The sequence below is a fragment of the Diabrotica virgifera genome, chromosome 10 (genome assembly GCF_917563875.1).
Source record: "Diabrotica virgifera virgifera chromosome 10, PGI_DIABVI_V3a".
In the NCBI taxonomy this organism is placed as follows: domain Eukaryota; kingdom Metazoa; phylum Arthropoda; class Insecta; order Coleoptera; family Chrysomelidae; genus Diabrotica; species Diabrotica virgifera.
In genome coordinates, this window is record NC_065452.1 from 30,142,699 (window position 1) to 30,262,915 (window position 120,217).

At 33.8% G+C, this 120,217-nt stretch overlaps 1 protein-coding gene across 2 annotated transcripts; it reads right to left on the reverse strand.

The window, feature by feature from the left end:
- Nucleotides 1–31,326: 31,326 nt before the first annotated feature.
- On the reverse strand, nt 31,327–119,883 carry LOC126893174 (calcium uptake protein 3, mitochondrial). 2 transcript variants are annotated; one of them, XM_050663128.1, is made up of 9 exons: nt 119,571–119,883; nt 110,764–110,899; nt 99,476–99,586; nt 97,673–97,720; nt 88,906–88,988; nt 88,795–88,839; nt 71,569–72,052; nt 49,169–49,326; nt 31,327–32,478 (listed from the first exon to the last, which is right to left on the reverse strand). In XM_050663128.1, the coding sequence occupies exons 1-9, from the start codon at nt 119,766–119,768 to the stop codon at nt 32,407–32,409; spliced, it is 1,335 nt and encodes a 444-aa protein (XP_050519085.1). In that variant the 5' UTR covers nt 119,769–119,883; the 3' UTR covers nt 31,327–32,406. The 2 variants fall into 2 exon arrangements, with proteins under 2 accessions (XP_050519085.1, XP_050519086.1); XM_050663129.1 differs by lacking the exon at nt 88,795–88,839 and having other exon boundaries at nt 119,571–119,882.
- Nucleotides 119,884–120,217: the final 334 nt, after the last annotated feature.

A 120,217-nucleotide genomic window follows, 5' to 3' on the forward strand; every position in this document is an offset into this window, starting at 1 on the left:
TGGAAGTTATAATCTTCGCAGACACGCATATAAAAAAAATTGTATCGCCAACACTTATCAAAGAGTTATTATTTTCACTGGAAATGTATTAGGAATCACATTAATCATAGATACCAGCGATATAATCCCAGATACCTACGGTATAGACAATTCACGACTATAAATCTCACTGGTCGTTCTTTACCATAAAGATTAACCTTTCTACAGTGGCGTAACAAACTCCGTCGGGGCCCCCCGCAGGATTGGAACTGGGGTCCCCTTTAAAAAATTAATAAATGCGACGTGTGTAAGGAATACATCCCTATATGTGTTACGGTTACGGCCCAGTAAATGAACGTAAAATATGGCGATACCGTGTAATTTTCAGTGTCACCACCGAAGTGGTCAACTCAAGACTTTTCGATTTATTTATGAGTAAAAATGTTTATTGTTCAATAAAAAAACCACGTTTTTACGCGATTTTTCGCAAATTGTTCAAAGAGTAAGTATTTGATCGAACTGAATGTTGTTTACCAAAAACTTATAAAAAAATGAAACAAAAAAAGAAGTCTATCGACCAAGCAAAAGAAAAGTTGTAGCTCATGAAAAGTTTTTCGTATTTGTCAAATTCCAAATCGAATAATTTAACGTGAAATAACCAAAAAATGAAATACTTTTCGGGGAAAGTCATTAGAACTTTTTTAAAGTGTTTAAAAGAAGCTTTCTTTTTTACAAAAGTTTCTAGCATCAAATAATAGTTAATCTCATTTCTTGGTAAAAAAAAATTGTGAAAATCTCCCCCTATTTATTACCCCAAATGAAACTAATCATTATCGCCTTAAAAATTACTTAACTTTTTTATATGCCCTGTAAGTTTCACAGGTTCAAAGTGCTTATTTTTAAAAGTATTCTAATTGAAAGGGCTTGAACAAGTCACTAATCACGAGTATATGCAAATTTTAAACAGCCATATCTTAACCAATTTTTGTCTTGCAAAAAAACAAAATAAAGCCAAAATATTTTTTATAAAAGCAAGACCTACATTTCTTTACTCTTTGAGATTTTTCGTATCATTATTCCTTTTTAAGTTATTTTGAAAAAAAGGCATTTTTCCAAAATTAAAAAACTTTTTTTACTATGAAACCAAATTTTTTCAAAAATAAGACCTTCAAAAATAATAACCGGTCAAACTTACAGATCTTATAAAATTATAAACAATAAATATTTAAAGTAAATGGTAAAGCGCTAATGATAAATTTTATTTGGGGTGCGAAATAGGGGCAGATCTTCACGATTTTTTTACCAAAAAAAGGGGCCAACTTTATTTGAGCGTAACTCGTATAGTTTTAGTGCTAGAAACTTTTATAAAAAATAAAAATAAGCTTTTTTTTAACATTTAAAAAAAGTTTTAATGAGTTTTTCCCGAAAAGTGCTTCAATTTTTAGTTATTTCAGGTTGAAATATTCGATTTGAAATTGGACGAATAATAATAATTTTTCATGAGCTTCAACTGTGCTTTTACTGTGTCGATAGATTTCATGAATAAGTACATCATTTTTTTGTATCTTACAAGCTACCTTTTTGCTACAAATATTTTTTCGATATCTAATATTTAATTCGATAAATATTATTTTTGAGTTATTTGCGAAAAACCCGTCTGAAAACGTTGTTTTTTTACACGTATTGTGTAACATGTTGTAGATAAAGAAACTCTATAGCACAAAAGTTGCTTATAATTAGTAAATTTATACGTTTCCAGACTTATTTTAAACGTGGAGTGTAACTAGAATCTAAATCCAAATTGTCAAGCAAATACGTCCGTCGTGACGCTGATAATTTATCGTTTATGACGACTTACATTTTTCATCTTTATTGGTATAGAATATTATTAGTATTATTGTATGAGATGAGCAACTTTCTTCGTGCACTATCTACTATCAGCGAATATATCTATAATTTTATTTATTCGGATGGACAACTTCATTTTCAATACTGCACTACTTAAAAAACGTATGTATGCAAATACTATGACAAGATGGGATTAGACGACAAGATGTGGCCCTTGACATATTGGGGTCCCCCGTAAGCTTCATGCTGCGGGGGCCTCTGTTACGCCTCTGGATAATTGTATCGAAATACTAAACGTAGGTAAAGATTAAAGAGAAAACCCATTTCTAGATTTAGACCAATATTGTTCTAAAATTAGGCAAATTGCAATTCTTAAATTTTTCAGTAGTCAAGTACAAAGCATTATAGTTTATTGTCGTCACTTAAAAGTTCGTGAGACCGGAAAGGATTAAGTTTCTAGATATGAGATGATTCATTTACCGAATACGTCTATTTAGAAATTTACGTTTTTAAATTTAAACACAAAGTAAAATCATATACCTATACCAGATTTTTACATAAAATCAGACATTTTTACATGTATCAGACGACAAGATGGGGCCCCTGATCGATTGGCCCCCCCGCAAGTTTCACGCTGCGGGGGCCTCTGTTACGCCCCTGCCTTTCTACCATCAATGGGTAGGTACGCATGGATTATCTAGTAAAATACAAATTTTTATATCTTTATTGTATCGCAAATTTGAAACGTGACTTTTCATGAGATAAGGTTTATACTCAGTGTAATGTAGGCAGGTAAATGGCTAGGTCAACGCACTCCTTACGTCGCTATTTGCTTTGTAGGAATTTCGTCAGGTCTTTTATGTATTATTTCGGTTGTTAATGTCTTCCATTCGCTTCTTTTTTTACTTCTCCCCAGCTTTAGTACTACTGGTTCGTGTTCTTTCCTTACACTTCTCTTCCAAATATTGCCTGGCCTCCCCTTTCTTCGTTTACCCAATGGCTCATACTCAAATCCTTGTTTCGTTACATTGTTCGATTCAAGAACAGGTTCTTGCCTTGTTTTCTCCCATAATTCGGTGTTTGTAATTTGCTATGTCCAGTATATTTTAAGTATTCTTCTTAGAGATTTATTTATAAACTTTTGTACCTTACCTATATCTTGTTTTTTCATGTTTCAGCACCGTATAGTAATACACTTCTTACACAGCTGTTAAAAATTCTAGTTTTCGTGTTTTGTGTTATCTCTCTGGAACTCCAAATTTTGGATAGTGAGTTAAAGGCCCATTGAGCTTTAATTCTTCTGTTTTGGACGACTGCTTTTGTTCCACTATCTTTCTGTATAACTACTCCTAGATATGTGCTTCTTTGACTTCTTCCTTATCCAGCTGAATTTTGTCATTTTCTAATTCAACCTTGAGTATTTCCGTTTTCTTCATAATTAATTTTAATCCTACTCTGTTAGCTGTGTTTGATAGGTTTTTCAAATTGTTCTCCATCTGATGTTTACTTTCTGTCAGCAGGCATACGTCATCCGCGAATTCTAAATCTTCCAATTTTCTTGTCACATTCCATGTTAGTCCCGTTTTCCATCTTCCACTTTCCTTATTATCCAGTCCATGATTCATGCAAGTAGCATCGGCGACAATATGCATCCATGCTTGACGACTGTTTCTATTTTTACGTTTTCAAAGTCCACATGTCTTCTTTTGGATTCATCCAAGGTACACCAGTTTGCCCTGAATCCTGCTTGGTTGTCTCTTAATTTTTTATCGATTTCTGATTTTAATCTTTCTCATAATAATCTTGTAAAAACTTTTGAGACTGTAGGTAATAGTGTTATTTATTGGCCTACAATCATTGCATTTCTTGACACCCTTTTTAGGCAATTTCAGAATTATTCCTTTCTTCTAATGTATGGGAATATTTATGTTCTTTAACCCATATTTCTTTCAAAAACTCGTATAATATTCCACTAACCCATTCTACGTCAACTTTTAGTAGTTCCGCGGGTATGTTGTCGATTCCTGCTGTTTTTACGTTTTTCATTTTTTCTAGTGCCGTTTTTATTTCCTCTTTTGAAAATATGTCTTGGTTTAAATCCATCTGATCTGCAGCATCTTACTATTCAATTTCATTTAGCTCTTCATATTATATAGGTTCCTTTTTATATACAGGGTGAGGCAGATAAAGGGCCTATTAGAAATACCTCGAGAACTAAAGGTAAGAAAATCATGAAAATTGTTATACAGGGGTTTTGAGGTGTGAGCTATTTAATGAAAATATTTTGGTCTCTTTGCTACTTCCGGTTATACCGGAAGTTGATTGTAACTTCGTTTTTCTAAATGGGACACCCTGTATATTTTTACATTTTTGGATTCTCCTCGATTTCTTCTTTCTTTAAATATAAGGTTTTGTAATATTATACAGGGTAGGTTAAAAGATAATTACGTTTTCCTATTAATTTCGTAGCAACATTCACGCCCTGTAGGTTTGTAGCAGTTTGACATAATAAATTCTATTTATCTTCAAATGATTTTTAATATAGTCTTCTATTGTTAACAATTATTAGTATAGCTAAATTTTTCGTTTTAGTGTACAGGGTTGGTCGAAACACGGAATGAGTATTTTCTGAGTTTTCTTAAATGGAACACCCTGTATTTTAGTATTGTAATGAAATGTTGTTTTGTGGTATATTTTAATTACTTAAGCACTCCCTATACCTAACTGCTTTAATTTGTGAGTTATTGGTGATTCAAGCAAAACATTAATTGCAACACAAAATATGTGAAATTGTATTAGGTTGGCCGTGAAAATATTCAATCACAAATAATTTTTTGGAAATAAATACATATTAATCTAGACTGATACTTAAAATTGCCAATAATGGTGGAACTGTCAAAATACCATCGAAGTTAAGATTGTTGGTGCCATTAACAATTAAGCACAAATTAAAGCAATTAGGTATAGGGAATTCTTAAGAAATAAAAAAGTACCATGAAATATCATTTCATTGCAATACTAAAATATAGGGTGTTCCATTTAAGAAAACTCAGAAAATACTCATTCCGAGTTTAGACCCACCCTGTATACTAAAATTAAAAATTTAGCTATACTAATAATTGCTAACAATAGTAGACTATATTGAAAATCATTTGAACATAAATAGAGTTTACTATGTCAAACTACTACAGTCCTACAGGGTGTGAATATTGCTACGAAATTAATAAGAAAACGTAATTATCTTTTAACCTACCCTGTATAATGTTACAAAACATTAAATTTTAAGAAAGAAGAAATCGAGGAGAATCTAAAAATGTCAAAATATACAGGGTGTCCCATTTAAAAAAACGAAGTTATAAGCAACTTCCGGTATAACCGGAAGTACCAAGTAGATGAAAATATTTTCTGTCTGTCTTCTTTGTCAAAGATCTCATTTTTAGCTTCCCTCTAACCAATATATGGTCCGAACTAATATCTGCGCCTCTTTTATTTTTAACATCTTATAACCATCTTTTTTACCTTTGTTGGATTATTATGTGATCAATTTGGTTCCTCCATTTCCCGTCAGGTGATATTCATGTCTCTTTATGTATATTCTTATTTGCAAATATGGTCCCTATAATTAGTTGGTTTTGGTGACAAAAGTCTATTAATCTCTCCCCATTATTATTTCTTTGTCCCAGGTCATCCGTACCCATGAATAGTTCATGTCCTGTATTGTCAGCTCCTACTTTGGCGGTAAATTCTTTGTAATAAGTAGCTTTGCATCACTTTTAAATGCATTATTAATTTCACAATATCTGGATCTGTGTATAGTTAGTATAATTCAGTTATGTCGTCGACGCCATGGGCCCTTGTCATTTATGACCCCAAAAATCTTTCAAAATATTTTTTCTCAAAGATACCAAGTAGTCTCGTCGTTTTGGGATTAAGTCCATGTTTCAGCCCTATATATCAAAACCGGTCTATTTAAGGCCTTAAATATTAAGCTTTACTGCAAGCTTCAGGTTTTTATTTCTCAGATTTTTGTGACCATGGAGAGTTCTGCTTGTTATTGCTATACGTCTTTTTTACTTCGTTGCTTGTCGTGTTTGTTATATTTACTACCGATCCAAGATATGTGAGTTCTTTGGCTTGACCAAAAGTATACTTATTAATTTGGATTCTCTGTTGAACGTTTTGAGGGTTTTTAGCAGCAATCAACTTATATTTTGTACCTACTTATTGAATAATGAAGAAGAAAAAGCAACATATTCTTTGGAAAAAGGTTTGTGGAAAATAGAGAGTATATGGCTCTAAAAGTTAAACTGGAAAATATTTACCAGTTAAAGCCTGGTTACAGTGTTTAAATGTATGGTTGGTTGCCTATGGAGAGAAACTGTTGTTAACTTCACAGCCAACCAATCATACAATATAAAGGTTTAATAACAGTATTAAAAACAAATAATGCAGTTATGTTGACGAAGAATTTTTAGTAAGTTTTATTACTAATTTTCAAAATAATCTTCGTCTTCTTCTAATGGCGCTACAACCCTTTGTCAGTCTTGGCGTGCTTAATAATGTTCTTCCATTCTGCCCTGTCGGATACTTTCCTTCGCCACTGCCTGATGTTCATGGTATTAAGATATTCCTCTGCGTCGTCTATCCATTTTTTACGGGTCCTTCCTCTTGTTCTATTTCCTTGGGGCTTCCACCCAGGGCCGGCGATAACAGGCCTGCAAGGGATGCACTGCAGGCAAGCGCCCCTATTTGGGGAGCGCCAAATTGAGCTTTTTTCTGCAGGTGCTATACAAAGTACTAATTTAAAAGAAACCGAAGGGCGCCTAGGCTACTTTTGCAGGCGGGCGCCTTATACCCTAGCGCCGGTACTGTTCCACCTCTGGATTACTTTTACAGATCGATTATCTGGCATTCTTTCTAAGTGACCAAGCCAGTTTAGTCTTTGCACATTAGTTCATCCACCTCGTATTTCATTTTAATTCTCCACGAACCATCGCTGCAATGGGTTGGTCCAAATATCTTTCATAGTATCTTGCGCTCAAGTCTTCCACTAGATCACTGGCCTAATTATTGTTTTGTAAATTCTAAGCTTAGACTCCCTATTCAGTAACTTACTTTTCATTAAGTCTTTGTATGCATAAAAGCACTTATTACTGCTAAGAATCCGTGCTCATATTTCTTGACTGGCGATGTTGTTGTCATTATTGAGCCTAGGTAGGGAAAAGTGGAGGCATATTCGTAGGTATGTTTGTCTACCTTCAGATTCTCATGTTAATTTAACTTTTTGCATTCCATATATTTTGTTTTACTTTCATTTATATATAGACCAAATGTAGCAGCTTCCTGTTTCAGCTCCAGATTTTTCGTGGCTTTTTACTCTTTTGTTGTGGCTTATTATGGTAACATCACCCGCATATTTGCATATATCTTTTATCAGTACAGCCGCGTTTATATCCAATTTTCTAATAACAGCTTCCAAAGTTAGATTAAAAAGTGTTGTTGATAAGATGATAAAACATCACCTTGCCTAACTCTATTTTCAATATCAAATGCCTGTCATATCTCCATCTATTCTCACTATAGCTTCGGAACCCTCCAAAGTCTTTCGTATAAGTTTAGCTAACTTATTGGGTATTCCTAACATAGAAAATTGCTTTAAGATCTTTTGTCTACCTACTTCATCAAAAAACAAGTAACTCCAAAAACTCCAAGTCGTAAATTGGTATGTTATATTCAGCACATTTCTCATGTATACCTCTTAACATAATAGACCAAGAGGCAGCGCTGAAAAATCTATTTGAATTTACTAAAGCTAGATTTTTCACAGTTGATTACTGTGAGTGTGTAGAGAAACATACTGCGGTCGGTCAAGCGAAACGTAGAACAGGGGTTACTGAGAGGGTATCAAAGTTGCTTTCCTAAGAATGTAATTATTTCCATTTACTAAGGCTGAAAATCGGTACACACATTCTAAATTAAATATAAATAAAAGTTATTATAGTCGGTCAGCTGTATGACGGGACAGAGCCGGTCGGTCGGCCCCAATAGTCGATTGAGAAAATGAAGCATTTTGGCTCGCAATTTTTTCGTCCAGCATGGATTTACTTGAAATTTTTACAGAAGGTAGGAAATAGTCCAAGGTCATTTTCTATATCATGCCGCTATCATACGCTAAAACCTTGGGGTGGTTGCCACCCCATCTCGGGGGTGGGAATTTTTTATTACATTTTATCCATGTAATTCGATGTAAAAAGTGGTTCTAAGAAAAAAATGTTTTTTACATTTTCTTCGTAAAACTAATATTTTTCAAGTTATTGCCGCTTGAAAATAACAGTTTTTCGACGAAAAAATCGACTTATTTAGAGGGTTTTTTGAGAATACCTCAAAAAATATGCATTTAATAAAAAAAAACTGTAGATGTCGAAATTGTATCTTTTAGTAACACAAACCAAATTCTTTTCCTATAATATCTTTAAGACCAATACAAACCGAGATACAGCATGTTAAAGGTTAGCTTTTTTCGTCAAATGCACAATTTGAAATATTCAAAGCCAAATAATGGGAAAAATTTGCATTTTTCGATGAAAACTTAAATAATCTTTTTGCAAGTATACAATTAGACCTTTCAAAAAATAATAATAAAACGATTCTAGCCTGAAAATTAAGCGGCTTACAAAAAAAATGTCGGTACCTGCTTTTCTCTACGAAAAAATCAGTGAAAACAACCCCCTAACTACCTTCCTAATTCAAAATTGGTCTTCACCTTTCTGTAGTTCCTTTTATATATATATATATATATTATCAATACACTTAAGGAGTTTGACCTATTTATAATGACTAATTTTGGAAAAATTGGAGTTTAAAAAAAATTTATTTTTTGCAATTTGGTATTTTTCACCTTTTACTTCAAAATATCTCCGAAAATACTGAAGATATGAAAAAAATTATAAAGTACTAAATTGTAGCTTTTTTAATGACTAAAATTACCCTGTGCATAGATTTTCATTACAGGGAACAGTTAGCCAGATATAGCTGTTTAAAACCTCTAATTACCAACAAACACCCCCTTATTCGAGCCCTTTAAACCCGACCCAATTAAAAACTAAGGTGTCTTACGGAATTTAATTTACACAGTCTTGTAGCTCTTTAAAAATCCTACAAAATCATTTTTGAGGGGTCACATTACTGAGAGGGTATCAAAGTTGCTTTCCTACGAAGGTAATTAAATCCATTTACTAAGGCTGAAAATCAGTACACAATGAGATATAATATTTTTCCAAAATTAGGCATTTTAAATAGGTCAAACTCCCTGAGTGTATTGATAATATAAATATAAAAGGAACTACAGAAAGCTGAAGACCAATTTTGAATTAGGAAGGTAATTAGGGGGTTGTTTTCACTGATTTTTTCGTAGAGAAAAGCAGGTACCGACATTTTTTTTATTATGTCGCTGAATTTTCATGCTAGAAACTTTTTATTATTATTTTTTGAAAGGTCTAATTGTATACCTACTTGAAAATTTTTTTTTTAATTTTCCTCGAAAAATGCAAATTTTTCCCATTATTTGGCTTTGAATATTTCAAATTATGCATTTGACGAAAAAAGCTAACCTTTAACATCCCGTATCTCGGTTTGTATTGGTCTTAAAGATATTATTGGAAAAGAATTTGGTTTGTGTTACTAAAAGATACAATTTCGATATCTACAGTTTTTTTGATTAAATGCATATTTTTCGAGATATTCTCAAAAAACCCTCTAAAAAAGTCGATTTTTTCGTCGAAAAACTGTTATTTTCAAGCGCGAATAACTCGAAAAATATTAGTTTTACGAAGAAAATGTAAAAAGCATTTTTTTCTTAGAATCACTTTTTCCATCGAATTACATGGTTAAAATGTAATAAAAAATTCCTACCCCCGAGATGGGGTGGCAACCACCCCAAGGTTTTAGCGTATGATAGCGGCATGATATAGAAAATGATCCTTGGACTATTTCCTACCTTCTGTAAAAATTTCAAGTAAATCCATGCTGGACGAAAAAATTGCGAGCCAAAATGCTTCATTTCCTCAATCGACTATTGGGACCGACCGACCGGCTCTGTCCCGTCATACAGCTGACCGACTATAATAACTTTTATTTATATTTAATTTAGAATGTGTGTACCGATTTTCAGCCTTAGTAAATGGAAATAATTACCTTCGTAGGAAAGCAACTTTGATACCCTCTCAGTAACCCCTGTTCTACGTTTCGCTTGACCGACCGCAGTATGTTTCTCTACACACTCACAGTAATCAACTGTGAAAAATCTAGCTTTAGTAAATTCAAATAGATTTTTCAGCGCATCTTGTAGACGACATTTAAAACTGTTATATTTATTACTATCCCGGTTATTTATAGCGTTCTTCGCCTTTCGATTCCCAGTTTCCAGCTTCGTCGGTCGTTCCATTCGCCAGGGTGAAGATTCCTTTCCGACATTGCCTTCTGAATGCCGCCTAGCCATGATTGTTTCGGCCTTCCTCTCTTCTTTCTTTCCCTTGGCCTCCATTTTAGAATTTGTTTTGGCAGTCTGTTGTCGTCCATTCTTTCTACATGGCCATACCAGATCAGTTGTCTCCTTTGAATTTCGTCTATGATGGTTGACTTGACTCCCATTATATTTCTGATTTAATCATTTTGTATTCTTTCAAGCCTTGATTTTCTAGCCGATCTTCTCCAGAAGTCCATTTCCAATGCAAGTAGGCGTCGTTCCAGGGATTTAGTAAGTTGCCATGTTTCGCATCCATAGAGCACTATACTTTTAAAGATGGAGTTAAAGATAAGATGTTTTCTTTGATTAGATAGTTCTTTTGACCATAGCATCGGGTTTAGGCATCCAATCACCCTTTTTCCTTTCACAATCCTTTGCTCTATCTCTTTTTCGGTGCGCCCACTCTTGTTGATTGTTGTTCCCAAATATACATATTCCTCACAGTTCTTGATTGTTTCTTGTTCGTTAACTATTAGATCTTCTACTTCAGTCCCGATGCATAAGTATTGCGTTTTGTTTCTATTTACAGAAAGGCCCCACTCTTCATGTGCTTGAAATAAGCATCTTGTCATGAATTCTAAATCTTCCTTATCCGCTGCTACTACGACTTGGTCGTCCGCGAAATGTAGAGTATACAATGTTGTATCATCGTCAAGTTGAATTCCCATCCCGGAACAAGATTTTCTCCAGTGTTTTAGTGCTTCATTTAAATATGTCTTAAATAGTACTGGGGAGAGGCAGCATCCTCGTCGTAATCCTTTTGTTACTGGAAATTCTTCTGATAAGGTGTTGTTTAGTTTGATTTTTGATGTGGCTTTATTGTATAGTTGTTTGACCGCGGCGATGATCGTGTTATTATTTAAGGAAGATCGTTCAAGAGACTGCCACAGCTTTCTCACACGAATCGTGTCATATGCTTTTGTGAGATCCACAAATAAAAGATGTATTTCCTGGCTTCTTGCAACTTTCTTTTCATTAAGTTGTGTTAGGGTAAATATGTGGTATACGCAAGATTTTCCAGCTCTAAAATCTGCTTGCTGTTCAATTTCATGAGGTTCGTACTCTTGCTCAATCATATTTTTAAGATTTTACCAAACAGCCTGCTAAAGGTACTAGTGACCGAGATACACCTGTAGTTTCCGCAGATATCTTTTGGACCTTGTTTGTGAATTGGAGTAATCCATGCTTCTTTCGAACTATTCGTGATTTCTTCCCCATTCAAGTATCTTGTGAATAGCATTTTAAGATACCTTATTAGTTTTGGTGTTCCGTGTTTTAGAAGTTCTGCTGGTATGTTCTCCGGCCCGGATGCTTTGTTGTTCTTCATGGAGTCTCATAAAATAGATATAATGCTAATTTCAGAATCCCACCTAACTTCTAACACTAGTTTCAAGATACATGGATATACCAGTTATAATGCAGCGCACCCCGATGCTGTTAGACTAGCAAGAGCAGGAGCCATGGTCCTAATAAAGGATGGCATTAAACACCATTTGGCTAACAAAGTAGAAGAAACATACCTCCAAGCAATCAGCTTAGTCATAGAGGATTGGATAGGGCCAATAGCGGTTTCAGCTGCCTACTGTCCTCCTAATTATCCACCTAACAAAGAACCATTCACCAACCTCTTCAAAAGTCTTGGCAATAGATTCCTAGCAGGGGGTGACTACAATGCCAAACATACCAGCTGGGGATCTCGGCTTACAGCACCCGGTAGAGGCAGAATACTCCATCAAGTAAAACAGGAATTAAAACTAGACCATTTATCTACATATCGACCAACCTACTGGCCATCAGATCATCGAAAAATACCTGACTGCCTAGATTTCTTCATTACAAAAGGTTTTGCACAAGGATACCTAGACATACAGTCAAATTTTGATATTGCCTCTGATCATACACCAGTAATTCCTACAATTAACTCTTCGGTAGTATTAAAAGAAAAACCAATAACCTTATGCAATAACAAAACTAATTGGGATCTATTCCGGGATAAAATTAAAGAAAAGCTAAACCTAGCTATATCCTTAAAGAATGCAAAAGAACTCGAAGATGCGGTGGAGTACTTCACAACACTGGTCCAAGGGGCTGCATGGGAATCAACCCCTACCACAACACCAAAGCAAAAACAAGTAAACTGCCCCTTAAATGTCAGAGAGACGATTAACGAAAAGAGAAGACTAAGAAACACCTGGCAAAGAACAAGGCACCCAGATGATAAACGAAGATACAATCGAGCTGCAAGGCAGCTAAAAGAAACACTTAACAAGACTTAAAAATAAATCATTCACAGAATATCTACAAAACTTATCACCCTCAGCCGATACTAACTCTGGAAAGCCACAAAACACTTAAAACAGCCACGAGATCAAATCCCACCAATTAGAAAATCTGATGGTACCTGGGCCAAAACAGATGGAGAAAAGGTAGAAGTTTTCGGTAGATATTTGGAGGAAGTATTTCAACCGTTACCACCTGCAAACGGAATTAATGACGACGAAATATATGCATTCCTTGAGGAAAACGAGCAACAAATGGAGCCTATTAAAAACTTCACAATACAAGAAACTTACGACGTTATAAAAAATCACTTAGACCCCAAGAAGGCACCTGGCTATGACCTGGTTACCGGCCAAATATTAAAAGAACTTCCTAGAAAAGCGCTCGTTATGTTGACGCAACTGTTCAACGCAGTTCTAAGACTGAAGTACTTCCCTGCACAATGGAAGGTAGCAGAAATCATATTAATTCATAAACAGGGAAAACAGCCAAGTGAACCTAGCTCCTATCGACCAATCAGTTTACTATCAGTCTTGTCAAAAATAATGGAAAAGTTACTGATGAAGAGACTGATGGAAACTGTCGCAACAAAAAGCTTAATCCCAGACTATCAATTTGGGTTTCGTCAGAAACACTCGACAGTAGAACAAGTGCATCGTGTTGTTAACACAATCATCAAAGCATTCGAAGATAAAGATTACTGTGAATCAGCTTTTTGGATGTCAGCAAAGCCTTTGACAAGGTGTAGCATGAGGGACTCCTTTACAAATTAAAAACGCAGCTACCAACAACAATATATTTGATTCTAAAATCCTACTTAGAAGAACGATACTTCAGAAAATGGAGTAACTAAACTACGCATCATCAAATCAGGAGTCCCACAAGGAAGTGTCTTAGGCCCAGTCTTATACTCTTCACGGCTGATCTGCCATGTACTGATGACACAGTCACCTCTACCTTTGCTGATGACACAGCTATATTAGCAGTAAACAGAAATCCTGAAGTAGCAGCGATAACACTACAAACCAGTCTCAACAATATAGCAACGTGGGCAAAGAAATGGCGAATTACAATAAATGAAAGTAAATCTGCACACATAACATTCACAAAATGCCATGGTGAAACGCCAAGCATCACATTCAACAATGAACGAATACCTAAAACAGACAGCGTAAAATATTTGGGGATACACCTGGACAAACATCTAACCTGGCGTACCCACATATGGAAAAAAAGAAAGCAGCTGGATACTAAATGGAAAAAGCTGTACTGGCTCCTTGGCAGAAAATCACAATTATCATTGCGGAACAAATTACTAGCTTACAATACCGTTCTCAAACCAGTATGGACCTATGGAATCCAGTTATGGGGAACAGCATCTAAATCGAACATTGCTATCATCGAGAGATTCCAGTCAAAAGCCTTGCGCAGTATAGTAGATGCTCCTTGGTTCGTAACAAACCGAGACATTTATAATGATTTAGAGATGCCAACGGTTACTGCAGTGACTAAACAGCTTAGCACAAACTACCTAAGACGCTTAGAGCAACATCCAAATACACTGGCAATTAATCTGCTTGACAACAGTGAAGAGACCCGAAGGCTGAAAATAAGAACACCCTTGGATCTACCATTCTAACAACAAGAATTGTACATATGAAATTAATTTTAAATTGTGATAGTTTTATTTTATTTTTTAATATCGATGTAATAATGTAAAGTTACAAATTTTTATTGTTTTTAAGATAAATGTAAGAATGTAAAAGTGCATACAGAGAGTGGATCATTGGACAAACTCTCTCTCACGACATTGTACCAATCAACATGTATGCTTATTGTTATTATATGATGTAACAGATTGCAAAATAAACATTAAACAAAAAAATGGATTTAAGTGCTTGTTGTATTCGTTCTTCTTCCACGTTTACATATTCGCCGTGTACCAGTATACGTTGGGGTGAATCAGTGTTATAGATATCTCTGTCTTCATTTAGTTCCCTTGCGTAATGCTCCAACATGCATCTATCTGGATGGGCTGTATTCGACTTTTGTTTGATGTGTCGGTTTTCAAGGTTTTTATTAATTTCCAAGCCGTTGATCATCGCGCTACTCCGATGTAACAGTCAACTTCTTTACATTTTGCATCCCATGTTTCGTTTTTGTTGTTCCTTGTCATTTCTTTAAATATTCTTTGTTGATCTTTGTATATCACTTTATCTTCAGGTTTCATAACACTGTTAAGACCGCGTCCCACCATCAAATAATTTGATCAAACTGGTTTGAGCAAACTGAAAGTGACAGTTAGTGACGTCACATCCTGAGTGTTCATTGTGGATAATAATGAAAAATTTTAATTTTAAATAAAGTACAAACAAGTTAGACAACTCAATACAAAAAATTTGATCAAACTAGACTGATAGTGAGAGCACAGATTTTTAGAATTTCAAAAAAACTCCAATTGTGACGTCACTTTGACGTACTTCCTCAAGTACGTCAAGTTTGCTCAAACTGTTTGATCAAATTATTTGATGGTGAGACGCGGCCTTTATACTCCTATAATTTTCGCATAGTCGTTTGTCTCCCCCCTTGTACATAGGAAGTATGATTCCTACTTTCCAATCTTCTGGAATGACTTCTAGTGTTCATATGCGGTAGATTAGTTTATGGATACACTTCCATAGCACATGTCCACCATTCTTTATCAGTTCTGCAGTAATTCCATCTATGCCAGGTGGTTTGTTATTTTTTAGATGTTTCATGACGTTTATAGTTTCTTCCAATATTGGTTGCTCAACTAGTTGTTCTGCTGTGTATCTTGGTATTGTTCTTTTTCTGGCTTGAAGAGCTCTTCAAAATGTTCTTCTACCTTTTCATTAGTTCCTCTTTCTCGCTGATAATTGCCGCATTTTTGTCCTTGCTCGTTTTTCGGCACTAAGGAAGTTTATATTTGGTTGAATTAAAAAAGCAAAACATTTACAATATTTTTATTTGATAATTTAACATGTTAGCGTGATTCAGATCTCACTAAAGGTTACTTAAAAGCTAAAATAATACATAATAAAGGTTTATGGCAAAAACGAGTATTGACTAGTAACAATTCACAAACTTCACATTACAGATTCTTATTTCGACCAACATATCACAAATTATGGTTCTAAAAGGGTAGAAAAAGTTGAAACTGATAAGAATTATATTGTGGTTACTAGTAAAACTTTTGAGTCATGACAAATTAGGTTAGTTTATGTAAGATGATTACAAGAATTCTATCATCATCACCATCCAGCCTTCTGCGTCCAAAGTTGAACATAGGCCTCCCCTAATTTCTTCCAGTTCTGTCCGTCTTGACCTTCCTGCAGCAAGAATTTTATACATAATAGATGGATATCCAAAGAAATAATTATATATTGATGATGTATAGACACCGAAATCTCTGAATACATCATCTCTACTCACTACCGTATACAGATAGTTATAAAAACTTGTCCAGATGTCTATTTTATCACATTGAAATGTCATTATAGCTAATTTTAACCCAAACTTGTCATACTATCTTTAACTATCAGTTCTCAGTTGATATTCGATTCCAAAAACTTTTTCTGAGATTTATAGAACAAAATTTGTGATACTTTTTGTCTACACTAAATTCGCAATCAAGATGCAGTGGAAATAAACAAACCAAGACACGTTAAATGCTACTAGGACCACTCCCGAATCATAATTTACAATGTACACACTAAAAATTTGGTCATTTTTGATGTTTCGAATTTTCTAAACCTGTTGTCCGATTTAAGTGATTTTTTACCACGTTATAGCCTTATTCATTGACAATATCGCTGTAATAATATTGTTGCTAGACAGTCAAACTGTCATTGTATACCGGGTGTACGAATCAAACTGTGTTTTTTCTCAAAGTTCGCATCACCCTGTGGATTATTCTAGCATTTATAAAATACTGAAATTAAAACCCAACTATAGCCTCAGGTTTTCTTAACATTTTGTCTTTCGATTCATTCGCTTATGTTGGATAATAAAAAGTTAGGTACTTTAACAACTGGCCATGTTCGTCATCAGTACAGGGTGTTTCTAAATAAGTGCGACAAACTTTAAGGGGTAGTTTTACATGAGAAAATAATGACAATTTGCTTTATAATCATATGTCCGCAAACGCTTCGTTTCCGAGATACGGGATGTTCAATTTTCTTTTACAAACTGACGATTTATTTATTGCTTTAAAACCAGTTGAGATATGCAAATCAAATTTGGTGGGTTGTAAGACGTAGTTATTGCACATTCTTTGACATACAATTAAGAATTTAATATTCACCATTGGCGCGCAAACGGGTATTATGACCGATAATATTACCCGTACGCACGCCAATGGTGAATATACAATTTTTAATTGTATGTTAAAAAATGTGCAATAACTACGTCTTAAAACTTACCCTAACTTCTCACTCTAATTTCATTTGCATATCTTAATTGGTTTTAAAGCAATAAATAAATCGTCAGTTTGTAAAAATAATTGAACATCCCATATCTCGGAAACGAAGCGTTTGCGGACATATGATTATAAAGCAAATTGTCATTATTTTCTGATGTAAAATTACCCCTTAAAGTTTGTCGCACTTATTTAGAAAACACCCTGTACTGATGACGAACATGGCCAGTTGTTAAAGTACCTAACTTTTTTTATTATCCAACATAAGCGAATGAATCGAAAGACAAAATGTTAAGAAAACCTGAGGCTATAGTAAGGTTTTAATTTCAGTATTTTATAAATGATAGAATAATCCACAGGGTGATGCGAACTTTGAGAAAAAAGCACAGTTTGATTCGTACAATGACAGTTTGACCGTCTAGCAACAATAGTATTACAGCGATATTATCAATGAATAAGGCTATAACGTGGTAAAAAATCGCTTAAATCGGACAACAGGTTTAGGAAATTCAAAACATCAAAAATGACCACATTTTTAGTGGATCGATTTTTTTGCACCGCAGTGTATATACATTGTAAATCCCAAATCATGATTTCCAAAGTTTATACATTGTAAATTATGATTCGGGAGTGCTCCTAGTGACATTTAACGTGTTTTGGTTTGTTTATTTCTACTGCATCTTGAATGTAAATTTAGTATATTATCAATAAAATAAAAATCGCAATGTCCTTAAATAAATATTGTGTTAATACCTTTTAGAATAACATTAAAAAAATAGACTAGTCCAGAACAACCACTTTTAAAACCATCTTTGAATACAACTAAATAAAATTTTTACTAAACATAACAAATATGAAGCTTTATAGAGCTTCTTTCGATAAAATTTGTCTATAGATTAATTTTCGTATTTAAATCATTGTGACTGATGAATAAACAGTTGCATTTAAGCTTTTAAACCTCGTTTTTAAACTAGGAGTAAATTTTGACACTATTGGCATTTATTAAATTTTGACACTATGTATTGGCATTTAAAATTCATAGGTTAATTAAGCTATATCGGCGATTACAGTGGAACCCCGATAAGTCGGCCCCCGATAACCCGGAAGTCCGGCTAACCCGGACCGATTTTCATCAGACAAACATTTCAACAATAAAAATGTATGTAATATAATATTTGAGAGATAATGGGTATTTGTGTAATTTGAACTATACGATAATAAAAATGACTCATTGCAAACGGCGGCATTGTCTCGGATTATCGGAAACAACAGGCACCTGTTATTCCTTTATTTATTTTAAATTGTCTTAGCATTGTTTAAAAAAGACTAAAAGACTATTTAAAAAATTATTTTTTAAACAATGGTCTTAGTCTCCACCTCCACTGTTCTTAAATAACATAACATCGTTACGATTGTGACCGTATTGTGTGTAGTACAGTCGTATTTCAATTATAACGGAGTTTATCTGTAAGTATGTATACCGTATTTTATTAATTTTTACCCTATTCTCCGGATAACCCGGATCGACCGTGGTCCCGATTAATCCAAGTTATCGAGGTTCTACTGTATTTGTATTTTCTGCATTATTACTTTAATTTTTAGATTTTTAGTCTGCATTTATATAAAACAGTTGTCTTTAGACCTCTTTAGGGACGTATTAGTATAATATATTATTTATGGATTCGACATGATCAACCAAAAAATAATTTGAATCTGGTGATTTTTCTAGTGCCATTATTGGGTGTGAATCCGTCTTTTGAGTTTATTCCTCCTAGTTTAAAAACAGGGTATAGCTATTTGCAATAGAACATCGTATTTTTAACAAAAAACGTATCATATTCAATAGTTTTTTTTGAGCTTTCAGCCTCTTTCAATGCTTTTCTTCTGATTTTTAAAAGCTGTTATTTAAATTGAGTATGAAAGGACAAAAATCACATGCAAAATAACTGATGCAAATAATAACATCCACTGTATTATAAATACATGTTGTCACAAAACGATTGGTCATAAATTAAATCCTTGAAAACTATGGTCAATCTTTTTATGACACTATACTCCTTTAATTATATTTGAGCAAGCATAAACAAACCAAATAGTTATAGATTTAGTTAAAAAATAAATAAATAACAATGTAATACCAATATTATTTTTCTCATGATCATCTTTCAGTGCGTCACAGTTTTTCGATTTCTTTCTACGCATTAAATTGTATGTGACAGAAAAAAAGGCACGTCCGTGATTACAGACATTCACAACATTTATTCTAGTTATTCTAGTTGTCGATAGATGGCGCCATAATAAAAAAATATTTTTTTTAATTAGATAATAATATTACAAATATAATCTGTATAATTTATAAGACTATACAAATCAAAGAAAATACCATTTTATAAATGCAAGAAACACATTTGATTTGTTTTTATTCCAAATTGAAAATAAAATGTGACAACTGTCAGATTTAACTAAAATGTCATGTTAGAATAAATGTCATAAATGTGTATTATCACGGACTTACCCTTTTTCCTATCATTTGTTACGCACTGAAAAATGCTCATGAAAAGGATAATACCTTCACTATACAGTACGTGGTAGACAAAATAGCATGGTAAAACTGTCATTTAATAAATTTTATTAACTAAACTTTTGGTTTATACAAATAAACAAATTTTTACTAAGTTAAGATGCCCAGAACAGTGCGTTTAAACAATATGTGGAACTTTTGAAGTGTTTATAAATGAAAATATATCATAGTTGTTTATGATTGGCAGTTGCCAGCAGCTATATCATTTAAGGTTCATTACTGTCATTGTAATTGTTTGAAATAAATAATTAGTAACATAGGTTGCAAAAGACGTATAGTTGTACAGTTACATTAAGATGGTTGTGTTTTGTGATCCAGTTTTTTTATGTATACCCTGAAAAAATCTTTAGGGGGATTTGGATGACATACAAGAGGAAGTAAGAGTAGGTGGAGAAGTAATCAACAAAAAATTTATATAATTTGTTATTTCATTATTTCGAACACTTTCTCTCTCATACACCGACTATAATACTGCGCATAGACGCCATTCCCCACCGACACCTTTAGAATCTGTGTACTGTACCTATATGTAGAGACAAATTTTAAGCAGAAAAATCATTTATCATTATTTTTAAATAGCCACATATTATTTAGACGAACTATTCTAGAGATTCGTATAGACTAAAAAATAATTAACAATAAACGCAATTAATTGTCATGGAAAATACTACTTTCTAAAACTAAATACTTAACCCTTTGTTTCCTGAAAACTTTTACAATCAAAAATTGAGGTAAAAATTAAATAATCTTATTCTATTGGGTGCCTAAAAGACAAAAAAGTGAAAAATATTAATTTTTTTACGTATTTTTTTTATTGGCTATGGTTTCGGCATGATACCACTAGGAAACTAGAGATTTTTTATCAAGCAAAAAACTGATAACTAAATAATATAAAACGTAGGTTACTTTTTATGATACAATGAAACTATCTAAAGGAATGCTCTCTAATAATGTGAATAGACCACCCGACGACATATTGTTTAGCTCTCTGAAGGAATACACTCTTTTTCCTGAAATAAAAAAATAAGTAGGTACATATCCAGTTTCCTAGTGGTTTCAGATTGAAACCGGCATTTTTTATGTCATCAATATACTTATTATAAATTGAAAACTTTTAGTAATAAGAAGTATTAATCATAGATACAAATGTTTCTAACATTGTAAATAAAAAAATAAAGTTATCTGCCATAGCGAAATAATCTAAAAACCACCAAAATTGCTATACCACTATCTGGCTTCAAAACACGTGTTATTACCAACTAATAACTGAATAACGAGAACGTAAATGGTGGTGCGCGATATGTTTTATAGTAGGAGGAGCCTTAATACGTCATATAACGTGAGTGGTTTCAGGCAAATACCACTGAGAACGTAGCAAAAAATTTTTTTGTATGTGGTTCCAGTAGAAAACAAAGGGTTAAATGAATAATTGCTTTTCTGCTTGTTTTGCACATGCCCGACAAAAAACTATTGTCTGGCGGTTTCTTTTTTTGGGTTGAAACATTCTTTAAATTAATTGTCTTGTGATATTTTGTTGCTCCATTTGCAAATGCGTAAGAACAACCTATTTTCTGATGATTTAAAAACTGGTTTTAGGTTAGATTAGGTAAAAAATTGTGATACTGCTCACTTCGCACATGCGCGACAAAAACTATTTTTTCCGGTTTAAAACTGTTGTTAAGGACTGTATTATTTACAGTGTATATGATACACGCCCACGTGACTGATTTGTGCTAATATAACGCAAATAACTTGCTTTTTAAGGTTTCTTTTTTATTTCTCTTAGAAAATTGTTCCCGTGAATATACATTTTGTTTCATATCTTGCAATCCATTTAAAATCATGTGAAAAATGATAAAAATAACAGGTGGGATGAAAATTTCATAGGCTGACACATAGATGGCACTACTGGTATTAAATCCATATGATTTTTAGTCAGCCGTAACCTTCAAAAGATGCGTAAATTTGACAGCTGTCGAACTATTAATTTTTGATATATAGCATTTTGAGTGAAGCAACTTGTGTTAGTTTTAAAAAAATGGATAAAAAGGAAATTCGTCTTAATAAAGCATTGCTTTTTGGCGAAAAAAATTACTGTTGAAACCAAAGCTTGGCTTGATAAACATTATTCGGACTCTGCACCAGGAATATCAACCGTTGAGAAACGGTTTGCTAAATTTAAACGAGGCGAAATGAGCACCGAGGACCATGCACGCAGTGGACGCCCCAAAGAGGCTGTTACCGACGAAAACATAAAAAAAGTCCACGAAATAATTTTAGATGACCGTAAAGTGACCTTGTTCGAGATAGCTGAGAATCTAAAAATATCAAAGGAACGTGTTGGATATATTGTGCATGAATATTTGGGTATACGAAAGCTCTGTGCAAAGTGGGTGTCGCGAGAGCTCACAATCAATCAAAAACAACAACGAATTGATGATTATGAGACGTGTTTGAAGCTTTTCAATCGTAATAAAACCGAATTTTTGCGTCGATATATTACAATGGATGAAACATGGCTCCATTATTTCACACCGGAGTCCAATCGACAATCTGCCGAGTGGACTGTACGTGATAAACCGACTCCAAAGCGTGGAAAGACGCAACAGTCGGCTGAAAAGATTATGGCATCAGTACTTTGGGATGCGCATGGTATAATATTCATCGACTATCTTGAAAAGGGAAAAAACATTACCTAGCGACTATTACATTGCGTTATTGGATTGTTTGAAGGACGAAATCGCGAAAAAACGGCCCCATGTGAAGAAAAACATAGTGCTATTTCATCAGGACAACGCACCGTGCAACATATCAGGGAAAACGATGGCAAAATTTTATGAATTGGGTTCCGCAACGACCGTATTCAGCAAATATGGCTACCAGCGACTACCATCTGTTCGCTGATCTCAAGAGGATGCTCGCTGGAAAGAAATTTAGCACCAATGAAGAGGTAATCGCCGAAACTAAGGCTTATTTTGAGGCTAAATTCAAATGATTGTATTATAAAAATGGTATTGAAAACTTGACTACAACTTTTCGTAACTACATATAAATAATTATTTGGATAATAAAATAAAATTTTATCAAAAAAAAATTCTTTTTATGTTATCCTACGAACTTTTCAGCCTAACGATACTTTAAATCTACTCTAAAATAACGAGTTAAAGAAATGTGCATTTTCCAAGACAAATTATTTACGAAAGCACCAAAATTAATATACAAGGTGATTCAGTGAAACGGTACGATTTGGCAACATTGCTGACGATAAAATAGAGGTGTCGCGGGCTTGCGACGTAAACGTTGTGAATATAGAGAGTGAGAAGTTTAGTTATCATGGAGACGTGGTCGGGTGAACAACGCGCATTTGCTGTGAAACGTTATTACAAAAATGGTGAAAGTTTTGTGCGTGTACAACGAGCGTTTAGTTTAGACTGCCATTTGCCGCTCGGCGCTGCAGTTCTGTCTAACATGGCTATTAAGACTTGGGTTAGGAACTCTGAAAGTAGTGGTTCAACATCACAGAAAAGAGGTGGCAGTGTCAGAACTGCTCACACTTCATAGAATATTGAAGCGGTGCGAAATTCATTACACGGAGTCATCGCAGGGATCTTCGAAGACTTGCGTGTAATGAATTTCGCACCGCTTCAATATTCTATGGTATGTGAGCAGTTCTGACTGTGCCATCTCTTTTCTGTGATGTTGAACCACTACTTTCAGAGTTCCTAACCCAAGTCTTAATAGCCATGTTAGACGGAACTGCAGAGCGGGGCGGCAAATGGTAGTGTAAACGAAACGCTCGTTGAACACGCACAAAACTTTCACCATTTTTGTAATAAGCTTTCACAGCAAATGCGCGCTGTTCACCCGACCACGTCTCCATGATTATTAAACCATTGTTATCATTACCAATTAGCATTAAACCAATGCACTGTTATCCTTAATGGCAATTACGGTTCATTCTCTTTAATTCTTGACTAAACTGGAAAGGTGGCGCCACTAAAGACTTTTCCAAATGCGCATGTCATCGCATCTGCAGAAACTGCAACAGCGTTGCCACATTTAGTAGATTTCTACTTTTTTGGTAGATTTTTGATATTGTTTAAAAAATTCTAGTATATAGGCAATATTTTTTAGTAAATTTTTGGTATATTTCAACATTTTGTTATGACTGAAATAAAATTTGCTTTTTATAGTATTTACCCCATTTCTAAATTAGTTTTCAGACATTTATTACAATTTCCCAATGTCATTACCGAAAATAAGATTCAGGACGTAGATGATGAATTTTACAGAGAAATGAAACTGGATTCTGGTGCAGTTTCAACAAACTTGCAGATTTCAAGTAGCAGTGCAAGCAGTATATCAGGTGTTATTGAAGAGTTATGGCATTCGGTGAGCCTATTAGAAGCTACCGATGGAAAACTAAAATATCTAAGCATATGTAACTTTGCAAAACAAAAAAATGTTGTGTTTACGTGTTTCCAATGTAAAATGCGAAAGAATTGTGTGAAGAATTTGATCCCGACATGCAGAAATCAGTGGATGACAAAATATTATACACAAATATTAAATATGAAACTGATAAAAATTAATTATTGGCTCCGTGCGTCTCCCCTCTACTTACAGTCACGTGACACGCTGTCAGATTTTGTCAGGACGTTTTAACATTGAGTCTTATGGGATTATTTTGTCAAACTTGAATATTTTATTTTGTAGTGATAATAACCGAATACAATTGTTAGAATTCATTAGTTATTAATTTATACTGTAATTTATAGTGCAACAAAAATATTTTCTTTTTCGTTAATAAAGATTTATTGACATAAACTGCGATAGTGAGGTTATGTATACAAAATCAAACTGATAATCAATATTGGAAATAGAAGAATTTATATCAGATTAAGTGCGTTTTTATTTTCTGTTTATATTAATACATAATATCACTAGCGGGACACGGCATTTTTTTTAATGTCTCATTTAAACATACACAAAGCGTCCTGATAAAATTTCAAAAAACCGCCACCATGAGCAGGTCGGTCGATTTTGCTTTGACACTTTGTTAACGCTCAGAGTGAATAGTTTTTCCCAGTTAAAATCTAAAAAAGTTTGTTTTTTTTACAAATATTCATATTATATTAATTTCTAGTTAGTCAGATGTTGTTTTTATTATAAAAAGTCCTAAATTATATACAAATACGTTAATAAAGTTTTATAGTATATTTTAGTTTTTGATTTAGTAGATTTTAGCTAAACTTACAGACTTACAGTAGATTTTCTAAATAAAATGTGGCAACGCTGTGAAGAAATGTCATTTTATTTTGTCTTATCAATGGCATCTGATGACATCGTTGTTTGTTTACATACGTGTTTGGATTTATTTTATTAAATTGTTTTTTTACTTTTTACTTGTAGATTAGCTATATATAACAAAGACTTTTGTTCTCTTACTATAAAGTAAAATATTCAGTTTGTGTGCAAATTTTTGAATCAATGGTGTTTAAATGCTGTGTACCAAACAGAACTGAGAAGTAAGGAATATTCTTTTGGGTTACTTTGCATCCATGCAATTTAAAAATTTTGTGTTAATTTCGGCGCTGCCTTAATGTCAGGATTGATGTGTTTATAAACTCGGCAATGTTACAAAAAGATACTGGAAATATTTTAATTTTATTATGAGCTTTAATTTTGGTACTTTCCTGTAAATTGTGCCGTTAATTTTTTAAATAAATATTTTAATTTTTGAATTTTGTTTTTCTACCTTTCCTATTGTATGAACTATATTTATAATTGCAGTAAAAGACTCCATAATGTAATGCAAATTACAAAAAATAATCGCTAATGTAAGAAACAATTGTCGATTATTTTTATAATTTGCATTATGTTATAGAATCTTGTTTTACTACAATAATTAGCAACAAAGCTTATTTGAACGTTTAAAATTCCCGCCATTGTCCATTTAGTTCATGACTAAACCGGACAGAGGGCGCTGTATACATTGCAATTTTACGTATTAAAGAGTTGCCTATCTATTCTACTTATATATACCTTATCTATGTATTAAACTTTAAACTTCCCACTCTCTAGATTCACAACGTTTACGTCGCAAGACTGCGACACCTCTATTTTATCGTCAGCAGCGTTGCCAAATCGTAGCGTTTCACTGAATCACCTTGTATAAAAATATAGTGGAGGTTCACAGTTAAGTACTTGCATAGGTATTCTTGTCAAGATTAACTTAAATACAGACAATTTGATTATGATCATGGCACAACATCAAAATATCACATGTATGTTGATTTAACAAATAAATAAACAACCTCATCGGACGCAGGTGTTGGCTTCATATATGAATAAGTATAAGAATGTAAAATTGATTATTCGAGGTTCAACTTTAGGCTAGAGCTCGCCACAACTGAACATAATATTTGAACATCTAGTTGCATAAAAAGGCAATTATGGCAATATGTTACCAAAAAGTCTATATGTTACTACAAGTAATGTCGTGTATTACTGTCTTATACAAAATTTGCTGTGTTGGGATTTGCCATTAGAACTTATTCCAAATTTTGGTTTGTATTTTGGAGTAGACACAAATTAGACAGCTCAGTTCAAAGAGATCCCATTCTCAGCCATCCCACAATATAAGACAAAAACGATAAGAAATATATGAAAGTACAAACAAGGACACCTCAACAAGAGACACGACTCTAATTATATCAAAATCCGAACTGAAACTTATTTTTAAGTTTTACTATATATGTGTCCAACACCTAGCATCCAGATAAATAAACTATTAAAATGTTTAACAAATGCCACTAATAGTACACAAAAATACTGTCCCATTATATGGTTTAAAGTGACTAAACTCTTTTTTACTCTTAGAGAGATATAATAAGTTAACACATATGTACATAAGTTATAACAGAGTCTTTTTGGTCAGTTTTCTAAACTGTTATTTTGGACTTTGCAGTTTTGATGTGAAGCCGATTAAATATTATACAAATTATCTATAAAACTATGCTGCACCAAGAAATTAACCCACCACTCAAAGATGTCTCAAATGTATCAAAGTCTCCTCATGTTTCAATTGTGTCAGCAGATAAATAAAATGTACAACATATGTACAGTGTATAAAATATAATGCTAGACCTAGAGAGTGGACCAAGATTCATAGTCATAGGGCGCGGAACATTGCAGAAGGAGAGATATTAGAGTGGCCGAGACATTAGTTTCAACCGAACAGTGGCAAAACTTATCCAGCTCGTTAAGATATATGTAAATAGATGTAGATCGAGAGTAGCGCTAGGTAACAAACTCTTAGATTCGTTTGAAATAAACAGTGGCCTGCAACAAGGATATGCTCTGTCACCTCTCCCTTTTAATATAATTCTGGAGAAAGTACAGTGGACTCTCTCTATAACGAACAAGGATATTACGAGGTTTTGCTTATAACGAGGTACATTAGGTGTCCCATGAAATTTCTACTGAACTATAACCCGCTATAACGAGGCATATTTTGTTATAACGAGCAAAAATGAAATCAAAGAATATGTTTCTTACCTGTTTTTAGCGCAGTAATGGCTATAAATAAATACCCCAACTGCCTGTATATAGAAATGCCCAACATATGTGTTATTATCGAGGCCAGTGCTGTAATAAACTCTGCCGCCTGTTATAAACTTCTTCCTGTTTATCGACCGATATTGAATATTGTAGGAAATTTACAATTTACGATGGCGCTAATTGTTCAGGTAGACCATCGACACCTAATAAATTACTTAAGAGGCTTCACAACATAATATTATTGTTGTCTGATATAACGAGATCCGCTTATAACAAGGTAATTAGTCCGCGATTTCAGTGCTCGTTATAGAGGGAGTCTATTGTAGTAAAAGCAGCATAAATTAGAACAAAACTACTGACAGAACATGGACCAAAATGACTACAGGTAGTGGATCTTCTAAAGAACTATTGCCTTGAAAATATCTGCGCGCCAGCTCGTCTAAAATTATTAAAATTTGTACGGTCGAAACGTAAATTTGTACTCTGCGCATGCATGAGTCATAACCTTTTAGATAATCCACTACCTCTACTAGCATACGCGGATGGCATTGACATTTTGGGAAACACCGTCACCAATGTAAAAGAAACTTTCAACAAATTAGAGATAAAGGCAAAATAAACGGTCTAAGGGTCAATGAAGAAAAAACTAAATTGTAATAAAGAAAAGAAACACGTTCTCACAAACAATTTATTTTACAACTGACGACCGGTTTCGCTGTCTACAATATTCACAGCATCTTCAGGTCCCGGTTAAAGTAAAATTAAATGCTACAAACAACAAAAAACCAGAGTTAGTTAAGTGGTCTGGTTTAAAGCACATGTTAATGATCCAGCCAATATCAAAGTACATATATTTATGCATGCACATAAATACCCACATGTACGTACGCATGGTGTACAATCCTCATACTCACATACATGCACGCATTCATATGCAGTGGCAACCAAAAGTATGTCAAGTATAAGATATATACTTACTTTCCGGTATAAGGGAAGAATATAGTAGTATTCAATATCATACTTTTTTCTCTGCACTTTGCTAAAGGGATGGTTGGTGAAGGGAAAGATTTGAATGTAATATATTAACAAAACATTGGCAGGATCTTGAGGACATTAGTAAGATAAACGACATTAAACAGAGGAACTAAAAATTGTTACTTATTTATTTATTAATAAAGTGATGTTATTTTTAATTAATAGTGTAGATTTTATTTATATAGGATTTTTAGATGTTGTTCAGGATGTTCAAGATTCAACAACTTATAGATGTAAAATTGGGTGTGCGATTTTTTAGACAAGATTGGTCGGTTATGTAATAGTTATGATCTGATTGTGAAATTTGTTTGATTTGTTTAAAAATTGAACAATAGTAATTTGCTAAAAAATTTTTATATTAATAATATTAAAAGTGTCAAACAATAAAATCATTAATAACTAAATCAGAATTAAAGTCAAGTGTATAGGTAATGCAGTAGGTGAAATTAAATTTATTGTAATATAAAGTTATAATTATCTGTACTGCAATGAAACTTTATGGAATACAACTAAAAAAAGTTGAAAAAGTAATGTATGAAAAAATAATAAATGAAAAAATCTTTTTTCATTTATGTTAATATCTGTTGAATTTAATAAATAGTTGAGTAAGTTTAAAATTAATTTCAAATTTTGAAAACATTACCTGGTGGAGTTGCATTGAATGGTTTCTTTGTAATGATAAAATTACAATGATAAAATTTGTTATCATTACAAAGAAACCATTTAATGCAACTCAACCAGGTAATGTTTTCAAAATTGTAAATTAATTTTAAACTTACTCACTATTTATTAAATTCAACAGATATAAATGAAAAAAGATTTTTTCATTTATTATTTTTCATACATTACTTTTTCAACTTTATTTAGTTGTATTCCATAAAGTTTCATTGCAGTACAGATAATTATAACTTTATATTACAATAAATTTAATTTCACTTACTGCATTACCTATACACTTGACTTTAATTCTGATTTAGTTATTAATGATTTTATTGTTTGACACTTTTAATATTTTTAATATAAAAAATTTTTAGCAAATTACTATTGTTCAATTTTCAATTTCAATTTTTAAACAAATCAAACAAATTTCACAATCAGATCACAACTATTACATAACCGACCAATCTTGTCTAAAAAATCGCACACCCAATTTTACATCAATAAGTTCTTGAATCTTGAACATCCTGAACAACATCTAACAATCCTATATAAATAAAATCTACACTATTAATTAAAAATAACATCACTTTATTAATAAATAAATAACTAACAATTTTTAGTTCCTAGGTTTAATGTCGTTTATCTTACTAATGCCCTCAAGATCCTGCCAATGTTTTGACAATATATTACATTCAAATCTTTCCCTTCACCAACCACCCCTTTAGCAAAGTGCAGAGAAAAAGTATGATATTGAATACTACTATATTCTTCCCTTATACCGGAAAGTAACTATATATCTTATACTTGGCATACTTTTTTTTGCCACTGCATATGAATGCGTGCATGTATGTGAGTATGAGGATTGTACACCATGCGTACGACGTACATGTGGGTATATATGTGCATGCATAAATATATGTACTTTGATATTGGCCTGATCATTAACATGTGATTTAAAGCAGACCACTTAACTAACTCTGGTTTTTTGTTGTTTGTAGCATTTAATTTTACTTTAACCGTGACCTGAAGATGCTGTGAATATTGTAGACAGCGAAACCGGTCGTCAGTTGTAAAATAAATTGTTTGTGAGAACGTCTCTCTTTTCTTTACTACAATAGTATGGACTCACACATGCAACCCATTCATTATTTAAAAAACTAAATATATGTGATTTAACGGACAAAACAGACAACTTACATAGAATAGGGCAAAGAGTGGAGTGTTTTAAATATCTCTGAGCAACAATCACAATAGATCTGTCGATCTGTTAATTCCGACGTTGAAGTATTTCTTGAGAGGTAGACTGCCAGTTATTTCTCCATCTTTTTGGTGGTCTCCCCGCTGGACGCTTACCAGCTGGTTTTCCTTCTAGCCCAACTCTTGGTAGTCTGTGCTCCTCCATTCTTTTTTACATGACTGAACCATTCCCTTCGTCTTTGCCTACCCCATCTTACTACATCTTGCACGCCACATTGTTCCCTGATTATGTTTCGTATTCTATCCGTTCTTGTCTTCCCTACTTTTGCTCTTAGTGTCTTCATTTCGGCTGTTCGTAGCATGATTTTGGTTTTATTGGTGGCTTCTCTTGATTCAATACCATAGGTCATAACAGGTCTGATGCAAGTTTTATAAATTCTAACTTTGCTGTCCATTCTCATATATGGGTTATTCCAGACCACATCTCTCAAACATTTAGACGTGACTGTGGCCTTGTTTATTTGTCCTCTTAGGTCTCTGGCTGGGTCTTGGTAACTTGATAAATCCACACCTAGATATTTGAACTGGTATAGCTGTTCTATGGGTTTCCCCTCTACCACGAGCTTGCATCTAATTGGATCTTTCGCAATGATAATGCAGAGATGGAAGAGATAAAAGGGAGAATTCAGGCAGCAAACAGATCTGTCCATAACACTATTAAATCCAAAAGTCTAACAGACATCAAAAATCAGGATATATAAAACAGAGATTAGACCGGTGCTCGTGTGTGGGTGTGAGACGTGAAATCATGGAAAGAAAACTCAGATGTTTTGAGAGAAAAATTCTCAGATGGATCTTCGGACCCTATGACGACCTGAATACTAACCAATATTGAATGAGAACAAATATCAGATGTAAAGGGCTCACAATGTATTCCAAGAGATTTAAGGTCGCTGCATATTATCATGCACGTAGCGTTTCCAGCACGTAGCGTAGTCTCTGAAAAAACTCATTTTACTGAAAGGTGTCTGACACGATACGATTCAGACGGTGAAATTTATATTTATATATAAATTTATATAGTTCATATTTAAAACCAGTTTAATCACATTTTTCGAAAACTAAATACTACGTGCTGGAATCGCTACCTGCATGATAATATGCTGCGACATTAAATCCCAACTTATGTTAAGGTTAAATCCAAGAGATTAAATAAACTGAAAATTCTAAATTTTTTATTATTTTGATTGTCCTGCTTCTAATTTTTATAAAATACTTTTTAACTATTGGTGGGTTAATTTATTGGAACAAAATCTAATATATTCATAATTTAAATTTAATTTAATTAATTTTGTTAATAAATAAATTACCACTTAATAAAAATGACAACATAAATTGTAGGTTATTCCTACTAGAGAGCTATGCTCGAAAAATTTTCGTTATAGTAGATTCACATTTTGAGATTGGTTAGTACGTTAATAATATAATCTGTATTTTTTATCTTAGTAAGTTGTGCTGTCGTTCGATTCAAATTAAATAGCAAATGTTAGAACAGTAGTAGAACATTTTAAGACAAGCAAGAAGAAATATGATATGATATATTATCTGTAGACATCTACTGTTGTTTTATTGACTTCCAAAAGGCATTTGATAGTGTTAAGCATTCAATATTAATCGAAGTTCTAAAAGACATTGGCTTGAACGGCAGACCCGTTCGCATAATTGCAAATTTGTATTGGAATAATAATAAATTATTATCAGTATTAATATTAAAAGAGGAGTATGGCAGTGATATCTTTTGTCGGCTCTGCTTTTCAACGTCTACTCCGAAATAATTTTTTAGAAATGCACTTTCTGAAAAACAAGAAGGGATAATTGTGAACGGTGAAGTCATCAATAATTTGCGATATGCGGACGACACAGTACTCTTAGCTTCTACTCAAGAAGATCTGCAAACATTACTTGGTAGCGTTGTTGAGGTAGTCAAAAGCTCGATGCCATCAAATTTGACAAAGTCTAAGTCAGAAACTGAGTAAATTTGATAATATATATAATGCACATTTTCCCTAAAACAAACTAAATTTTTTCTTTGTTATTTGTGATTTACACTTGCAGATTTGCGATTTTATTTGAAACGAACAGCTAATATATTGTTCAAGCAAAAATACAGATAAAATTTTAGTTAAGCACATTAAACAGTTGTATCAACAAGATATAGCAAATATTAAAATTACTTAAGGTACTCATATTATGGCATACACTGCAATTGTGTTAGCGGTGTATTTATTATAAATTAGGTGTTTATACTGGTGCTTTCATTTCCTGTTTAATACATGTTTTAAACGCTTCCCATCCTTCATTCTTGGCGTAGGACTTAAAATAAAATATTAGATTAGATAAAGTTTTATTATTAGATACAGAGTGATCAACTTTTGTGACGAAGTCTGTTATATCACTTATTATAGGAGATACCAAAAAAAGTTATTTACAAGAATAGGAGGTACCTGTAAACTTCACCTTTTAAAATTAGTTCTAAGGTCTTCAGGATGGTACGTTTCCAAATTCATGATTTTGAAAAATGAACTGAAAACCGACACTTTGAAGCTATGTAACTCAGAAACAATTTTCTGAGTCTTGGGACAATAAGAACTTTTGATCAACACGACAAGAACTACCTCTCTGCAAAGTTTTAGTCAATTTAACCCTCATAGCACCAAGCTTTTTTGCGACGTTGTTTACCAAGCGGGGTCCCAAAAGGACCCCAGTTTGTTTATTGACTTTGTTTTGTTTCTATAAATTTTTTTGTTACTTTAGGCCTTAAATAACTTGTTTTTCAAAATTCAATGTTGAAAGTTTTTATTTTTTTAGAAAAAAACAGTTTACATGAAAAACTGAAGATTTCACTAAAAATAAGCATGTGTGTTTTAAAGTTTTGTTATTATTTATTTTATTTATGGATAATACATTTTACAACTGTTTTCTTCGCTTTGTGTTGATTACAAACAAAAGAACTTGCTTTTTATCCTTAAAAATAGAAAAAACGTTTATTTTTTCTTGCGTAATCTTTATTGTTTAATGATTTTTACTGAACTAATATACTAAAATGCATCGACTAATTTACAATGATTAATGGGATGTTAAAATATCTTATCTTTAAGCGGCTTCTGAAGTTTCTAAAACATCGAATTTCATTTACCAAACATTGATATCGGCACTTTGTTGCGCATTCTGACGGATTTCCGTTTTGACTATACTATACCTTGACCCGAGCCCTAAATATCAGAGACAACGTGTCAATGAAACCAGATGGGACTATTTACTGCAAATTCTAAAGCGGAAATTAAAAAAAAAAGAAAAAACAAACGATTTAAAGTCGATAGAACACTAAATTTATGTCTAACGTTAAACTCCAAGCGGGGTCCCAAAGAGATACCAGCGCATATTTTATTGAATAAATAAATAATATTTTTGAAAAGCGTTATATAATTGAAGGAAGAGAAAAAAAGTATATTAAAGTGTGTAAATATATTTAATTTCCTTAGCTAACGCTTTCGATAAAAATGTCATCTTCGGAGCTAATGGTCAAAATAAAAAAAAAAAGAAGTACCACTACGAGTTGTGTGTGTGCATCATATTTAGAAATTTTGTCTGCTGTGCAATTCCGGATGATGAACCATTAATTAAATAATAAATAAATGTAAAACAGTAAAAACAACCACCTAAACGTTACAAACATAAAATTTTGTCCATGGTAATGGGTATCACCCAACCATTTCAAGTAATGTCGAGTAGTTGACTCTGAAATGGTTGGGTGATAGCCATTACCATGAACAAAATATGTTTGTAACGTTTAAGTGGTTGTTTTTACTGTTTACATTTATTTACTATTTAATTAATTTTTCATCATCCGGAATTCCACAGCAAACAAAACTTCTAAATATGATGCACACAGGCGCGGATTCAGGGGGGGGTCAACGGGTCCATGGACCCCCTATTGTATTTAGTCTATAAGTATTTTTTTAGTATTTATTATTTTTTCTGTCAACCAGAGCTCAATTCTTTTGATACCGTAGGTATCTATGACTGAATGTTATCCTTAGAGTAAGTGTGAGTTGTATGGCTGAATCTGGACAATAAAATATTTGCGGAACGTCTTACCCCCCTATTATGAATTTCTAGATCCGCGCCTGGATGCACACACACACAACTCTAAGTAGTGGTACTTCTTTTTTGTACTTTGACCATTACCTCCGAAGATGACACTTTTGTCGAAAGCGCTTAGCTAAGGAAATTAAATATATTTACACAGTTTAATATACTTTTTTTCACTTCATTCATTCAAGTGTGTACAAAATTTATCAGTCTTTCAACACGTTATATAATTGATATTTAAAAAGGTTAAAATGACACATATTAAAAAAGACATCCTCAAAAAAAATTGTGTAAAAAATTATTTAGAAAAAACAGTTGCTGGGGTCTCTTTGGGACCCCTCTGGGTGCTCTAAGGGTTAAATGAAACCACTTTGACATAAGTAAATAAGTATCGATAACTATTAAAGTAAACTGTGAACCTGAGGCATATTCATGCCATCGGGCGATGCTAGGAATATATTTCACTAAAGCAGGCCGCGCACTGAATCGGCACAGAGCGATCGGCTCGGCTAAGAGCAATCGGCAGATTTTGCTATACATGGAAATAAATGAGCCACCGCGTACCGCCTAAGAACGTTCGACTCGGAAAGGTCAGATCGCTTCGGCTTCGGCGGAGAATGATAGCAGAGGCAAAACCCGCCGAATAGTCCGATGCCGTTGGCGCCGTTGTGTATGTTTTAGTAGTATTTTATGCATTGCAAGGTACACGTCTATAATTTTTAAGAAACGCAAATTCCTATGCTTTTTTAACTGCATCATATAAATCTTGATACTGATGCTGTTTTGATTTCAACGCCATTTCTTTCATAAGTATAGAAATACAATGTATTTACCTACTAACTAAATAGAATAGAATATTTTATTTCTATTCATTCTTTTAAGAATTGTTTCACACAGAATATTCAATAAATAAATGAACAACAGTTTAATATTTATTGCTGCCAGACGTTCGGTACAAAAAAGCTATATGGTAACATTATGACTGTGACTGATAAAAAGGAAATAATCTGAAACGCAATGAAAGTAATGCGATAAAAGTAATATAAATTCTTGTTTATTCTAAAATAGGGTACAATTATATTCGTGAACCTTTTGTTTAAATTAAATTAAATTTAAATATACCAAACAATACCACAAATAATAAAAATATACGATGTACACCGTCGTAATAAACAAAGTCCCTCTCTCCATTTTTCCAGTTTATGGATGTTCCCTGAGTACTAGATACATATATTTATCTATTAATATTTCAAAGTTTGACTGATTAATTGAAAATGTGCCAATTTTATTGTACTTATACAGTGCGCTGGAATAAGTGTTAACCTCCATATTAACTTATTTATTTTCAGCACATAAGCAAAACGCTCGGACAGGTCGATTTTTAAAATAATCATAGTATATTATAGCATCAATGTTTCGAACTTTACGCGATTCTTCTTCAGGTAACAGTCATATCTTTGATTTTTTAAATAGAAAAGCACATCATGTGACACCTCATTTAAAAGCTTTTGAAATACTGACTACAAAAATGTATAATAATATATTTGAAATTAAAAATAATACTAAATTTTCTCATCGTTTTCATCTCTGTAATTTATTAAAATAAACGTTATAGAAGTTGTTAGGGACTTTCGGCCCTTGGTAAAAATGAAATATTTCATTCTGCGTTTAATTTTTTCAAAAATTCTTATTAGTTTTCTCAGGATTCAAAAAAATAGATGCATTTAAAAAGCATTGGACCTAAATTTTGCCGAATTGGATTTCGTTTTTGTAATTCATTGCACGCTAAGGCAATCATAAAATCTTCTTCAGAATCTGATGAACTATTAGGAACTCATTTTTAAAATGACTGAAGTCTATATTACACTGTTGCTGACACCACGCAGCTCCTGTCAAATGTCAAGTGACGTCAATACGTGACGATTCCGACATTTTGTCATTTGTTGTTGTTTGTTTCCATGGTTTGTTTCTGCTATTTAGATTTCAACGATTGTTATTAGTATTTAATATGTCATCGGGTTTGCAAATACAACATAATTAACACATTTTTGTTTATTAACGTTAATAAAAAGTGTTTTGTTAAATGTATTCTATTTTTTATTTAACCCAAAAACCTATTAAAGCTTGGAAAGGAAGTATTAAGTTTATGTTGAAATTTAGTATTAACAAGAGCTCTGGATAATAGGTAAGAGACATCTAAGAATCATAGCTAAACCTGTTATGCACAACTTCCAGTTCAAACAAGAAAGAAAATTGACAAAAAGGCAATCAAACGTTATTTGATTGGTTTAGATGAAGAAGATACAGAATTTTTGCTGAGGAAGAGAATAAAGTCACATTGGCAAGAGATGTTAAACATTTGGAAAAACTGGTTGTCAGAAACGAGTTCAATTGCCTCTACCATACCTCCTTATAGAAAATAATTCTAAAAATGACCATGATTATATAGCTATTTCTCAATTAGAACAAAATGAGATCGATAATGAAATAATCTCACAGAATGGTGAAGATGACCATAAAAGAATCGGTAGATATGGAAACAGGAAGATATAACCTAAGAAATTGTGATCAAACTAAAAAGCCTTGACACAAATTTCCACTGGAGAACAAGTTACAGATGTGATGACCAAACCTCTAACGAAAATAAGATTCCACATCCTCTCAAAGACGTGACTGATGTAGATGCGAAAAATCTTTTTAATAACGGAAAGTGTTGAAATTTAGTAGGTATTAATAAGGTTTTTCTCATTGTATTCAGTGAATGTCATAATTACGTTAGTGTGATAATAATTTTAATGAAAACATCACTACTTTAAGTGCACATTTGCCTATTTTATCTTCAATAAATCCACAATTTACAAAAGTTTATATCCATTACTTAATCACTACGTTTCGTAAAAAGAAATTTAACATAAATAATCCGTAATTTTGTTACCAGAATGCTTCCACTCTTCATGTTATCCATAGATTATTTCAAATTGGAGCCGCTAACTAGTCACGTATTGACGTCATGCGCAGAACCGAACGAATTTGAAACACTTTGGTGTCATATCTCCTAAATTTATTGTATCATGGCTGACACGAAACTGCAGTCGCGGTGCGAAAATGTCAATGTGCCGATGCCGAGGTGACCGAGTCAGTGCGCGGGTACACTTGCCGATCGTACCGTTCCGAGCCGACCGCTCTATGCCGATTCAGTGCGTGGGCTCCTTAAAGCATCAGCAGTTTACCCACATAAACCGCTATCATTTTGTACCGGGTGTCCCAATAAGAATGGCTCTCGGCCATATCTCAGGAACCGTTTATAGTACAGCTTTGGGAAAAAAATTTTATAACAAAAGTTGCCTCGAGAAAAGTCTGGAAATTATTTTCATCATTGTAAGTCCACCGCTAGAGGGCGTAATTGAATATCAAAAATTTAAAAATCAAAATTTTACAAAATTGACATAATGAAAGGGCACTGAAAATCCGATCATCGTATTCTTCGCAAAATTCTGCTAATATTTGATTTGACAAGTGTAACTCTACCTTTGCAAATAAGAGGTGGGGGTGAGTGGGAACCTTGTTATGAAAAAATGGCTGTAAGTCCGGTTCTACTAAATCGATTTTTGCAAACTTGGTCTCGTTGAAAACAGATCTTTTTCATCAATGTAAGAGTTATAATTACGAAACAGCCTAATAAGTAATATGTCAGCTAGGGGGCGCTATTTTGTTTTTCAGAAATCTAGTTTTCTTTGGAAAATATTAAATACAAGTATGCACTTTTAACCCTGTATTACAAAATTAGACCTAATTAGCAACAGAATATCGAAAGACTCATGTCGATACCTTTTTTCTATCTCGAGATATCTTAAGAAACGTATAAATTGTAAACAAACTGATAATGTCACCAGTAAACGAAGATAAGGAAATCAAAGTGAAAACAGGTAGGGTGCTATGGAAACAAATTAGAGCGGGGCACTTGCGGAGTGCCGACAGAAGTGAATATTTCTCATAGATTCAATTATATTCGGTTCGATTCAATTCGATTCCATTCGATTGGATTTAATTTTATTTATTAGAAAAATTATGCTTATAATTTAATATATTAAAATATACCCAATTTAATACATAATATACAGGGTGCGCCAAACCTCTGGTTTTCTTTGATTATGTCCAAATTATGGGATATACAAAAAAATGTTTTTAACAAAATTAATGTATATCGACGCCGTCTATAATTTAAAATTATTTTAGATTATACAGGGTGAGTCAGAACGACGGTAGGAACCAAAGTTGTGTTTTTTTTAATGGAACACCCTATATATTAAATCATTTTTGAATATATTTTTTAAAAATATTAAGAATTTATATATTAAGACAAACTGTACTAGTGATTTTACCGGTTAATTTTAGAGTTAAACAAACTTTCAAAAGACGTTTTACTTCAAATTTGATAGTGAATTTAATTATTATTATATAAAATAAATAGGATGTTTAAAAATACAATTTGAGGATAAGTAGGTTGAAAGGAATAACGTAATCAACAAATTTAAAAAGGTCACTTTTGTATAACGGCCTCCCCTTTAATGAGAGTATCTAATAATAAATAAACTCTTCCATGCATTATTTACGATTAAAATTTACACGAAGTATTTACTATACTTCATTAGTAATTAAATTTTTAATTAAAAAAATATCGGTTACTTCATTAAGAAAAATAATTTAAAGCTTTATGTATCTTTATATCTTATTAATCCTAATTTTAACGGGTAAAATCACTAGTATATATTATGTATTAAATTAGGTATTTATATATTTATATTAAATTATAGGCATAATATATATTAAATAAAATTAAATCTAATCGAATGGAATCGAATCAAACGAATATAATCGAATATATAGTAAGTATTCACTTCTGTCGGCATTCCGCAAGTGCCAAGCTCTAATTTTTTTCCACAGCACACTACTTGTTTCCACTTTGATTTCCGTAACTTCGTTTACAGGAGACATCATCAGTTATGTTTAAGAATTAACACGTTTCTTAAGATATCTCGAGATAAAAAAAAGGTATCGACATGCGGTTTTCGCTATTCTGTTGCTAATTTGGTCTAATTTTGTAATACAGGATTAAAAATGCATACTTGTATTTAATATTTTCTAAAGAAAACTAGATTTCCGAAAAACATAAAATAGCGCCCCCTAGCTGGTATACTACTTATTAGGCTGTTTCGTAATTATAACTCTTACATTGACGAAAAAGATCTGTTTTCAACTAGACCAAGTTTGCAAAAATCGATTTAGCAGAACTCGACTTACAGCCATTTTTTCATAACAAGGTTCCCACTCACCCCCACCTCTTATTTGAAAAGATAGACTTAAACTTGCGAAATAAAATATGCGCAGGATTTTATAAAGAATACGATGATCGGATTTCCAGTGCCCTTTCACTGGGTAAATTTTGTAAAATTTTGATTTTTTAATTTTTGATATTCAGTTACGCCCTCTAGCGGTGGGCTTACAGTTATGAAAATAATTTCCAGGCTTTTCCCGAGGCAACTTCTGTTATAACAATTTTTTTCCCAAAGCTGTACTATAAACGGTTCCTAATATATAGCCGAGAGCCATTCTTATTGGGACACCCGGTATACTCTGCATCCAGTATGGCGTGAAACCAAATAAAAATAGATGGCACTTTTTGATTCAATCCGATTCTCTTGATAAGTCGTCTCTAGAGTTGGTAGAATACTTAAATATATTTACCAACCAGTTGGTGCGTTTTGATACAATTCAGTCTTCTTACAAAGCCGGAGATATAAAACCTCTAATTATACCAAGTTTCTTGTTACGCTTATTCGTGGTTTCTATTACTTGCAAACCAAGCGAATGATAAATAAAAGAAGACTCGGGGAAGTCTAAAAATTGCACCTCACCACCTGCCTCTTCATCGTGGCTAAATTCCAACGAAAACTTGGTCCCGATACACAGTTAGGAGTAAAACTAATACAAAATAATTCGCTGTAAAACGAAATCAAGAGACGTCTTATATTTCAGTTCGTTCAGAGAGCGTCATAAACGCTCTTACGTACGTTTCACTCTCACTAGAGATCCTGTAACGGTTCACGTTACGAAATTAGCTCTTTAAATAGTTTTATAATCATTTTCTCTTGATCTATTAATTTATTCCTCTAATTTTCGCGTAATTAACTATTTCTTATTATTATCTTTTATATTTAAAATTCCTTGCAACGATGCCACACCTAATTATAAATTGGTATCACTGATGGAACGTACTATATACGCCACCTAGCGAGAAATATTCTTCGGGGTTCTGAAAAGTTGACAAGGCGGTCGTGCTTTACTTGACTGTGAAGTGTCGACGAACTTTTGGTTCCATAATGGCGGAAGGTTTCATTTATTAAATCAGTTTATTTTTTAAAATACAGTTTCACTAAAGTGAAAATGGTATCCCGTGGTTTTCTCAGAATCCATCCAGTGTTTCCAGAGGGACAACAGTAATGAAAATCTGAAAAATCCGGTAAATTTTTTTTTGACATATAAATGTTAGGTTGGATCTTACATCATTTTTTTTTTTATTTAAAATATTCTTTCCAGTTCAATTTTCCCAGTAAATTTGTTAATTATCGAATTCAGTTTCTTAATCATTAGACCGTGTTCAATATTTGTTCGGAGAAAGTTCCAATAGTCTTAATTTTTAATTAATAAAGTTTAAAGTCTGTCCACACCCAATATCTGATAAATTGTGAAAAAAATATCTAATACTATGCTCATATCACATTGGCAATATAATTATCCTATAATATTTTATTTTAAATATCATATTCTGTATCCAAATTCTGCCTCAAGGTCAAACTCATTCCTTTTTACATTTGATAAGTCTTGCTAATGGATGTTTTTTTTATTGCTGTTCATTCTAAAAACTTCTTCCTCATTACTTCTTTTGTTTTTTTTTCTCCCACATGTTCGATTGGAAATTGAAACTAAGACTGGGAAATGTTTGTTTTTAGCCATTTGGGAGAAATATTAAAACCTACCATGTAGATCCTTCAACCACCTGGAAGGCGTCGATTCCAGCCACGGCCACAGTCAAGTCACCATTGGGTTTAGTCACTTGGGAGCAAGCTTATGGGAGGTTCCAGCTCCTGATTTCCTGTACACCTAGACCTACAGGAGGTACAGTTTTGCACCACCATGGTGCTCATTTTCCGGTATGCGGCAGCAACCTTTCCAGAAGTCAGTTGGGTTTGTTTGGGAACAATTAGTGTGATTTGAGTAACTATTGTGGTTTATATTGCAGACATTTGGTTTGTGTGTTATGTTAATAATTATTTTTTTTTCAGATTCAGCTTGCATTTATTTGTTTTTTTGCGGTATCGTACGTTGAGCTCTGCGTATTTGCCCAAAAGGTATTAGGTTTTTATATTTTATTGGTAATTTAGTCGATTTCATGTTATTATGTAAATTTAGGCTGTATTATTTGCTTGTTTCCCAAGTATTTCGTCGTTACTTTATTTCATTGCATTTGCTCGGTTAATTTAAGTAGTCGTATATTTATCTAACTTCATTTCTTTAGCGTTCATTCATTAACTTTGATTAATTCATTATAGTATTTTCTCGTAATCAGGCTTATGCCTATTTATTTACATTATTAGTCATATTTTTCGGGTTTTAATTTAGTTGTACGTAGCGAGCGTACTATAACCATTTGGTAAAGGGACTCATGTGAATTGTACCCTATTGTAAGAGGTATATCATTTTGTAACATGCATATAACAGGACTGTTGTTATATTGTATGTCCTGTTAAAGCGTTAACTTTGTCATTTTAGAGTCATATAATATGCCCTTTGTGTAACTCAGAGATTGTGCAAATCTAGGTAGTTATTTTTAATAAATATTTACTTATTTTGTATATCATTTATTTTTATTATTCCTTTATGTTTACATTTATTGATTTAATATATTTAATATTTGCCAGCAGTGTAAGAAACTGGGAGAGTGATCGAAGACCATTTTCCTGGCGCCCATGATTTGTTAGTTTTATTTAATTTGTCCTTCTTTAGCAATTATTCATCTTTATTTATTTTCAGAACATTATTCTTATCTCAGTATTTACCTTTACTAGTCATCATTATCTACCTTGAGCTACTGTTCTTCGACAGGCATGCAAACGAACCGTATCCATCCTTGAGTGTCAAGTTGTTCTCTTGCATCTCTTGCTAGCCAATTCCATTCAGTTGCCTCTGTCTCTTCATACTTCTACTTCTATCCTTTTTAATTCCCCTTTCCTCAACTTCATCATCATTATCATTATTTATATATATCTAGTTTATTTTCTTGTTCCTTGCTTCTGTTGGAGTTTATCTTTCCCTTTACTTCCACTCCAACAGAAGTTCTTATATATCTTGTTACAATCCTCAGAGGCTGTATATATATTACCTAGGTTAGTCGTACCTAAGGACGTACGTAAGGGCGTTTATGACGCTCTCTGAACGAACTGAAATATCTCTTGATTTCGTTTTACAGCGAATTATTTTTTTTTTTTTTTTTTTTTAACTATTTAGAATGGGAAATAAGCCACAATATTATTAAAAATGATTTTTATTAACGTTTCGACGCCCAAATCGGGTGCCGTTGTCAAAATACAAAATGTATTTTGACAACGGCACCCGATTTGGGCGTCGAAACGTTAATAAAAATCATTTTTAATAATATTGTGGCTTATTTCCCATTCTAAATAGTTAAGATTGTAAAAATGCCACAAGAAAATAGCTTCAGAATTATTTTTTAAATAAAAAAAATACAGGATCCTTTGTAAAAGGTATATTTAAAAGACCCCAATAAGAGTTACATCACAAAACAAAACGTTTTCGGATTAACAAGTAATCCATCATCAGTGTTAAGCCCTAAAATGATAAGTATAACCTAATTAATAAAAGACAATGTTGTAAAAGTTGACTAAGGTTAAGAATTGACTGAGGTCATACCAGTTCAAAACGTCACATTGACAATCTGTCTCTGACATACTTCTGAAGTTCCTTCACCTTTCAGTTCAGTTGACACTCAATTTTCAATATGTGAGGTTCATCCCTCTCATATCACATCCACGTTGGTTAGAGTCCTGTGTTGTCCAGGAATATTTGCAGCATCCACCTATTTTAATCATAATATGTAGTATCATATAAGATCTTATAACTTTTAAAGGGTTTTTATCCATAACTTTTTGGTGGCTCACGCATGCATGCTATTGTAAGTATGACTTCAGTCAATTCTTAACCTTAGTCAACTTTTACAACATTGTCTTTTATTAATTAGGTTATACTTATCATTTAGGGCTTAACACTGATGATGGATTACTTGTTAATCCGAAAACGTTTTGTTTTGTGATGTAACCCTTATTGGGGTCTTTTAAATATACCTTTTACAAAGGATCCTGTATTTTTGTGATTTATGGTATACAGCCAGCTACAGGAATTTTATTTTCCTCGTGGATTTTTATTTTTTAAATACTCTGTAAAACATAACACCGTTTGATATTATTGTAAAGAGCAAGTGAGGCGGATGTTAAATTTAAAATAAAATACAGGGTTTTACATTAAAAAAAACATATCTTTGATACGATGCCGTGTTATGGAAGACTGCGTATTTGTAACTAATTGTCAAATGTCAAATGTGAAGCTTAAAGGACCAGGCAACACTCCTTATGGAAAAGTGGTCCCGGTCAAATTTGATGAAAGTTTGGTCAATGATACTTCTTGATGTGTAGATTAAAAAAGTCCATGGCACCTGGGTCTGAATAACTACTATTCTCGAGTTACAGCCTTCTGAAGTTATTGGCTTCGGGTGCTCGGTTTACGTTAAGTGCACTAATTTACGGTCAAGTGAATGAAAATATTTATTATTAGAAGAAGAGAAACTCATGGTCTTCATACATACTTGCGTGTTGTATATGAATTTGTGGTCAAAAATAGTTGGATCGTATTTTAGTGTTCAGAAAACCTCCGAAAAGTCTTCAGAAAACTAAAGAAGTGCGGTATAAAATGTGCTGCTAGATCGATATAAGCATTATCATGATTTCATGAATGCTTCTCAGTTATGCAATACCAGCAAAACTGCAGTTCGGCTTTATCTTTAGAAAACTACTGAACAGTGGCGGATCTAGGAGGGATAGGGGTAATTCCACCGGTAACATGTTCCAGAATTAATGAAATAACTTTCTTTAACGAAAATGAAAGAGATGGAGCCATCAAAACACATTTATAACCAAAGAGCGGATAGTGTGACGAAAAGACGTAAGCCCAGAGCACGGGCGCCCATATAAAAATTTTTAGGGGGTGGCAAACGTGAAGATTTTGCACATTATATTTTGTATACTTTGAATAACCAATATAATTCAAAGCACCCGAAAAGCCAGGGGGGTCACGGCCTCCCTGCCCATGGGCATGGGCGCCCATGGCCCAGAGTACGATTGAAGGACCAGAGAAGATGAGTTACGGGTGTTAAGAGTACGAAATTGGAAAACCAAGGCGGAGGATAGAATGGAATGGAAGCTGATTCTCGAACAGACCGAGGTCCACCAGGGGTTCTACAGCCAATGATGATGAGCTTTTTAATACAAAATATTATGGAGAATAATTTTGTAGGGTTATTTTTATAACAACTATAATATTCATACTTAGGTATAATCATATAGAAGAAATGGTCAATGGAGAAGGCTTCATAATCATGATTTTGCTAACTTTCCTGTTTTCGACTTAGACTACCTAAAAGACCTTACGATTGGGATATATCAAATTAAACTGGCACCATCTTACATACAAGATAAAATAATAAGAGAAAATGACGAAGAGTTTCAAATTGATGAGAATATGGATAAACCGGGATTCATAAGAGTTCGAATATTTTCTAGATTTTGGCAAGCTACAAAACACCAAGTATTAATTTTCTATACGGTTAATGAAGATAATGATGAAGATGAGCCTGTAGAAGAACCGATTAACGGGTACTACTGTACCTGTCAATCTGGTGCGAGAACTGTAGGTAGGTACCTACTTGTGCTCATATCACCAGTGTCTTATATGGTTTTTAGGCTTTGCAAGACATCAACCCAATGTTAAGTATCCTGATAGGTCGTTAGTTAACACGACGTATGATGCATCTAACCGAAATCAACAAAATGTTAACATACGAATAGTCGAAGATGATTTAAACCCGTTTTTTCCATAGACAATTGTAATTAATATTTAGCATTTACAAACTACCATTTACTTTATTTTTTTTGTATTGAAATCAAGTCCATGTTCTCTACCTGTCTTATATCTGATATGCGGGACAAGTTTCATGTCAACTAATGTATTTTTTATGTTTCAACATTTTTTTCTTTAATTATTCTGGAACATCTTACGAGTGGAATTACCCCCATCCCCCCTAGATCCGCCACTGTTCAGTAGTTTTCTAAAGATAAGGCGGAACTGTAGTTTTGCTGGTATTCCATAACTGAGAAGCATTCATGAAAACATGATAATGCTTATAACGATCTAGCAGCACCTTTTATACCGCACTTCTTTAGTTTTCTGAAGAATTTTCGGAGGTTTTTTGAAGACTAAAATACGATCCAACTATTTTTGACCACGAATTCATATACAACACGCAAGTATGTATGAAGAACATGAGTTTCTCTTCTTCTAATAATAAATATTTAGCCAAAATCCAATAACTTAAGAAGGCTGTAACTCGAGAATAGTAGTTATTCAGACCCAGGTGCCATGGACTTTTTTAATCTACACATCAAGAAGTATCATTGACCAAACTTTCATCAAATTTGACCGGGACCACTTTTCCATAAGGAGTGTTGCCTGGTCCTTTGCCTGCTATTTTTGTAAATAACTTTTTTGGTATCTTCTATAATAATTGATATAACAGACTGTCTCACAAAAGTTGATAACCCTGTATACCTTAAATAAAGGTGAACTGAAATGAAGATAGATGCAATTTGGTAATCATTAATGAGATGAAAATGATAAAATTATTTGTTGGAATATGACACGTTGGTTCACAACTGCTGTGGCGAGCTATATAAAAATAACGATGTATCAGCAAAAAATCAGTGGCCTTATTCAATACCATGTGAAATACTACAGTTACTACGTGACAAAGGATTACATATCATCCATTCTATCTGTGTCGCTTTTTGGAATTCAGGAAAATGGCCATCTGATTGGTGTACCTCAATTTATATCCCGCTACACAAAAAAGGAACTACTACCAGATGTGAAAACTACCGCACACTGTCACTAATAACACATGCTAGTAAAATCTTGTTGCATATCATCAAAAACAGATTAAAAACCTATCTACATTACCAGATACCTCAGGAACAAGCGGGGGTTTGTAAAGGGTAAAGGTACAAGGAACAAATCCTGAACCTGAGACAATTCAACCTATGATTATATGCTGCGTTGACTACCAAAAGACATTTGATTGTGTAAGCTGGATAAATCTGTGGTCAATTTTAATAGAAATGGGCGCACCAATGCACCTGGTGACACTTATTAAAAATCTGTACCAGTCTAATATAGTGACAGTACGACTAGATCAGAAGTTCTCACACCAATTCAAGACCGAGAGAGGTGTTAGACAAGGATGCGTGTTGTCACCTGACTTATTTAACATTTATGGTGAACATGTCATGAGGATGGTTTTAGAAGGATGGTTCAGTTCAGATGATCCCGTGCAAAATGCAGGTGTCCTTGACGATGAGCTGCAGTAACTTTTTGACCAATCGCAGATACTGTAGTCAGATTATTTTCCTCGAGTCTTCGTCTTACTGTCCACTTACTAATAACACTCCTCTTACTTCACGGTAAGTACCATTAAAAATCTGTATCAGTCTAATATAGCGACAGTACGACTAGATCAGAAGCTCTCAAACCAATTCAAGACCGAGAGAGGTGTTAGACAAGGATGCGTGTTGTTACCTGACTTATTTAACATTTATGGTGAACATGTTATGAGGATGGTTTTAGAAGGATGGGCCGGTGGAGTAACAGTAGCTGGCAGGAAAATCTCCAATTTAAGATTTGCTGATGACACTACACTTATAGCAGCAAATGAGCAAAAAATGTTTGATCTTCTGCGAAGAGTTGAGTACGAAAGCAATAAAGTTGGTCTGAAAATCAATAAAGTACGAAAGCAATAAAGTTGGTCTGAAAATCAATAAAGCTAAGACAAAAATAATGGTGGTCGACAGATTCGACACTATTCAACTGACTAACATGTTACAGGAATACCAGATAGTAAACAACTTTATCTATCTCGGGTCTAGTATAACTAACGATGGTAACTGTGAAGCAGAAGTTCGAAGACGTATTGGTATGACAAAAAATTCGACGAGTCGCCTTACTAAAGTTTGGAAAGACAGATCTACCTCTCAAAATATCAAGATGAGACTGGTGAATGCCCAATATTTCTATACGGAGCAGAGACTTGGACTCTTCGCGCATGCGAGCGCCAAAAAATTGATGCCTTTGAGATGTGGTGCTGGAGAATAATGCTGCACATACCTTGGACAGCTCATAGGACAAACGTTTTCATTCTAAACCAACTCAATATTAAAAAAAGACTGTCCACCATATGTCTGCAACGAATTCTTCAATTCTTTGGTCATGTGGTTCGCAGAGGTGACGACAGTTTGGAGAGATTAATTGTTTCTGGAAACGTTCCGAGGAGAAGATCAAGAGAACGATCACCAACTAGATGGTATGACCAAATAAAGCATTCAGCTGGAAACTCATTCTGCGAAGCTCTTAGAGCAGCTGAAGATAGAGACCAATGGAGAAACATTGTTAGGAATATTGGAAGAAATCACGATCCTCAGTAATGGGAAAACGACAAGAGAGAGAGAGAGACACGTTGGTTCCAAATGCAATAGCATTGTAACTTACACCAAGAGTGACCTACGTACCAAGTTTCAAGACTTTAAGACTTTTCCTTCAAGAAAAAGGAACATCATAACATTATGAGGAGAAAAAAAGATGACCTGGTGACCCCAAATTCAATAGTACTCTTCCATTGTCCAAGAGAAACCTATACACCAAGTTTGAAGAGCCTGACGTGTGCCTGACAGACCAAATTATGCAAAAATACAAAGATTGCGCTGCGTAGGTCACCTCATAAAAATGGACAATGACAGAACACCTAGTAATAACGCTTAGCGGAACTATGGTGGGGCCTCGACCAGTCGGAAGGAAGGAAGAGGTGGAGAAACGAAGTGAGAACCGATAATAAAGAGATATTGCGGGTGGATAACTAGAGGAAAGCATCCAGGGACGGAGATACTTGGAGGCGGATGCTGGGGGAGGCCAGGGCCAGACTTGTGCTGTAGTGCCATAGGAGAGAAAGAGAGAGAGAGAGAGAGAGAGAGCGAGAGAGAGAGAGAGAGCGAGAGAGAGAGAGAGAGAGAGAGAGAGAGAGAGAGAGAGAGAGAGAGCGAGAGAGAGAGAGAGAGAGAAATGGATGAGTGAAGTAACCAAAAAAGGATAAAACTAAAAATTAGTATTTTAGGTGTGGTACCAAATGAGTATTTTAGGGGTGATGCCAAAATGAGGGAGCATAGGCTAAGATAGTTTGACCAAATCAGTTTAACGTCGCGATCTTAATCACCAAATATGAAGAATTGCTGAACCACGAGTTCCTGGAAGGAGTAGAAGAGAAAGACCAAAGAGGACCTGGGAGAGACGCTTAGGCAGGATATGTTGGTAAAGAGATATGTCGATATGACCCAAGATAAAATTTTATGGAGAAATGCAATGAGGGAAGCCGACCCCGCATAGTGATAAAGGCAACGAGAATGATGATGATGATGAATTGTAATAATAGATAATGCGACGAAATGATGGTATGTAATGTTACCTTAAATCCTCTGTGTAGCCTATCCTTCATGATAGCAATGAATTCCCTGTAGCTCAAAAGCCCATCACCATCATCATCAAAAATTGCAAATACTGTATGGACTAAATGTTGACTTAAATTAGTTCCTGTACATATTTTCACAGCTCTATGAAATTCGTCTAAAAAATTAAATACAATTAGGAGAAAAACATAATCTGTTATAATTGTTGTAATATATTATATTACAAAATGTCTAGAGAATATGGGGAATAACGTACAGGCCCTGTATTACAGGGTAGTGAATCGTCAAACGGGCCATAGGAAACTCAATGGGAAATTATAAACTGCTGAACTCATGCTTCCCTAATTATTTTACATCAAGTCATGGGAACTATTTGTAGATGACTGAAATCTGTATCGAAAACAAATGTTAAAATTGTTCTACGAATTAAACATTAAACGTACTCCAAAATTTTGCAAAAATATAATAATTTTTCAGGCCACCCCTAAAAGTCAGGCCGCACGTAGTGCAAGAATGTGTATGACGTGTTGCGTGTGGTCATATTGATGTTTCTGATATTTGACAATTTTTCTTCTTCTTCTTCAAGTGCCTTGTCAGTTGCGAATGTTGGCTATTAACATGTCAATTCTGGGGCCTGATTCTAATTCATTTCGAGGTCGCTATAGAATTTCGACGCCGCCATGATGGTCGCAATCTATAGCGATTCTTATTCATTTCGATATTAGTTACAACTGGGGATATTAACGTTGTCATTTTGCCACTGGTCAGAATTTGGGTTAGCGCTCCGGTTTATACCACTGCAACATTTGTTGATAGTCTGGGAAAATTATCGAAAAAATGCCATTTTTGGGAAAAGTTATTTACCAGCTATTTTTATTGCTAAAAACGAATCTTAAGATTGCATATTAGTAATATGGGGTATGACAAGTCCGCAGAAAGTATGTTATTTTATTTATAAACAAATTAACACTCCTAAATCTTCTTTCTTTTGCTCAATTAGTGCTGTGTAGATTATTTTTCAATTACTCCTAAGATTTTTCCTTTAAGCCAAAAACACAAATAACAATTCACCGTAATTTAGTTCTGCAAAAAGGTATTTTTTTTCCGATTTCCTTCAACAAAAATTTTACTCAGAAAATCCGAGTTTTCCCAAATGCAAAAAATCTGCAATTTTCAATTAAAATTTTAGGGAAGTAATTATTTATATATATATATATATATATATATATATATATATATATATATATATATATATATATATATATATATATATATATAGTCTTTTGAGTCCCTTTTACTTTTCAGTGTCGGGACTGGTACATCCTTTCACGTGTGTACAAATGTTGACCATTGTTTCTTATTGTATGCTAATCGGCTTGCTTCTGCTATTGTTTTCCCCTTCCTTTGGATGATTTTAGCGACTACTGTATCCCAATCTTCTCTAGGTCTTCCTCTACTTCTTTTCTTTTGTATCCTGGCTTCCCATATTTTCTTCACCGGTATGTTGTCTTTCATTCTTTTCATGTGTCCCCACCAACTTAGTTGTTTTTCTTCAATATACTCAAGTACAGATTTCGTCTTAAGATCTGTGCGTATATCTGTGCTTCTTATTCTGTCTCTCATTGTCACTCCTCTAACTCTTCGTAAATACTTCATTTCTAGGGCTTGTATCTTGCTTTTTAGTTTTCTAGTTAGTATCCATGATTCACAGCCGTATGTGAGCACTGGTCTATATATGGTGTTGAATACAGTTAGTTTGGTTTTTCTTGTGATTTCCTTTTTGTTTAAGAAGCTATTTTTTATTGAGAATTATTTATCAATAATTAAATAAAATGATGACATGAAAGATTTTTTAAAGTAGATTATACAGAGGGGCTAAATTATGGAATAAATTCATTTTCTCTAAAATGGACGATTTTGGAGCAAACTCCCGAAATAGGTCGATTTTTATTTTTAAATTACAATTTTTTGGCATATATTTCATACTAGTGACGTCATCCATCTGAGCGTGATGACGTAACGATAATTTTTTTAATGGGAATAGGGGTCGTGTGGTAGGTCATTTGAAAGGGCGTTCAATTCTCTATTCAGTAATATAAACATTAATATCATTATTTATACAGGGTTGCCAAAAAATAATTTTTGAATTAAATTATTTGGCGCAAAAAGAAGAATGTATGTAATTTATTTAACTCAAAATACATTGTACTGCTGTCAGAAAATAGAAAAAAAGGTTAAGGAAAGGTAAAGAAAAAAAAATAAACATTTCTTTTCGCTTAAATTAAATCACAAACAGCCTCCCTCCTACCTATCGGCAGTTTGAACATTTAATTTAAGCTAAAAGTAATGTTTATTTGCCAAATAAACATTTTTTTTTCTATTGTCTGACAGCAATAGAATGTATTTTGAGTTAAATAAATTACATACATTCTTCTTTTTGCGTAAATTAATTTAATTCAAAAATTTTTTTTTTGGCCACCCTGTATAAATAATGATATTAATGTATATAATACTGAATAGAGGATTGAACGCCTTTTTAAATAAGCTAGCACACGACCCCTATTCCTATTTAAAACATAATCGATTACGTCATCACACTCGTATGGATGACGTCACTAGTTTGAAAAATATGCCAAAAAAATTTAATTTAAAAATAAAAATCGACCTGTTTCGGGATTTTTCTCTAAAATCGTCCATTTTAGAGAAAATGAATTTATTCCATAATTTAGCCCCTCTCTGTATATCAGGAGACCGGCGACAATCTAACCAATAGCTTAGCAATAACTAAAATGTTAATTAAAAAATTTCGGTCGAAATAATAACCAGAAAGATTATGATACACCAGAATAACTATGATTTTCGTATAAAAAAGCACTATACCTATTCAACGTACTTTACAGAATTGAAATTGGACTATTTGAGCGGTCTCAGGAATGTTATAAAGAAACAATTTTTTGGCTTATAAATAAATAGAACCCCTCAGAAAATATTAGATTAAATTAAATTAAGTTAACGCTGTTGAAAAGGGCACGGCTTCTGTGCCCTTTTCGAAGAAAAAAAAATTGAATTGCGAGGAGTGGTTCCAGGTATAACCGGTCAAATTTGACCGGCATTTGCGACAAAGTTATAAACAACAGGATTTCAATCTTTGAACCATTACCTTTTTATTCCGATCCTCTTTGTACATACAAATGTTCATATCTTCAAGACACTTAAAGATTTTGTTTGGAAAACCCGAATTTTCCGAGGAAAATTTCCGCCGAAGGAAATCGGAAAAAATATCTATGTGCAGAATTAAATTACAGTGAATTTGTATGTGAGTGTTTTTGGTTTAACGTTAAAATCTTCTGAGTTACAGAGCAATAATTGAAAAAAAGATTTCGGAGCGCTAATTTGTTTATAGACCAAATAGCACACTTTCTGCGGACTTTGCATAGCTATATTACTAATATATGAAATCTTAAGATTTGATTCCAGCATGTCCAGCAATAAAATAGCTGGTACCTAATTTTCCTTGTTTTATACTAATTTTCCCAGATTATTACCTAACATCTTTCATTGAGTTAATAATTCACATTGTGGAAATTCTCAATTATTATATTTCTAATCTAATACTATTCTATCTAATTCCTCCAAAACCAGCAAATTTCCATAAAACCCAGCCATATTAATACCTTTTGCTTTAGTTTTCCTTGCAAGAAACAAACAAAACACATCTCCTAAACTAAACCTAACCTCGCTTTCGGGCCATTCGCCATTCATTCATATCCGTGTCACATTAGGTTTGTTCCAACTCGATACAAAACCGTTCTTGAACGGTTACGAGAATGCGCAATAACAAAAAATGTGTTACTGCGCATAATTATTCGTTATTGCGCATGCTCGTAACGATTCAAGAACGGTTTTGTATCGAGTTGGAACAAACCTAATGATTTCGAGTCGAAATTATAATATCAACCACTTTTTTGGAGTCGCTATTAATTTCGATAGTCGCTATTTCGTGACGTCATTTCGTTAGTTCAACTAAAATTCACAAGGCTCGCACAGTCGCATTTCAACGTCGCCATATTGAAAGCGACTTGTTTTCAGTCGAAATTTGAATTAGAATCAGGCCCCAGATCTTGCTTGCGGCACTTCTGAATAGGTCGACTGATGTGAGCCCGAACCACTTCTGCAGATTTCTGTCTATTTTCCCCTGGACAATCAATTGCAGTAGACGGTACTTATCATGCCTCAATATGTGGCCTAGATGCTCAAGTTTTTTTTGTTTAATTGTGCTCACGATTTCTTTCTCTTTTCCGATTCTGTTTGTTTACGTCAATGTTGGTGACATGTTCGGTCCAGGATATACGAAGAATGCGTCGATACACCCACATTTCGAATGCTTCTAGCTTTTTCGTGAACGCCTCTGTCAGCGTCCAGGCCTCCACATCATACAGTAAGATCGGAAAAATGTAGCATTTAACTAGACGTAGTCTTGGGGAAGAGAGGAGCTTTTTCATATTGTTAAATGCTGCTCTAGCTCTTACTATTCTCGCCTTAATTTCTGTGCCCTGTTCCCATTTACGTTGGTACCAATCAAATATTTGAATTGCCAAAATTTTTATTTTGTGATTTATTGTTCAGAAAACAATAAAGTTGATTAAAAAATGTACTCAGTTGAGGAGAAAGTAGCAATAATAAAAATGTTTTATTCAGACAATAGTGCGCGAAGTGTCAGTTCTTTATTTAGCGTAAGATATCCAAATAGACCAATGTATAAATTTCCCATAAATTTCTACAGTGAACAAATATTTTCAATATTTCAACATATTACAACCTTGTACATGTCCCTTTAAAACTAGTTTTTATCCGTATCCTGTCTGTTTTCAACCATCGTCGAATGCACACCGCATTTAAGAAGCTCTATATAATGTAGTTTTTGTCTACTTTTCACCTCAAGTATAACAAGATACTTAGTGTCTGTGGCCTTATCAACTAGGCAGTAAGTGATAGTGCCAAATAGTAAAATAATATCAGCTGTATCAACTGTAAGTACAACGATAATCCTATGTACCGGGTGTCCCAATAAGAATGGCTCTCGGCCATATCTCAGGAACCGTTTATAGTAGAGCTTTGAAATAAAAAATTTTATAACAAAAGTTGCCTCAGGAAAAGCCTGGAAATTATTTTCATAATTGTGGGTCCACCGCTAGAGGGCGTAATTGAATATCAAAAATAAAAAAATCAAAATTTTACAAAATTTTCCTAATGAAGGGGCACTGGAAATCCGATGATTGTATTCTTCATGAAATTCTGCGCATATTTAATTTAACAAGTTTAACTCTACCTTTGCAAATAAGAGGTGGGGGTGAGTGGGAACCTTGTTATGAAAAAATGGCTGTAAGTCCGGTTCTGCTAAATCAAATTTTGAAAACTGGGTCTTGTTGAAGACAGATCTTTTTCTTCAATGTAAGCGTGATAATTTTGAACCATCCTAATAAGTAATAAGCCAGCTGGGAGGAGTTATTTAATTTTTTTCAGAAATCTAGTTTTCTTTGGAAAATATTAAATACAAGTATGCATTTTTAATCATACTTTATAAAATTAGATTAAATTAGGAATAGAATAGCGAAAACCGCATGTCGATACCTTTTTTCTATCTCAAGATATCTCAAGAAACGTGTAAATTTTATACATAACTGTTACTATCACCGGTAAGCTAAGTTAATGAAAAGTAGTGTGCTGTGGAAAAAAACAAAATAACATTTTCCAGATGTCAACGTATAAAAATATAATTAATTAAAACAACAATATAAAGAGAGACAATACTATTAAAATTAAATATAACACAGAACAAAAAGAACTACTTAGTGACGACCTAAATATTCAAATTGTTGCCCATCATACACTACTCTAGGATACATTATCCAGAAAATACTAAACGCCATTCAAAGCATATCGAAAGCAGAAATTGAGACTGCTGTTCAATCTACTCTTGAAAGAGTAAATGTTTGCAACGAAAATGATGGGCAAAAATTTGAACGTTTATGTCATCACTAAATAGTTGTTTTTATTTCTTTGTAATAGGGCTTTTCAGCGCTTCTCATTTGTTTCGAGCCTCTGTCATATGCCGTATAATCCGTGTATAATATTAATATACGAGATATGAACGAGGCTCGAAACAAATGAGAAGCGTTGAAAAGACCTAATATACGTTGACAGCTGGAAAATGTTTCTTTGTTGTTTCCATAGCACACTACTTTTAATTAATTTCGTTTACCGGTGACAGTAACAGTTATGTTTTTAAATTTACACGTTTTGTAAGATATCTCGAGATAGAAAAAAGATATTAACATGCGGTTTTCGCTATTCTGTTGCTAATTTTGTCTAATTTTGTAATATGGTATTAAAAATGCATGTTTGTATTTAATATTTTCCAAGGAACACTAGATTTCTGAAAAAAATTAAATAACGCCTTCTAGCTGTAATATTACTCAGTAAGTTGGTTGGAAATCATAACTTTTACATTGACGAAAAAGATCTGTCTACAACAAGACCAAGTTTGCAAAATTTGATTAAGCAGAACCGTACTCACAGCCAGTTTTTCATAACAAGGTTCCCACTCACCCCCACCTCTTATTTCCAAAGGTAGACCTAAACTTGTCAAATCAAATATGCGTAGAATTTTATGAAGAATACGACGATCGGATTTCCAGTGCCCCTTCATTAGGAAAATTTTGTAAAATTTAGATTTTTTAATTTTTGATATTCGATTACGCCCTCTAGCGGTGGTCCCACAATTATGAAAATAATTTCCAGGCTTTTCCTGAGGCAACTTTTGTTATAAAAATTTTTATTTCAAAGCTCTACTATAAACGGTTCCTGAGATATGGCCGAGAGCCATTCTTATTGGGACACCCGGTACATTTTATTCAGTTACCTCTCGTCAAGTTCGCGGTGTTGCCATTACGTGGAAACGGTTCACTGTTCTATCAAAAACACTAAGCGGGATAACTGTCCCACAAACTCATAATTTAAATTTATAATATCAATCTGCTACCTCTCATTTATTCTTCTATTAATTTAACTCTTCAATATACCTATTTTTTGTTATTTTATAAACATTGTGTTTTAATTATCTATCATCCTTTCCTTATCCCTCGCAAAGATTACTTGAAGGTGCTGAACTCAGCTGGTCCTTCGACAAATAAAAAGAAGACGAAGTTCCCAAAATCTGTGTGAGAGAATCGACCAGAGAACCAGCCGAGTTCGCTACGGCGAGCTTCTTAATCGCACAACCAATTCCAAGTAACTAAACTGATTTTACAAAATTTTGAAAATACTGGGACCGTGATTTCTAATTGTACCTGTACAAACAATATTGCTGAGGTACCAAGAAAATTAGAAAAGTAAAATGAAATCGATGTATTAACAGCAGCAGAAGAAAATCCTAGAATAGTTGTCGGACCATCGCAGACCCGTTTAATATTCCTAATTCCACGGCCTTAAAAATTTTGAAAAGGAATAAATTCCGTTCATATAAATTTCAATGGCATCAAGAACTAAGAGAAGGGGATGCTGAGAGACGAGCGGAATTTTGTTATGAAATTTTAGAGAGGGCTAATGCAGACAGACAATTTTTAAAAAACATTTTGTTTAGTGATGAATGTACATTTACATTAAATAATGAACCAAATGTTCAAAATTATAGGATTTGGGCGACAAGAAAGCATGAGGATATTATTGAAAGCGTTACCCAATATCGTCGAAAAATAAATGTCTGGTTAGGAATATTTAGACAAAATATTATTGGACCATTTTTCTATGAGGAAAATTTAAATTCAGAAAAGTTTTTAGTTTTACTAGAGAGTTTACCGAGACTTGCAGAAGTAACTCCAGATGGAGAAGAAATTTGGTTTCAAATGGATGGATGCCCTGCGCACAATAACTGGAAGGTTAAGGAATTCCTTAAAAACAGGTTTAATAATTATTTGATTGGACCTAACTGTAACATTAAGTGGCCTCCGAGATTGGGAGATCTAGTCCCAAATTATTATTAATTTTATTTGGAAGCATCTAAAATCAAAAATTTATTCTGACCAAAAATTTACAGATACTGAAGCATTAAAATGCGAATTATTGAAGAGTATGCAAAAATAACGCCACCCGTTCTGGCTAATCTTAGACAAGAATTTTACAATCAATTGGGATACTGTTTAGTTCTTTAAATAATAAAAATGTACAGTTACAATGAGCAATAACGATCTTAGAAAACTATTGAAATTCTTTGAATTGTTGTGTAACCAGGAATTAAATTGGAGTATATTAGAATATTTTACGGTAAATAAAGATCTGGCAGTGCCCCACTATTGCCTACTATAATACAACTATACTAAATTTACAATCAAGATGCAGTAGAAATAAACAAACCAAGACACGTTAAATGCTACTAGGAGCACTCTTCTTCTTCTTCTTCGCGCGACTAGGATTACTCCTGTTTGTCTGCCTCTTATTCTGTTTCAGTTGTTGTTGACTGTACATTGTCTTTCCACCTTTTCGGCGGCCTTCCAACGGGTCTTCTGCTATAATACGGCTTGTTGTTATTACAGATGTTCGCTAGTCTATCTGGTCCCATCCGGTTTACATGTTCGTTCCAGTTTTTCTTTCTTGTTTTTATCGACCTGTTAATATTTTGAATTTTGCATCGTTCTCGTATACTTCTGTTGCTTTGTCTGTCTCTTAATTATATGCCCGCTATTGATCTTAATACTTTCATTTCGATGATGTATCTTATTTCTTGAATGCTGCTGTTATATTTATTGTGCATTAAGAGCCTACTCCTGCCTGTGCTCGTTTGTTTTTATCTACTCCGCTGTATAGGAACATAAATTTGTTCTTATTGACATTTCCTTTCCCTTTCTTTTTTGTTTCATTCAAGGCACATATATCAATGTTATGGAGCTCCAATTCCTGCACAACCTCCTGTTCCCTTTTGTTCCACGATGCGATGTTCCAAGTGCCAATTCGTAGTTTATTTGGTCTCTTTGTCCTTTTCTTTGCGTGGGTCGTCATCTGTGTATCCGTCCAATTCCGAGGCTTCTGTTCGGTTCTATGAGCGTTGATTTGTTTTTACAGTAGGTAGGCTGCTAACCTTGCTCACCAACCCCCTTTTCGGAGGACCATTTCTCCCTTCCTCGTCGGCCCTGACCTTGCCTTCCATTGGGGTTGGTTACCCAATCTCCAGCAAGGTTGCTCAGGTTTTCCAGGGTTCACCCGTGCAGCCCAAGCTGCACTTCGTGGAGGTGAGGATAGGGATTGAGTAGGAGAGGCTAGAGAATGCTAACTGGAAAGAGCATCTTATATTGCGCTTCACTACCCCCTTTGAACTAGCACTCCCGAATCATAATTTACAATTTTTAAACTTTGGAAATCATTATTTGGGATTTACAATGTATTGTCATAGATAAAGAAAGGCAGAGAAAGAAGAAGAAAATCTAATTATTCAATTGTATAATAATTTGTATGCATAAATTTTGTCAATTTTATTACGTTAAAATAGTTCATTTTTAAAATATTTATTTTTTTCATTCACCCTGTAAAATAGGTACCGATTGAAATTACTCAGTATTGTATTGTTAGTTATAAGTTTCTCTTTTAATAATGGTAAAATAATTCTATGATCTTTGGACAACTGTTTACAATTTTATCAGTGCGGGTAGATTTTATAGAAAGTACTTCTAAGAACAATTAGCCGGCGAAAGCGGGTATACGAAAGACGTTTTTGTTTTCGGAGTTAAGAAAAATATTTGGAAAAAGTCGAGATTTTAGATTTCCGAGAAATTGGTAAAAGTACTGACGACTGGAAAATTTGGAGGCGTTGATATATATGACGTAGTCAGGATATTTGTTTGGACCAATGGAACTGAAGGAATGTCATTGATGGAAGGGGAAGTTGAGAAAAGAGTTTTTTTGGCAAGGAAAGAAGGAGGCAGTGGGTATTCCGGATAGAGGAAAGTAACAGTTTTGTGTTGAAAAAGAAGTAAAAAAAGTGTCGGTCTTCTGTAATCAAAGCCTTATAAGCACCCGTAAACACAAAGTACTAAGTAAAAGTTTTTTTTTAAGTTAACAGTAAATTCAGTGACAAGTGGTAGCAGCTGTACCAAGGTATTCAAATTTATATTTTTCTGCATCAGTATTCTCTGTTGCGAGGTTTTCGGTTTTCTTTGGTTTCATCGACGTCTACATAAAGACTCCAGTATAATTGGACATAAACTTTTACATAAACAATTTCGTAATTTTTAAATTGACTTTTGTTTACCAGTTATAATTCATTTTGTATCTATACTGGGTAACTTTCGATTTCAAAATAATTTGCGGTATTTTTCATATTCGTTTACATTTATTTGCATAATCATTTCATAGATTTTTTGTTATACAGCTTATTCTATTATTAAAATTTGTGTTTAATTATTTGGTATAATCAATTTTTGTCAATATACGGTTCTATTTTACTTTTGAATTTTATTTTTCCATGAGTTTTCTCTGAGTATTGGTTTTGTATTTCTGTGATTGGATGACGTAAAACCCTGAGATAATTTATTAATTTGAGCTAGCCCAATAAAAGATTTATTATATAAAAAGAATGTGTGTGTACTTTGTACGCACGTAAGAAGTTATACTTCTATTATAATATTATAATCTAACTTCATGTTATGATTTCAACGAAATCAATATACCTATCTACTTTAAACAGTTTTTTTGTATTGTATTTAAATATTAAACTAATTTTAAAAAGAACAAAAAGAATACCAAAAATAAAAAAAAGGATATGACTTTGTTCGGATTTGAACAAGAGACCTCTCGATCCCTAGGCGAATGCTCTACCGATCAGCTACCACCGTTTTTGTATTCAGTCGATAATTTCTCGGACAATTACAATCACGGTGACAGTGGTCTATGGTTAGACGTTTTGTAAAATAAACATTTTCAATAATACTTATTAGGAGGAAGACAAATCCACAGACATAAAAATTATAATAAATATATTTACTAAAAACACTAATAATATATTCTTTTCACGCACACCTTATTTGCGCTACATAACTTAAAAGATTTAGCGACTAATACCATACTGTCGGTGTGCGCATGCGCCAGGGAATGTAAAAATTCACCCTCGTGCATAAAGAAGTATAACTTCAATAATAATTAAAAATAAAGGTAAGTGTAATTTTAAATGGTTACATATAGAAAATAAGTAGAATCAAAACAGTATATACATTGTAAATTATGATTCGTGAGTACTCATAGTAGCATTTAACGTGTCTTGGTTTGTTTATTTCCACTGCATCTTGATTGTAAATTTAGTATAATAATACAAAGGTATTGCGATTTTTCGTCAACTGAGTATATTTCATTAACTTTATTGCTTTGTAAACAATATAATTTATTGTTTACAGAGTAATATTTATTGTTTATAATTTAATCATAAAACAAAAATATTGACAATTTAAATATTGTCAAACATCTTACATCAATATGATCAAAAGCAACAAGTCATACACATTCTTGCACTACGTATTGCCTGATTTTAGGGATGGCCTAAAAAATGTATTATATTTTTGCAAAATTTTGGAGTACGTTTAATTCGTAGAACAATTTTAACATTTGTTTAATATGTATTTCAGTCCTCTACAAATAGTTTCTTATGACTTTTAATTGTAAAATAATTAGAGAAGCAAGAATTCAACAATTTAGAATTTCCTATTGAGTTATCTATGGCCCCTTTGACGATTCACTACCCGTGTACAGAATTTATATTAGCATTCCAAAATAAGAGTAATCCATATCGATTTAATTTTTAAAAGTCTCAAACAAATATTATTTACATGCATTGTTTTGATTTCGTAAAGTAGGTGACATTGCTTCTGCAGTGTAGACCACTCGTTTTGAAAAACAACGGAGTCAGCAATTTTGTACTATTAGTATTTCATGGTCACATTGAGGTATGAAATGATAACAAAACAATTACGATTTATTTATAGATACGGAGAAAGTAAAGCAGAGATCATTCATTATTCATCATTCATTATTTAACCATCAATGTAGTTAGAATATAGACTTTGTCCACCAACTTGTACTGGCATATTTAGTGTTGGCAAATAAATATATGTCTGGTAAATAGTGTTCAACTTAATCAACCCCATCATCGGGGGTAATTACCCCAACCACCATATGGCGATCCCTGCCAACCACCATACCCGGTATACCTATATAAAACCCTAACGTGTATATACTTAGGACAAAACAATAGAACTCTCAAAGCTTAACCTAAAGGCTGATCTAAATAGAAGATATTCATTAGCATGGGCAGCATTTGGTCGATTACAAACAGTATTTAAATCAAACTTACCGAATACTTTAAAGGCAAAAACCTTCGATCAGTACCTTTGGAATATGGAACTGAAATATAGGCTTTTAACAACAGCGTAGTCCACAAACTTCAAGTGACTCCGAGAGTCATGGAACGGAGAGTGCTCAACATTAAGCCCAATGATCGCAAATCCAATGAAGATAGAAGACGATCAAAGGTAACAGATATGATCCAGAAGCAGTGGCGTGCGGTGACTTTTTCGAAAGGGGAAGCGATTCAATAAGGATATAAAAATATTTTCTTAAGGGTCGAGGGTCGAGCAACTTTCCACCTGATAACACTCTGATGCGCAGGGGCTCTCTATCAGCAAAGTACTTAATTATGTGAGACGTCCTGCGTACAAGGACTCACACACTAAATCCGTGAAGCGTGAATGAGTGAGGCACTCTATTCCCGCTATTTCTAGTGACTAGTGACCTATCATTGATCTGTATTGCTAGCTCGGGCCTTGAGTCCTCGCGCCGGGCTTGGTTTTCTAAAGAAGAATCCTATTTAAAAAAAAATATACTCCGAGGCATTTTCCACAACACACAACTTTCACTAAAATGACACTTATTTATACTCGAGGTCTATTCTCCTATCAACTTCTGATAATGTTGAATGCAGTCTTTTTTAATGGATAATAGGGCTAACTTTCAAAGTCTGTCTTCGCTTGTTGAATTTCTTTTAAACTCTTAATTTGAAACTTTTAATGCATCTTAATACTGCAAAACTTCGTTCAACTGATGCACTTGTGGCTGGGATAGTTAGTAGTACTAATTCACACAACTTGACCACTTCACACAGCGACTTGTTTAAACCAGTAGTTATAAAGAAATCCCAGATTTCTGGGTATTTCTTTATCATTCATGTCAGTTGTTTCATAAATGATACTTAACTGAGAATGCAAAGCTGGGATATCAAAAAATTTTCATTATTTAATCGTAATGACATAAATTCCTCTGTGGGAAATTTTGATGAATTACAATTAGAAATATTAAGATTATATAATATATATAATTCTACAAATTTTAAATCCTTAAAATTTTGAAAGCTAGAATTCATTTGTTGTAGAATATTATCAAAAGATCTCTTTGTTTCCTCTGTTTTCTCTGTCTCTCTGTCTCCGAAATTATCAATCTTCATTATTTTTCTTTCATGTTCAAACCCCATATGTTCAGTTTTATCCCAAATATTTTTAAACTGCTCTCGTTTTTTAATTATCGTATTAATAAAGTCATCAATTTGTCTTATACAAAATGCAATACCATTTGATTTCTGTAAAATGTCAAATAAAAGATCAGTAAAAGGAAATATCTCTGCAAAAAATTTAAATCGAAATATTCTTTAAGCGAATGTATGTAATACCTAAGCACCCCTTAGCAGCAGTAACAGTCGGAGCATCTCACTTTCGGGAAGGCGATACGACGAGCGCTTCCATGGCATACCAAAATTCGCGCGACTAGTGGGTGTGATCATTGAACCCTGACCAATTTCAAAAGGGACAACTGCATGACAAGCGGCGATTTTGAGATGCGCTTCTGCCAGGAGTGGACCAAATAGTTGAATTGTGTGCATATTGAGTTCGTTCGTACGCAATTAATTTTTAATATTTTTCAATGCCTATTGGCTAGGTAATATGTAGATTATTTGGATTAGGGAAAGAAATTTTATTATTAAATATTAATTAATAATATATTTTCTTATATCGACGAATAAATAGGGAAGCGGCGCTTCCCCCGCTTCCATGGACCGCACGCCTCTGTCCAGAAGATTTCCATGTTAAAATGGAACTGGGCAGGACACATAGGAAGAATGGAAAACAACCGTTGGACGAAGCGAATTCTCGAATGGCGACGAAGGGCAATCAAAAGAAGTAGAGGCAGACCTCAAACAAGATGGACTCAAGCGAATGGCTGACCACGAATGTTAGTCCAGAGAAATAAGTTTTTTGTCGGGACACTTGAGCAGCCAGGTTGCAAATGGATTTTTTGGGTACTATATACCTAATAAATTATAAATACAAAAATGCCTGTCACAGTTAGGACGAGAAACTTGGTTATTAACAAATAAGGGTCAAAAATGGCAGTTTTTTAGTTTAAATCGCTACAGGTAAAAATAGGGTAATTAAATATCTTATTTATAATATTCTTCTTTTTGTAGATGAGCCAAGGTTTAAAATGGCACTTTTTGAATTTTGGTCCGATCCTTTTTTGTTTCGGAAAGTGCAAAATAATACTAAAATTTCAAAAATAAAAAATGTGCTATAACTTTTGCGAAAATGGCCTTAAGACTTTCATATTGCACGAAAAGTTAAGTCAAACATTCCATATAATGCACAAAAAAGTTAAGACGATTCGTCAATTAGTTTAAATTTTATTCAATTTGTTTATCACAAAGAGCTTTTTTTCGCAATGTTATTGTTCAGAAAATAATAATGACATAGCAATTCTGTGGAAACGACATGCAAGAATAATAGTTATATTTTTAAAATATTGAAAAAAATCATTAAAAAGTTGTTTTTATCACTCCGAAAAAAGTTTAGTAAAATAGAGTCATTTTTGGCTTCTAAACAATTTGAATAGCTTTGTTAATATTGACTATAGAGTAAATCTACTTTAGGATTTCAAAAGCTGGTATTTTTATACGAATTTTCAGAAAAAAAACTTTTTGCCTAGGTTAATTAGGTTCAAAGTTAGCCACTTTTATTATTTAATTCGCAGTTACTTCTATATACATCAAATTCTCTTGTAACAGTGTTAGTTACCATACTACTCCGAGACGGCTTTGCCGATTTTTATAAAATTTTACACGTTTATCCTGTAGGACGTTGAAGAGGTTTTAATTTATTTTTTATACCCATAAGTTATAAGGGGGGTTGCTCCCCTGACATTTTTTTTATTTTTTTGGACAAAATTATCTACCTTAATTTTATATGATTTAGAATTAAAAAATACATACAACCCTTAATTTTCACTCTTCTATCACCAACCCCTATTTGTTAATAGCCATCTATATATTTACATCTATAAAATTCTCCTGTCACAGTGTTAGTTTCCATACTCCTCCAAGACCGCTTGACCGATTTTTATGAAATTATATATGTATATTCGGTAGGTCTTAGAATCGGTCGTAATCTATTTTTCATATCCCTGAGTGATAAGGGGAGTTCCCCCTAACATTTTGTAATGTTAGGTGGGGTTGTGTGTACATAACGTACTCTTTAAGACTAAGAGTACATACAAATTAAAAAAATTATGATTAAAATCCATCAACAAGTTCCAGCGATATTAATCGCAGCATATATTTGCAGAATCAGTTTCATTTTTTGAGTGCACGTATTTTAGTAATTCCCCTCCACCGTCCACGAAATAATTCCGTTCGGACGCCATTTTTAAAGCTTTATTAACCACTCTGTTGAGGTTCAAAGTTAGCTCAAACTTTTACACATAACCTATATACATATCTTCAACTTCAAATGGCTCTAGTTAGGTTGCTTAATTGTTTTATAAACAAAGTAGCCGTCAATTAAATAAAAAAAGTGGCTAACTTTGACCATAATTAACCTAGGCGAAAAGATTTTCTTTAAAAATTCGTATAAAAATACCACTTTTTCAAATTCCAGTGGTTTCAAATTTCAAATTGTAGTTTTAGCCTACCTACAGTCAATATTAACAAAGTTTTTCAAATTGTTTATAAGCCAAAAATGACTCTATTTTAGTAAAATGTTTTCTGAGTGGTAAAAATGACTTTTTAATGATTTTTTAAAATGCATTGAAAATATGACTATTCTTCTTTCATGTTGTTTTCACAGAATTGCTGTATCATTATTATTTTCTGAACAATAACATTGCGAAAAAAAGCTCTTCGGGATAAACAAATTGAATAAAATTTAAACTAATTGACGCATCGTCTTAAAATTTTTTGTGCATTGTATGGACTGTTTGACTCAACTTTTCATGCAATATGAAAGTCCTAAATTCATTTTCGCAAAAGTTATAGCAAATTTTTTATTTTCGAAATTTTAGTTTTATTTTGCAATATCCGAAGCAACAAATAATCGGACCAAAATTCAAAAAACGCTATTTTAAACCTTGGCTCATCTACTAAAAGAAAAATATAAATAAGACATTTAATTACCCTATTTTTACCTGTAGCGATTTAAACGAAAAAACTCTCATTTTTGACCCTTATTTGTTAATAACTAAATTTCTCGTCCAAACTGTGACGGGCATTTTTGTATTTATAATGTATTAGGTATATAGTACTCAAAAAACCCATTTGCAACCTGGCTGCTCAAGTGTCCCGAACATGGTATATTTTTGCCTTATTTCCCTGGTGTATGTGGACCAAAATAATCAATTAAGCAACAAAAAACATCTAGTTATACGAATATGATGTACAAGAAGTGCCAGAATGTGTCAAATTAAATCAAATGTTCAAAAAGATGATTGTGCAACTTAAACAGTAATTCAAATGAATACCCTACATGATGGTGTGTGAAATGTAACACTGAGGAGAGTCTGGTCTCTGAAGTGTCGACCTGGACGTGGCTCTTAACGTGGTGTATGTAAAGGCACAATGTACAAAGAACTGTTAATACAAAGATTTAGGAATATTTTACAATGCAGTCGGACTCAGAAGAGTACTCCTACAACGGAAGTAAACAAAAAAAAAGAAGAAAATGTGCTTAAAAGGTCCAAAGGTACACCAATAACTAATAAAAGAGAAGAACAACAAGAAGTTAAATTACATTTACTACTACAGGAAATAAGAGAAATAAAATCAGACTTAAAACGTCTTCTTCTTCTTCTTAGCCTTCTATCTTCCATGTTTGGACATAGGCCTCTCCCAATTCTTTCCTATCGGATTCTATCCTGAGCAACATATTTCCATTTGTTCCAGTTATTCTTTGAATATCTTCAACCCATCTCATCTATGGTTTTCCTCTTGGTCGTTTAATTTCGTAAGGTCTTCAATGTTGTATTGTTGCATTCCAACGTTGGTCTTTTTGTCTAGCAGTGTGCCTGCGAAGTTCCATTTAAGTTTGGTAATTTTTGTTGTTATGTCCTCGATTTTTGTTTTTGATATTAACCAGTCGTTTCTCTTTTTATCTGACAGTCGTATACCTAACATTGCTCTTTATGTTGTGGCTAGTTTATTCATATTTGCCTTGGTTGGGGTCCAGGTTTGACATCCATATGTCATGCGTTGTCAAGCAGCACTTTGCTTGCGTTGCCAAGCAGTTTCTATTATCTATTTATTAACTGATTGTTTTTAAGAAAAACAAATTGTGATTACAATTTTATACATCCTTACTATATTTTTATCTTTGGTTCAGCTCATATGACTTTGTTTCATTTTTTATGATTTAGATATATGGAATTTGACAATATTATTTTTTATTTTGGCAAATATTGAATCAAATACCTTAATAACGTGACCCTTTCTCTAAATAAGGGAATACCTTATCCTCTAATAAAATAATAAATAAGTAAAACGTGTGGAGACAAGCCAAAATATATGTATACAAAATAGCTTTGAGACTGACAGTCCTCTATGCAAGCGAAACATGAGTGCTAAACTAAACACAAAAAGAAAAAGTAAATATATGGGAAAAGAAAATATTGAGAAAGATTTTTGGAGGTATTAAAGAGGAGGTATTTTGGAGGTATTAAATATTATCTTTCCTGTCCTACTGTATGGAGTAGAAGCGTGGACTCTGACTGAGGCTATGCTTAAACGCTAGACAGCCTTTGAGATATGGGTATACAGACGACTACTAAAAGTAAGCTGGGTCGACGAGTTAAAAATGAGGAAGTCCTTAGACGGCTGAACCACACAACACAACTGGTCAAGATAAGAGACTCAAGCTGGAATACTTCGATCACATTATGAGACAACCTGAAAAATATGATCTTTTACATCTGATCATTCAGGGAAAGATCCAAGGTAAACGTGGTCCTGAGAGAAGACGAACATCATGGCTGAAAAATCTACGGGAATGGTATGGAAAATCGACTACATCATTATTCAGAGCTGCTGTCAATAAAGTCAGGATAGCGAATATGATAGCCAACATGATATCCAACGATCGATAACAGTCATGGAACTAGAAGAATATATAAAAAGAACCAATGATCAGATCATAAGTCCTTTTAAAGAGCCTGCGATATCAAAAGTAGTAAAAGCACCAAGATTGAGATAGTTAGGAGATTAAGAAAGAATGAAAGAAGAAAGAATACCAATAATATTAATAAATACAAAGATGGGTCACAAAAGAAGAGTAAGTCTGTAATGATAAGCCTCGAACACGCATTAACCCTAGAACCGTGCGAGTTTCACAAATCGCGCAGGTGCCCCACTCAGTTCCACTTCTCCGAAACAACACAGGCAGAGGGATATTTAAGGAGGTCACAAGCAGAGATCCGCCAGTCTTGAAGCGACAGCTCTGGGCTCCACTACCAGCTAAGCGAGGTGAGCTAGGCAGGCCGACCTGAGTACCGAGTCACTGTTGTGACGTGATCTCGCAAGATAAGGCAGGCCAACTTGAGCAGCAAAGTGTACCGTGGTGAGGTAATTTGAGGCTCATAATTAAACGGTGGCAAGCGTAGCGAGCGAGCTCCCGATAAATTCATATATTTTAATCGCGTGACTGTTTTGCAAACTTTCACTTCACCTAACCTACAAGAGACCCATACTGAAGACAAAGTCCAGCTTGATTTAAGGGGAAAGATACCTGGCTACGATTTACTGGGAGCCACTTATGATAAACATTACGGCGTCGCAACCTACATTCGCTGCAATATAGAAAATGGTTTCCTGCTTTCTGCTTCCAATGAAAATAATATACATGAAGTAGTCACCAAAATTGGAGAGATTACCGTGGTGAACATATACAAACCTCCAGCCACTACATGGAACCCAGAAGTGCTAAAGACTCATTCACATCCTACTATATACATCGGCGACTTCAACAGCCACCACGAAATGTGGAAGTACACCACGAATGATGAAAATGAGGAGGAACTAGTAGAAAGGTCCAAAGAGCAAAACACATACATATCTAGTTTTTGATGCCAAAGACAGAGGAACATTTAAATCAGCTGCATGGAGAAAAGAATATAACCCAGACCTATGTTTTGTCTCAAAAGATACCAATGACAGACCACTAACAACTGCGAGAAGTGTCCTTGCAGACTTCCCACATACTCAACATCGTCCTGTGCTTATCACCATCGGAATATCAATTCTAATAATTAGATCATATCCTCGACCCAGGTGGAATCTTAGAAAAGCAAACTGGAAGAAGTTCTCTGAACAACTAGACCGGACCTTGAGCTGGGTCCCTCCAACCAGCAAACATTATGAGAGGTTTGTGGGTGCAGTAATAAGCGCTGCCAAGGAAACCATCCCTAGGGGGTATCGCAAAGAATATGTGCCCGGATGGACTGAAACATGTGAAGACTTATACGCGAAGTTTCTCGAAAGTGGTGACCGAGAAATAGCCGACGAGCTTTTACACAACATCGATACAGCTAGACGCCAAAAATGGATAAAGACTGTCGAAAACCTTCACTTCAAAAAATCAAGCCGGTAGGCATGGTCCCTGTTGCGGAAAATTGGAGGAGCTAACCAGTTGGAATCCAGAGAGTCTAAAATGTCTCCTAACAAGGTTGCCTACCATATAGTATCTCTATCCAGAGCTCCACGAGATCGAACACATACTACCAACGTGAAAAGAGACTTAAGGGCATTAAAACAAATGAACAGAATGAACTCCGAATATTCAGCAAGAATACTTATTTCTGAAATCACACATGCGCTGAAAGAAATGAAATCAGGTAAAGCACCTGGGTTTGATGGTATCCATCCAGAGTTCTTGATACACAGTGGTGCATACACAAAACAGTGGCTTGCAATGTTCTTTAATGATATACTTCAGTCAGGTAACATTCCTTTCTCACTTAAGCGAACAAAGATAATTGCAATTCCGACACCGGGCAAATCAAACGATAAGCCAGAAAACTACCGCCCCATAGCTCTACTCAGCACGGTATATAAACTATTAGAAAAGCTTCTCCTTAACAGAATTAGTCACAGGATACTAGAAAATGTCCCCATTGAACAAGCTGGCTTCCGCCCTCATCGAAGCTGTACGGACCAAGTGATGTCATTAACAACTTTTATAGAAGCTAGTTTTCAAAAGAAACGAAAGACAGCTACAGTATTTATAGATCTAAGAGCAGCATATGATACTGTTTGGAGATAGGGATTAATATATAAACTGGCCCGTATTATCCCCTGCAGAAAGATAATTAACCTCATTGACAACATGCTGACAAACAGAGCCTTCCAGGTTATAATGGGAAAGGAGACGAGAAGACAGATGAAACTTAACAATGGTCTTCCACAGGGTTCTGTCCTTGCCCCTTTACTTTTCAGCCTCTATATTGCTGACATGCCTGAAACCGAATCTCGGAAGTTTGGATATGCTGACGACTGGACCCTTGCAACAAGCCACCAATCTTTTGAAACTACAGAAATCACTCTCACGAATGACTTATTCATCCTCAGCGAATACCTTAAGAAATGGAGACTACAACCAAGTACTACAAAAACTGAAGTATCAGCTTTTCATCTCAACAACAAGCTGGTAAACAGAGAATTACGAGTGTATTTTAATAACAAGCTGTTAAAACACAATAAATACCCGAAATACCTTGGGGTTACTCTAGACAGAACGCTTACATTCAGAGAACACCTACGAAAACAGCAGCAAAATTGAAAACACGCAACAATATAATACAGAAACTCTGCGGCACTACATGGGGGTCCACAGCATCAACTTTAAGATCCTCTGCTCTTGGCCTGATATATCCGGTGGCAGAATACTGTGCACCAGTGTGGCTAAATAGCAGGCATACCCATCTGGTCGATACCCAACTAAACCGTGCTATGCATATGATAACAGGCACAATTAAGCCCACCCCTACAATGTGGCTACCTACCCTTAGTAATATAGCACCACCCAACCTACGCCGCGAACATGCATTGGTTAAAGAATATAACAAAATAATGGACAGTCGCCAGCTTCTAATCCACAACGACATCCCCGATATTCTTGGAAACCGTCTCCGATCCAGGTTACCCCCTCTGCAATCTGCTCAAGCGCTGCAGCAATTGACTTAAATACCCGATGGAGAGAAGATTGGGAAAGTAGGACAGATCCGAATTACCATAGTCTACCGGACATCATAGGAAAACCTGGCGAATTTGAACGTCCCCGTAAGATTTGGGCAGCATTTAATCGAATTCGAACAAACTGTGGAAGATGCGCCGACTCCCTCTACAGATGGGGTAAACTCCCCTCGCCTTCTTGTGACTGCGGCGCTGCAAGACAGACGATCAGTCACATTGTTCAGGACTGCCCACGCAGAGCATACACAGGCGACCCTATAGACTTTGTAATGGCAACCGAAGGGTCAATCGAATATATAAAAAAACTGGACATCTGTTTGTGATGCATTGTATAATGCATAAATCTAAATAAATTCTGTGATGTACTTAAGCCATACGCTAAATAAAAAATAAACCTAACCTACAATATACTGAGGTTTTACAATTTACACTACAATATTTCATATTATTGTTAATTTTGCTTTTCTTTTACAGACGTCTATCCGGGGGAGGACTTCGCTGCGACTCGGCGATAAATAGAATTATATTTTATTTTTATTTCTTTTTTTGATTTGTACATAATAACATCGAATATGTTTATTTTGTTTTAACCTGTGTTTTACTGAGTCTGTCGTCTTAGAAGAACTATCGATTCAGAACTATCACAAGTCGATCAAGAAAGAGATGGTTAGATGAAGTAGAAAAGGAAAAGAGAAAGGTGTTAATTGGGGAGGAAAACTAAAGACCATAAAGAATGGAGAGCAATTATCAAGCTAGGGGCGTAAAAGGCCTTCCTTAGCACTATATACCTTATACTATTAAACATACCTTTGGATATGGGGTGATCAGCAAGAGTATACATCCTCATGGCAATGGTAAAATCCTCTAAATTATTTAAAAACTGACAAAATACATGAAATTCTTCAAAAGTGATACCTTTGGTATCTTTAATTCTATCCAGTAGTCGATCTAGATACATATCATACTCGTCAGTGTCTAAATAAGTGTACCTCAGCAATATCTTAGCGAAGTCGACTTCAGAAATCGTCGGAAGACCTTTGGAAAATTCGTTAAACTCTAATTCAAGTACTTCCGTTTGTAGGTGCAGCATGAACCTCTTAAAACTCTCGAAGTTCAGATCGGTGTTACCTTTGGGACCAAAGAAGTGTATTAGAAGAGTAGTATCGACGATATGTTTTCTTTGGAGGCCTTGTTCGTCGTCGACATACTGTTCTTGGATGGTTGATAGATCTTCTGACTCGCTGTTCATACCTCTTTTTCCTTTCCAAGCATGACTAAATATTTTTTCCATCTAAAAAAACATAAAACGTTATTATTGATTTTTAGGGATATGATGCAACACCCATTTTACTTACAGGAAAAATTTTTTTGTGAATATGGGCATCAATATTCATAACATAAAAGTTTCTAATGATGTTTACTACACTACACGTCGGTTTATAACGTTTTCCACCGTTTTTCGACTTCCAATCTCCACTTTGCTCGATAGGTCCTCTTCTATGTTTCTTTCTCTTAGCTCCTTGTCTACTCCTTGGCTGCACCTTATCCTTGGTCTACCTCGTTTTCTCTTTCCTTCTGGTTGCCATTTTAGTATTTCCTTTGGTATTCGTTGTTAATCCATTCTTTGTATATGTCCGAACCAGATAAGTTGTTTTGTTGATAAGTCATCAGTGATTGTTCGTTTGATTCCCATTATTTCACTAATGCGTTCGTTGGTAATCCTGTATCTTCTAGATCTTCTTGATGTTCTTCTCCAAAAATACATTTCCGTTGCTCTTAGCGTTGCCAGTGCTCTTTCTTTCAGTGGCCATACCTCACAGCTGTATAGGGTGATACTTTTCACTATAGTCCATATTCCTCTGTTTATTTCTTTGCTGATTAGACCAGGGCGCATCTGTAAAAATATTAGTACATTTGGATGTTGAGAGGTGACTCATATTTTTTTGCAGAAATTGCTTGAAAATAGCTCATATAATAATATTTGAGTTATCCTCCCACTCAAAAAGGTCCGGAACATTGTTTAAATAATAAAAATGTCAAAAAATGAAGGAAAATTCGATTTTTGATTATAACTTTAAAAGTATTCATTTCCGAGAATAGTTGCACTGACATAAAAGTTGCGTAATTAAATTTCCTACAACATAGAATGGGTTAAAAATTTTAAAAATTGTCACCCTTATTGCAAAATAGCAATAATTGCGAAAAAACGATAAAAAAACAAGTATTCGCATTTTACGTTTATCAACCATTTATGCTACACTTAGGACCTTCATAATATTTCACCCACAAACACTTTGTGAAACAGTAAAATAATAAAATAATAAATCAATCAATTCAATTTGTCAATTAGATAAATAATACTGTAAATTTCATTAAGATCGGTTCAATAGATTTTGCAATCCAGCTTTCGAAAAAAAAAATGCATTTTTTCAAAATGTTGCAGAACTGACAATAAAGCAGATAGCAAGTTAATTTTTTTTACATATAGAATAATACTGTTCCTTTTATTTGCAATTTGCAAAATTAAAATTGGTTAACTACCACGGCGTCAGGAATTTTTTTTAATAAACGTTAATTTTTGGTGCTACGCGCAGGACAGCGGATACGTTTGCTCTGATTGGGCATTCCAGTGACCTTTGATAATGATTGATAAATTTTAATTTTTAGTACATTTCAATATAAATAAATAAATTTGTTTATTGCAAAATAAAAACACATACTCTGCCCTTTGAAATAATATTTTTTTGGCAAAAACTTTCTTGTTCATATATTTTAACTTAAAGAATAGAAGTTTATCATTTTTAAATATATGAAATTGTTTAAACAATATTTCACAAACAATAATCAAATTAGTTTGATTTTTGTGGAATTAAAATATTAAAATACAACAAAATATAGAGTAAGAAAATAATATATTAGATAAAGATTGGTAGAAATTTTTGACAGGTCATTGGAATGCCCAATCAGAGCAAACGTATCCGCTGTCCTGCGCGATTAATGTTTATTTAAAAAAAATTCTGACGCCGTGGTAGTTATCCGATTTTAATTTTGCAAACTGCAAATAAAAGAAACAGTATTCTTCTATACGTAAAATTTTTTTTAACTTGCTATCTCAGTTCACGATTTTACAAATCTGATGCAAAACGCGGCCTGGAAAGCCACACATCGCCGCTTCGCAAGAACGTAGGCTTAAGTCAAAATTTGACGAAATTGACTTATTAATGCAGGTCTACTAAAAATAACAGTACCTATCTATCGCGTGAATAAAGACCTATGACGTTAATAATAATAGTCGCTAAGAGGTGGCACCAACTGTCTATATTTGTTTGGCGCGAAATTAGTTAAATACTTAACATTTTCGTATGAATACAGACCCAAGTTAGTTACGCCGCAGAATAGCGCAGAATGTGAAGCAATTTGTGTGTTTACTTCTCGTCAAGGACGACCGATTTTATACTTACGATTAGTTTTTGTGAAAATTCTCTTTAAAATAAGGACCCTATTTTAGTTAGGTAAGCGTTTTAACAAAGTTGAAGTAAATGTTTCTGAGGAAAAAAGACTCAAATGTAAAAGGAGTTAACAAAAATACTTTATAAATTTATCTAGTTATCACAGTTTGTATTTAGATATATTTCTAACAAAATTGTATAGGTAATTTCTTTAAAGTAACAACTTATTCGGAGTTATGGTCATAATCATATCCATAAAATTTTAAAATGCCTCTTCTCTAAAATCATCTTTTTTGACTTAAGCCTACGTTCTTGCGAAGCGGCGACATGTACATCATAACAGAAAGACAGATGATGCTCCCAGATATATTAAGAAGTTGGTAACCGAGAAGCGTAGGGTACGCAGAATCTGGCAGCACACAAGAAACCCAGCGGACAAAACCAATCTCAATAGACTGACTCGCAGACTACATTCAGCACTTCAAGATTCCAGAAATGCATCTTTTGAATATTTCATTAAAAACCTGACTCCCAGTAATCACTCATTGTGGAGAGTGACCAAAAAAAAAATAAAAAGACCCGTCGTAACAGCTTCTCCATTAAGACAGAACGATAATGCATGGGCTAGATCAAATGAGGAAAAAGCAAGAGTTTTTGTGGAACACCTTGAAAAAGTGTTTGCACCAGTAGATTTATTCGAGGATGGAGAAATAAACAGCTATTTAGATGCTCCCTGTCAACTATCACCGCCTGCTAGATCAATTACTCCATCAGAAATTATGGAAGAGATAAAGAAAATTAACTCCCATAAAGCTCCAGGTTATGATCTGATAGTGGGAGAAATTCTCAAACATTTCCAAGAAGAGCCATCGTGTTTCTCACTACTTTATACAACCGAACTGCAGCATTTCTAGATATTCAGCAAGCCTTTGATAAGGTTTGGCACCAAGGGCTGTTATACAAACTAAAAACAAACATGCCGAGTCAGATTTACTTCTAAAATCATACCTTTCCAACAGACATTTCGATGTCAAAATGGAAAAAGATAACAGAAGCTACCAACTCATAAAGGCAGGAGTACCCCAAGGCAGTGTTTTGGGACCATTTTTGTACTTATTATACACTGCTGATATACCAACTACTAACGAAACAACTATCGCCACGTTTGCCGATGATAGAGCAATAATTGCGCTTGACCATGATCCAGTAGTGGCCTCCAACAAGCTACAAACACATTTAGATCGATTACAAAACTGGCTCCAAAAATGGAAAATCAAAGTCAACCACGAAAAATCGGCTCACATAACATTTACAAACAGACATGTAAATTGTCCACATGTTACAATAAACCACCAAGTTATCCCAATGAAGACCGAAGTCAAATATTTAGGTATTCATCTTGATCAGAAACTAACATGGAAAGCGCACATTACAGCTAAAAAACAACAACTCCAATTAAAAACCAGGCAAATGAATTGGCTTCTTGGTAGAAGATCACAATTATCCATAGAAAACAAACTGGCAATATACAAGATAATGCTAAAACCTATATGGACCTACGGGATTGAACTATGGGGATGTACGAAACCATCAAACACCAAAATTCTGCAGACATACCAATCAAAAACTTTAAAATCATTGCAAATGCACCCTGGTATATTTCAAACCAAACATTACATGAGGACTTAAAAATACCATTTATAAAGGACGTAATAGGAATAGGACTGCATGCGACCAAACATAGAAAAAGAAGTTTCAATCACAACAACGAGCTGATTTCCACGCTTACCAATCGTCCATTACCAATTCGGAAACTCAAGAGACAGTGGCCAGAAGACTTGTGTGAGTGACACTTGTGTTAGTGAATACAGTGGTGAATAAGGTGAACCGGCACGGGCCGGCAACACCTACAAAACATTACATAATTTATCAGTTTTACTTAATACTCCTTTGTAGAGTAGATTGTAAATTTGCAAGTTTCAAATAAAAAAAAAACTTGCTATCTGCTTTATTTTCAGTCCTGCAACATTTTGAAAAAATGCATTTTTTTGCGAAAGCTGCATTGCAAAATTTATTTTGCAAAATCTTTTAAATCAATCTTAATGAAATTTACAGTGTTGTTTTACTGTTTCATAAAGTTTTTCTGGGTGAAATATGAAATTCCTAAGTGTAGCATAAATGGTTGAAAAACGTAAAATGCGAATACTTGTTTTTTATGGTTTTTTTCGCAATTATTGCTATTTTGAAACAAGGGTGAAAATTTTTAAAATTTTTAACTAATCCTATATTGTAGGAAATTTAATTACGCATCTTTTATGTCAGTGCAACTTTTCTCGGAAACGAATACTTTTAAAGTTATAATCAAAAAACGAAGAAAAATATCGAATTTTTCCTTCAGTTTTTGACATTTTGATTATTTAAACAATGTTTCGAATCTTTTTGAGTGGGAAGATAGCTCAATTATTATTATATGAGTTCATTCTAAGCAATTTCTGCAAAAAATATGAGTCACCTCTCAACGTCCATCTCAAAACAAATGCGCCCTGGACTATATGGATTGGTCCCATAAAATACGGTTTAACATTGTGATGGCTTTTCTAACTGACTTTCTCTTATGGCTGACGGACTTTCTCTAATAGCTTTGTCTATTGTTCAATCGTGCGAAATATTGATACCTAGATATTTGTAGTCGTAGCAGTGGTCATGTCGTCGATATCGCCTAATATGAGATCTTTTTGTTCTCCTCAAATGCACAAGTATTCGGTTTTCTTTTTATTCACTTCTAGACCCCCCATCATACTCTTCAAAATTAATTTTCGGGCCATATAGTTTAAATCGTCCAAATCTTGAGCCACCTAATCTGAGCCAATCTAATGATGTTTACTTCTTTTAATTGTACCAAGTAAGAATTATAATTTATTTTCAATCACTATAGGCTTCATATACTTTAATTACATGAAAGAACTGTCCTGCTTTTTCATCTTTGGGTCCAATTCCAAATGTTTTTCAACTAAGAAATTTGCTTCATTTAATACTTTTAATATCTCTCTACGATTCATAAGTCTACTCAATAATTCTGAGTTGGTTATATGTTTCGTTCACGGTATTTTTAGCACTCTTAGTTCTAAATTCCTCACTTTTAAAAAAGCGCTTTCAGTCATTGCTGTTTTGTATATGATTCCTGTATCTCTCAACTACTAATCCGTTTAATTCGAATATTGCATCCAAATATGAGTCACAGATTACAAATATAGTATTATTTTTGGCATCCATATGTTCTGCTATGCATCATCATTGGCTCTATATGGTGGGTCTTGGCCTGTTCCAAAATCAGCTTCCATTCCTTCCTATCCTTCGCCTTGGTTTTCCAATTTCGTACTCCTAACACTCGCAAGTCCTCTTCCATCTGGTCCTTAAATCGTGCTTTGGGCCCGCCTCTTCTCCTCACCCCAACCGGTCTCTGGCTATAAATGTATTTCGACCACTCCATGTCATTCATTCTTTCCTAGTGGCATCAACGCAGCCTGTTTATTTTGATAGATCTACCAAATACTAGGCTCAGTATAAAGGTGGTCATCACTTTTTGTTATCGTCCACGTTTCTGACGTAAGTGAGGACGGGCTTGATTAGAGTTCTGTATATCAATATTTTAGTTCTTTTTGTGACTATGTTTGATGTTAAAAGTTTCTTTAATCCATTTTCTTCTTCTTCTTCAGGTGCCATCTCCGCTACGGAGGTTGACAATCATCATAGCTATTTTAATTTTTGAGGCAGTTGTTAAAGGCATATGTTAAATAGTTGTTTTGAGCTGCATCCAAAGCATTCTCTCAGGTTCTTCAGCCATGAAATTCGTCTTCTTCCGATGCTTCTTCTGCCATCTATCTTTCCTTGCATTATGAGTCGCAGACTTATCTATCTTATCCTCGCACATGTTCGAGATACTGTAGATTTCTTTCTTTAATTGTAAGTTCAACTTCCTTCTCTTTACCTATTCTTCTCAGTACTTCGTTGTTCGTAACTCTATCTACCCAGGAAACCCTCATAATTCTTCTATAGGTCCACATTTCAAAGGCGTTAAGTCGTCTCATTGTCTCTACATTGAACGTCCATGATTCCACTCCATAGTATAGTACACTGTATACGTAACATTTTGTTAGGCGTACGTTAAGAGCTAATGTTAAATCTTTGCTACATAGGACCTTTTTCATTTTCATAAAATTAGAACGTGCTTTTTCCATTCTGACTTTGATTTCTGCAGTGTAGTCATTATTTTCTGTTACAAGTGTTCCTAGGTAAGTGTACTTTTTTACTCTTTCGATCTGCTGGCCCTCTACTATCGAGATTTCGTTATTATTATGGTTGTTTTTACTAATTTTCATAAACTTCGTCTTTTTGATATTGAGAGAGAGTCCGTACTCCCTACTACACCCTACTATTTTACTCATGAGTCTTTGCATTGTCTATTCAAACTATCGGCTATTATTATTGTTATCATCTGCATATCTGATATTGTTAACTAAGACTCCATTTACTCTTATGCCGACTGTTTCATCTTCCAGAGTTTCTATTACCTCTTCAGAATAAGCGTTAAATAATAGAGGTGATAGTATGCAGCCTTGCCTGACTCCTCTCTTTATTTCCATTTCTTCAGATGTTTCTTTTTCAATTCTTACTATTGCTCGCTGATTGTAATAGAGGTGTGTTATTAGTCTTAAATCTCTTTAATCTAGGTTTTTAGTTATCAGAATTTCCATGAGTCGATCATGACATATATCTGTGTCAGCACGTTGAAGGAGAATAATGCCTCTCTTTTACCCATACCATTGCGGAACCCATATTGAGTGTCACTAATATCCAGCTCCAGTTTAGAGTGTATTCTGGCGTGGATAATTTTCAGCAGAATTTTCAAGGTATATGACATTAAGCTTATGGTTCGGTAGTCACTGCATTCTTTGGCATCCACTTTCTTTGGCAAACACACAAATGCTAATGTCAACATTTCTCTAGGGATGATTCCCGTAGTATAGATAGCGTCGAACAGTTCTACTATTATGTCCAGGTTTTTCTCGTTGGCCAACTTTATCAGCTCGCTAGGTAATTCATCTGGACCAGCAGATTTATTGGTTTTCATAGAGTCTATTGCCTGACTAACCTCTGATTTGGTTATCTCTGGGCCCACATCTCCGGTTTGGCTATCTACAGATGTACTAGCTTCTCTGGGGTCATGAAATAGTTCCTCGATGTACTCTTTCCATCGTCGTAGTTTTCGTTCTGTCTCCATTATAATATTTCCATTTTTGTCGAGCAATATATTTGAGGTTCTTCTATTTCCTATTCCGGCTAGTTCTTTGACTTTTTTATGTAGGTTGAAGTTGTCATATCTGTTTTGCAGTTCTTCTATTTCTTTACACTTTTCAGAGAAGTAGGTTTCTTTAACATCCCTAATTTTTCTTCTTATTTGGTATTGAAGCTGTTTATGCGGGTCTTATTGATGGTTTTGTTTTTTCTTCTTTCATTCATCAACTCTAGAATTTCCTCCGTCATCCATTCTTCTTTCTTACATTTTATTGTTGTAAGTACTTTCTTACTTGGCTCTAATATAGAGGTTTTGAAGAGTTGCCACTGCTGTTCTAAGTTGCAATTATTTCCTGGGTTTATGTCTAGATTTGTGTTGATTTCGTGTTTCGGATTTTCTTTTGTTTCTTCTGACTTTAGTTTCTGTATGTTAAGTTTATTGTTGTTGCGGCTTTTTGCGCCATTTTTAGTTGCAGTTGAAACCTAGCAATAAGAAGACTGTGATCAGAAGATACGTCCGCTCCTGGTATGCCTTTACTGCCTGAATTGAGTTTCGATATCTGTGCTTTATTAGGATGTAGTCAATTTGATTTCTGACGATTTTGTTGTCTTTGTCAGCTGGCGATTTCCATGTATAAAAGCGTCGCTTAGGTAATTTAAAGAATGTATTTGCGGCTATAACATTATGCTCCTGGCAAAATTCTATTAGGCGATCCCCTCTGTCGTTTCGTTCGCCAAGCCCATATGGTCCTACATTAGGGTAGCATTTTCCTTCGCCAATTTTTGCATTGAAATCACCCATGACCACTCTTATGTCTCTAGATGCTGTGAGATGTAATGTTTTTTGAAGTTCGCTATAAAAGTTTTCTATTTCTTCTTAATTTTTGTCAGCATTTGGCGCATAAATCAGAATTAGGTTCATTTTTCCATGGGTTGTCAATAACTGCAACATTATAATTCTTTCGGACATCGGAACGAAGCCTGTTATTGATCTCGTTACTTTTTCACTGAGGATCATAGCAACTCCATATCTGTGTTGGGTGTCGCTGCTTCCAGAGTAATAGATTCGTCCATTGTCTGTATTGAGTTCGCCAGAGCTGACCCATCTTGTATCGCTTATTCCTAATATATCGATATCTAGTCGCATCATCTCTTTCTGTATATTCCTCAGTTTCCCAGTTTCATACATACGTCTTACATTCCATGTAGCGATTTTGTATGTGGATTTGTATATATTTAGTGAACAGGGATTTCGCTGACTAACGACCTGGGAAGCCCTGTCGTTACTGTTGTTTCTTCCCCTGCCGAATCTTGGCATCCGAGAACCATGATTAGTAGTTTGTTGATTGTCATTTCTGTAAGCCATGACGATTTATAGGGATACTACACGAGTCTTTAATGCAGTGGTTTCCCGTTGCTTTCTGCATTCTTATACTGTTGACCATTCTGTAGGGTTTATCCGCCTTCGAGACCGATTTCTCAGTCTCAGGACAAAAGAGTGCCCTGTATCTTACCAACTCATCCGCCCGAAGCCGTTGGTCAGTAAGTGGGGGATTGCTTATACCGGCAATCATTCGGTGAAGAGCAGGTATATAGTAGAAAGAGATATAGTGACCCGTCTGCCCTCGGAAACCTAATAGCCATTATACAATACAATAGCTAATACAACAGGCAATCACAATATCCCGACAGTCGATCGTAAAGAATGTGGGCCAATATTTTGTAGGTCACGTGGTAATGCCTCTCTGTAGTTATCACAAACCTTTCTTGTGAATAGGACAATTATACCTACGTTCCAGTCTTCGGGTAGTTTCACCTGCTTCCAAATCAGTTCTACTAGCCTACTTATACTACAGGTCAGATTTTTTGCGCCATGTTTTAAAAGTTCAGAAGGTATGCCATCTGATCCAGGAGCTTTGTTGTCTTTCAATTGAATCGGCCATTTTGAAAAGGGGTCATCTCCACTTTTTGACATTTCCACTTTTCATTGAATTTATATTTAATACACATAGAGACGTCTATTCCACATGAAAACGGGTCAACTTTCAATGTTATTACCATAAGCACAGCATACCCCGCAAACCAGTTCAGTTTAAAAAGGGGTCATCTCCTAGAGATACCCATTTGAGATGACCCGTTTTCAGAATGAACATCATCTGTTCATTTGAAAAAGGGGTCATCTCTATTTAAAAAAATTGAGGTTTCTAGGTCTTTTAAAATTTAAAAATATTTTTAAAATATTCATCAGCTTGTATTTAGCCACTTAATGTGTGTAATAAATATTCACATTATAATGACTATTTTTTTCTTTTCATACCTGTTCATTTTAAAAACGGGTCATCTCTTTTTAAAAAAATTGCGGTTTCTAGATCTTTTCAAACCTAAAAAAATATTTTTAAATTATTCATCAGCCTGTATAGTGAATATTAAACCCAAAAAATACTTAAAACAATCATTTTCCTAATAGTCTTAAAGATACAAAGTTTTTTACCTCTCCTGTAAAATTTAAAAAAGCGGAGATGACCCCTTTTTAAAATGACTGATTCAATTTTTGTACTGCTTTGATGACTTTTTCCTCTTCCATCTACTCCTGTGCCCTCTATACATTTTAGCTGTATTTAGAGAAACAGTTTGTATTTAGAAACACAATTAAAAGCTGAATATACGTAAAAAGACGATAAATATTATTAAGCAGCTTTTTAAAACACACAATATTCAAATTGCAGGCCAGAAATTTGAAAAAATGTTAGAAAAATTTGTTATAGAATTTAGGAAGCTCTTTAGACTCAATAAAAACATAATTATGTTTATTATTATGCCTAAAATTGATACGCCAAGATTTTTTAAATTACAGACGAAAATTTTGTTATAAATATTAATTTAAAGCTCAAAGTATTATTAAGTAATAAAGGATTAAATGTCTCTTGTCGTTATAAAATGATGTAAATATTTTTTTAAATCCACAAGGCTAATTAATTTTAAACACAGACACAAAAATTAATTTCCTGTATTCGGCCGTATACAATAAATCACAAAAATTTATTAAAAACTCCTTTATACAGGCTGTTTGGTAAAGAATGGGCCATAGCTTACCTCAGATTTCTGAAGTTAAAATAGGTCGATTTAAGCTAACTTGCCTTAGTACGAATGTTGATATTAACCGAAATACCGTAGGGTGTCAAAGTTAAACTTTTATTTTATTTATTTTTGAATATTGCCTGACAGGCATGGGATAACAACACGAAATTTGGTAGTGGGGGTTTTTGGGACGAGAAATCTAAATTCTCCACCAAAAATTATATATAACCCAGAGGGCGCCACATACGTCTTTCAGCACTCATTTAATACATTCAATTTTTTTATCCCCCACTATACATAATTATGAGATCAAAACTTTTATTCCACTATTATTTTTACTTAAAAAAGATATACTACATTCATCTCGCTAAACTCAACCGTTTTTGAGATAAACGCATTTTAAATCTACGATGTAAAATTCAATTTTTTGCGTTTAACCGTAGTTGCTAAAAACCATTTGACATATCCTCGTCATACTTGGTAGCAAGTGTAGGTACTGTACACCCTACTAAAATATGTTAAACAAACGTTTCTGGAAGATTAATTATCTTCCACTTGCAGTATTTACTCTGGAGAACTATATTCAATTCTGCAAGCCCTCATTCACATTCGTACTCAAAAAATTCCAAAATCTGTCATAATTACCGACTCACTCAGTGCATTACATACGATAGAACAGTTATATACAAGTAATCCTATAAGTATTTTAATAAAAGAACAATTACATTTACTGAAGAACATGATGCAGCAAGTAAGCTTTATATGGGTTCCATCACACAGTGGACTTCAAGGAAACGAAAAAGCAGATTTCCATGCCAGAGAAGCAATACACAGTGCGTCTTCAGTGTTAGTGAACTTAGTGCCTGTTTCCGATTACAAACCATTCCTTAAATAAAAAGTGTTAAACAAATGGGAAAACGAATGGAATCTTTCACAATCATCTCTACACACAATAAAGCCCTCAATTGAACCTTGGTGTGAGATAGACCTAAATCGCCAGCTGTTTGTGAAGCTAAATCGTTTACGCATAGGGCATAGCAGACTTACTCACAGCTACCTAATCTCTAAGTCAAATCGCCCTATTTGTGACCTGTGTAATTGCGACATCAATGTAACACATATATTAATAGAGTGTCCTAAATATCTTAATGAAAGACAAAAACACTCCATACCTCTCAATATAAAAGCAGTCTTAGGATCACACTGTAAGCTTACACATTTGTTTAATTATTTGAAAGACATTAATGTTTTAAGCAAACTATAACCACTGTTAACATTTTATAATTCTTAATTTGTAAATTATATTGTTACCTAAATGTGAACTTATGTAATAGCCAAAATGTTATTAGATTTAAGTAACCATGTATTAATGACAGTACAGCTAATAACCCAAAGTGGTTGATGCTGATAATAAAATAAAAAAATAAAAAAAAAAAACGTTTCTGGCTACTACCAGTGGCATACGACGAGGGAAAGTGAATGGCTGACCCTTCGCAAATTCTACGCCACTGGCAGAATTACTATTTTAGTGCAATTTTTGGATTCTCCAATACTTTCTATGTAAATAATATAATCTTCGTTGGAACTTTACCGCACTGAGCAGATGGGACGTGAATTGTAGAATTCCCTCATCTTCCTTAGTCGCAGCATCCGTATGGCTTGCAAATTGTAGAAGCCTCGGAGGTGTAACCAGAGAAGGTTCCCATTGTTTTCATTCTGGTGGGATGTAGAATAGCATTATGTTGTTTTATATGCCATTAGAGTGAAAACTTAGTCTTTTTGCAAGCAGTTGCCGCTAGGGCATCTATGCCATTTCGTTCGTTGCAATCCGGGACTGCATGCTGGGGTTTGTTTTGGTTGGATCGGGGAGAGCAGCATATGTGCCTCCTGATGAGAGACTAATAAGTTTCGAAACCGGTAGGGGTGCTTGCAGCGCTCTCTGATTGGACTAGGATATGGTTCGGCTGTGTTTTCGTTTTGCAACGAAATTGAAAATGGTTATTCATTTTTGATTTACATTTACTCTGTGTGGAGTATGAAGGGAACCATTCTCGTTGGAACTTTACCGCGCTGAGCAGATGGGACGTGAATTGTAAATTGTAGAATTCCCTCATCTTCCTTAGTCGCAGCATCCGTATGGCTTGCAAATTGTAGAAGCCTCGGAGGTGTAACCAGAGAAGGTTCCCATTGTTTTCATTCTGGTGGGATGTAGAATAGCATTATGTTGTTTTATATGCCATTAGAGTGAAAACTTAGTCTTTTTGCAAGCAGTTGCCGCTAGGGCATCTATGCCATTTCGTTCGTTGCAATCCGGGACTGCATGCTGGGGTTTGTTTTGGTTGGATCGGGGAGAGCAGCATATGTGCCTCCTGATGAGAGACTAATAAGTTTCGAAACCGGTAGGGGTGCTTGCAGCGCTCTCTGATTGGACTAGGATATGGTTCGGCTGTGTTTTCGTTTTGCAACGAAATTGAAAATGGTTATTCATTTTTGATTTACATTTACTCTGTGTGGAGTATGAAGGGAACCATTCTCGTTGGAACTTTACCGCGCTGAGCAGATGGGACGTGAATTGTAAATTGTAGAATTCCCTCATCTTCCTTAGTCTCAGCATCCGTATGGCTTGCAAATTGTAGAAGCCTCGGAGGTGTAACCAGAGAAGGTTCCCATTGTTTTCATTCTGGTGGGATGTAGAATAGCATTATGTTGTTTTATATGCCATTAGAGTGAAAACTTAGTCTTTTTGCAAGCAGTTGCCGCTAGGGCATCTATGCCATTTCGTTCGTTGCAATCCGGGACTGCATGCTGGGGTTTGTTTTGGTTGGATCGGGGAGAGCAGCATATGTGCCTCCTGATGAGAGACTAATAAGTTTCGAAAGTAGGGGTGCTTGCAGCGCTCTCTGATTGGACTAGGATATGGTTCGGCTGTGTTTTCGTTTTGCAACGAAATTGAAAAAGGTTATTCATTTTTAATATAATCTTCATCCATAGCGATAAAGTCATTAGTTTTCGAGATATTTGAAATTAAAAACGAAGTGGCATAATACATTAATCAAAATGACTGGCGTTTCATTTTTAACTTCAAATATTTTGAGAACTAATGACTTTCTCATTATGAATGAAGAGTACATTATTTACATACAAAGTATTGGCGAATCTAAAAATTATGCTAAAATAGCAGTTCCGTCAGTGGCGTAGAATTTGGGAAGGGTCAACCATTCACTTTCCTCTATCGTACGCCTCTGGTAGTAGCCAGAAACGATTATTTAACATAATTTAGTAGTATGTACAGCAACTACACTTTCTGCCAAGTATGATAAGGATAATAATGTCAAATAATTTTAAAGTACCGGGTACAAATAATAGTTCTTAAAGTTTTAAATAAAGAATTAATTATTAAAAAAATAGTATTTTAAAACTATTTGACATATCCGTGTCATACTTAGCAGAGAGTGTAGGTGCTGTAGACCCTACTAAATTATAAACTAAAAGGGAAGTTCCCTAGGTTGGCTGTATACCATGTAGTTAAAAAACTCTAACAAGAAGTAAAACCACTTCTATGTAAATTGGTATATTTATTAAAACTTAAAAATCCCAATGGATTGAATAAAATATGTCCAATTCAGAACGTTTTCAGACCTATCGGTCCATCATCAGTGAATGTGCATACTTGCTAAATAGCCCCAGAACCAAACAATGGTTGAATTTAAAATTCGATTTACATTATTTAAAAATAATATTCAACAGGCTAAACGCCGATGTTACAGGATATTGCCTATGGGAACATGGTGAAACCCTACCAAAACCTCAATCAACCATCTTAGGCCAACTTTGACTATAAAGTCTTTAATATAGTAGGGTGTATAGTACCTACACATGCTGCCAAGTATGACAAGGATATGTCAAATGGTTTTTAGTAACTATAATTAAATTCAAAAAATTGAATTTTGCATCATAGATTTAAAATGCGTTTATCTCGAAAACTGTTGAGTTTAGTGAGATAATGTAGTATACCTTTTTTAAGTAAAAATAATAGGGGAATCAAAGTTTTGATCTCAACATTATGTAGAGTGGGGGAGATAAAAAAAATGGAACGTATTAAATGAGCGCTGAAAGACGTATGTGGCGCTCTCTGGGAAATATATAATTTTTGGTGTGTAATTTAGGTTTCTCGTCCCAAAAAACCTCCACTTACCAAATGTCGTGTTAGTAGCTCATGCCTGTCAGGAAATATTAAAAAATAAATAAAATAAAAGTTTAACTTTGACACCCTGTATTTCGGTTATTAGGCGCGTTTCAAGTGACATGAAAACTGTCCTTCGTACTGCCCTCGTCATGCGCATTATAAAAAATGCGTTCCAAGCGAACATGAAGGATGATTCGTATCGTACACTGTGTTGTTCCAAGAGATCCATGTACCGCTTCGAAATTGGTAGCTGAACGGTACTTTTGATACATGCCTTCAAGCAGAAACTATTTGTACTGACTTGCGCAGTTAGGATTGTTTTCATTTTTACTGGGCACTGCTATAGATCAGCTGATGATTCAATAATAGAATAATCCACAATCCACGCTATTAATACCTGTGAATCTTGATTTTCGTTTAAATAATTATTAATTCTTTTTTTTTCAAATTAATCTTAAAAATATGGATAATATATATTATTTTCTTTTTCATAGAAGACAGCGATGTTATGTCAAATATCGATTCTGAGGAAGATTTTTAAGTTAAAATGATAAATTTCATAAAGAAATGATAATTTCTAACCATCTAGCAAACTACTAGTGGTACTCGTACTGAAAATGGTTCCGGCGCAACTCGAACTTTAAATGGTACACAAATACGTTCCAAGAGGGTTACGTACCGGTAATCGGTTCAGGATCAAAAGAAAACCGTTCAAGTGCGATTCTGCGCATTAAAACAGTCCAATCGATTTCGTGATGGTTCAAGGGATCGTACAAATGTATCGTCTTGGAACGAACCTATTATCAACTTTCGTACTAAGGTAAGTTAGCTTAAATCGACCTATTTTAACTTCAGGAATCTAAGGTTAAGCTATGGCCCATTCCTTACCAAACACCCGTATAAGGACAATTTAATCATCATTGCTGCTTACAAGGTATACATGGTTAAGCCAGTAAAAATATATGGGTAAACCCTTTAAACCGTGTCAACTAAGTCAATTGATATCTAGAGTCCATTTAGAGAGGTTTCCCTCAGGGTCAGCATCCTACATAGTTAGGAGTACTGCGCTGCCATGACGTAAAATCAAATAAAACTTCAAACATCACATAATATTATCTACAACAATGTAACATAATAACTTCATTTAAAAGGCTTTCACTCGTATGTACCTTGTAAGTAGCACTGATGAGGGAATTGTCATTTCGAAACCGTTCTGTGATGTAGCCCGGAAGTGTTTTTAAATAAATATACCTTTTATAAAGTATTTTTAATAAATTTTTGTACTTTTTTCTTGTACTAAGATTATTACCTAAAAAATTCTATTAAAAAATGGTGGTAACGATAATGCATTATCTCGTGTCATTAAATATATTTTGAATTGTCCAAAATTAGTTTTATTTGACAACATATTTTCTAAGAAGCCGTTAAAATGAAAAGCTGCAATCTTTCTTACAACCACAATAGCCAACCAAATACACCAACATAGAATACAAAACTGATTGTTTTTTATGACTGATAATTTTGTATTGCTTTTATATATTTTCTTCATTATTTTTATCATTTTATCTGATTCCTGTTTTCTATCTTTTCTGCTATAAATTATGCATTCTGTACCTGTCCCAGCTTCCTGATCAATTCCTTGCCCTTTTCTAGTTTCTGTGATTGCTAGTGAGTCTAAATATCATAAATACCATTCAAAATAATCGAAATTTTAAATAGGGCTTTTCATTCACAGTCATTTGTTTCGAGCTTCTGTCATGTGTCACATAATATTAATATATCTACGTCATACGTTATTGGTATATAACAATGTACAAACCAAAGACGTATGTCGTAGATATATTAATATTATGTGACACATGACAGAGGCTCGAAACAAGTGACAATCGATGAAAAGCCCTATATATAACCACCATCTTTAAATAGAATTTTTCACAACTGTCAAAATATACCTTTATTACTTTAATGCAACACGACAACCTGCTCAAAACTGTTTTGATAATTTTCTGTGCTTTTATAACTTACGGTATCGTTATCTTCACACTTTTTTCCTGCCAATAGTTTTCTTACCTACTCATATAACATAATATAAAAATTATAAGGGGAATACATTGTTTATAATTATGTGAAACTTACCACTAAAAATTCATTTTTGTCCACTCTTTGGTTTCCATCAGTATCAAACATATTAAAGGCTATTTTAAAGCCAGATTCGGGTTCTGTAAAAATTAAGATTTTTATTATTACCCAAAACAAACACAAAGGCTATAGCGGGATAAGATGGTCAAAATTGCACCAGGCTCGATTCAGTTTTGGGTTTAGCCATTCGAAAATATATAATTGAAAACTCACTTAGCCAAATTTTCAAGTCCCTAGGTGCTCCGGGGGGTCCGCTATGGAAAAAAACGTGTTTTTTTAAAAACATTTTTTTCCAGGCGCTATATTACTGCAAAAAATCTGAAAAAATTAATAACTGCGTATCTTAACAACACAAAGCTGCCTGATTTTTTTCAGATTTTTAGCTTCAAAATTGAGCGCAGGAAAAATTTTTTAAATTTTAAAAAAATATTTAGGTTATGTTGTAAAGTTTTCGCCAACTTTAAAATATTGTTATTTTGTGTATTTTTTTCCATTCTTTCGAATGGCATAGGCATCATTATCATTTTCGACGTGGAAAATACCTAAAAATCGAAAAAACTTGTTTTTTTTTGGCATTTTCTGAAGTTTTTGACTCATAAACTCAACAACATACAGCTAAATTAATCATCATTTACATTTTTATATGTATTGTTACATTTACAATCAAAATCAGCTATTAGAACTTATTTTTTTTCCTACAGCATGCTCAAAAAACCCGTTTTTCGACGTTTTTTCTAAACAGCCTCAGAAATCAGAAAAAAATAATTCTTTTAACGTTTAAAAAATTAAAATTTTGTTGTTCTCGATAGAATGTAATACAGTTAATACTTAAATAAATTATTTTTTTGTTTTGCACGATTGTTTGAATTTCATATATAATAATATCGTCCCATTAAGGGTACCCTGCCATAGGCTTATAAACAAAAATCAATAAAATAATTTTTTAACGTTTTAACGTTTAAAAAATAAAATTTTTGTAGTATTCGATAGAAAATGTTCTCCCTTTATAAAAATGCTTGTTGCGGTTGTGATTTTCAAAACGCGCTAACGTTGCTCGGCACTTTGGTGCCGTACGCAAGGAAGCGCTTCTAGTCACGTTTTTGGAAAAAACTCAGGATAAACCAGTCCTCAAGTACCCGCCGTCGAAGCCACTAACTACTTACTTAATAAAAATATTTTTAAAATAATAAAATAAGAAAATCTACGGTTTCGTTTTGATTAAAAAATAAAAAATAAATAAATAAAAAAAATATTTTTATTAAACGTTAATGAGGAATTATTATTTAAATAAATAATTATTAAATTATTTGAATTACTTAATTGATTAAATAGTGAAACCTATAGAGTGCAGAGTGTTTAGAGGGATTAATAAATTAATTATTAAAAAGTTACTACACAATCATGAAATTACAAAATTCAAATTAATATACAGCATGGTGCAAAGAAAGGAATAAATTCGTTATTTCGTAAACTGGCGACTTTCGGAAAAATCCCGAAACGGGTCGAGTGTGATACGAGTAACGTCATCTATCTGGGCGTGATGACGTAATCGATGATTTTTTTAAATGCGAATATGGGTCGTGTGGCAACTCATTTGAACGGATATTCAAATCTCTATTCATTAATATAAACACTAACACAATTATTTATACAGGGTGACCAAAAAAATTTTTGAATTAAATTAACTGACATAAAAAGAAGAATTTAAGTAATGTATTTACTTCAAAATATATTTTACTGCTGTTAGAAAACAGAAGATATAAACATTGCTTTTCACTTAAATTCAATGTTCAAGCCATCAGCTCCTGCCAGCCACCTGCCTCTTGGAAGTTTGAACATTTTATTTAAGCGAAAAGCAATGTTTACTTTTCGAATAAACATTTGTTTTCCCTTTTCTGAAAGTAAAATATATTTTGAATTAAATAAATGACATACATAATTTTTTTTGTAAATTAATTTATTTAAAAAAAATTGGTCACTCTGTATAAATAATAAGGGTAATGCCTCCATTGTTTTCAATCTAGTTAGTCTTAGTGGGATGTAGAGTAATATTTTTGATGTTATTTTATGTGCTATTAGATTGAAAACTTAGTCCTTTCTAATAATGGTTCTGTTTATACTACTGAATAGAGAATTGAATAAACTTTCAAATAACCAAATTATAGTAAAGTCCCAGTGATTGGCTGTGTACCATAGTTAAAAAACTTACACAGAAATAAAAAACTTCGGTTTGTATAGTGGTATAAAGTTCTATTAAAAAACTTTTAAAAAAGTCATCCCAATATAGATTATAGAAAAACACATCAGAACATCTTCTGTCTAGTCAGATCATCTTCAGTGACATTCTGTTTAGTAACTGAAACTAGCCCGCTAGTTTATATATTATTACGTAGTCTTCAAAATTACATAATTATTTATTAAAATTTCCCATATAAATAGTTAATCATAAAAATGCCACAAGGAAATAGCTTTAGAACAACATTAAAATTATACTTTTGAAATGCGGCACAATGTCGATATTAATGGATTTTACTAAAGCTCAAAAGTAGCATGGCCTCCCTGCTCGAAAAACTGAAGGGGAACTTGTCACAACGAGTTCGAGGTCTTGACACTCGTCTTGACTTGTCATTCCAAAAGTATAATTTTACTAAAATTTTTATTTTAATAAAATTACATTAGTAATTTTAAAGACTATAACTACTGGGCTAGTTTCAATTACTACATAGAATGCCACTGAAGATGATTTGACTAGATCGAAAACGTTCTGGATGTTCTTGGATGACTTTTTTAAAAGTTTTTTGATAAAATTTTATACCATTATACAAACTAAAGTTCTTTATTACTATGGTTTTTCAAATAACCCTAATTCTCATTAAAAAAATTCATCGATTACGTCATCACGCCCAGATGAATGACGTCACTACTAGTATGACATATATGCAAAAAATCACAAATAAAAATCGACCTCCTTCGGGTTTTTCCTTAAAGTCGACAGTTTAATAAATAACGAATTTATTCCTTTCCTTTGCATCATATTGTATATTAATTTGAATTTGAATTTTGTAATTTCATAAGTACGTAGTAACTTTTTAGTAATTAATTTATTAATCCCTTTAAACACTGCACTCTTTAGGTTGCACTATTTAAGCAATTAAATAATTCAAATAATTTAGTAATCTATTTATATAATAATTCCTCAATAACGTTTAATAACACGATTTTTATTACGTAAGTAGTAGTTAGTGACTTCGACGGCAGTACTTGAGGAGTGGTTTTTTTCTATCGAACACTACAGAAATTTTATTTTTTAAACGTTAAAAAAATTAATTTATTGATTTTTTTATAAGCCTATGGCAGGATACCCTTAATGGGACGATATTATTATATCATAATAATTATTATGAAATTCAAATAATCGGACAAATAAATCACTTATTTAAGTATTAATTGTATTACATTCTATCGACAACAAAATTTTAATTTTTTAAACGTTGAAAAATTTATTTTTTGACTGATTTTTGAGGCTATTTAGTAAAAAAAATAAGTTTTATTAGCTACTTTTGATGGTGAATATAAAAATACATACAAAAAGGTAAATTATGATTAATTTAGCTATATGTTGTTGAGGTTATGAGTCAAAAACTTCAGAAAAAGCCAAAAAAAAAAACAGTTTTTTCGATTTTTAGGTATTTTCCACGGCGAAAATGATAATTATGCCTATGCCATTCGAAAGAATGGAAAAAAATACACAAAATAACAATATTTTAAAGTTGGCGAAAAATTTACAACATAACCTAAAAAAATTTTGAAAATTTCAAAAATTTTTGCTACGCTTAATTTTGAAGCTAAAAATCTGAAAAAAATCAGGCAGCTTTGTGTTGTTAAGATACGCATTCATTAATTTTTTCAGATTTTTTGCAGCAATACATCGTCTGGAAAAAAATGTTTTCATAAAAATACGTTTTTTTCCATAGCGAACCCCCCGGAGCACCTAGGGACTTGAAAATTTGGCTGAGTGAGTTTTCAATTATATATTTTAGAATGGCTAAACCCAAAACTGAATCGAGCCTGGTGCAATTTTGACCATCCTATCCCGCTATAGCCTTTAAAAAATATATCTTTCTACATTTAATGTATGAAAAGGAAGATTTTAGATTGGGATATAGATATTAATTTTTTAAAAGCAATCCTTGCTTTTCATCCTTCAAGAAAAGCATGCCATTCTTGGTTCATGTGCAATTAGTGACGTTTAAATTAAACAGTGCTCTTGTGTGGTGAGTCGCGGACTGGTGTAAATTGGACATTAAATCGGCGGTTTAAATATAAGAAATAAATATGAAGAAAACGGGATACTTAGCAATATCGGAAGAAGACGTCAAAAATTTGAAAATAGAAGAACAAGCAGAAATAAAAGGAACGAAGAATTTTAAATATTTGGGTTTTATAATGTCCAAAAACGAAACAGCAGAAGAAGAAATAAAAAATATATTGGGATAAACAAGATCTTGCATCAGACAACTCCATAATGTAATCTGGAATAAGAACATCAAGTGAAAAACAAAAAAAAAATGATATACCAAACAATAGTAAGAAGCATCATGACATATGTCGCAGAAATTTGGGTCATAAACAAAAAAACCCAAAAAAACATTCTGACAACCGAAATGGAATACTGGAGAAGATGCTGTGGTCTCACCAGAAGAGACAGAATAACAAATGAGGAGATAAGGAGAAGAATGAAAGTGGAAAAAGATGGCCTGCAATATATAGATGAGAGAAGACTAAAATGGTACGGCCACATACGCAGAGCAGAAAACACATGGATAAACAAGGTTGCAGAATGGAGCCCGAGAGGAACAAGAAGAAGAGGACTACCGAGAAGATCTTGGAAAAATGAAGTCGACGAAGCTATGTCTAAGAATGGATTGGAAGAACGGAGACTGGGAAGATCGAAAAAATTTGAAGTCCTGACTGACGGAAGGGAAACGGCATTAGCTGTAGACAACACTTTATATATACAGGGTGTTTCATTAATAATTGTACATATAGTAACTGGAGAAACCTTAGCACAAAATACGAAGATTTAACCTAAAACACTTAAATAAACTGTGGTTCCTTGCTGAGTTACAGGGTGTTTTATCTAAAAATTTAGAAACTATTTTTGTTCAGCATTTTAAAAATATTCGATTGTGATGCCACATTATAGGTAGAACTTGTAGATCACTAGCTTCTCGTTCCCTAGAACACACCAAAAGAGAGAACACTTCCACTTCAACTTCAACTTACTTCAACTCACAACATCTTAAACAACAAAAACACACTCTTAACATCCCAGAGAACGTCTCCTTGTTACACAACATTCCTCAGAAAGACTACCTAAAATTAGACCTGTATGAGGACCTAGAAATAGTTAACGATAGTTAACGAAAAACAAAATAGCCCTAATTGCGTTAACCGTCATGTATCGTTTAATCGAGACTTCATTCCATTACATCGCCAACTTTTCTCATAGTCAATATATCCACCATTCATCCATTCCTCTTTACATATCCATCTTCATTTACACTTCGACTCTAAACCACATTTTCGATAAGTTATACCTATGACTTATTACACTCATTTAAACCTCATTCACAGTCTAATTGTCTGTAACAGACCAACTCACCAATATCAACTTACATCCCTTCTTTCATCACTACTTCTTTTTCCTTTCTTACACACTAATAACCTTATATCCTTCCTTTCCCACCATTGCTAGTTTTTCATCTCCAGATACTTTGATGTCGGGTCTCTGGATTTATCAGTCTCCTCATTACTACTTTTCTTATTTACATTCAAATCTAGTAATACATATTTCTTCAGCCAAACTAAATATATATCATCTTTTATCTATTTTGTTGGATCCTTCTATTAATAAATTACACCAAATATTAAGCTCATAACATCAGCTTAACTAATATCTTAGAAAAGTACAACTCTGTATTTACACATTTATAATTTTCAATACTATGTCATGATAATTGCCTATTCTAAAGAAAGTATTAATTCACTTCTATTTGACTTCATAATTTTTAACTTTTATCCATCATACTTGTTCAGGGTAGATTAATTTTAATCCCAACAAATTTTTTCATTACTGTTATTATTTTAAACATTAACATAAAATTTAAATTCTTTTGGCTGAAGTAACTACACATATTATTACATTCTGTCAAGGTACGGTATCAATCTAGTACTGACATCCTTCAGAGGGCCATTCCGGTCAGTTCTCACCTAAACTCTGCCATGTAAGGTTCTACCTATCATTTCCCAACCAATATGGTTGATGTCATGTGATGCCAGGGGTTAATCTGGAAATATTTTTAACATCCTTTAAAATCGCATAATATAATGTAACCCCAACTGTTTAAAATCAATTTAAGGGTTCTTACCCGTACATTTTGGTGGCTTAAAGCATGTAAACCTGTAAGTATAACTATCTATTCACTTTTTTACCTTTGTCAACATTTAACCTCACGTTTGTTTTACTTATAGAGTTATACTTATTTTAGGTGATAACACTGATGATGGAATATTGATTCCGAAAACGTTTTGTTGTGATACAGCCCTTTTTAGGGATTTTAAATATACCTTTTACAAGATAAGGTTTTTATTTTTTTATAATATGTATATTATAACTATAAATGGCAATGAGATAGAACAAGTCCAAGAATATATCTTCTTTATTTCTTCTTTTTGCCCATTAATTCGTCCAATTTTGAACATAGGCTTCCCCCAGTTTCCTCCATTCGCTTCTGTTTAGTGCTTTCTGTTTCCAGCGCGTTCCTCCTATCTTTTTAATGTCATCTCTCCATCTCATCTGGGGTCGTCCTCTTGCTCTCTTTCCTGTCCATGGTCTCCATTGTTGTATCGTGGTATTCCACCTATTGTCCGTTTGCCTGGCGTTATGAATTTTTTTGTTTTATTTCTTATCCAGTTGTTTTGCTTTTTGTCTGTTAATTTTACTCCAACATTGCTTTCTCTATGGCTCTTTGTGTCTTCATTATTTTATCCATGTTTGCTTTGGTCAAGGTCCATGTTTGGCATGCATATGTGAGAATTGGGAGTATGCACTGGTCAAACACTCTTGTTTTTAAGTATTGTTGTATTTTTTTATTCTTTAAGGCCCATTTTAATTTCCCAAATCCTGCCCAGGCTAATGTGACCCTTCTTTTATCTCCGCAATTTGGTTTTCAATATTTATTTTTATTATCTGTCCCAAATATATATAATCATTAACCGCTTCTATTGTTGTTTCGTTTAGTATTATGTTTCTATTATCTTGTGTGTTTGTCATTGTTTTTGTTTTGGTAAAATTCATTTTTAGACCTATTTGTTCGGATTCATTTGTTAGTTCGGATAGCATGGTTTATAGTTCTTCAAAACTTGATGCCATTATTACTACATCGTCTGCATATCTTAGATGGTTTAGTTTCTTTCCATTTATCTTTATTCCCATGTTTGTCCATTCCGTTGTTTTGAAAACATCTTCCAGTGCTAATGTAAATACTGTAAGAGAAATGACATCTCCCTGTCGCACTCCTCTGTTAATTGTTATAGGTTTTGTGGTTTCTTCCAACTGTACTGTCATTGTTGCTTTCTTATATATATATATTGTGTATTAGCATTCTGCATCTGGAATCTATTCTACAGTTGTTTATAGCTTTTTTGCCAGAAATATATATCTACCTAGGCGAAATTCTGAAACTTGACAAAAAGAACCAAAGTGCGGAAATCACTGGAGAGCAAGACTGGCATAGACACATGGGCAGGATTTGATAAAATCAGCTTTCCAAAAAATATCTAAATATTTGAGGAGTAGTGTATTCGACCACTGATTCTTCCTATATGTCTAAACTAACCACAACAAAAAGGGCAATGTTAGGTATACGACTGTCAGATAAAAAAAGAAACGACTGGGTGTTTAATCTCAAACATTCAATTTTCATATCCGATATTAAACAATCTTTTTATCACCCCGTATATCCCATTAACGTAATTTGTTATTACATATATTTACACATGTGCGGGCTGCTAATTTAGTTAACTAATTGCAAATCGTAAACAATAATTTGGACAATTGCATATTAATTTTGATGATCGAATATATTTCTTTGTTCTTCAATATTTTGTAAATATATTCAGCGCGTGGGTTGACCCAGAAACATACTGCCGCCGAGAAAGAACATTCAGAAAGGCATGATCCGTTTAACATTCATACCAGTAATACAGTAAGGCTTCGTCGATCATTAGATATTTAAGGCTTCCGGGTAGAGTGTTGTACATAAATAAAGTTGATCTTTATATAACATCGGCGATCGAAGTTATAGCTGAGCCGATATTATACACTGGGTAAGATGAAAAACGAAAGTCGAGTATGCCACAACAAAAAGGAACTCCACATGCCACACGTTTTACAAAAAGACCAACTTTGGAGCACCACAATAGAACATTAGAGACCTTACAAAGGTAGACGGTTAAGAGGAAGACCATGAATGGGATGGGTAGATGACATTAAAAAAATAGTCAGAACAAATTGGAAGTATGATGCTCAGGATAGAGATCGATGAGTTGGGAGAAGTCTATGTTGAACAATGGACAATACATGCCACAATGGACAATAGAAGACGAGGAATACCACACATTCATTATATAATTCCCTTATCTCCTATGGTTTTATGCACCTAATGGGAAGGAAAAAATAAAGAGCTTTAGTATTACTTACTTGTTAATATTGAGAGAAGAAAAAGATACTCTGTATATGAGATGATACCTAAAAATAAAAAAAAATCATTTAAAACATTGTCTATACTAAAATCAAAATAAGGATGCACTAGAAATAAACAAACCAAGACATGTTGAATGTTACAAGGAGCACTCTTCCGAACTTATTGGTCTCTATATCGACAGTCCGTAATAAGAATGACCATAGGCGTAATCAGGGGGTGGTTTTGGGGGTTATAACCCCCCTATGGGATCTTCTTTGAGCTCTATACGCTTAACATCAATATGTATTGTTGACAAATCAAGCCATTTTGAAGTTGTAACCCTCCCTTAGGATCATCCTGGTTACGCGTTTGAGAATGACGTAACTGCAAATTTTGTCAATTCCTATTTATTGCGTAATTAACTTCTAAAATACTGTGTGCAGATGATACAAAAGCGACAGGACTGTAACTATGTGCTGAACCACTACGGGGTAGTTGCGTCGTTATTGAAATACGCACCATTTTAGACCTTGTTTCAGATGAATAATGACGCAACTGTAAATAGGGTTAAAAATAGGGAGGATTAAATTAAGATAATCAAATTCGGATCAAAACGAACGATAATAAAAGTCATCGCTGTAAGAATACACGGCATATTAAATATTTAAAAATCGTTTTCTTGTACAGAAAAATTTTAAGATTAAGAATGACGCAACTGTAGATAGGGTTAAAAATGGGGGGATTAAATTAAGATAATGAAATTCGAACCAATAGGGATGAAACTAAAAGCCATAATTGTAAGACTAAACGCCACACCGATGCTCCTGGACGGTTACTCTTTTTTAATCACTATTTTAAATATTGAAGAAAAATTAGATGAATAATGACGCAACTGTAGATAGGGTTGAAGGGTGGTGTATTGGGATACACTGCATCTCAGTAAACATCTTATTAAGACAAATTCTTTAATAATTAAATGCCCGTGGTAAAAACAAATATGTTTGTTTTTAATAAGTACGATTGACCTAAATTACCACATCAATGCATGCGGTTTTGATACAAGGTCAAGTTGCAATAATAATTAGTATATGTTATTTATAATCTAGTCCATTCAGCAGTTTTGATATCACTCTCACTTTTGGTTATATAAAAACAATAAACACGACAATCGACTTTTAATTATACTTTCACGGAGAAAAGATAATTCAATTGGTAGTTGAGATTCCAGCGGGTAACATCGCATTAATCAAATATGATACCACTAGCTACTTACCGTTAAATATTCCAACGTATAAATAAATGTATTAACTGTGAGAGTTATTTACTACATCAACCCTTATGGTCGGGGGGTAACCAACCCTTAATTATCTAAGGTGGCTCAGAAGCTAGGAGCCACCATAATGGGGGATTAAATTAAGTTAATGAAATTCGAACCAATAGGGATAAACATAAAAGCCAACATTGTAAGCATAAACGCCATACCGATGCTCCCGAACGATTACTCTTCATTTAATCCCTATTTTGAATATTTAAAAATCGTTTTTTTGCTCTCCTGAGAAATTTGGCTTTTTGCAGTTACGTCATTCTTGTTCCGGACCGGCGATATGATGTTAATTCTTCTACTTTTCTCCTGATTTTGGGTCATAATTTACTCAATATGGTTAACTAGGGATTCTTTACATGTCATAATGTAAAAACCAAAGGATAGACTTTACTAAAATATGTATGGAAAGAATTTATATACATTTTACATTATTCTCGGTGGTTGATATAAAAAGTCACCACTAACTATAATACTAATAGGAAACACTACAGCTTACCTTTATCCCTTAAACTCCTAAATAATCTTGGTGAGCCTTGATTCAGTGAGGGTGTACCATCTCTGATTTTCTCCAGTTCCTTCTGGTTAAGTACTTTTCTCTTCAATCTTGCTATTAAATAAAGAAAGTATATGTATTGTTATATTTCTATTTGATATGAAAATTAAAATTTGATAATTATAAACAGAATTCAATTTAATATAAAATATTTTCAATTTTCTCAACCACGGGCATATAAATTTAGAACAACCTGTATACAACAAATTGTTATATTTAATTTTAAGAAGTGATTAAATAAGACTCAAGTGAAATCGTTAATAGGTCATTATCGTTGTTCGCGGAAGGATCGATCATTAGCCGATGCTAAATAAGACTAAGTAGAAATAGAGAATAGGTCATTAAAATTTGTATATAGTAGAAAGTAATTTTAGAATGGGAATTAACTATTTTCTTTGAAATCCATTAAGCATATTTAGAAAGTTTAAAAATTGGTTTTGAGGAATACTGCGAATGAGAGTTGGTGGTGGAAGTTTGATTTGTGAATCTGGAAGGGATATTTAGAAAGTAGGGGAATGAATGACAAATAGAGATCAGAATGTTTTGAGCTGTCGAGAAGTGAAGTCGAGTAGTAGACGGTAGTGTACGGAGAGTGAGAAAGCCGGTGTAGTTCCGTGAGTGTGGAGTATCTATCGCGGAACGAGAGGTAGGCCAGGTTGAGAGTAAAAGAACCTCCTTGAGCCAAGAGTTCCCGGTAGCTGATTGCAGTTTCGAAAAAGGTAGAACACAGCATCACGACAGAAGCAGGAAACGAGAGCTATACGAGCTAGTTTCAGAGGAGAACATTACTGGAAGCCAGGACGAGGTTTTGATTGCAGCCAAGGATAGCAGGAAACGGGTCTTGTGTGAAGACATTCTCAGTTCACCAGAAAAAGGTCAGTCTCATTTGTTTGGACATGAATGTATGGGTTTTTCGTATTAAATACCACATTTAAAATTGAAGAAACATAGTCAATAATATCAGAAAAGCTTCATCAAACTTAAATAGAATTGTTGCTAATAAATCATAATAGTTAAATGTTAATAAAAACTTTCAATTGGAAACCAAAAGGAAATAAGATTCCCATGTGTAAATGTTATTTTTAAGAATAATAAGATATAGCAAATAATAAGCAGTGATTGCCATTTAAATAAAATAAACAATATTTTGATTACAATTGTAACCCATATGTGTTATTATTTTACTCTTTTCTTTCCTATCCCGATTAGGAACCATTGAGAAATACTTAGAAGCCACGTATGTAAGTAATTAATTTTATAAAAAGCCCTGAGATTGAAAACATATTGATATGTGATCTGGTAAATTAATTAGATTATTATTAAAGCATTGATTAAATTAAATGACATATAAAATTATTATCTCATATCAATAATCAAGATCACATCAACTGTCGTCCAACGTGGAGGGCATTGAAAAGTATTTCTAGTGGCAAATTTGAAGGATAGAAAGAGTAAAGCCGGTATTTGAAGATTTATATGCCTGTGGTAAAAAGTGAGATACTTACATTTGATAACATAAAATTTTAGATCTCTTTAGGTACAAATTTTACATAACTGATTTAATAATTTACTTTTACGATATTTACATTTGATATATTTATTGACAATTTATAATATTTGGGTGAGAAAAAGTCGTCTTGGTAACATACTAGTAAAATTTCATATTTGGCGGGGATAGTACTTTTTGAAAACAAATGTCTGTGACAAGAAGCCAAAGCAAAGACAACAAAAAACAAAAAGAACATTCAGACCAAGAAGAGATTTTAGACACGACAATTATGGCATCAGAACAGCAAGAATTATCAGGAATAGATAAACTATTACAACTGATACAACTCCAGTCACAAAAACTGGATGACAATCAACGAAAAGTGGATCGAAAAATGGATGAAACACAACAAAAATTGGATAAAAAAATGGATGAAACACAACAGAAAATGGATGAAACACAACAAAAAATGGATGAAACACAACAAAAATTGGATCAAAAAATGGATGAAACACAACAAAAAATGAAACAAGCAATAGAAGAGAACAACAAGAAAATGGAGGAACGCATAGGAAAGTATGAAAAGGAAGTAAAAGGATGTTTGACAACAATGAAAAACGAGATGAAAGAACAAGAAATGAAAATTCAAAATAAAATAAAGGAGATAACGAATTGCCAAAAAAAAGAAATGGAAAGTTTGGAAAACAAGTTGCAAAACGCTATTCAAGCAATCAGAGAAGAAATGGAAAGAAAGATTGCGGAAATCAATATTCAACAAAATGTAGGAGAAAGAAGAGAAATAGTTATACATAGCACAGATGACGTGAAGATAAGGTTTGGCGGGGATGTAAGAAGATTACACCCAGTGCCGTTCATAAATAGCCTGAAAAAGAAAATACAGCACATCGGAAATTTCGAAACAGCAAAGGAAACTATCAGAAACCATCTAAAATATGAAGCAAGCCTATGGTTCGATTGCAAAGAAGAAGAATTTGACAGTTGGCAAAAATTTGAACAAAAATTTTTGAATTATTTCTGGGGAAAAGTCCAACAATTGGAAATTAACAAGGAATTGCAAAATGGGAAATACAATGATAGGATGGGTGTATCAGAAAGGACATATGCTTTGCAAATTTACAATAATGCAAAACATTTACAATATAATTACTCATCGGAACAATTAGTCGAACTGATTGCAAGACATTTCGAGGAAACGCTGGAAGACCATATCACATTGCAAAATTACAAAGACATAGATAGTTTATGCCAATTCCTACAAATAAGAGAATCACGTCTAAGAGAAAGAAAATCAAGAAGGTCGCGAGAAGATTACAGGCCCCGAGAAACACAAGATTACAGAGATAGAAATCAAAATAGGAGGGACTATACAAGACGAGATTTTAATCCCAGAAGGGAAAACGAAAATAGAGACAACGGAAGAGGAAATTATGAACAAAGAAATAGGCAATGGAATGAGGATAGAAATCGAGAATACCAGAATAGAAACACCACACGCTCAAAACAAGAAAACAGAAATAATGGTAGACAAAATGAACAGGGATATCGAGAAAACCGAAACAGATCCGACAGACCAAGAGAAAATAGAAGAGAAGTAAATAATACCCAGACAGATGAATATGACGGAGAGAGACAGTATGACGAAAATATAAACAACGATGAGCAACCGGCGTCTTTTCACGACGGCGCTCACTAAAAACCAAAAATCAAACAGGAATCTTTTGTCACCCCAAGGAGTTTATTAAATTGGCAAGAAACAACGAAAAGAAAAATGGAGTTAATTTAAAATTTGTGGATGGATTTATCAACGAGAAACCAATTAAAATTATGATAGACACTGGATCTGAAATAACATTGGTCAACAGAAAACTAATAGAAGAAGTTAACTTAACAAATTTAATTTACAAAATACCTAGGGTAAATTTAGTGGGCGCAAACAAACGGACATTGGCAACTATAAATGAAGGCATACGAGTAATGGTACGACTGGGTAAGAAGATGTATGCACTACAATGTGTAATAATGCCAAACATGTCACATGACATGATAGTAGGAGTTGACGAATTGGCAGAAAAACATGTAGTGATAGATTTTAAAAATAATACGATGAATCTAACAGAAGAAAAAGAAGAAGAACAGAACAAGGAACAGGAGAAACAAAATACGGACGAATCAGGTAAAGAACAAACAGTGGAAATGAATTTGGCAACGAAGCAAGGACAAAGAAGAAAAGGGAGAAAAAGTCAGAAAAAGACAAAAGAAAATGAAACCTGTGGCTCCTCAAAAGAAGAGTTGAGCCCAGAAGAAGAAAAATTGAGAGTATCAAAAGCAAAAGAAAACTGGGATTCCTCAAAAGAAGAGATGAGCTCAGGAGAAGAAGAAATAAAGCTAACAAATGAAAGCGAAAAAGATATGATCGAAACAGTGGCATTTGAAGAGGAGGCATATGAAAACGAGGATGCAGAATACACGGTAAAAGTATGTGAAAAATCTGAGGAAAAAGACAGAAGATTGATATGGGAAAAAGGGAGAGACAACATAATAGCCGACACTCTAACACAGGATGAGGACACTGAAAATAAGGAAACAATTACTCTACAGGTGGGACTAATTAGAGTAATACAAGAAGAAGGGGTATAAGACGTAGATTAAAGTAAGGAAATATACAGGGAGTTGGTTTTGCCTCGAGAAAATTTATTTAAAAATGCAGATAAATTTTATCGAATACAAGGCGGGGATTTGTTATATTTCTATTTGATATGAAAATTAAAATTTGATAATTATAAACAGAATTCAATTTAATATAAAATATTTTCAATTTTCTCAACCACGGGCATATAAATTTAGAACAACCTGTATACAACAAATTGTTATATTTAATTTTAAGAAGTGATTAAATAAGACTCCAGTGAAATCGTTAATAGGTCATTATCGTTGTTCGCGGAAGGATCGATCATTAGCCGATGCTAAATAAGACTAAGTGGAAATAGAGAATAGGTCATTAAAATTTGTATATAGTAGAAAGTAATTTTAGAATGGGAATTAACTATTTTCTTTGAAATCCATTAAGCATATTTAGAAAGTTTAAAAATTGGTTTTGAGGAATACTGCGAATGAGAGTTGGTGGTGGAAGTTTGATTTGTGAATCTGGAAGGGATATTTAGAAAGTAGGGGAATGAATGACAAATAGAGATCAGAATGTTTTGAGCTGTCGAGAAGTGAAGTCGAGTAGTAGACGGTAGTGTACGGAGAGTGAGAAAGCCGGTGTAGTTCCGTGAGTGTGGAGTATCTATCGCGGAACGAGAGGTAGGCCAGGTTGAGAGTAAAAGAACCTCCTTGAGCCAAGAGTTCCCGGTAGCTGATTGCAGTTTCGAAAAAGGTAGAACACAGCATCACGACAGAAGCAGGAAACGAGAGCTATACGAGCTAGTTTCAGAGGAGAACATTACTGGAAGCCAGGACGAGGTTTTGATTGCAGCCAAGGATAGCAGGAAACGGGTCTTGTGTGAAGACATTCTCAGTTCACCAGAAAAAGGTCAGTCTCATTTGTTTGGACATGAATGTATGGGTTTTTCGTATTAAATACCACATTTAAAATTGAAGAAACATAGTCAATAATATCAGAAAAGCTTCATCAAACTTAAATAGAATTGTTGCTAATAAATCATAATAGTTAAATGTTAATAAAAACTTTCAATTGGAAACCAAAAGGAAATAAGATTCCCATGTGTAAATGTTATTTTTAAGAATAATAAGATATAGCAAATAATAAGCAGTGATTGCCATTTAAATAAAATAAACAATATTTTGATTACAATTGTAACCCATATGTGTTATTATTTTACTCTTTTCTTTCCTATCCCGATTAGGAACCATTGAGAAATACTTAGAAGCCACGTATGTAAGTAATTAATTTTATAAAAAGCCCTGAGATTGAAAACATATTGATATGTGATCTGGTAAATTAATTAGATTATTATTAAAGCATTGATTAAATTAAATGACATATAAAATTATTATCTCATATCAATAATCAAGATCACATCAGTATATTGTTTCATGGTAAATGATACCATATAAACTAAGAGTTTACATATATGTAATAACAATAACTAAACTCATTCATAGTAAAAAAAAACAGTAAATCCTGTATAAAAGGTATATTTAAAACACCCTCAAAAGGGCCACATCAAATTCACATAACTAGTTTTCGACTGGTTTACCAGTCATCATCAGTGCTTACCTAAAATGAATATAACCTGATAAAAAAGGCAAAGATGTTGAAATTTTGACTAGGGTTAAAAAATATTAGGTTATATTCACGTGCAATGTACATGCTAACCACCAAGATAGTATTATACAAAAATATGTGGGTCAAAGCCCAGTAAAAGTGGTCCGTCAAGGAAACATAGGTATAAAATGCTACCTTAAGCCTGGATGTTTAAAATATTATCTAATTTGCCCTAGGTAACATCTGAGATCTAGATATGACTTGTTCACATGTTGGAAGTGAGACGGCAAGTGAAAATGAAATGGTTGGGAGCCTCGGAACGATGACAAGACAAACGACAGTTCCACAGGTAGTTAAAAATAACCTGTCATATTTAAGAGTAAGGTATGCAGATTGTTAAAATTAGAAATGATGTAACAACACACCCAATGTGAAAATTATCATTTAAAATTCATTAAACTAGTTGTTATAGTAAAATGGATTCACGTAAACTGTAAGTGGAACTAGTTAGGCAAACCACATTACATAGGAGTTTAGTGTTCGACAACTAAATACCGTAATAAAATCTTATTATCAAGAGATCGAAGATTTAAAAAAGCAATTTTGTGGTGATTTAAAGTTATCGAATTTATTTAACTTATTAGTAGCTGTTGGAATTTGTGTAAGTGTGTAAGAAATCACAATGGGGGTGTCTGAGGTGTAAAAATGTCTTAAATAATCTAGGGGATGTATCATTAAGAAAGCACAAATTCAGACTGAGGCGACTATTTCTTAAAGGCATTGCAGGCTGCCCGGATCACTAAGGGTCCAAAAACCAAAACCGTAATATGATGATGACAGTAGGGGCTGGGGGGGGGGTATGAGATGTCTGTGAGGAAATTACTGAAAGGAACAAGAACGAGACCCAGAAAGAAAAAATTAAACTGTTGATTTGGTTTTGCTAGAGATGAGTATTATATGTTGGTGATGACAGATGGAGTAGGTATGGTGATAATAGTCATATTATGTAGAAATATAGTGGTGGGTTGTATGCAGATGAAAATTTGTTTAAAATGGATGTTTGCAGATGATGATATCAGTAATTTATATGTATGTTATGAATAGATAAAATTGGTGAGATGGCTGAAGATGACAAAAGGATTATTGTGACTAGTAACAAATGAAATATTAAAAGTGTGACTGAGAATGAAGCAGTTGAAGTGAGGTGAAAAGAAATATTGTAAATGTATTAAGAAAAAAGTTGTCGATGGAGTGGTTGGGTCCCGATTGAGCGAAACCTAGAAATAATCAAAGAAAAACAAAAAAGTTCGAATTGTGTCAACCGCCATGTTTCGTTCAGGGCAAGGGTGGCGTTTATTCCCAAACCAGGAAAAACAGATTACACCTTAGCAAAATCCTACAGGCCTATAAGTCTGACCTCATTCATGTTAAAAACCATGGAAAAAATCTTGAATGAACACATCAAGAAAAACAATTTAAAAGAAAATCCACTGCACCAACGGCAATGGGCGTATCAGGCAGGGAAATCAGGTGAAGCCGCCCTGCACAATCTAGTGTCGGAACTCGAAAGGAGTCTGCATCAGAAAGAAGTCGCCCTTGCTGCATTTTTAGATATAGAAGGTGCATTTGATAATACCTCAATCGAGTCTATACAAAGCGCACTGGTGAGGAAGAAAATCAACAACACAACATGCAAGTGGATTATTCAGATGCTTCAGAACAGAATAATATCCACAGATACGCATGAAGATACCATAAATCTGAGGGCAACTAAGGGATGCCCTCAAGGCGGTGTATTGTCACCGTCATTATGGAACATAGTTCTCGATGATCTGATTCATGGGCTGAGCGCCCAAGGAATCTGAGTCCAGGGTTTCGCAGATGATATCGTAATAGTAACTAGAGGAAAATTTCCCAGCACTGTTGCGTATCAGATGCGATATGCCCTTCACTACATAGAGAACTGGTGTCTGAAAGAGAACCTCTCCGTGAACCCTTCTAAAAATAAACTGGTAGCCTTTACAAATAAGAGGAAGCTTGCTGGACTGAGTGAGCTGAAATTATTTGGAGAGGTACTGGAAAGAACCAATGAGGTTAAGTATCTAGGGGTAACCCTGGATTCGAAACTCAATTGGAATACTCATATTACCAATATAACCAATAGGGCTAAGCGACTCTTCTGGAACTGCAGACGAGTTGTAGGTAAAACCTGGGGATTGAAACCAAAGGTGATATTGGTTGTACACATCAGTGATACGACCGACAGTTACTAATGGGTCAGTACTCTGGTGGAGAAAGACGGCTTTGCAATCTTGTGTGACCACTCTCACCACCCTACAAAGACAAGCGCTTCTAAATATAACAGGAGCCTTGAATAGTACAGGAACGGCTTCAATAGAGGCTATCACAGGTCTCCCTCAGCTGGAATTATATATTTCGGCGGTAGCCTTTATGACCATCCTGAGGCTCAAAGCAAACAATACTTGGAGGCCAAATTATGTATTGAATAGCCACACAAACATTACTGGGACTATACTTGAGGAATCCATCTTTATGATGAACTCAGATATGATGACACCAGAACTAATCTTCACTGAGAAGATTAACACAATTATACCATCTAGAGAACAAAAAGTCCCAAACATTAATGGGGACTTAATATGGTTCACTGATGGATCTAAAACTGCCCATGGTACTGGAACAGGAGTCTTTGGGCAAACATGTAACTATAATAAATCTTACAGCCTAGGTCAACATACAACGGTGTTCCAGGCTGAAGTTTTTGCTTTGGTGGCCTGCATTGATGAAATCATTGATGAAGACCCTAAAGCTAAGAGAATCAACATTTACACAGATAGCCAATCGGCTATTCTGGCTGTAAAGAACCCTCTCACCAAATCAAAACTGGTGAGAAACTGGAAAGATCTCCTCAATAACCTGGCAAAAGACAATAAAATGTCTTTAATATGGGTGCCGGGTCATGAAGGGGTGCATGGGAACGAACGAGCAGATATGTTAGCGAAACAAGGCTCGAGAGAAACTTTTGAAGGCCCAGAACCTTTCTGTGGCATCACTAAAGATGCTATGAAAAATGAGGTTCAGAAATGGCTGATAAAGAATCATCAAAATAAATGGAGAACCACTCAAGGGCAAATCCAGACTAAAAGAATAATCAAGAATATTGATAAAAAACTCTCGAACAGTTTGATGAACCTCAATAAACGAGAGATCAAAACGGTCACTGAAATGGTGACTGGACATTGCCGTTTAAGAAATCACCTATACAAACTAGGTAAGGTGAATGAACCATGGTGCAGAAAGTGCAAAATGGAAGAAGAAACTGCCATACACATACTATGCCATTGCAGTGTGCTAGGTGATGTAAGGCAGGACTTCACTGGTCAAATGAGGTTAGAACCAGAAGAGATCCTAAAACTACCAATAAGAAAACTGTTGGCCTTCGTTGAGGCCACAGGACTTATTAAAGTTTAAGGAGAAGAACAGGGTTTGGTACAAAGGTCTTATGACCAAGTGCCAGAGACTAACGAGTCTCGCCTGAGTTAAGAAGAAGAAGAGAAGAGAAGGAGACAAACTCCAGTGCAAAAACTACCGTGGAATCTCTCTAATATGTACAGCATATAAAGTCCTGACGTATATTATAAACCAGCGGCTCCAACCACTAGCAGAAAATATTATTGGAGAGTATCAGACGGGCTTCCGACAGGGAAAATCGACACTGGATCAAATATTTACAGTCAAACAGATCTTGAGCAAATCATGGGAACACGATATTGATGTTCACAACTTGTTTATAGACTTCAAACAGGCATACGACTCAGTCAAAAGGAACAAACTATACTATATATTGGCTGAATTGGCAATACCACACAAGCTAATAAGACTCATTAAAGCCACAATGGATGAAACTCAGGCATGTATACGAATACAAAACCACCGGACAGACTTTTTCAAAATTTCGCAGGGACTAAAGTAGGGAGATGGGCTGGCCCCAACATTGTGTAACCTGGCACTGGAGTATGCGGTTAGGCAAATGCAAACTGGACAAGGAAACCTACTGACCAACCGAACGGTTCAACTGGCCGCTTATGCCTATGATATTAATATTATAAGTAGAACATCAACATGAGCACAGGAAACATACGCCGAGTTAAAAACACAAACAAAAATGCTAGGTCTGGAAATTAACAGAAAAAAACAAAAATAATGACTCAGACGAGAAGAAATATAGTCCCACAAAACATTATACATGAAGATGACATTGAAACGGTTGGAAAGTTTACATACCTGGGAGTAGAAATATATTATAAGGGAAAATGAAAATGTAGTATGTCAAAGTGTGTGTCAAAGTACACACTTTGACATACTACATTTTCATTTTCCCTTATTCATTCAAGTGTGTACAAACTTATCAGTCTTTCAACTATTAGAAATATATTATGCCGAGGGATCAGAAGATGGAGAAATACGGAAGAGAATAACGCAGGCAAACAGAGCTTATTTTGCCCTCTCCCATATATTTCGGTCTAAAAGTGTCCACCGAAATACAAAGATGAGAATCTATAAAACTTTAATTCGACCAATAACATGCTATGGCAGTGAAGCCTGGGTCCTGAAAGAAACATCCAAAAACAAACTCGACACATTCGAAAGGAAAGTACTGAGGAGAATACTAGGACCTGTGAGGGAAAACGGAATCTTCAGAAGTCGATACAATAACGAACTTTATCAACTTTATAAGGAAGCACCGCTGTCAGACTTCATTAGAATACAAAGATTGCAATGGGCCGGACATGTGATATGGGAGAGGATAGGCTGCCAAAAAGAGCACTGAATGCTAGAATTCAGGGAAAGAGACCGGTTGGAAAGCCAAGAAAGCGCTGGGAAGACACAGGTAAACAGCGACGCACAAGCCCTTTTAGGAGTCCGTGTATAGAGAAGAGCAGCCACAGACAAGCAATGGTGGAAGCAAAAAATAAAGGAGGCCACGGCTCAATTTGGGCTGTAGTGCCGTAGAAGAAGAAGTGGAGTCTGAGAAGGCTATGACACATAGAGAGTAGGAAAAACAACCTTACTGATTAAGGTCACCAGGTAGAAGCCAAAAACTGAAAGACCAAGGGGAAGACCCACACAAAGATGGGAGGACCAGGTCATGAGGGACATCAAAATCCTGAAAGTGAGAAACTGGAGGGAATTATGCACATATTGAAATGAGTGGAAGACAACTGTAACAAAAACCAAGTCATACAACAAGATTTGACAATAAACAAGAAGAATGTGGACTGATTCACTGCAATAAGTAAATCAAAGAGCTGTAAGTAAGAGCAGCAAACATTCCATCAGGAATGAAAAGCCTTGATGATGATGATTTAACTTGTTTGACAAGCTTGCAGAAGGCTTTCTGCTTGTTTGCAGATTTCATGACGAATAATATTGCATTTGTATATTAATATTTTCTTAAAATAAATAACTTACGTCTTGGTTCTGCTTCAACTACAGATTCAAGAAAATCTTGAGGTGTCATGTACAGCTGACCATTGTATTCAACAGAAGCAAATCTTATAAATCGTTTTTCTCTTGAAGTTAATTTCACTACTTTTACATCGTCGTCCTAAAACAAAGTATATTACCATTAATAGGGTTCTAAAACTGTTGACTTGTTGCATGTTTCAGGGCCTATTTTACCACTAGGCACGTGAGGCACCTGCCTCGGGCCCGGATTTTAATGGCGCCCGGAAAGAACACCAAAATGTAGTTGTTAAAATATATATAAATTTTATTTATTGTTAATAAAAATTTAAATTTCTGTTGCAAATATATTTCTATTAAATAATTAATATATTAAAAGATATTATTATTAAATTATATTTAGGGGCACGAAAATTGTGTAGTGCCTCGGGCCTCATTTGAAGTAAAATGGGCTCTGCATGTTTGACTTAAATGTTTATTTATTTATTTATTTATTTCAACAGTAGAACCATTTACAATAAAATACAAAAAATAGTAATAGTAAAGATTATGTACCGGGTGTCCCAATAAGAATGGGTCTCGGCCATATCTCAGGAACCGTTTATAGTACAGCTTTAAGAAAAAAATATTTATAACAAAAGTTGCCTCGGGAAAAGCCTGGAAATTATTTTCATAATTGTAGGTCCACCGCTAGAGGGCGTAATTGAATATCAAAAATTAAAAAATCAAAATTTTACAAAATTTACCTAATGCAAGGGCACTGGAAATCTAATCATCGTATTTTTCATAAAATTTTGCGCATATTTGATTTCACAAGTTTAGGTCTACCTTTGCAAGTAAAAGGTGGGGGTGAGTGGGAACCTTCTTATGAAAAAATAGCTGTAAGTCCGGTTCTGCTAAATCGAATTTTGCATACTTGGTCTTGTTGAAAACAGCTCTTTTTCTTCAATGTAAGTCTTATTTTCGAAATAGCCTAATAAGTAATATGCCAGCTAGTAGGCGTTAATTAATTATTTTCGGAAATCTAGATTTCTTTGGAGAATATTAAATACAAGTATGCATTTTTAATCATGTATAACAAAATTAGACCAAATGAGCAACATAATACCGAAAACCGCATGTCGATACCTTTTTTTTATCTCGAGATATCTTAAGAAACGTGTAAATTTTAAACAACTGTTAATGTCACCGGTAAACGAAGTTAAGGAAAAATAGTGTGCTATGGAAAAAACAAGGAAACATTTTCCAGATGTAAACGTATATAATTAATTAAAACAACAATAAGGCAACTAACACTATAAAATATAACAAAGAAATAAAAGCAACTACTTACTTAGTGACGACCTAAATGTTCAAATTGTTGCCCATCATTTTCGATGCAAGAATTTACTCTTTTAAAAGTAGATTGAACAGAAGTCTCAATTTATGCTTTCGCAATGCTTTGAATGGCGTTTCGTATTCTCTAGATTCTAGATCATGTTTTCTCGAGTAGTGGGCCTAGCGACAAAAACAAGGTCTTTAATCCGTCCCCATAAATAAAAGTCTAAAACAGTTAAATCTGTTGCTATTCAATCTAGTCTTGAAACAGTAAATGCTTGCATCGAAAAAGATGGGCAACAATTTGAACATTTAGGCAGTCACTAAGACTAAGTAAGTAGTTGCTTTTATTTCTTACAACAGCTGCTGTTATATTTTATAGTGTTGTTTGTCTTATTGTTGTTTTAATTAATTATATACGTTTACATCTGGAAAATGTTTATTTGTTTTTTCCATAGCACACTACTTTTCCTTAACCTCGTTTACCAGTGACAGTAACAGTTATGTTTAAAATTTACACATTTTTTAAGATAGCTCGAGATAGAAAAAAGGTATCGACATGCGGTTTTCGGTATTATGTTGCTAATTTGGTCTAATTTTGTAATACAGGATTAAAAATACATACTTGTATTTAATATTTTCCAAATAAAGCTAGATTTCTGAAAATAATTCAATAACGCCTCCTAGCTTGCATATTACTTATTAGGCTATTTCGAAAATAAGACACTTACATTGACGAAAAAGAGCTGTTTTCAACAAGACCAAGTATGCAAAATTCGATTTAGCAGAACCGGACTTACAGCCATTTTTTCATAAGAAGGTTCCCACTCACCCCCACCTTTTATTTGCAAAGGTAGACTTAAACTTGTGAAATCAAATATGCGCAGAATTTTATGAAGAATACGATGATTGGATTTCCAGTGCCCTTTCATTAGGTAAATTTTGTAAAATTTTGATTTTTTAATTTTTGATATTCAATTACGCCCTCTAGTGGTGGACCTACAATTATGAAAATAATTTCCAGGGAATTGTGGGACATGGAGAAACAAGTTCCAAAGTTTGACAATTTTCCTTGCCATACTCAAGCGGTGGAGAGCTGTGTAAAGATAATTACTGATGCGTCAATAAAAGTGTGTGGTGAAGAATCTAGAGATGGTTACATCCGAGCTAAGATTGATGCCAGAAAGAATTAGCCGATATTTGAAAGTAAATAAATATATTTCACAGTGCAAAAATAGTAAATAAATATGCATTGCTCACCCCTCTTTTATATTTAAGACACTAGCTCACCCAAAAAATAATGCAAAAAAAATAATATTTTTTAGGCCCCCGGGGGCCCGGTCAAAACTAATTTAATTCGGCCTATGTTTGGTACACAGTATTAGGACTACCATACACAACTTTTTTTTACTAGCCCGTTTAATATTTCCCAAAAAAAATTTTTTTGCCCTTTTTCGGCCCGGCCTAATAATCAGTCCTATGAAAAGGGATATAAAAGAGTGCAGTGTGTCGAGTTCTATGTATTGTGTTTTAGTACACATTGCCTAATAACGGGGTATAATATCAATAGCATTGCTTAGAATTTTAAACACAAATAACATATCAGCTCTCAACCTGCCGTTCTTCAGTGTTGCAATGTTAAATTGAGACATTATTACAAAATAATCTATGGAGAAATTTTCAATAGGTATTTGTATATACTCAAATGTAGAACTGAAGAGGATGTATGGAAAACCGAATATGTATCATAAAATCACAAACACTAAGATGATTGTACATATCCAAAAGATGCTAAACATGAAAATTCCCAAAAGAATACAAAGAGAAGGAATATTAGGAAAGAAGAAGAAAGATAGACCAAAAACCAGATGGAAGAAAGATGTTGAAACTTGAAAAAGACATAGAACTTAAAATCATAAATTTGAAGAATAAAGCAGCAAGAGGAAAGACTGGAAAAGAATAGTAAACCAAGCAATGAGCCTTATAGGTCTGGAGACCTAAACTACAGTAGTCTTTTATAACGATTCCCTATATAACGATAATCCCTCTATAACGATGAAAATACTAAACATTGTTTGGTTCGTCATAAGGACCATGTATTAATTCTTTCTCTATACCTATATCGTTCCCTCTTTATAGCGATCACTTTTCAGTGTTCAATAGTCGATGACCTCACTTTTCAAGAAATAACTGAATATCATACCGTGCGAATTTTACCAATTAAAGATAACACTTAATGGGGACAAAGGGAATAAGTAATAAACATCTTGTGTAGGTGTAACGTGTAACTTGATAAAAATGGATTAGTGGACCACCGTAAATACAACATTCAGCAAATATCTGATGGTTCAAATTTCAATCCGGTGTGCAGACAGTTGAGTAACGCGCTTTTATCGTTTGGGCGGTGTGCCTTCACACAGATGTTGTCATCTATTGACGACTTCTCACTTCCAGTTTCGGTTGTAGTTTTCAAAAAAGCGTAAAGTACGCTCGGTTAAGTACTTTACATATTATTAAAAGTTAACCTGTTTTAAATTGGACGGCGTTATGCATAACTCGACCAAGCGCCATTTCTTTAATATCGAGATAACAGCGGATTCTGGTGACACATAGCTAAAACTATCTCGGACAAAATCCCTGTTATTGTCACGTTAACGGTTACTAAGAAAAACAAAATTAAACCAAGCGACATTAATCCACTTACCATTAACCCTTAAACGCCCAACCTTTTTTAGGTTCCATGTACGCCCAAGGGTGGGTAAAAAATGTCCACCTCGAAAATAGCTAATATATTTATTGAGAATTGTTGAAAATGGATTAAACTTAAAAATCTTATGCTTAATAAACACAGCATCTTCTAAAATATTAATATAAACAATTTACAAACCTTACAACAAAATTACAATGTACATCAAAATTAACATACCAGTAAAAGCCAGTAATTCAGATTTGTCGATTTTCTCCATATGCTTTCTTTCAGCCTCCTTATTGGCGGATTATTATAAAGATTATGTAATTATACATCGATAATTATATGGATTACCTTCCTACCAACGAGAAATTATATAGAAACCTTTAGTAACAAGTTTTGCCAAGGGTGTACTTTTTATGCCCATCCATATTTAACTCAAGATGCTGCTTTTATTTTCAAAAATATTGGTAGAACCAAATGAACATTCGAAAATGGGCTGTCTTTTTAACAATAATTTTTTTAAAAAATTTAAACACGTAATAAATTATGTTGCAAGGGAATACGCATTAGGTGGACATTTTTTACCCACCCTTGGGCGTTTAAGGGTTAAGCGACCATTAAGCAACCAAAAAACGAAAAACTTTGAAGCCATTTATCTCAAAACTATGTTTTGGTGCTTGGTCGAGTTATGCATAACGCCGTCCAATTAATATAGGATATTTAGTATTTTATTTTACAGTATTATTGGTAAAGGTTTTAGTATATTAAATAAAACTAACCCTACCAGAATCACCAATCATTCGGCTACATGTATTGATTATGTGATGACAAACACTTTAAACTTTGATGCAACGTTATATATAGTAGATGAAGGTTTCGGTGATCATCAACTGCAGCTATTAAAGGTAAAAAACACATCATTTATAACCACTGACAAGTATTATACAGTAACAACTTTAAACAAACTGAAATTCAAAAATGAAATATACAGCTTGCAAAATCAGATTTGGAATGAACCTGATTCTTTATGTGATGAAATATTACGTGTTTATTTAAATAATCTTAATACAAAAACAATTAAAAATCGATTTCGACAAAAAAGTGCACCATGGTTTAATGTCACATTACATAACCTTGTTTTAAAAAGAGATTTTCATTATAGAAGGCATAGACAATTCCCTAATAGTAAGTTCTTACAAGATGTTTATAAGTCCGTGCAAAATGAACTACTGAAAGCAGTAGGCAAAGCAAAAAAAGACTATTTCACGAATAAATTATCCGATGCACAAGGCAATAGTAAAAAATTATGGGCAACTATCAATCACCTTATTCATAATGCCGAAAATACAAAAAAAACAATAACAATACATGAACTACACTATCAGAACTCGATATATAATAAATCTGAGGAGCTATCAAACCAATTAAACAAATATTTTTCACAAGTAGGAAAATCTCTGTCAAAAAACATAACACCTTCAACAAGCACTCCAATAAATGTATCACCAAAAGAATATATATTTGAATGGCAACAAGTCTTAGAAATTAATGTTCAAGAGGTTGTAAGAAAACTAAAAAAAGGCAAATCTCCTGGCTGGGATGGCTTTGGTGTTGATATTATCAGGGAGTTTGAAGAGGAGCTTCTACCGATTATAACTAAATTAGTTAACCTTTCTCTTGTCACTGGAACAATCCCGAGCTCTATGAAAATGGCAATAGTGATACCACTTTATAAGGGAGGAGACTCAAAACAGCCAGGAAGTTATCGGCCAATATCTCTCTTAACAGCTATGTCAAAGATATTAGAATCATGTGTAAATCTTCAAATCGTAAACTTCTTGAATACAACTGGTGCCTGGTTTAATCGACAATATGGTTTCAGACATAATTCCAGCACAGTGTCAGCAGCTACCGATTTGATTACAGATATATATAGTAACTTAGACAAAGGATTAAGCTGTGTATTTGTATCACTAGATTTACAAAAAGCTTTTGATACAGTTAACCATGAGTTACTTATCTCAGTGCTTGAACAATATGGTATAACTGGTATGTCCTTAGTATGGCTCAGGGATTATTTGACTGGCAGAATACAAAAAGTGCTCTGTAATAATGTACTTAGTACAGCAGAAGACATCACATGTGGAGTTCCTCAAGGGTCTATATTGGGACCAACATTGTTCCTTATTTATATAAACTCCATCTCCAATCTGCCTTTAAAATCAACGCTATTTTTATATGCTGATGATACGGGACTCTTGTATGCTGACAAAGATCCCAAAAAGCTAGAATATGTTGTAGAAAAAGATCTGACAGATATAGATGACTGGCTCAGATACCACAAGCTCTCACTCAATATGAATAAATGTAGTTACACAATAATTTCAAATATTGAAGAACACAGAGAGCTACAGTTAAATTTTGGAAAATTCAAATTCGTTAAAAAAAATGTTACCAAATACCTTGGCTTACACATAGATAATCGACTAACATGGGAACAGCATATATTGAACACGTGTCAAAAAATAGCTCCAGCAGTGGGTATGCTTGGAAGAATTGCTAAATTTATAAGTATCCCACAGCGTAAAATGATCTATCACTCTTTAATAAATTCACATTTGTCATATCTAACTATTGTTTGGGGTAATACAAATCAAAAACAGCTATATCCTCTCATGGTGTTACAGAACAAGGCTGTGAAATATATATTTCAACTGTCAAGACTTCATCCAACTGACGACCTGTACTATCAGAGAGGAATTCTAAACATTGAGTCGCTATACATTTTACAAGTTTGTATATTCATTCATCAAATTAAGCTTTCTCAAACACGTACAAATATTACTCTAAGACGTATAGAAGATGTGCATGACCATAATACCAGACAGGGAGGTAGTTTTCAAACCGTAAGAATGCGAACTACTGGTGCACAAAGAAGTATATACTCAAGTGGTCTGATTTTGTATAATAAGTTACCCACAAAGATCAAAGACTGCAGGCTAGAAAGATTTAAAACTGAATTAAAAGAGTTACTTCTTACTAACTACTACAACAGATAGCTTTAATTGAATATAATTCTATAACAATTTAATAATAAATAATAATTTAATCATTTACTTTAATACAATTTCTTTAATGAATCTATATAGGAAAACTTAACCTTCAGTGTAAAGTAGTCTAAAAAGTTTTATGTTATGTAATCTGTTACCATTATATTTATGTTTATTATGTTACCACAAAACCAGCATAGCTACGGCTCTTGGTTTTTTAATGTATTTTTTTTTGTATATTGTTATTACGTATTTTAATAAATGGAATAAAAAAAAAAAAAAAAAAAAAATAATGAATTTTGTCTCTCTCTCTGTATAACGATCTCTCCTTATAACGATGAAAATTCCCGGTCCCTTGCATATCGTTATAGAGAGAGGACTGTATATGTATATACTTGTAATGATTGTTGGAATAAATGAATAATGATGTTATATGTTTATATAGGATTAGCCACAGTTATACAGTAGAACGTCGATAATCCGGATGTCAAAAATCCGGACCGTCAATAATCCGGATTTGTATCTAGCAAAAATATCTGATTCTTTTAAAATAAATTAAGAACTTCTCTGCGAAAAACGAACCTCTACCACAGTTCAAAAATATTTTACACATTTTTTTAAAAGCCCAAATAGTGTCTGATGTTTTTACTGTACACATGGTGCTATTATAAATGAATTACAATACAGTGTTTAAACATACAAAAATGTTTTGATTAATTTCACCTCTAGACACTTTACTGTACAAGAGAAAACATACAATTTTAAAACGTTTGTTGTACTTTAATGTGTATACTGGCCTTTTTTTGAGGTAATTTCGATAATCCGGTCCCAATTAATCCGGATTATTGACATTCTACTGTACTGAATTTAAATAAGACATACAGTGCATGTAAACAACGATTATAATTGTTAAAGGTGTTCAAAATGTATCTACTGGTTTCATAGTAACAGTATATTATTAACATCACTTTATCACTTTTTCTCTTCTTCTTCTTTTATACAGGCACTACTGCCTGTTTTTCTTCAATGGTACCTTTCATTCTGCCCCTAAGTTGTCATTCCATCTTTTCCTAGGGCATCCTATACTTCTTCTGACTAACAGTGACTTGTCCCTGGCTATTCTTACTATCCTTGATTCAGACATCCTGCTTATGTGTTCATTCCACTCTTCTTTTCTGTTCTTTAACCAGGTATTTATATTGTCTACCCCACATATGCATCTGATTTCCTCTCTTCTTACCCTATCCTGTAGTCCTTTTCCAGCAATCCTTCTTAAGATCTTCATTTCTTTGGTCTTCAGATGTCTTCGTGTTTTGCTTGTATCTGGTCTTGTTTCGGCTGTGTAAGTCATAACTGGCCTAATAACTGACTTGTATATTCGGGCCTTTGTTTCCAATCTTAGGTGTTTGTTTTTCCAAATTGTGTGGTTTAGGCATCCGGCCGTTCTACTGGCTTTAGTTATTTGGTCTTTTCCCTCTTCATCGATATTGTTGTCAGCTGATAGATTAATTCCCAGGTATTTGAAAGTCATTACTTGTTGTATAATTTGATTGTCTAACACAACAATTTAGTGGTTGTCGTTGCACACACCTTATTAACAAATTATTGTTCTTAATATCTTGTGACAACGATTTCTAGAGTGTAGATCGAAACGTTAAGTTTTTTGGGAAAAAATATGTAATTGTCATTAGAACCTAACTGTAGCTAATCCCATATAAACATACCATTGTTGATTAAAAATAGTAAGAACTTACGTTTTTTGATTGAGCAGCATACACTCTCGGGAAATATTTAAATTTATAGGCAATAAGTAAACTTGCAGATCCACCTAAAAAATATAGAAAAGATGGATATTGTTTTTGTAGTGTCTTACTATTAATTCCGCTAAAATTTCTACAAGTTGTTCTGTTTAACTTTAAGAAGTAGTTTCGCAATATCTTAGTTGCAGCCATAATTTATGTCTTGAAATTTGAAATTGTTTTATGACTGTATTTTTGTTATGGAAAGGTATTAAATTACAACTGAATTTTGGCAGATTTAAGATTTAATTCTGAGGTTATGTTTTTGCAAATCTGTGCCAAACAGGACATTGATTATGACAATAACAGCGTTGCCACATCTGTGATAGTCACTTAGTCACTTTGTAATACATTCATTGGCGCCGAAAAAGAGGTGCAAGAGGGTGCACTTTCCGTGCGTCCATAAAGTAACGCATAAATTCATTATTAGCTAAATAAATAACATTAGAGAGTTATCAAGTAACTCTATGAGAATACGGTAACGTTATAAATAACATGTAAAGTATACAGGAAAATAGCGTTACCGTATTCTCCTAGGGTTACTTGATAACTCTCTATTATTAGAAATTCCCGAAATAGGTCGATTTTTATTTTTAAATTAC

Bases quoted from the DNA above. Each gene is read 5' to 3' on its own strand.
- LOC126893174 (XM_050663128.1), bottom strand. From the start codon at position 119,768: ATGGCTGCAACTAAGATATTGCGAAACTACTTCTTAAAGTTAAACAGA. The intron at 110,900-119,570 runs GTAAGTTCTTAC...ACTTTGTTTTAG, and splicing joins ATGCTGCTCAATCAAAAAAC to GACGACGATGTAAAAGTAGT. The intron at 49,327-71,568 runs GTATGTTTAATA...TTAATTTTTTAG, and splicing joins TGATCACCCCATATCCAAAG to ACGAATTTCATAGAGCTGTG.